The following is a 137,517-nucleotide window of genomic DNA, read 5'->3' as shown; positions in this document are numbered from 1 at the left end:
ATTACTACCCCGGGAACATTTGCATCTTGTGTGGGTTCACTAGTGGAATGGCTCAGAGCTCAGGAAAGGGACTCATTTCACAAGGCAGAGTCAAAGTACTGTCCACTCCCAGGTTGGGTATTCTCAGATTGCATATCCTTGGCTCCTAATTTGCATTGGAGTATTACTTTTAATTTTTTTTAAGGTATCTTCTGAAATGTATTGATAACATGAAACCATTATGAGTTCTATTGGAGTATGTGTGTGTATGCGTGTGCTTGGTCACTGACTCTTTGAGAACCTAAGGACTGAGCCCACCAGGCTCCTCTGTCCATGGCATGTGGGATTCTCCAGGCAAGAATACTGGAGTGGGTTACCATGCCCTCCTCCAGGGCAGCTTCCCCACCCAGGGAATGAACCTGTGTCTCCTGAGGCTCCTGCATTGCAGGCAGATTCTTTACTGCTGAGCCACCTGGGAAGCCCTTTATTGGAGGGCTTTAAATATCACAGTGAAATTTTGCACTAGGCACTTAGATTATTTACATGCCAAACTGCTGCAAAACGTGAATAAGTTGATAGACCACATGCTAGGAAGGACAGTGAGTCTAAGTGTAAACCATCCCTCCCCTCATAGGAAACGGAACTGTGAAGTGAAGTGAAAGTCGTTCAGTCATGTCTGACTCTTTGCGACCCGTGGACTATGCAGTCCATGGAATTCTCCAGGCCAGAATACTGGCGTGGGTAGGCTTTCCCTTCTATAGGGGATCACACCCAGGTGTCCCACATTGCAGGCGGACTGTTTATCAGCTGAGCCACAAGGGAAGCAAAAAGTCAGGTCAGAAAGTGTTTAATATTGTCCCTGCCCAAGCAAGAATGGGCTGCTTGTTTTGGTGAACAGAGACTTAGAGGCTGGATGGGTTCCATCCTGGGCCGGGCCTCCAGGTCCTTGGAGGGCGTTTGGCTAGAAGGAAGTCTGCAGACAGGGAAGAGGGTGGGATTCTGGTCCCTCTCAGAAAACCGAGACACAGAATGATGCAGGCAAAGGGTCTCCAGCCATTCCTTGAGGCCCTGCTGGAGAAGACTGGGGTCCTTCATCTCATATCATACCCTCCTCTGTTCAGAGAGCCTGGTGCAGTGGCTGTGAGGTTTGTTCAATGTTGAAAGGATGGGAAAAGTTTTTAATTCTTAAAAAGATTTATACAGTTTTCCTGTTTTATGACAATAAACTCTTATCAATCAATGCCTTTTTTTTCTATTATGGACACAGATTCTAATTCGCTCTAAGATGCTACTGCCATGGTGGCTTATTCTTTGAAATATAAATCATCTCAAACTTTAAAATGTTGCCATGTGGTTCAACCCTACAAACAAATAAGAAGCAAGATCTTCATTCTGTTACTAGTTTGTTGAAAAATATGACCAAAGGTGTTTTAAAAATAGCCTCCAGGTAAATAATTGGAGGCAAGATTGTCCCTGCCGATTTTTTGTCCCGTTTCCCAAAAACTCCCCTCATCTTGGCAGTCCGGGGGGTCGTCTCTTTCCGAGGTGAAAGGGCTTGCTGCACAGTTTGAAGGATCTGTTGTTTTTTTTTTTCCCCAATATTTCATTTCTTTGATATGGTTAGGAGTGAGAAGCAGACTGAGGATCTGCTAGGAGTCCGGATGAAAGCAGGCACATGAAAAAATTCCCTGAAGAGCTGGACACGACCTGCTGAGGGATCGAAACCCAGTGTGAGAGGCAGGGGTGGAATTGCAGGGGTGGGGGCCCTGGGCTGGGAACCCAAGACCATTCATTCCTGGCAGCATCCAGCTCCCCTAAGCTCCACCCAGAAGTGTGGTCGCCTTTGTCATTTTAATTGGTCTGTGTTTGTGAAGTGGGGCCTCTATTTACTTATAGCTTGGGGCTTGTGTTTACCAAGCCTGGTGGAGGCCAAGTGACAGGGCTCCCGCACGCTCTCCCCTGTATCTTGAGGCCCTTTTCTTTTCAGTATCTGTGCCTGTCTAATTCGTGAGCTTCTGTGAAGCAAGCACAGGAGGGTACAAGGCCTACAGGGAGGAATTACACCTAATTACTCAAATAATTGCTAGGCTGTTGCCTTCTTAGTCACTGAAAATAATTTCCAGGTCCCTGGCTTTTATAGATAGTCTTCTGGAGGCAGGAGGACACAGCCCCCTTTTCAACTCAGCCCATTCACTCACAAAATCAGAACACTCGAGCCTGCAAAATTAATAAGCACCACTTCCATTACATATATTTTAGGTTGTTGTTGCCGTGGCGATAAAGTCAGGGACATTGAATCTCCTCTGTTGAGCCATTGTTATCATCCCTGGCCATCTGCTGCCGAGGAGTGATACTCCATCTCATTTGCATGATGACTGATATATGGGAGGTTTGGAAGGACATATGCCACGGCAATCATGTGATGAAAATTAAAGTGAAAGTTTTGGGCCCAGAGCCGAAAAAAAATCTGTGTATGCGCATGAGGCTGTTGATGTGCAAATGTGAGTCATATTGAGAAGGTCTGAATAGGGAGGTGTGACGTAAAGAGGGGACACAAGGCAGGTGCTTATCTCTCGGCAGTCAAAGGCACTGGATGTCATATCATGGGAACTACCTTCCAAAGAAACAGCTTTAATGTTTCCGTTCAGCACACAAGGGAGGAGAGAAATATAAGTTTTGGAAGCGAACAAAAAAGTAAGTTGGAAACTTTGGAACTGCGTTACTGCTAGCATGGAGGTTTAAGTCACTCAGCATTTTAGTAAGTTTCTGTGTTTTAAGTCGTCATGTTGAGTTTTGTTCCTGGGGGAAAAGATGATACCACTAAAGGTTGAAGTTTGGAAGTATGTAGATGGTTTTTCTGATGTTTGTTTGGAACTTCGGTTTCTGGTTTCTGCTGTGGTAGATACTTGGTCAACATTTTAAATGCCCTTTCTGTCTCTCTTTTTTAAATTTTTGCAAAAAAAAAAAAAAGATTTTTGGATCTTCGTGGAGAAGGATTTCAGAATAAAATATCTTGGTGCAATTGCATTTATACTGCATCAGTATTGTCTTTGCTCATATACATTTTGAAATGTGCAAATTTGCAACAGAATATTTGATATGAAATGATACTTGGTACACTTCTTTCTCTGAAACAAAGTAAAGTGAAATAATTTCTGAGATCACAAAAACTGTCTTTGAGATCGCAAATCTGACATCTCACTAGGACGGAGGAAATCTTTTCTGGGGAAGCGGGGGGCAGGCAGGGGGGGCTGGTAAATGGGTTGTCAGCACAACAATATAGATTATTTTTATAAACAAATTACCAATATCAAAGATGTTCCATATTTTTTTTGGAAAGTCAGAAATTCCAGTCATGTTTACACATAAGGGAAAGAGTTTATCTGAAGTCCTAGAGATATTTAAAATGTTAAGTATGGTCTTTATAATCTTGTCTTTAAATATTTAGAGAATTGAATCAGAGCAGCCTTCTTAAAAAATGAGATGGTTCATTTTTTTTATAAATTCAGATATCAGGAGACTCTTTAGAAAGTTAAAGAGTGATAGTAGAAAAGGCTGAAAAAGAGACAGACTTAATATGAACCTTGAACAAAATTCTGCTGAAGGATAAGTTCAATGAAATATTACTAAAAGAGAGAGAAAATTTTCAAATACCTTGATAAACAGTCTTTTGCCTCATGTTCCTTTCATCCTAACAAGGCATTTATTAAACATGCTTTGATACATGTGGAAATAATAGATGTCTCCTAAAGGGGTATAGTGAGCTTTTTCTCTTTCAATTTCAAAGAACAAAGCAGCTAATAGGCAAAGTGTGCAAAATAACTTCTCCAATATTTTTTTTTAATGAAAGTGGCTTATTGTCAGAAAAGTTATACCAACTCTTACCTTATGTAATAACTAGCACTGCAAAACTCAAGAGAAAAGAATTGATGAAGAAATATTAAGCATAATTGTGTACACTATCTTTATGTTAGAGAAAAAAGTAAATAAGGACCAGGAAACCATCAAATTCATAGTCTAAAATAAAACTGAAATTAGACTTTCCTTAACTTTTCCCCTTGCAAATATCATCTGCATATTATCCTACTTTTATGCGTGTAACCTAAGATTACCCATGATCTCTTTTATCCTTATTCTAAATATTCAATTACTCACTGGTGATTATTGTGGCCTTCTTGGCTTACTCCAATATTAGATTAATATAGATTTCTTGTGCCAAATTAGCGGAAATCACTGTTGCACATAAGAGTGATTCGCTCTTTTTTAGTTGTATTTATGTTATAGAAGCTGCATCATTTTAAGCTTAAAAGCTTTTATATTTTAAATTTGGATATACTGTACCTTGGAGAGTATAAGGTAGTTGTATTTAAAACCTTTTAAAGTACATTGGAACTTCTATGGAGATTCTAATTTAGTTATGGTTAAAGGAGTCTTTTTTTTTTTTTTTTTCAAGAGTGGCCATTGCTATTCTGCTATAACATCAACCAGTAAGTTTTAAAGTTTCTTGGTTCTTCTTAGACATTTTAAGTGCAAATGAAGAATGGAAATGCTCGGAGCTGTCCATGGTAGCATGCTCTTTAAAAAGTTAGATGTTATAAAATGTATATCTATATACTCTGTATAATTGGCCTTATTACCATTTTAAAAGGTCAGGATTAAATTCTTACTAGGTAAATTAACTGGGTATATATAGTAATTATTTGCAGATAATGTAACAACCTTACTCTTAACAATTCAATTGCAAAACTTTAAGCTTCCATAATGTAATAAATGTTTCAGTTGCAGCTTTAAAGTATTTATGAGTAAGTAAACAAAAATCATAAGCTATTAGTTATGTAATTATTTAGGTTTACATTAACTGAAAAGCACAGTGCAAATAGTTTCCATGGTAGTAGGACCATGCGAACAAACATCAAAAAATGTAACTTGTATGACTTTACTGCTCTTGAAATTAATTCCTGTCCTTATGTGACCTGCCATGTCTGCTATAGAAATCTAAAAGATCATAATTGTTTGATATGAAATGCAAAAGGAATAGTTAAATTGAAAGTTTAACATCATGCAATTCAAAATCCCAAGCGGTATATAAACATTAAAAGAAACTTTGGACTGCTAATCCTAGGAAATGAGTTTTATGGATTGAATTCAACAAGGCTTCAGAAATGGTTCCATCTGCTGCCTAGCAGCTGGTGAAAGGATAAATTTAATTCATTAATTCATTTGGAAAAAAGGATCCGAAGTAGTAAAGACTTCATTGCTCATAATGCATAGAGGTGAAAACACAAACTGAAATCTGGTCCAATTGATCATCCAAGATAATGAGCCACATTTTGTCTTCCCTTTTTTGGTAAAGGTCTTAGTGATGGAGTCAATACGGTGTTGATTTTTATGAGAATAACCAATCATTCCCAATCATTTCAATGATAAAAATGAAAAACTCGGGGAAATTTGAAGTAAGTCACATTTTTTTAAATCTAGGGAACATTAGGAATTATACATGTTCTCATTTTGTGTGTGTGTGTACACGGGTAGCAGTGTGTGTCTGTGCTTATAGCACATACATATGTATTCTCTAAATCATATATATTCTGAATCATTCCAGTGAACTACCTATATTAATTGGCATCCTCCCATTTGTCAAGATATTCAAACTTCCTTAGTCCTTAAGATTAATGTAGGCATCCTTCAGATTCAGAATTCATATTTACTCAAAAGTTACAAGGTTCAAAATGACACTTGTTTTGTTTTCTCCTTTTTCTACACTTCAAACCAGTTGCTCCAGCCTCTGTTTTTACTCACAGGCTGCAAAGGACTTCAAAGATAAAAAGTTGTACTTGAAGTTGTCTTTTCCGAGCATCTCTTCTCTGTTAATCATGCTGACGTAGGACATGGAAAAAAGATTCAGTTGGCTGCATGGCACGGAGCTTTTAGTATCTTTATATAAAAATGATAGAGGTTTGATGCTCAGTTTCTTGAATTGCTTAAATTTAACCAACATGGTGAGGTATTGAAAAAGTTAATGTGTTTGAATTCCCTTTAACTGATAATCATAATCATATTGGTGGATCTTTTCCCCATCTGCTGGCATTTTAATGGGAGCGAGTTTTCCTTCAGAAGTGTGGCGCTCACCTTCCCGGGAGAGGTAGATATGTCCTGGGTGACAGTGAATTGATCACCATAGAGAAAAGGATGCTCCTGACCTGCTTCAGAATCAGCATCCATTTGAGCCCCTCATTTTGGATGGTGATTTCATGAACGGTTTTTGACTCTTCTTTCTCTGTGGCCATAGCTCACTGTGGTGGGTTTGGTGGATTTGCTCTAAAGGTTCTGTTTGCACCCTGTGGGTTGGGTTAAGAATCAGGGTTTATGCATTTACTTGTGCTGTTGCATTGTTTATACAGCTTTGGTTTAGTTTTGATCTTTTTTTTTTTTTGCCTTTTTTTTTTTTTTGCCTTTGAGGCTCTTCCACAGTGTCAGCTGCTGACTGATAGTAGGAAAAACGGCCTCATGGTGTGAATGAAAGGGACCTAGCGGTTGGTAAACAGAGATAAGGAATAAATAGAGCACAGGCAGAAGGAGATAGTTCTGTGGGCGCCCAGACTGCTGCCAGTCTGTTCAGGGGAGAGGCAGAGCCTGCCTTTTCCCAGATTAAATTAGTGTGCGAAATCTCCAGTGACCTCCTCCGCTTCTCCCCACACTCTGTGGCCAAGCTGAACAGCCTCTGCTGTAAAGTATTCGTTTTATCCAGGGACTGGCTGGACAATGGAGCTCTCCCTGATACTTATGGACAGCTGTCGTCATTCACCGTGCTGTCAGCATTTCATTTTTCAGAGGAGTTAAAAGGGTTTCTACCTTGTCACGGAAAGAGGGCAGAAAGGCAACTTTGCCAGTCCTGAGGCTGCTCAGGCTGGTGCGGGGGCGGGGGGGTGCGGGCAGTAGAACCGGGGTGGGGGTGACATGAGGGTCCGGAGAAACTGTGAAAGGGAACACTGCTTTTGGATTCTGCTAATATGATTAAGTGAAGGCAGAAATTCAATTTCAAATCTGGGGTCCTTGCTCAGAGAAAATATCTTTGATGCTAAAAGTTCTTTTTTTTTTTAAATTAAGGTCACCCGTTCCAACCAGAGAATTCATCTCTGCCTGCTCTACCCTTGTTTTGGCTAAATATGCATGCATTTTATTACCTGCGAGTAACCACCCTTAAAACAGTGAGACTGCAGTATACCTCGGGAGTCTCATTTTTTTTTTCTTTTCTTTTTTTTTTTTTAGTGATTTACTGCAAATATATTCAGCATTTGACTGATTAAATAGACCTTCGGCAACCTTGAGGGTCACTGTGTAGAGTATGTACATAGAAAATGCATCAGCCCATTGTACCCTGGCAGCTAATGAGATTGGTCGTTAAGTAAATGACACAAAGCCCACAAAAAAAGCTTAGCAGCTCACTAGAGTATCACAGAGTGTCCCTGCACACCACACAACGACACAAACACTGGACTACCCTGGCCCACCCCTGCTTTATTCTACATCACTGCTTCCCTGGTGTCAGCATGAGAGCAGAACAAAGGCAGGAGGTGCGGGTAAGTCAGTCTGGCAATTAAACCCCAGGGAGAAGTTGAACAAATCTTAGCCTAACCGTGGCGAGGCAAGTCCGATTCTCGACAAGTAGGTCAGAATGAAGGGGTTTTGCTATCACTTCTGGAAATGTTGCTTCAGTGATCAAAGCTCTTCTGTGGCCATTCTGCTCGTTTTGTTTTTGCCATTTCATAAAAGTTTTTACATTTCAAAGTCGAGTGTCCTCCAGAATGCAAGGGGACTTGAATTGGAAAGGCAGGCTGTTGGCTGGAGGAAGGGGGCTTTTGCGAGGGACGGCTGTTCAGGTGTGTGTAAAGGTTTGAGAAACTTTCAGATGCATGAGGTAACTTTGATTTTAGTTAGTCCTGCTGCTTTTCAGAGAGAAGGGAAACCGGGGTGTGAATGGGGACAGTGAAGTTGTTTCTTGTCAATATGAAATTGTCCCGTCCGCTAGAATGTATTTACATGTGTGAGATAACCATTTCCTCGATCAGTATCTTAAAAATCAATCAATCAAACACAACAGAACAAGGAGATGAAAGCTCCTTTTTTTGTGTGTGTGTGCATTCCACTTCTCTTGAATCTGCAAATGAAATCATTGCTGTGATTTTGTAATGTTGAATAGGATTAGTGGTTATTTGCTTGCTGTACTTGGGGAGAAAAATCTAAGCTCTCTGACACTGAGCAGCACGGGGGTACTGTATCCCTTGAAAAATGCAGTTAGTATTGAGCTCTAACATTGCAGGATCCTTTTAGAGAAATATGGCAACAGGAAGTTGCCGGAAAGTCTTATCTGCCTTGCTGAAATGTCTGTCTGCCTTAGATGTGTGTACTCAGAGGCTGTTTAGTTCAAGAGAGAATGACGTTGTTACACGGCATTCAGGTAAATTCAGTATTTTATTCTAAGGACTGTCAGCTAAGTGGATTGTCAATGGTTTAATAAACCCTGATACTCTCATTGAAAACATTTTAAAAAGTATTGTTAAGTGTGATGTTTTAAAATAGTTGGATTCATAATATTGTCAGGATTCAATTTTTGAAGACATTGTCATTTAATATTAGAATAGCGTGTCATCTGTTCATGAATTAAAACTCTCCGTATTACACAGAAACTGGTTTCCAAACTTGCATTACTTGCCCTGAAACATTTTTATTTATGTAAGAATATGGAAATATTAGGATACAGAGTGATTGCTCACTATTAGTATTCATGGGAGATTCATAATAGAAGTTTAGAATGGGATCTCACTGACCCAGAGGTCACATACTTTTTTTGTGTCTTGAAGTACTTTTCTCTTTCCAGTGTGTTCCCAGCATTCATTTTCTTTATGAGTCATTTAAGACTATATGTGGACAGTATATAATATATACTATGTATTATGAACTCTAAGTATTATTTTTATAGTGACCAGAATTGAGAAGGAAATAGATTTTGTGAAGAAAGTGTTCTAACAGTGTCTTGTTCTTTCAAGTAAGAAAGAGGTACTTTGATTTTACTCAATTCAGATATTTGGAATATGTCATCTCATCACCAGGCCTTTAATGGGGTAGAAATTGTGGAAAGCCCAGGCGGTCTGAAAGTGGCTACAACTACCTCTAACAATTCTAGTTTAAGGCAGAGTTATGCAAGTTAGGCAGTCAGTCTTTCTTTTGGACATTGTAGATCCATGAGGTTCTCTTCTTGTACTGAACATTTTAAATTTGAATCTCATGTAGTATAGTTTATTTTTTTCTGTGGTTGCTTGTGTTCATCATGTTAACACAGGAGTGAGACGTTCAGAAAACACACAGTCCTTTCGGATGGCTGTACATGTCTGACTGCTCTCCCCCTCAGTGCAGCTAAGGTTGGGCAAGCGGGCCCAAGTGTAATACCCGCATCACTGTGGATAAAACCGAGTGGGATTGCTTCCACAGAAATATAGTTGTCATTCTTCCAAGCAAAATCGGGCTGCGTTGCAATTGAGATCAGAGGGCCTGGGTCATTACTTTTGCTTTATGGGAACTTGTTTGCATCAGGATTGGTCTTGAACTTAAGAGATGTTTTAAAAAATCTAACTATGAAAATACAGAAGAAAATGCTTCTACCTGCTGTTTAACTTTCTTCTTCAAAAGAAATGGGAGGAACTTCATTTCTGCTGATAGAAGGAAACTTTGTGTTATTGAACTTGTATTCAAATTGATTTGAGAGAGACGTGTTGTAAGTTCAAAGGATGGTGTGGCTTGCTGTGGGTAGTGCAGGGGGCTCATTTCCAGTCCTTAGGAAAAGAACTATGACATGTTTGCTGGAGATGAGGCCGTCTGAGTGCCATGTGAGTGACACAGAGTAACCAGAGAACCTGCTCTACTCCCTTCCCAAGTTCATATGTTTGAAACCTGGTTCTTCCACTGCCTAGATCTGTGTTCCTGGAGAGTTATTTAGCTTTCCTGGGCCTCAGTTTCTTGGTCTGTTGGATAGGGGGTGGGTGGATAAATCTTGCTCTTGTCATAACTTCTGTTAAAATTAAATAAGGTGATGTAAGTATTTGAAAAGCTTTTCCTGCCTTAACCTTCCCCTGGAGCTTAAACCAGTGGGTGGACCTAACAACATCACATGAAGACCCCCTCATGCTTGCCTCACCAGTACAGAACTCTTTCTCATGTTTTCACTTTCAGAGCCCTCAATTTTGTGAGATTCCTTGAAAGATTGTGAAAAGTCCATTTTACGTGGCTGTGTGCTCATACCAAGTCTAAGGTAAACAAGTTAAAATACCAAATGTATATTGATATATGTGATTCGATGGGCTTCTTATGCATAGTTTTATTAATAGCAATTAAATGTATATTAAAATTTCATTACATTTGAACTTCAACCTCCTATAACCAGAAATACTGAATTTCATTTCATTTCAGAAAAGAATTTGAAATGAAATTCTGTATTTCATTCCCTAATTTAAGTACTTAATGAAAGCAAAGGTCTTTATCTACTATTAGGATTACTTCTCTCTTTTTTTTTTAACTTAGTATCTTTATTTTTTGTCCTTTTGGGGTTTATTTCATAAGGTTGTGGTGTAGATTATTTCTTATAATTGATACTTTGATTTGGTAAAAAAATTTTCTTCTTCAGGGACTTTATGATTGGAAAATATTTTATTCCATTAACTAAAGAAACTTGAACCTTGTTGACTGATAAATATTTTAAAATTTCATTCCAGTGAACTCTAAGTGTAGTATCAAATTGATAAGCTTTCAGGTACAAATTTGTTACTTTTTTGATTTAAGTCTTCAGATTTAATTGTAGAAATACTTGTTCTGCTAGGGTTTGACCTGTATATTTAAATTGCAACTTAGAATTTCGTTGCTAAGAAGAATTTCTGATCTTGTGTACCTTGTGTCTACAGGTACTCTCAAAAATGTGAATGCATCCAAAGTCTTATTAGTGACTTACTTATACTAAGTAGTATTAACTACAAAAGTATAATAGCTTTTAAAATACAAATATTTTAATTTATTTGACTTACACAGTGTAAATATGAAGGAACAGAGGTACTTGACACAGTTTATGTTCTCCAAATATTCCTAAATACTGTTTGGTTTGTCAGAGTAAAATATATATTAATTGATATGCTACTAAGATGAAAAAATTACACTTGGTATTCTGTGAAAAATGTTTGTATCATGATCTCATTGCAGAACAAGTCTACAAAGATGGTACATTTTCCCCACCTTTTTCAAAATTTAAAAATAACAAAGACAGTTTCATTTCCTAAAACTTTGAGTTTTTCCATGAAGGAAGCATGGCACAAGGCTACTGTGGAAACCTGGCCTCATCCTTTTTTTCAGGCATGCCCTGTCTGTGTCCAGTTTCTATATGAGTGAATGCATGCTTGGCATGAAACAAAACTTAGTTGTCTCGACTTAGTGTTATGCAGAAGCAAACTGAAATGAAATAGTTAATTATTTAAATAGAATAAACAGTATTTTCATTCCTGGCATGTAGGTTAAAGAGAATAAGAAAACAATAAATGAGAAATTTTGTTATTGAAAACCTAATTTGTAAAGGAATACCGTGAGCTAGGAAGATGCATGAGTGTGCGCTCTTTTGTTTCTACAGTATATTTGGTATGAATTAGAATGAAGGTATTTACCTCTTTTAAATTTTCTTCTTTCAAATAACAAACAATGGTAGGGAATTAGTCTTAACATTTCTATTCTGAAGGGCGAGAAAGGGGTGAGGATGAAATATGCTCATGAAGAAAATGAAATCAAGAAAAGATTGAGGCTGACAAAATGACTACTCTAGAAAGGGGGCAGAGATTCGAGTACACAACCCATTATGTACACAGCCCTTGATCTTTTTTTGTGTGTGAAATATACCAGTGTCTACCAAAAGGGTTAAAGAAAATGCATTCTGTTGCATCTGCTTACTAAATCCCTTACTTTAGTAGAAATTCAAATTTTGTAAAGATTATTCGTTTTATTGATGCATATAATTATAATCACAAGCCATCTGCTGATTTGGCAGGCATGGTTAAAATTCTCTAACTCTCATAACCTTTCAAGTACAGTGCCCTTGGGACTCTATTTCACTTTTATATTTTGGAAAACATGTAGGGACAAATAAGGGCGGTCATCTACAGAATGTCAGGCCTGAGGAAGGGAAGGAACAGAGATGGGGTACTGCAGAGGGCATTTTTAAGGGTAGAGGAAGTTCTTTTTTCCATTTTCTTTTTTTGCTTTTGACTTCATGAAGGATTATTCTAGTTCTATGATGTATTTAGGAATTTTTTACCTAAGGATTAAAGCTCTACCATTTTACTCCTGAAAGGCAGGTTCTAAGTCTAAACAAAACAAATAAAAAACCTTTCTGAATAATCCTCACATTGGTTTTCACAGGTAAGTGGAATGCATTTCACTGAGACTTTTTGAGCTAATAGAATATTCCACTGGTTTTATTTTTTCTGAAATACATTCTGAATCACTTCCCAGCCATCGATTTCAGGTTGTAGGACAGTTTGTGCATTTTGATATGGACCTTTGGTTTGAAGGTCAAATTTCTAAGTGTTTTTGTAGGAAATCTCGTGCTGAATAGACTTCACATGGCAAGAATCTTCTGGGGTCCCTTTTTAACTCCCGTGAACATTTGAAGCTTGGTGATGTCCCATGCCTGCTTCCCTTACTTCCATGGGACTGTTTCTACACAATGGGACCTGGTGAACCAGGAGACTCCAACAGTTAGGTTTTGTGGTTGGAGATGGTATCTAGGCCGTATCTCAGCAAGACTGCAGGTGAGCCAAGGGCGACGCCAGCAACTGTGGGATCCAGGACTTGGCTTTGTCGAATGATGGAAACACATACTTCCCTTATTCCTTCTCGATCTCTAACCCCCACACTCACACATATTCACACACACCTGTTAAGTCATTGACCCAAGGACTATTTCTTAGGTTTGGCCAATTAGGAAAAGAACTTCTGGTACAAATGTTGTGTATGTGACAAGGATGATATATGTGATAGTAATAACAAAATGATGATCTTTGACCTTCACTGATGCATGCACAGGACCGATGTGCCAGTCTTGTGTTAAGCCCCTGTGTTATGCATTATGTGATTTATTACTTGTAATATTTCCCTTTGTACCCCTTTTTGTGGATAAAGCAAATGATATTGAGACCCATACAGGTGTTTTCCTGGAGGTCAGCAGCAGGATCGAGGCTTGAACCCAAATCTAACTGTTCCCCAAATCCATGCTCTTAATTTCTTTCTATGCTGTGTGGTCTCTGAGTGCAGAGATTAGGGGGAAAACATTGTCAGCGACAGTGTCAAGTGACACCAGATCCCATGGACTTTGGGTTCTGCTGCTGCTAAGCCGCTTCAGTCATGTCCGACTCTGTGCAACCCCACAGACGGCAGCCCACCAGGCTCCCCCATCCCTGGGATTCTCCAGGCAAGAATGCTGGAGTGGGTTGCTATTTCCTTCTCCAATGCATGAAAGTGAAAAGTGAAAGTGAAGTACTCAGTCGTGTTGACTCCCAGCAACCCCATGGACTGTAGCCCACCAGGCTCCTCCACGTTCTACTCACAGTCAAATATCGTTAAGTTGTTGAATGATCCTGATCCAACAACTTGCTTTATTTTGATAACATCTGTCATATTCACGGTTGAGTGTGGTGGGTCCTTTTCATTCCCTCAATTCTGTAACTTGATGAACTTTTTAAAAATGAAAACATCCCCAAATTTGAAAAATAGTTCATAGACAGCATAAGTCTTTGATATACCTCATACATAGATATTTAGCAGGCCATAACCTGGTATCGGAAGTAGCCTGCTCTGAGAACTATATGAGCTTTAGCACTGGTGCTAAACATTAGCACATCGAAGTTACACGTTTAGCCAAACAGGCAGAATCTTAGGTCTGTGAGCGAAAGCACACACTCACCTGGAAACACCTGATCACTAAATTCTTCCTCTGAGTCTGTTAATGTTGAGCAGAAGACATAATTTTTTTGACTTTGATAATAACACAGTGCTGACTTCATGCAGCCCGCTATTTTGAATCTTTTGCAGCTATGAATTCTTTTAATTCTAAGAATAACCAGAGGAAAAGGAAAAGCCCATGAGTAAGGTCTGCCATCATCCCTTTCATAGACAAGGTGACCATGCCCTGGGGACATGGGTGAGCCTGCCCAGAACTCAGGGCTTCAGATCAGAGCCTGGCTGACCCTGCTTGACACTGTGGCCTCAGGCAGCATGGGTTACAGTCAGCCACTGTGTTCCCTTTCTCTCTGTGGACTCGTTAAGATTTCACTTTGCTTAAGAAAAAATGACATCGATTATGGATTATGAATTACATGTAGATTCATCATCATTATTTATTTTTGCATTTTAGATCTTATTTAAGCAGTTACTATTATAATACTCAGTTTCCTTAAATTATTATAGAAGATTAACCCCAAAACATCGTCTAATCTTTTGCAAATACCATGTTGAAAATAGAATACCGAGTAAGAAGAGTCAAGTTAATGCGATTTGACAAAAATCCTTTAGAAGAGAATCTGTATTTAAAATAATTTTTCAGTATCTAGCACAGAAACTTTGAGAACTGTGTTAGCTTTAGCTCTGGTGCTGAACAGCATCACATCGAAGTTATCTAGCACAGAAACTGTGAACACTGTGCAAGATGCAGAAGTGTTTGTTGGAAATAAAGAATCTAAGGATGAAGAGTTTCAATCACAGTGGAACTCTTCTAGGTAGATACCACGTCAAGTTCACAAATGATTAAAATATTTTGTTCTGGTTGGATATGATTTAAGATAGTGTTTGTATTTTATAGTTTCCCAGTGAAGTAAAAAAATGTAAATATCAGCACTAGAAAACTGAAACAGGTTATTCAGGCCCTCGGTTGACTAAGAAATAGTGATGTGTCTAGAATTTGCCAGGAGTTTAGACGATGGATGTAAGTCATGCTACCTGCCCTCGGGGACTTTGTGAGCTGGAGTGGAGCACAGTGATGTGGTTGAAGTCACCAGCCTTGGCTGGGTCATTGTTCATGTGATAGGGAGGTTTCCTCATGGCCACATGCCACTCCACTCTGCCACTCGTCCCTACTGTATGTGGGGCCAGAGCACCCCACCAGGCCTAGGTGGTTCCATTTTCCCCTAAAAGGTAAGGTTATGGCTTAAAGAATAGAATGACTGCTTTTGCTTAGCTGTGGCCTCAGGGAAGATTTCGTTGAAGAGCCATTTAAAGAGCCCTGAATCCATCCATTGACCAGCTTATTGAGAGTCTGCTGTGTTCCAGCATTGTGGATATAGACACAAGTATTGTGAGATGTCATCCCACAGCAGGAGACACGGGCAAACTGACATTCACAGGCCAGCGGGGCCCATGCTACGCAGGAGGCAGGCCCAGAGCATAGGTTTGAAAACTGGTCAGGAGTCGTAAGTGACAGCCCTGTGGCTGGGATCGCAGTGGGGGTGATTAGCGAGGTTAAGAGGTTCAGAAGGAAGAGGTTGTTTAGAGGAAAAACTGATAAATGCGAGACAACCAGGTAGTGATATTGAGTATCCAGTTGATCCATGGATCTGAGATACAAGGGCAAGATCTGAGAGGGACATTTGGATGTGGTTTCCAAGGAGAATATACGGAGTGCGAAGAGGATCAAAATTAGCAACACCGGAGAAGAGCAGTGTTTTAGTGGAAAGGTAGCAAAGAGGAGCCAACAAAAGAGGAATGAAGAGAACTGGAGAAATTCGAGAATTTCTCCAATTTGTAGAAAACAAGGGTGTAAACAACTAGCTCAGAAAACAGACTGACAATGCACCGTGAGACACATTGAGTAGGAAGACACTGGTGAGCTCAGCTACGGACACTCAGGTTGACTCAGGGACTGGGAGCCAGGTCACCATGGGTCCTACTGGAAAGTAAGGTGAGAACAGAAAGCCTCTGGGAATTTTAAGGAGTTTGAAGAACAGAGTCAATAATATATAGAGGAGAAATATGTTTATATACTGAAGAGAAGGAACCAGAGAGTATAGAAGGCTGAGACAAGATATGGATGAAAAACAAATCTGATCAGGTAGGAGCCCAAAATCGGGAGGGAGCATTCTCCTCTAAAACCAGAGAGAAAAAGAGACAGACGAGAGGATGCAGATAACAGGGTGTCTGTACATGGAAAGGTGAGACCTTGGGACCATTCCTAGTAGATAGCCCCACGTTTTCTGTGAAGTTAAGCAGCAAAATCCTGTATCCATTCTGTGTGGAATAGCTTTAAAGTCTAAGTGCCTTTAATATGTTTTTATTATTACATTTACATCATGTTAAAAACAAAAGGTTCTACTTCACTCCTAAATGTTATATATCAAGGATGTTGGTGCAGAAACTCAGAAGATGGAAGAGAACCAGAGGAGCAAGGGCTTTGAGCTGTCCTAAAAGATGCAGGTGGCAGAGGCAGGGAAGAGGAGCGTGTCCTCTGGGACTGGGAAGGAGGAGGTGAGCAGGAGGGGCAGGCACTGGCTCCTCTGCCCTGAGGACTCGTGAGGACACTGGGAGGCGTGGGCTTAGATCACAGTAGGCTGTAGATACACTTCCATTCTGTATCTGTCTTCTTTTTGTACTTTTCCTTGATTTACACTGAAGATGGACCTTTAGCCATTTGCCTCTTTTTCTCTTTCCCGTCTCTACCCCAGACAAGGTCCACCTCCTCGTGCCCAGGTGACTGCCACAGCCTGGATACTGCTCTCCCAGACTTCCACGCCTCTGTGCACAGCTGTCCAAAGTCATCTTTATCACACTTAACACAAAATGCAGACTCCTCACTACGCTCTGTATGGTTCCACCTGTTTTTTTGAATAGCTTTGTTGAGATATAATTCACATAGCAGACAACTTACTTATTTAATGTTACAGTTCAATAGTCGTCAGTATGTTCAGATTTACGCATCAGCTTTAGAGCATTTCCCTTTCCCCAGAAGAGACTCTGCATCCCTTAGCCATCATGCTCACGTTCCCTCTGCCCCAGGCTCCAGACAACCACTTGTCTGCTTGTGTTTTCGTAGCTAAGCCTACTCTGGAGATTTCATCTAAATGGAATAGCATTGCGTATGGTCTTTTGTGACTTTTCTCTCACACGGTATAATATTTTTAAGGCTCATCCATGTTGTATCATCTATCAGTGCTTCACTCCTTTGTACTGTGGAACAATATTCCATTGATTGTATAGACCATGTTTTATTTATCCACCTATTAGTTTATGAACATTTGGGTTGTCTCTTTTCCATTGTTTATGAACAATGCTTCTGTACATCAATGTACAGTTTTTGTGAGTGTGAACATATGTTTTTATTTCTCCTGAGTATGTACCTAAGGGTTGAATTGTGGATTACATAGTAACCCCGTGTTTAACCATTTGAGGTACTGCCAGACAGTTTTCCAATGCAGCTTCACCGTTTGACTTTCTCACTAGCATTTGACATTATCTTCATCTCCTGACCAACACTTATTATTGTGTGTCTTTTTATTATAGCCATCCCAATGGATGTGAAGTGGTATCTCATCATAGATTCGTTTTGTTTTTCCCTAGTGACTAATGACGTTGAGCGTCTTTTCATGTGCTTATTGGCTATTTGTACGTCTTCTTTGGAGAAATGTCTGTTCAAGTCCTTGACCCATTTTCAGTGAGTAGCTCATCTTCCTATTATTGAGTTGTCATCTTTTTTAGATATTCTGGGTAGAGCTCTAACTGCTTTCACCACAGGCACAGTTCTTGTACTTTGTTTTAAATGAGCAAAGATTACTATTACTTCAATTTAAAATACTCCTCAGCTTCTTGAGTATTTTTCCATAGTACTTATCACTGCTTCAAATTGCACAGTACATTCATTACTTCCTTTTCTCTTGGTCTGGCTCCCAAGAATATAATTTCTGTCTCATCTAGCCCCGCTTCTCCCTCTACTCTCTCACGATAATGAGAGGCTATTGTGATTAAACACATGTACCTTTCAGCAGGTGTCCAATGCCCAGGGCTGCTTCTCAAGGGCTGGGTGACTCTGGGCAAGTATTTAACTTCTCTGTGTTATAATCTCCTCATTTGAAAGATGGGAAAAATTAATAATCGATGTGTACAGTCATTATGCAAAATGAATTAATATATAATAAAGCATTTACAATAGTATTTAGCACAAAGAAATAAAATAAAAAAGTCAGCAAATATTTTTGAATGAAGACTTAATGAATTTTCCTACTAACAAGGAAAATGAGCTGTTAAGTTTCCAAAGATTTAACCTGTTTTATCAACACATATCCTCACTATGACCAGGAGAGGTTTTTAATTGGGTACCAACTACCTGTGGGCTTTGCATGAAAACTGATCCCTGTGGGGATGGTGGAGTTTTACAGAATTTCTGCCATGTGCCATGCCTTTTATGAGTGACAGTTCAAAAGTCTTCAGGGCTCCAGAGGGAGGTTCTGTTATGGTACACTTTTAACAGTTGAAGACCCTGAAGATCTGTTAGGGAGGCTAAATGCAGTCCTGAGATCACAGAACTAGCAAATGTTAGAGTTAGGATTTAAATTCAGGTTGGTGTTACCACTTTACCACCTTTGGTGAGGGCTTGGAGTGTCCCTTCAACTACGAGCATTTCCCAGGTTATTGGTCACTGTCTTTCCCCACAGACTGGTTTTATGATTTTTACCATATTTCATTGTCTCCATAATCTTATCACTCATCACCGACTTTCTGAACATTCTCTCCAGGCAGTTTCCAATAAATGACACAAAGAAATTCCCATTTTGTGAGCTCTCAGTTGTGGGTCTTTCCAGGATTTGCTCAGAGAAAGACATGCAAGCTCCACCTGCCATTTTAGCCACAGCTACACAGCAGGAGAAACCTTGGCATCATACAGGATCTTGAGCATTAGCTCAACTTAAAATAGGAATAATGATGTCAACACCCTTAGGCTGTTGTGAGACTTAACTAAGATAATAAGACCATGAGATGCTAGTCCAGTGCGTGAATTGGTGTCCAGGTATGATTGAAGATAGCAATTGCTAAAAGCCTCCTCTGATTCTGTGTTTACCTCTTGCCTCCTGCAGATCGCTTAAAGCACCCTCCACCATTCCCTACTGCCTCTACCTAATTTAGGGTCAGCATATTGCTTGGCATATTCATGATAAATAATACCGTGTTTCTTCCATTGCCTCAATTTTATTTCATGGTATCTTAAGAACTGCCCAATTTAGTTTCTTTAGGCATTTGTAACACACCAGTCACTCTTCTGTTTTTAGCATATGATTAACTTGGCTATGACAATCCTTAAGTTTTAATACACCCCCACTTGGAATTAAAATCAATAGTTATATGTATTATTATTAAGGTAATAGCAAGATTGCATAATGTTTTGGGTACATTTTAACTTGCAAGTTATTTTTAATTTGCAAAGTTGATCTTAATTCATAAGCAGACTGTTCATAAGATTGTTATTTTGTACATCCCTACTTTTTAGGTATAACAGTAATAATACAGTCATTGACTTTAAGCATCATAGGTACTAGTCTTACAAGCTGATCTACCCTGTATATTTTCACCTGCATAACTTTTTGCTACATGCTATGGGTACTTTTGTATTTTATCTTTAGATATTATTTTAAAGGATACTTTCATATTTTATCTTTAGATATTGTTTTCTCAAAATTCATATCCCAGAGGCAGTGCCCTGATCACAGTTCTCTGTTTTCTTAATAATTAATTGGTCAGCGGTCCTCAAATAGTCAGCACTCTCACTGGGTTTCTGGACTCTGGAGGAGGCAGAGACAAGGTTGCCCCAGCCCTGTGGGAGCTCTCAATAGGTGGGTGGTGAACAGCATGTAGAGGGTGATACATGATGGGATCAGGGGCTGTGATCTGAGTAGGCATGGCTTCCTGTAGGAATACAGAACCACACTTGGGAGGAGGAGTTAGAATGTGAGAGGAAACCCATCTTGGTTCCTGGAGGCCAAGTCTTCATTTCACGAGTGTTCTTGTTATTCACTTTGGAATCACAGTATATAAACTAAGTTTTTAAAAGACGGATTCTGTAGTTCGTCCAACGAATTTTCTTCTTATACACACCTTCTTAGAAAAATTTAATGTCTTCCCAAAATATGTAATATGTTACCTCTGACAGAAAACTAAGGTCAAATTTCCTCAGTAATCATCTACAGATAGTGAAATGTGGGGATCGAGAGAGAAACTAGTGAAAACCAATAGGGTTCTGGAATTGGATAAGCACAGGACGAAGTGCCTGATGTGAGCTGTCCTGGTCTCTCTGGAAAACCAGATGTTCAAATGACCAGAGGCTCTTATTGAGTCTGATTCATTATAACTCGTAAAAGGCACCCAAGCAGAGATGTGGGTTAAGATCTGGACTCTCACAGCAGTCTCAGTGTGACAGCACTGTGCACAGCCGAACTGCATGAGTTCTCCTCTACTCAGACTCTATAGCTCATGTTTGTCCTTCTGCAGGCGAGAACTCATCAAACCCAGAACCCTCAGGTTGTTCTCCTGACTTACTGAGAAATAAACTCAGCACCTCCATCTCCTCAAAGACTTTCATTTCATCACCTCTTTGGTTTGTGCAACACAAACATTTGTACTATGAGAGGGGCACACACCTCACACCCCGCTCCACTCTCCAGGACTACACCTGTTTATATGAATTCTTCCCCCTTTTTCTCTAGAAGAATAGGTGCTTAGTGAGGAGTAAATAAGTTAATGTGTTCATTTAAAAATACTGTTCTATACGGAGAAGGTTGGTTATACTGGCATTGATCAGATTCCTTATTTGTGATGTTATCTTGTATTTAGGTGAGGTTAGGATGGCACCCCACTCCAGTACTCTTGCCTGGAAAATCCCAGGGATGGAGGAGCCTGGTAGGCTGCAGTCCATGGGGTCGCTAAGAGTCGGACATGAATGAGCGATTTCACTTTCACTTTTCACTTTCATGCATTGGAGAAGGAAATGGCAACCCACTCCAGTGTTCTTGCCTGGAGAATCCCAGGGACGGAGGAGCCTGGTGGGCTGCCGTCTATGGGGTCGCACAGAGTTGGATACGACTGAAGTGACTTAGCAGTAGCAGCAGCAGTACTTTTAGAATAGCTTTGTTAAATAAAATCTCAGGGGGATAGCAAGACCAAATAAGAGGTGGCAAGAATTCCAGAAGGGCTACAGATTCCTTTAAAATTGTTCTTATTTGTGAATGAACTTATGGGGACCAGGGGGTAGTGGGGAGGGGTAGATTGGGAGTTTTGGATGGACATGTGCACACTGCTATATTTAAAATGTATAAACAGCAAGGGCCTACTGTATAGCACAGAGAAATCTGCTCAATACTCTGTGGTAACCTAAATGGGAGAGGAATTTCAAAAAGAATTTTAAAATTGTTCTCATTGGCTTACTGTGATTTCTTACATTGAGCCATAATTCTCCCAGCTTTACTGGAATATTGTTTAATAAGTTGGTGGCTCAGGACACTAAAGTTTTTCCTTGTCTGGGCACATGCCTGCAAAAGCACTTCACTTCTGCGCCGTGTGTCATTTTCTGTTTGGGGAATCATCCTCCATCTCTTCAGTGATGTGTTCTTCTACAAAATAAATTGTTTTTTATAAATAAATTTATTTTACTTCCAACTGCTCTCACACTTCTAGTTCTAAAATATGTATTCCAATGAACAATGCTGGATATACCCTAGTAAGAGGTATTTACCCTGACAGCAATGCAAATAGATTTTTTAGTTTTAGACTAAAAGGTATTTTCATCCTTTGAGAAGTTTTTGGGATGATGTGTTCTTCAACATAGCAGTGACCTGAACCCTTCAATAGTCTCTGAGAAACTTGCTATACCATTTAGGAATAAGTGAAAATGTACTAAGGCTGGTAAAACATTGATTCTCTCAAGGAAAACTGCATTCTCGCTTGACATGGAAATTCATTTTTATGATATTTTTAATTAATTCATCCTCTTATTTTATTTGCTATGGGCTAGTTTCAGTGCTGGTGCAGTCTTAGATCTGTAATTTTTGAGCTTACATTTGTTAATGGCACCTGTAATGAAGAAGTGCATAATTACTGTTTCTTTCTCAACATGAATGGCTTCATCTGAAGGGAAGATCAAGTTCAATAAGCTATAAAGTGGTTCTCAGAACGTACTCCAGTGAGGGGCCAGAACATTCACTTTGTATCTGTTCTTTTCTAGCATAAAGTATTAAAACCAGAGCGGATACATAGCTTGAGAACAGAGTGGGGAATACCGCTGCTCCATGTGGGCATAGGGAATTTAGACTGTGGGATGGGCTTGCCTCACAGGCTGTGTTAGCGAACATTGAAGGTGACAGTTCTGAGTGTGGTCCCCAGGCCATCAGCACCTGCCTCGCCTGGAACATGAGGGGAAGGGCCGTGCTCACGCCCACCCCAGATGCCCCTGTGGGTGACCGTGGTGCTGGCTGAGGTCTGAGAACTGCTGCTCTGACACTGCTGTTCAAGCTGTGGTCCATGGAGTAGCGGGAGCCCCTGGACCCTTGTTGGCAGTGCAGGAGTTTGGGGTATCGGAAGCAGGTGGTCCTGGTGTGGAGTAGAACCTGAACTACTGACCTGAGGTCAGAGCAGGACACTTACCTGAGGTTAGAGCATTTAGGGACATTTGAGAGGCTGTCAAAGTGGGATCAGTGATGCTTTTTTTTTTCACTGCACCAAATATTGGTTTGGCCAAAAAGTTAGTTTGGGTTTTTCTGTAACATCTTACAATTTATTTAAACAGCCTAATTCAACTTGTTTATATTAAGGGAACAGTGGGAATAACTGTGAGAGTACAGAAAGAAATGTTTACAGGTAATGCATGAGAAAAGTAGGCTTCATGTGTTTTGCTTATTTTATAAGATAGTTGGTAGGTCACTCAGCTAACAAAATACACAATCACTATGAAATACTACCTTTAAACCTTAATTATTTTCAAGAAAGTGTTACTTATTAAAGGTACCCTAGCCTTTTATAGTATGTGATTTCTATTTTTAGTTTCTTTTGGTAGAAGTTGTTAATTTTATTCTAGTATTTACATCAATATATGAATGCTTCTGTTTTTACTCTTCTTTAGCTCTGTCTTTTTTAAAAAATATAACCTCATACTAGCTGGTTTGTATATTTTAAATGATATACGTTGAATCCCCATTATTATTTGTACCACTTCATACCAGTGATTTCATTCCATTTTCCAGTTTTTCTGTCCTTTGTCAGAACAGAAAGCACTTATGTGGTATTCCTATACTTATAACTCCATGCTTTGTATCAGTCTTCATTTCTCAACTAGCTAAAGAAATTCTTAGCATCTATCTTTTTGCCAAAACTTTTGCAATCATCTCTTGGTTGGATGAAGCCTTGCCTCTAGCAGAGGGCTTGCAAACAATACCCCTTTTTGTTGAGTGGAATCAGTGAGCACTTTACTGTTTGTGGATCCCCCTCAGTTCCTTCTGGGATACAAAGAGGGAAGAGATGTGTAAATCTCTCGTCACAATGTTCAGAAATATGTAAAGGCACACTGTGTCTACATTGTGGGATGGAGAACAGAACCATGGTCTAGGGAGCAGAGCTATTAACTGGATAATAAATGCTAAGTGTGCATGAATATACACACACACACATATATATATATACATACATATATGGACATAGGAACACATGCATATAGACACATATATATCTATATATCCCACAATGACCTAGACATTTTAAGTGAAAGCGTAGTTTTCAAGTAATTTTTTTTGAAAGCTCAATTTTTTGATTCACTTTTCATGTATAGATAAATCTATGTTTTATGTCTCTCTTTTTCTACCCTCAAATTTATTTTTCCCGAATGTGTCTCTTAGAAAGTCTTTTTACCAGGGAAGGAGGTTGTAAACTTTCGAGTCCCATCTCATCCCCACGGGGTCATTGTTACAATGCTGAGGAACCAGGAAGACAAAGCTTTCTGTTGAAGCTGTGAAGTTTGCCTCTTTCCAGGACTTGGCGTTTTCCACCTTCTGGTGGTGAAGCCAGTGGCCTGGGCAGAAAAGAAGAGTTGACCAAGTAGCATCTTATTTGTAAGAACATTTGTAGCATGGAAACACATGAAAATGAAGGGATTTTTTTTTTAAGGCTTTGGAAATCTTTGCACAACAAACACCCCCGTATGTAAATAGAACTGTCACTAGCTGTTTGTCCAACAGCGAGGCCTCCAGATGAACCAGGGCTGTGCGCTGACAGGGACAGCTGACTCATTAGCAGAGAGCAGTGAAAGGTAATTAACCCTGGGAAAAGTACAGCTGCCGTGCGGGCTGTTCCTTTCTGTAGGATCTGATTAGAAATTAGTGTTAAACCACTGACTCTTTTTTTTTTTTTTTTTAAAGACTGTCATTGATAATTCACTTTCACTCTCAGGTGTGTGCCCAGAAAAGGTTCTCAAATGTACTTGTGGACAAAGGAACTCAAATCTAAAAAGCATTTTCTGATCACAGTAGACACCTGTTTTTCTTGTTGAGGGGAGTTCTTTCAAATGAATATTGTTGGACTGTTGACGATTGGTTAGTGCCTTGGTCCATTCTCTCGTAGTCAATATGTAAATTACTTGAAAAGATTGTTTCATACAGTTAATAAGCTGTAGATAATTACTGTTTAATTAAGTTTCTCTTTTTCTTTCCATTTTCCCTCTGATGACACTTCTTGTCCATAGCAATGGAAAGTCTCCAGTTCAGAGCCAGTGGACGTTAGGGAAGGTGAGTAAAGATTATTTAGAAATAAATTTCCCCCTCCAGAGAGAAGTACCCCTAACTTTCCAAAGGCCTCCAAAAACTTGAAAATTTAAGGTATTTGTTTTTTGAGGGCAACTAAAGATGCCTGATTTTGTTAATGTTGGTCTCTTCCTGGTCATTTGAGTTACAATTATGTATTTTTTTGAGAATTGTGTACACCAGGCCTTCTTGGTTGATGATGTCACTTGTCTCATATGAGGAGCATTAATACTTAAACACAATCAGGATTTACATACATAGCTGAAGAATGTAGTGGCAGCATTATCACCCTGCCTCCACAAACTGTCTTTTTTTTTAGAATAAATGGGGAAAAAAACTTTAACATCTGAAAGAACTTAAGTCAGAGGAAAAAAATATAACAAAAGATAAGACAAATAGAAAACAAATGGAAACATGGCACTTTGAACCCAAATATTAACAGTGATATTAAATGCCTATGTCTTAATTCCTGAAACCTGTGAATACGTTATCTTACATACAAAAGGAGTGTGAATAAATTAAGAGTCTGGAGATGGGAGAGTTGCTTGGATTATCCAGGTGGGCTCAACTTATCCCAGGGACCGTAAGAGAAAGGCAGGTGGATGAGTCATGGAGAAGTGACCCGAGAAGGACCCACCATTGGAAGAGGGAAGAAGGAGCCATGGGCCATGGAATGCAGTGGCCTCGAGACACTAAGAATGGCCACTGAAAAAACAACAATCTCAGACCTACAATACAAGGAACTGGGGTATGCCCCCAGTCCTCGTGAATTCCCCATACAGCCTCTGGAAAGAAGCGCAGCCTGATTTGATCTTAGCCTGGTGCAACTGTCCCAGACTTCAGACCTCCAGAGCTGTAAGGTAATGTATTTGTGTGAAGCCATGAAGTTTGTGGACTTTTTACAGCAATAACAGAAAACTAATATGGAGGATAAGTCAACCGATAGATGGGACCCATTTTACAGCTGACAGTATAAATCCTCTAAAGAATTTCTTGTGTTTGAATGAAGAGAAGAAAGATTTCTTGAGCACCCAAGACTGAGAAATCAGTTTTAGGAAGTGGAATTTGTAAATCATGATGATGGTTATCATGAATTCTGAGATTTCCATTTTTGCGTTGCAACACCCCTCCTCACACCAAAAATGTTCTCCACGTGGTATTTTTGTAAGCATAATGCCTATATCATCAGAGGTACAGATGAATACCAGCTTTACTGGGACAGTTAGTATGTCTGTGTTTCACTGAGCTTGAGCAAGAGGAGTAGAATGTCCGTGGGAGAGACGAGGTCCATGATGCAGAGAGAAAACTGATCTGACTATTATGGGGTTCACAGGGCCTGGCACCTAGATTCCCAGGGCTGTCACGCAGAAGCTGGTGTTAGCATGGAAGGCTTTCTTCATTGTGAAATGGTGACAACTCCCGATAGGCATGGGATGATGACAGGAAAAGAGTGCACTATGGTGCTCATGAGAGTGCCTTTCTCAGGGAAAGAGTTCAGTCAAGGTGTTATTTAGTCGCTGAGTTGTGTCTGACTCTTGCGACTTCATGGACTGTATAGCCCGCCGGGCTCCTCTGTCCATGGAATTTTCCAGGCAAGAATACTGGAGTGAATAGCCATTTCCTTCACCATGGGATCTTCTTGACCCAGAAAATGTCATACCATTTTACTTTCATGGTAAAAGTAATGGGTTAGTTTTGTCTTTCCCTGTGGTTCCATTTTTATCTCCAGTACAAAGCTCATCCATTTGAAGGACATGGACATATGCTGTTTAAAATAAAATGTAAGTGTGTTTTTAAGTCAGGACAGTGGCCATACTGACAAATTCTGAGTAAGAAAAGTGAGGTACAGAAACTGGAAACTGGATATAGTTTAAATGAGTTGAAGATCTTCCTAAATGGTTTTCTTGCCAAATTTGGAAAAACAAGACTAATATTTCCATGTTACCTTTGGCTTTTATTCCCATGAAAGGACTGATTTAAATCACGTACTGTTAGTTTTCATGTAAATCAGATAAAAGTAGACGTTGAGGAAGAAACTGACTGTGAAATCTATTACGCTCTATGCTTGCTCTCCTTTGGTTTTGGGAGCCAACTTTTATACATAAGGAAAGAGGACATTGAAGACAAAATTGTAAATTCTTAACTGGCATAGCAATCAGACAAAATCTATAAGCTCCAGATGTTGTCCTGGGATGTTATGTATTGAATACAATTAATAGGATAGTATCTCAGGCATCCAAGGAATATTATTTTAGGCTTATTTTAATTCAATTCAGTAGTAACTGAATTCAATTCAATTCAGTATTGAACCCACTCTGGCCACATTGTGTGTCAGTGAAAGGTCAACATGACACATCCCCTCAAGTCCATAAGCTTTACTGGCACCGGGAGGATAAAGTGACCTTGACTCTGTGATGTCAGGGAGCTCAAGGAATCAGGTTGGAGGTGCCTGGCACCTCACAAGTCCATGCCATTCGGTCACTTCACCACGGCATGGGTGATACTGCTTCTCACCAGACACATTTTGCAGCTCTGATACTAAAGGGAAGAGTTCCTTTGAGAGTAGCAAATAAAATCAACACATCCTAAACATTTCATTTTAGCTCTTTACCCTGACCAGCTAGTCTCCTTTGACACTTGTCTAGCTATACAAAACTGTGGCTTAAATACATTGCTTAACCAAGCCAAGTACAACTTTGACTGTGGTTTTTCATTTGGTCTTTGGGGACATTTATTTATTGTAGCCAAAGTCTCTGAATCTCCGAAGATGCGTTCTTCATGATTCATCATTTCTGGAAGCATTTCCAGGCTGGTCTCAGCCTGTGCTCCCATTGCTTGTTCTGCCTCCTCCCTTATCATATTTCCACATCCTATTGGAATCCTCAGTTTGCTGATTTGTACCATGAGGATAAGAACTCTGCTTTCTGTATCTTTAAATGCCCAAGACTGGCATGGAGTTTCCTAGATCAGTTCTCAATAAATGTGTATTGAACCAATAATAAGTAAAGTGTTTAGCAGAAAGGGACTTATGTTAACAGAATCTGCATTAAATTAACTATAATGAGGACAAAATCCAAAAACCCTTCTGCAAAAATCCAATGCCCACTGGCCTCAACATTTGAGAATCAGGTCATTTCTTTGACAGTTTCGTTAGTTTCTCCCATTCCATATTGCCTGGTCAGACAATAAAGATAAATGATTCTATTCTTTTATCTTAATCCAATTGTACAGAATATGGTGAGGATTTTAATGCAAAACAAACAGTTCCTGCTGGGTGAAACAGCACACTTGTTGGAAAAAATTCTAAGAAAACCTCTTAGAAACGGACAAGGAAAATATAAAATGTCTTAGGATATCAAGCATATTGTGTAACAATCTATATAATAAAACAGCTTAAATAGAGAAAATTCCCTTTACATAATAAAAAGCCTCCTTTTTGAATCAACAAGTGCTCTTTGAACTTTATTAAAAATGTTTTGACATTATAGGGTTGTTTAGTATAGATTTACTCAAAATAGCACATTTAGTTGCAACACAAGCCTTGAAGTTAAGTGGTTAGTTTAATAAAACAGAGTTTCCATAGTTACCACAGGAGAACAGAAGATAACTTTTATTTCTTTGGAAGCCAGAAAGGGGCTTTAGAGAAAAGATTAAGCAAACAGACCCAGGCAGGTTCATTATGCAGGGCTTTGCACCTCATTGGCTTGTTTAAAAGTAGAAACTTGATATTACAGGAAATTAAAGTTTTCCCCCTAAAATCTATAGCAGCACACTAAGAACTATGCATATTCCATATCCCTGGGCATTCCCAACTAGCATATGAGTCAGAGAGAAAGCTGGGTTAATGAGATCAATTTTTGCTCACAGTGTTTTGTTAAGAACCATTTCATAAACAAGTGGTTAAAAACCCATGCAGGAGACAGCACAACCCTGCTCTCCGTCTCAGGTCTAACTTGGTTATTCCCGATCACCATTCTGTCGGAAGGCCTGATGGAAGGAAACCAAAATCCTCCTCATGCCGGTTCGCTGAGATACGCTCTGAATGCTAGAGATGGCTACTGTCGCCGTGCCCTCTGCTGTGTGAACCCAAGGAGCTCTTCACCATTGACTGTTGAGAAGCAGAGTGACGTGGTTCCCACTGTCTCACCTTCAGCCTGTGAGCCTTTAAGGCGGCAGTGATTAACAGGACTTTCCCAAAGTTTCTATGTAGTTACAAGGACAGTTTCAATCTTCTGTCATTTTTTTGCATTAGCTCTGATTATGCTTTTACCAGAAATATGCATTTGTTTTAAAGGTAACAATACCGACTAGGAGAATAGCTTATGTTTCATCTATATTTATCAGCACTCACTGTACATTTGTGTCTTCATTACCAGGAAATATTAAGGGACATTGTGCCATCGATTCCTGTTTACAGTTTATTATGCAGAGATAGGAAACACTTAGCATGTAAAATGAATGTAGAAATTATTCCTGGATAGAAACATGGACATTTCCCACTCGTTGGCTCTTTCTCCTCCATCACCGGATCAGAGTGTAATTGTCAGTAATCAGGCCTGCTTGCTGCTGATAAAACCACTCTGAATGCTAGCGGCCTTCTTTGTGTGATGACTCAATTATTCCAGAAGTGCCTCATCAAATCTACCCCATCAGCTGGGCTAATAAATAAGGAGAAGAAACTGGCCCCCCAAAGCAAATTATAAATCCATTTGCATTAACCATTTCGCTGGTCCATGATCTAGGCAGAAATAAGCATGGCAGCTTGTGTTAAGCTTATTTGAATATGTTTATAATGTTTACAGCATGCAACTTTTTTTTTTCCCACAAGGTGTTGGAATTATCAGTCATGAATGGCATCTGAATGCATTTATGTTAATTGCAGCAAGGCTTTAAGGATCTTTGAGGGCTATTTTGTGACTTAAATCAGGTGGAAGTTAAAACCTCTTGCAGGGAGAAGTATGGGTCTCGCACGAGTTATTGGCATTGCCTCAGAGTTTCAGAAGAAGGGGCTTGTGCTTTATTTTTACAGGTGGTAAAAGGACACATATGAATACTATAATGCCTGCTAGTACAAGTACAATGACTTCATATTGATCACAGTGGAAACCAGAAGTTATTCTGATGTTCTGTATGACTGCAGCAATTTGCAGAGAAAAAAAAAAAACAAAACATTTTCTAGAGAAGATCAGAGTTGCCATAGCATTCTTTGTACTTCAGATTCCTTGAAAGACTCCATAAGGCAGAGAGCTCAAAAAGCCAGGCAAACCAGTAAAAATCAATTAAGTCCATCAATGGAAATTTTGTACATTGACAAATCATGTTTCTGTTCTTCTTATAAAATAACAAACTCTACTGCATAAGTTTAGTTTGTAGTTGAACTTCAGTGATCACTGGGGAAGCAAAAAACATTCAGAATGTATCATGAAGAGCAGTTTGGTTGCTGATATCAAATAATTAGTCTTGCTGAATATGCTGTGATTTAAAACCCAAGGCATCCCCCCCTAAGAGGATGCAATGCCACTGTCCCATTTTGCAATGGGGGCTGTTTCAGTTTTGAATAAGTTCTTTCTACTCCTACAGTGACAAGTAGAGCTTCTAGCCAGTAAACAGTATTTTTATTTGCCTAAAACAACTTAAAAGGAACCCACTGCTGCTGCTGCTGCTGCTGCTGCTAAGTCGCTTCAGTCGTGTCCGACTCTGCGACCCCATAGACGGAAGCCCACCAGGCTCTACTATCCCTGGGATTCTCCAGGCAAGAACACTGGAGTGGGTTGCCATTACCTTCTCCAATGCATGAAAGTGAAAAGTGAAAGCGAAGTCGCTCAATCATGTCCGACTCTTCGAGACCCCATGGACTGCAGCCTAGCAGGCTCCTCCGTCCATGGGATTTTCCAGGCAAGAGTACTGGAGTGGGGTGCCATCACCTTCTCTGAAAAGGAACCCACTACTTCTCTTCATTTGCTCCTGTCTATGAAGCAAGTCGGAGAAGGCAATGGCAAGCCACTCCAGTAGTCTTGCCTAGAAAATCCCATGGATGGAGGAGCCTGGTGGGCTGCAGTCCATGGGGTCTCTACGAGTCGGTCGTGACTGAGTGACTTCACTTTCACTTTTCACTTTCATGCATTGGAGAAGGAAATGGCAACCCACTCCAGTGTTCTTGCCTGGAGAATCCCAGGGACGGCAGAGCCTGGTGGGCTGCCATCTATGGGGTCACACAGAGTCGGTTACAACTGAAGCAACTTAGCAGCAGCAGCAGCATGAAGCAAGTCCTCCTTGTATCAATCTGGAAGGCTAAGAAGAAGGAAGTAGTGTTTGACAGCATAAATATAATGTGACAGAAGGCTAACATCATTTTTGTACATCAGTTGCTAAATATATACTCTCTTGCTATGATGAGAAAGCTCATTGATGAAAAAATTCAAAATAAGAGGTTTAAATTTTCATTAGAAATTTAATGATGAACATGGCAAGTTGGAAAGTTGAAGAATTCAATCGTCTGTCCAAGCAAATTTATACAAAATTTGACTCTCACTTAAATTATCATGGTAATTAATATAAAAATAAACCTAGAGAGGTGGGATGGGAGGTGGGAGGGAAGCTCCAGAGGGAGGGGATATATGTGTACATGTGGCTGATTCACTTCATTGTACACAGAAACTAACACATTTTAAAGCAATTATACTCCAATTAAAAAATATTAAAATTAAAACTAGACAGAAGTATAAAGGACTTGCTTTCCCATTAAAAAAAAAAAGATCAAGAAAAATCCCCCCTTTTCACCATGCTAACTAATGAACAATTGGTGAAGATCCCAAAGGTAGTGACTGAGAGGTTAAAAGTGTTGGGAGGTTGGGAGACAGGGCTTCATGGGTCAGCAGTGCTGAGGTTGTATGTGTGTGTTAGTCGCTCAGTTGTGTCCAGCTCTTTGTGATCCCATGGACTGTAGCTCACCAGACTCCTCTGTCCATGGAATTCTCCAGGCAAGAATACTGAGTGGGTTGCCATTCCCTTCTCCAGAGGATCTTCCCGACTCAGGGACTGAACCTGGGTCTCCCACATTACAGGCAGATTCTTCACCTTCTGAGCCAGCAGGGAAGCCCAGTGCTAAGGTTAACATGCTGAATTCTCCCATTTCATTTGGTAGGAAACTAGACCTGAGGGTGATGTTTGGAGTTTGAATTAACACCCAAGTTCTGAGAGGAGGCTGCTGGGCATTGCATCGGACCAGTCCCACTGGTGAGTGAACTCCAAACATAGCAGTTGTCTCACAGGGCTTCCAGCATGATGACGTTTCATATTCGATTTCCTTGCCCTTTCATCAAAGTTTTCACTTTGAGTTTAGTCCGGAGGATTTTTTTTAATACAGAATTTGTTTCTGAGTCGTAAGTAAATCTATGGTTCTCTGCTTTAAGGACACAATTGACAGTTGCATCTTAGGTCACCTCACCACCACCACCACCAATAAAATATAATCTGATATAGCTCTAAAAAAGTAACATCTCAGATTCATTACATCATATCATCAGGTTTAAAAACTGTCTTTCATATACATACTGCTGCTGCTGCTGCTGCTGCTAAGTCGCTTCAGTCGTGTCTGACTCTGTGCAACCCCATAGACGGCAGCCCACCAGGCTTCCTGTCCCTGGGATTCTCCAGGCAAGAACACTGGAGTGGGTTGCCATTTCCTTCTCCAGTGCATGAAAGTGAAAAGTGAAAATGAAGTCGCTCAGTCATGTCCGACTCCTAGGGACCCTATGGACTTCAGCCCACCAGGCTCCTCCGTGCATGGGATTTTCCAGGCAAGAGTACTGGAGTGGGGTGCCATTGCCTTCTCTGCATATACACATTACCATCTGTAAAATAGCTGGTGGGACACTGCTGTATAGCATAGGGAGCTCAGCTCGGTGCTCTGTGATGACCTAGAGGGGTGGGGTGGGGGCAGGAGGGAAGCTCAAGAGGGAAGGGGTATTTGTATACTTATGGCTGATTCACTTAGTTGTTGTATAGCAGAAACCAACACAACACTGTAAAGCAATTATGCTCCAATTAAAAATAAAAAACACTAATACTGTAGTGCATATTTGAAAGTTGCTAAAAAATAAAAAAGAACTGTCCTTTTCTGAAGCAAATACTTATCCTTGAAGTGTCTGTAAATTTAGCACTCCATCCATGATTATTGGCATAAAGCAGAGCACACAAATGGAGTCTTCTGTGATGACTCCATTTAACAAGTGAAGCCACGTCTTAATTATAGCCACGCTGAAAGACTGTGCAGCCCACTAGGCTCCCAGAACCTTGGTTTGTCATGTAGTTTCACCTTCTAAGACTGCAGTTTCATGAAAAGATGAACTTCAATGGAAAAGTGTCCATCCTGGTAGGCAGGGGAGAGAACTAACTCAGTTACATGTTGGGGGAGCTTGGTCAAGATTCCAAATCTTAGGTTAATTGTCTTCCAAAATGTGTATCTCCTAAGAATATTTTAGTAAGTCCTTAACTTTTACAGCATGGTTTAAGATCAGCAAAGAGATTAAAAGTATGGCAATTATTGCCATTTGCAGCATCATGGATGGACCTAGGGACTGTCATATTGAGTGAAGTCAGTCAGACAGAGAAAGAAAAATATCGTATGACATCCCTTATAGGTGGAATCTAAAAAGAAATGATACAAATGAACTTATTTACAAAACAGACTCATAGACTTAGAAAAAGAACCAGTGATTGCCAGGGGGAAGGATGAGGGGAAGGGATAGTTGGGGAGTTTGGGATGGACATGTACACACTGCTATATTTAAAATGGATAACCAACAAGGTCCTACTGTACAGCACAGGGAACTCCGCTCCATGTTATGTAGTAGCCTGGATGGAAGGGCAGTTCGGAGGAGAATGGATACATGTGTATGTATGACTGAGTCCCTTTGCTATCTACCTGCAAATATCACAACATTGTTAATCAGCTATACTCCAGTAAGAAATAAAAAGTTAAGAAAGAGTATGGCGACTATTGAAAATGGGTTTTTAAGGGTCCCTCTTTGATACAGTAATAGGACACATGCAGGGAGTGAAGGGAACCGATTGCAGTGGGAGATTCCTCTTGGTATCAGCCAGTGTGTTTCCACAAGGCCGTGGGCGGAGTTGTGAACGATGGATGCTTGAAACAGCGAGCCTCTGCAGCTCCTCTTTCCCACCCGTATTCCGGTGCACTTGGACTTCCCAGGCCTTTTGTGTCACATCACATTTCTGAACTTATATTTTGCCGGCATCCTCTGTGCAGGGCTCCACGTGGATCTCAGCTGTGCTGCCTTTGCTCTGCTCCCTGGGGAGGGGAGAGACAGCAGATGGGGTTAGGGCAGAGGGCTGACGCATCTGACAGCAAACGGCCGGGTTGTTGCGGGGAAGCCGCAAGCGTCAGGAAGCTCCTTTTCCCCTGAGAACCAAGTAACCACTGAAGAAAGTTGAAAATGAGCCCTCTGAGAAACGCTATTAAAAGTAGTAAAAAATCACGATTGTGCAGATGAGGTGCTGCTGTGTGCTTATTCGGATGCTAATGAGTTTGACATTAGGGAACTCGGAGGGTTTAGAGCTACTCCCTTCTGTGATTCGGTTCTTTATTGGCAATCTTTGAGAAAATAAATGGAAAATGTATTGCTAATAAACACACACCACGATTGGGTGTAGACAAAAAGCCATTACTTTCAGGGTTTAGAAAAGCGCTCTGCCCACCAGTGTTTTTCAGATCTTTTGTCTTAGGTTAGAGTGTGACAAACAAAGGGGACAGGCAGGTGGACCTACCGAGGGCGAGGGAGGGTAAGCCAAACACAGTTGTAGAGAAAGCTGGGTTTTGTTTTTGCTTTTTTTTTTGTTGTTGTTGCAATCAAGCAAACTAAGAACTCCCCAGTCCTATGGGACTTTTCAGTCCTTCCATCCTGTGTCTTGAGACTTTTGCTGTGTGAGACATCCTGTCATGAGACATCTGTGTCTTAAGACATCTGCTCTGTCTTAAGGGTTTTATCCCCATTTTTCGCCAGGATCTACAGTTGCTGATTTGAGTTGAAGAAGCATCTGCTTAATGTCTGGTCAGAACTTTCAAGTGACGCAGAAATCCATGGTTAAAAAGCCGGACCCTCCAACTTACTGCAAGGGGTAAACACAAACCCTAGAGATCATCTGCCAGGAAGGTTGGTGACTTGTGTTCTAGAATGCCAGAATGGACGGACAAACCGTAGCAAGTGTGTGTTAAGATAGATACTATATATATATATATATATAGTGTTCATGTCAGTAGCCACTCGCTGTCAGGCTGAGTGTGTTAACACTGAATTTCAGAGTTTTCTTTCAAGGGCCAAACAGCCTGAAGACGGATTCTGTTCCATCCCTGGGACCAGGTAAAGGAGATGCAGGCCTGTGTGTTATGTCTGGAAGCAAGGAAGCCACACGCAGATTGTTCCCATGGAAAGCAGGATGAAACGTTGGCAAAAAGTGCTAGTAGCCTTTCGGGACACCTCATTCAAGGGCGGCCTAAATCCACATGCCTTGGGATCTTGTCTCTCGTGACTTCTTGAGGATAGCACGTGCCAAACCTTGACTGATCTTTTTCTTCTGGTGGTTAAAAATAAAACCGAGAATAATGACATTGAGAAGCCCTATTATACAATTTTCCTAGTAAAGGGCAGGCATTTTATCTATATCTATATCTATGTGTGTGCTTAGCCGCTCAGTCATGTCCAGCTCTTCGTGACCCCATGGACTGCAGCCTGTCATGCTCCTCTGTCCATGGGGATTCTCCAGACAAGAATACTGGAGTGGGTTGCCATGCCCTTCTTTATCTATATCTTATCTATATATCTAGTTTGGTAAGAAAAACAAAAATCGATTTGGCTTACCTTAATAAAGGTAAAGGGGGTAGAGAATCTGCCTGCAATACAGGGGACCTGGTTCGATCCCTGGGTCAGAAAGATCCCCTGGAGAAGGGACTGGCAACCTACTCCAGTGTTCTTGCCTGGAGAATCCATGGACAGAGGAGCCTGGTGGGCTACAGTCCATGGGGTCACAAAGAGTCAGACATGACTGAGCAACTAACACAGACAGCCAGGATAAAGGTAAACATCTTTTCCCCATTGATATATTATTAAATAGTATGATATTTTCATTCTGTTTATAGCATAGTCCATCAGAATTATAGATAATTGTTTACTGTTCACATCACTGGTTATTTTTGCTTTTCTGTTTTTTTTGTCCACCTTACATACCTTCTCTCTTTTATTTTTTATCTTAATAGAATGAATTGCAGGATTTCTCACTAAAGCGAACACAGGTGTTCATTCTGACGGAGGGGGCTCACCGAGTCAGCGTACAAGTTACCTGGAGAAAGAGGTAAGACAACATTTTTATTAAAAAGCAGAATATGTTGAAATAAAATGGATCCGATTGAAGCATTTTATAAAGACTCTCTCCTATGACATTGCTTTATCTCTGTAGATTTACTTTCACAAAAATATATTGTTAATGCCCAATTTAGGATTGTGATTTTTTTTGTCAGAAGCGTGATCACTCTACTGTTTTAAAATATTAAACAGGTGAAGTTCTCTGAGCCTACAAGCCCTTTTGCATATTGATTAGTATATGTTATTTGTTTGCACATGTTTGCCCTTAGAGAGAGACTCAGCATTAAAATTGTTTTAAAATTCCAATTTGAATTCATTTGTATTAGAAATTAGTTTATTTAAGGATCAGGAGTAAATAAGTGAGATTTTTAAAAGCATGTTTTTAAAAGCATTGTAGTTGATTTCTGCAGTTAATTCCTACAAACAGTGAAAAGTAAGGAACTGGGACATCCTTGGGAAAAATCTGTTTAAAATGGCTTACCCCTCTATGAAGAAGCTTGTTTTCTAACATTTATGCATTTTTCAACACATGCATCTCAAAATATCAATAAGAAAAAAATTTTTTTAGACGGTTTCAGGGTGTTAACTTTCACTGAGTTCTCTTTAATCAGAGCATATTAAAAATATTTTTAAGTCTATGAAAACACAAAGCTGGTGATTGCCCCCTTAGGTCACAAAACTGTGACTCGGAGGCCGTGGTACAGAGACTAATAGAAATCCTTGGCACCCGGCGTCCACCTAAGGGAATGATAGAACTATTTGCTGGAGTCGTTTGGCAAAAGGACACAGACATATGGCTTTGGTTCATGGTCACGTTGCCAGTTGTGCAAAGTTAGAGGGTTAGTCGGTACAGAGGAGCGGCAGCAACTCAGACATCAAAAGTGAGACTCCAAACACATCAGCCTCCTCTTAAAGCCACCCAAGCTTTCACAGGCCTGAGGTTTCTTCCATTTGACTGTAGAAATTCCCTTTCAAAGGCAGCTTTTCTGTGGGGGTGTGCATGCCCTCAGCCTCAGGAAGAGCTCTCCCCAGACAGCTGTCCTTGGTCTGAGAGAAGACTGAACCTGCTTCCCCATCAGGGGTGAAAGGACATGAGATGGGTCACCAATGTGCAGGATGCCATCGTTCGGTTCTTCAGCTTTTTATGCAGAATACGAAGCAGTACAGATAGAGCTGGACAGGAACAGAGATTTGAAATCAGGGATCCTGTGCCCTAAATAAAAGATGTGGAAAATTTTTCATTTCATTTAGGAGAAAGGATTCAAAAAAGTTTCAGAAAATTAATAATATGGCATCAAGGATGCTGTCAAACTTCCTGATTTTATTCATTTAGATGTTTTAAAGTTTGCTTTCTTTTTTTAAAAACAAATTATTATTATGTTTGGCTGCATTGCATGGCATATGGAACTTTCCTGACCAGGGGCTGAACCTTTGCCCACAGCATTGGAGGCACGGAGTCTTAACCAGAGGACCACCAGGAAGTCCTTACATTTATTTTCTGAATTACTCTCCCTGAGAAATAAGTAAATGTATGAAAAGAGAACCAGGAAACTAAAAGGAGGGTAAGAACAGAGGAAAAATATACTTGATCATTCAATCTTGGTTTCCTTCTCAACGAGTCAACTGTGCTTTTAGGATCACAGCTCATTTCCCCCATCTTTTCCTTGTACAACAGGGAAGCATCTTCTGCTGCTATTTTCCGTCGATTCAAAGCTCTGTTGAAAACAAAATGATGCCAGATTCATCAAAAGGAAGGGCACTCAGTGTAGGGTTCTTTGTTCTTCGATCTGGCCAAGTTCTGTCCCAAGGTACAGACATCATTTAGCTGTTCCATTTTCTGAGGTTAGCCTTTTCCAACTTCCTCAGTTTCTTTTTGTCATTAAAAAAAAGCTGACTTTTGTTAAGGAAGCATCCGCTGAGGATGGGGGGCTCCTGGTGGGGAGGACCCCTGGACCTCCTCCCGGCAGGCACGGGACTAACTTCCTCTCGCCATCACCGTGAGCTTCTCAGGAATGGAAGAGTCACGTGACACAACAGACAGACTGCCTTGTCGGTTTACAACTCCCAGGAGAGGACCACTACGAAATCTTTAAAGTGGGACTTATTGTAAGTCAAATGTAGTGAAAGACTTCTCAAATTAAAAGTAGCTACTGGCGTGAAATTATATGTAACTAGACAGGGCTTCCCTGGTGGCTTAGATGGTAAAAAATCTGCATGCCATGCAGAACACCTAGTTTGATCCCTGGGTCGGGAAGATCCCCTGGAAGAGGGCATGGCAACTCGTTCCAGCATTCTTGCCCGGAGAATCCCATGGACAGAGGAGCCTGAGGAGCTATAGTCCATGGGGTCACAAAGAGTTGGATACAATTATGCGACTAACACTTTCATTTTCAGACAAGATTACAATTAATTGTATAAGGATTTTGAGAGTGTCCTCAAAATGTTATGATCACCATGGCTTTTCTACTAATATTAAGAAATTCGAGACTACTTATAAATCTATATCAAGGATGACAGTGGATAGAATTCTGTTGAAAGGAGAAATAAAACTTAAAGATTAACAAGAGATTTGTTTTACCCAAATCTTAAGAAGTGATTAAATGTTTACTTGGAGGTTGTTTTTGTGGACAAACAATTTTGTTTAACCATTGATCAAAATAGAGTTTTAAGTGAAAAATAAAATCAAAGGGAACTAAATCTCCTCACATACCAGTCATTTGCATGTGTGATGGAAGCAAAACTGAGTTTATCAATCTGGTGTCCTGCTTCTTGAATCTCTCCCTTCCACAAATCAGCAATTCCAGGGGTCCCTGGTGGCTCAGATGGTAAAGACTCTGCCTGCAATGCAGGAGACCCAGGTTCGATTCCTGGGTCAGGAAGCTCATCTGGAGGAGGGCATGGCAACCCACTCCAGTATTCTTGTCTGGAGAATCCCATGGACAGAGGAGCCTGGTGGGCTACAGTCCATGAGGTTGCAAAGAGTTGGACACAACTGAACCCCAAAGACGGCACCTAGTTGGTGCCATGGAGTGATGCAGAAGGAAGATCCTCTGATAGCCCCTGACGTATCTAAGTGCCAGGAGGAGAAGGTGGTCAAGTTCATGTCACTAGGGACACCTGCACATAGCTTTGTAAATCCCTTGAAGATGTTACATGAGTTTTCCAAATTCAAGTAAATAATAAGAATGTATTTTATAGTCATCTTTCTTCTTCACTGCCTCTTTGCTTATCTCCATTGTTGGTTGGCATAGCCTTCCTCTAAGTTTGCTTCTTTGCCTCCTTTATTTTATAAGTTTCTTTCCCTCTTGCCATTTATCCTTGTATTAATTAATCTCCCCCAGAGAACTGGGGGAGAATCTCCTTAAAATATTTTTTCATGACTTCATTATGAAATGGATACCAAGAAGTAACCCCTTTTTTCCCTTCAACATAAATATTATATGTAACATATCCATAGTTACAGGTTAATAGAACTTTCCCCATAGCTTCATGAAAAATAAGAGTGGCAAAATTTGCCCTTACTGTTTTATCTCGATTGAGTAGATTGATATAGCCAGGAGGAAATGGTAAGAGTCTCAGAAAATGTCTTATTCCCATCCATAAACAATGGGATGCAGATAAAGGCCCTAAGAAATGGGAAGAAGGACAGCTGTTTGGAAAATCAAAGCTCTGTTTTAAGGAAAGAAATGCTTCATTAAGTTTTACAAAGTCAATTGCAGGCTTGTCCATAGCATTTGGGATGTAGGCAGAAAGGCTGATCAAGCCTCCTTTTCCAATAGAAAAAAAAGATAATGTTCTCCATAAGAAGTGGAGTTTTTAGGATGCTGCCCATGTGGGTTATGGTGGTGGCTGCTTCTGTAACCGGGAGAACTTGACCGGGTAGCTGGTCCCCTCCCGCATGCACACCCCTCATGTCTGAGCACCAGCAATGAGGTAGGACCTCTTTCCCATGAAGGAACCATCCCTGGAATGTGGTGCCCACTGAATCCAAGGTTCCATTTTACAAAAATTAAGTCTACCCATCAGCAGTTTATTGAAGTCCATGAACATAATCCATAGGAAGAATGCTTAGAGGTTTCTGTTCCCAGGTGTAAGGTTTTCATGAACAAAGGCTTTTTTTCAAGCTGAGGTCTCCCAGGAGATCAAATTTTCTCATGAATGTTAAAACTTCTTGCCCCAAAAGAAAGCCCAAGATGTCTTATATCCTTATCCCCAAGTTGCTGTAAGACGTAACTAAACCCAGAACTTAGGAACTGTCCTTCAGGTGTGAAAGGAGGGAGAGCTGAAATGGGTGAATTGTATGTGGGGGCCTTGATCCCTCCCATGCCCATCACTTGGCCCACATGTTATGTTGAACACTGAGCTTCGTGGATGTGTTACCAGTTCTTACAAAGCTTGAATGGGATGTATGTGCTCCAGTATGACGCTATTGTCCAGCCAGAGGACAATAGCATCGGAAAATGCCGTCCTGAGGCTGGCAGTCCAGGCGCCCTCAAGCCAGGATCCATGAATATTTATTTATGCCTAGCTTCCCGGGACTGTGAAAGGGAGGCGGCTGCTCAGGGGGAAGGCAGAGCCGTCAGGTGCTCAGACAGCTGGATTGCAAAAGAGCATCCGTCTGGAAGCTGTTAGAGAGAAGGTTAAAGCAGGTTTCTGAAACTTTCCTGTGCGCTGCTGGCACTCCTCTTCACACAGCGTTGCAGTTTTCATGAAGAAATCCGTGGAGTCCAGCCTTCACTTCCCATTGAATGGGAGTCCATCCCATTCAAGCTTTGTGTTTGGGTGGGCAATGTTCAGAGTGGTTGGAGGCTAAGAGCGCCTATGTGCAGGATAACCTTAAGACTCACGTTGAGGGGATTCTCACCGCCCATCCCTCCACCCCCCACCCCGCGCCCCGCATGAGCAGCAGAAGCAAAATGGATGGTTTTGACCATTTTAACCCTTAAGCTGCTGATCTCCCTTATTATAATCAAGCGACTCAATTAGCACGCAGGGAGAGGGGTTCGCACGAGTTGATCCACTTTATATGCAGCAGGGACACTCACAGAGGAGGATTTCACAACACAGGGCTCACCATCCTGTGTAAACCAAGCCACTGTAATCCCAGACAGTGTCACATCTGTCATAAATCGGCGTGGTTTTAAAAGAAGGGACATCTATAGGAGAGAAAAAAAAACACTTCTGTTTTCTTGTCTTCTCTTATCATGTAGTTTTAAAATAGTCGTAACAATAGACCTTTTTTATGTAGGCGAAAGCCATGGCTGCTCGAAAAAGCAGTGGACACTTTTTGTTGGCTAATTTGCAAAACAGTTCAGTGATTGGTGTGGTGTTTATTATAAAATGATGACAAAAGGGTGCTGGTGGTTTTAATAGTTTTAGCTTACGAGGGCTGTCGTTAATTTTGTCTGTAGTGTTGCAGGTGAAAAAATGCACAATGGATAAATAGTCTATATTGGTTTAACTGAACATAATATATAGTGTGTTCTGGAGTTGTTTGTCTCAATAGACTATAGTAATCAAAAGTAATGAACCTATTATGTGCAGGACCTTGGAGAGTGTCGAATGGCAGTAAAAGTGTGGCGCATAAAAGGTTTATTAAAGGAAATTAAAGCCCATCATTGCCACACCTGCTCCCCTATTATAAGTCTATGGCAGGTCAGCGCTTTCCATCACAACTCAGCCTCGGAGAGCAGAGATGCGTCTCCCATCCTCATTGCAGGCACACCGCATCCCCGCCTGTGTCAGGATTTAAGGATGGAAGCCGTGGAGAGCACCTTCTGCCTGCCTCTGATTTCCAACCAGCGAAACAACTTCTTTCTGTTTCAGAATTCTTCTGGTAAAGTGCAAATGTGAATTAAACTGAGATGCTTAACAAATCCTAGTGAAATGGTTGGAGGTAGTCGGGTCAGAATCTATCTCCATGTGGACTAAAATAGCAGACTTTTTAAGTCTTGGCATCCCTTTGATAATTCACTTGGTTATATTTAAGGTCATTAGTAATGATATTTTAGGGAATTGATGCTGACCGAAACAACACTCAAAGTTTCCTCTCCTTATAGATGTGGATGATTATAACTCACCTCTATTCTGGAATTACCAGAGTAAATGTCATCATCATTTCCAGTGGTATTTTACAATAGGGGCATTTTGAGGTTTTGTGCTACATTGGTTTTTTACACTGGGAGTTTTTTTTTCTAACTTAGAAACAGGCCCGTATCCGAAGCTGGTCATGCATGTGTGTTCAGTTCTGTCCAACTCTGTGTGATCCTATGGGCTGTAGCCTGCCAGCCTCCTCTGTCCATAGGATTTTTCAGGCAAGAAATACTGGAGTGGGTGGCCATTCCCTCCTCCAGGGGATCTGCCTGACCTAGGGATAGAACCCACATCTCTTGTGTCTCCTGCATTGGCAGGCGAGTTCTTTAAAAAAAGGCCTGTATCCAAAAGGTTCTAGAAATACAAGGGAATCTGGTTGAGTAACTTAGTCTGGAACATTTTGGTTTGGTATCTGAGGTTTTGTCTCTTTCACAACCACTGTTAGTCAGACCATTCTTCTTTCCATCTTCATGATGCTGAAAGTGTCTGAGTCGCTAGTGAACACTTGCAGACAAGAACATCTGCCTTCTTGTCTATTTCCTCTGGTTTCAGCATCTACAGAAGTATTTCCAGAACTTGCGGGCTGTAAGAGCAGTCATGGTTCTGTCTCCACAGAGTCAGATGCTGTTCAGCAATGGGAAAGCTCCTCTGCTCTTCATAATGACCTAAAGATCTTCTAGTGGCCTGTGTTTGTATTTTAGTCAGTGTCAAAGGAATGACCCAGGACTTTGTGTTCACATTACAGATGGATGCGGAGGCTGAAGATAAAACGCTTCGTACCCGTGCAAAAGGAACCAAGGGTGAGTTAGCGTGCAGATTCCGTGACCCTGTGCCCAGCACACCATGAAATGTGGGCATCCCATGCTTGGTCCCTGATGGGTTGTCAGGAGGATCACAACTTCCTTAGGATTCCCGTTTTTAAATCAAGCCAGGACGCTGCATCATGGCACTCTGTGGCTAAAGAATATGAACCAGGAATTGAAGGACCCGGAAAAGGCCAAATAATGTAGGATGCTAATGTTTACGAAATGCAACCATGAGTAGATTTAAACATCCTGCAAAACAGTATAAGGGTAAGCAAGGGAAGAAAGCTTTGTGGAGACCTCAAATTATCGACGTGACCTTTAACATCCAAGGGAAAAGTCCAAACCGTTCATTTATTGCCAAAGTGGGTTTTGATTTTTATGTTATCTGGTTTAGTGGCTCCCAATCTAAACTTCATGTGAGTAAAATGACGATGTTTGGTTTTAGACTGTCCCCGCCAGGGATTCCGGCAGCTCTGCAAAGTCATGTCTGAAAGGTTTAACTTGCCGGTTACCCTCTCTTTTTGTAACCAACAGATGGTAATGTAATATTGAAATATAAACAGGCCCTTGATGATCGAAACATCTGGAAAACAGGATTGACTGGCAATAATACCCCTTAAGGAAAATAACTTTTATTATAATTAGCTATATTTGTGTGACCCTCCATTCTAAACGGAAGGTTCAGCCTGGCCTCTGGAGGGAGCCAGTAGCTGTTCCTGGCCTGACCCACCTCAGGTTGGCCTCCTGGTGGAGGAAGGGTTGGGCTGGGGAGTGATCACACAGTCGTTTGGAAGCATTTTGAGATTTACAGTTGAAAGCATCTAATCAAATTCGATGCTTTTGTTAGCTGTGTTTATGTTGTGTAGTCAAGGTACATAATCCCCATTTCAGTGAATTATGGAATCACCCATTTTTTAAAATTCCAGGATGATTTTTTTTTTCCAGTTAAAATAGAACCCTGACTATCATTAGGCATGATAACCAAAATGCAGAATCATGCATTTGCATTTGGTCCAAGATATGGACATTTTCTGTACCCAAACTGAAGTTGTGCAGTATTCTTTCCCAGGTTTAGTTAAAGTTACTTTAAAACTAATTACATCATATATCCTATTATTTGGAGCAACTTCCCTGGTGGCTCAGTGGAAAAGAATCTGCCTGTAAGGCAGGACATACAGGTTTGATCCCTGGCTCGGGAAGATCTCCTGTAGAGGGAAATGGCAACCCACTCCAGTATTCTTGCCTGGGAAATCCCATGGACAGAGGAGCCTGGTGGGCTACAGTCCCTAATATTTGGAATGCAGTTTTGGAAACATCAAAGTTTTAGGCAGCAAAGTTCTCCATGGAATAAGAGTTTAGTGATAATATCCTAGCACTGTTTAGGATAGGCTCACGTCTGCCATAAATATCAGTATTCTAGGAACTGTATTTGGATTGTTCAAATCTCTTATTCTGGCTTCTGAAAGCACACGACTCTCTCGTACTTCAAATGCATTTTAATTTGCCATTCTTTTTGGACTTTGAATCCTTTTGGCACATACATAAGCACTCTTAAACAGAGCCAAAATGTTGTTGGAGAAATGAAACAACTGTTTCTCATGTAGCGTGAGTCATCTTTAAAACCACCTGTTGTCTCTCTCAATATGCTGCTTATTCTGTGGTAGGCAGGTATTTATAAACATGAACTTCTTTAGTTCCCATCATTGCTTTTTTTTCTCTAACTGCTTTCTTTTGCAAATTTATTTATTTTTTTAATTGAAGGATAATTGCTTTACATAATTTTGTTGTTTTCTGTCAAACATCAACATGAATCAGCCATAGGTGTACATATATCTCCTCCTCTTCCACCTTCCTCCCATCTTCCTCCCTGTCCCACCCCTCAAGGTTGATACACAGCCCCTGTTTGAGTTCCCTGAGACATACAGCATTCCCATTGGCTATCTATTTTACATTTGGTAATGTAAGTTTCCATGTTACTCTCTCCATACATTTTACCCTCTCCTCCCCTCTCCCCATGTCTGTAAATCTTCGGAAAAATCAAAGCTCTTCTTTCTGTAAGTGTCTTATTTTTAATTGGAGGTTGAAATTAACATGACTCAAACTTCTCCTCTTTCTCCAGGAATAAAGTGTATGGAACAGAATCTTAGGATATTTATTAATAAAATATTGTCCATTTTATTTAAATGCTTGTTTAATATAAATAAAATGCAAATAAGATTCTTTTGAAAATTTTCGTAGAGACAACAAAATTGATTTAAAAAGTAGTTCAGGGACTTCCCTCGCAGTCCAATGGTTAAGACTTCACCTTCTAATGCAGAGGTGTGGGTTCAATACATGGTCGGGGAGCTAAGATCTCACATACCTTGCAGCCAAAAAACCAAAACATAAAGCAGAAGCAATAGTGTAACAAATTCAATAGACTTTAAAAAATGGTCCACACTAAAAAAAAACCTTAAAATAAAAAGTAATTTGTCCTCTGTGCTGCTGTACTTTTTTGGTGAGATTTTAGAGACAGGTATTTGGAAGTTGATCCATGACTGCAAAGTCCCAGGGTCACTGGAGGCCTGATCCAGAACTATCTGTTCTGGGCCCTGGTCACCTGTCTTCTTGTGTCCAAAGAACTGGAAAGATGAATCAGCACAAAGGGAAACTGTGGGGTCTGCACTAATCAGGGCTTCCCAAGTGGCGCTAGAAGACACCTACCAATGCAGGAGATGTAGGAGACTTGGGTTTTTGATTCCTGGGTCGGAGGAGGGCCTGGTAACCCACTCCAATATTCCTGTCTAGAGAATCCCATGGACAGAGGAACCTGGTGGGCTATAGTCCATGAGGTTGAAAAGAGTCAGACAATACTACAGTGACTTAGCACGCATGTAATGCACTAAGCATGCACTGGCCGTTATCCCGAGCAGGTGAAAGGTTGCTCTCATGCAGTTTACAAAATTATGCACTGATTTTCCTTTTCTGTCTTTCTTTTTGTCAGTAGCACCAATGGATTCTCTAATCCAGGAGCTCAGGTAAGAGTTGCCCTACTTTACTTTTTCTAAGATTGATTGGCTTTAATTATTAGAATGTTTTGTACTTTTCAAGCCTCAGATCCTCATTTGACGGTGAGCACTAAGCCAGTGGGCCTATCTCGTGTGCCTCTGTCTCTGCAGCAAAGAGACAAAGGGGAGAAACTACGGACTGTCCATCTAAAGCAATCCAAGCTAATATTCTGATAACAAGACACCGTTTTTCTGTAACGTGAGCGGTTTCCCACTTTCTCCTCATAGGGTGTGCTGCCTCTGTGTGCACACCCCACATGTGGTTTGTTTTCGTGCTGATGGAAACAGAGAACTGAGGTCATCTGAGAACCTGACTGAGGAATAAGCCCAGGATGGTTCTCCTTAATAATCAGATAATTGTTTTTTAGATTCCACATGTAAATGATATCACATGATAGGTCTTTCTTTGTCAGGCTTGTTTTACTTAGTTTGATAATCCCTGGATCCCCCAGTGTTGCTACAAGTATATTATTTAATTCCTTTTAAAGGCTGAGGAATATTCCTTTGTACATATGTACCACATCTTCTTTACCCATTCATCTGTTGATGAACACTTAGGTTGCTTCCATGTCTTGGCTAATACAAATGAACTTATTTACAAAACAGAAGTAGACTCACAGACATAGCAAACAAAGTTATCCTTACAAAAAGGAAGAGGGGGATAAATGAGGAGTTTGGGATTAACATAGACACATGACTATATAGAAAATCAATAAATAAGATCCTACTGTATAGCACAGGGAGCTATACTCAATATTTTATAATAACCTCTAATGGAAAAGAATAGGAAAAATAAATTATATATAATATATATGTAGCTGAATCACCGTGCTGTGTACCAAAAATTAACACAACCTTGTGAATCAACATACTTCAATTTAAAAAATTTTAAAAAATTACCAGATAATCATGTGAATTTTTGACTGTAGGTATTTGAATGTAACATGGAATTTGGGGTGGATCTAAGCACTTCAGACTGAGAGACTGTGATATGGGCCTCAGGCAATGCTCTGGAAATTCCAGTTGACTAGTTTTTGCAGAGTAAACTCCAATACATAGGTTTTCTTTCATGGGGTCTTTGCAAGGTCTGGCTTTGTTTTGTTTTAAAGTGCATATTTAGAAAGAAACGCATGTTGCCGATACGTTTTCTGTCCTGGTGCTATTTTTTAACAAGATTTGTCAAGCAAGAGGAACGCCTTATCTCTTCTCTACGTGTGCAAACCCAGAAAGTCCCAAACTCAGGGTCTAATCCATCTTTCTGGAAGCAGCGATAGTATGCGTGTTCCTCAGGGGAAGGAAACTGGAGTACGGGCAGCAGTGTCTGGACACGCACTGGTGTGTGAACCTATAACAGTGTCTGGTACACCTGGAAATTTACAGTGTGTGCATTGACAGTTTACATCCTCATTTTTCCAGGCAGCTGTGCCCTGTGTCTCCCTGAAGGAGTACCTTCGGTCCATTCATCAATTGAATGGGATGGGATCTGTCAGAATTGGGTACAAGCCTTCATGCTGGTGCTTTTCTCTGTGGAAATGTGTTTGTAGGAAAGCCATGGCCCCTTCATCATGGATGTTGTCATTGAGAATTTTACATTTTAAACTGCTTTTATAAGAGTAGAGTCCAGAATACACCCACACATAGGGACAGGATTAAATGGCTGAAGTATCTGGCTCCCTTAAATTCTTGCTTTTGCATCTCTTCTTGTTGACAATTCCTGTTTGTTTGGAGATGATGTCTCTGAGGAGTAGAGGAGAGAAGTGGACAATGCTCAAGGATTCAGGGGTCTGTGATACGTGCCCTCCCAGGGGGGATTCTTGGGGGTCTCACTGCTGAAGAACTAAGTGTGTTTTCCAGTAGGGTTCTTTGTAGGGAGTTAAACTACTCAGAGGCAGGGAAGGCCTTTTGAGTAATGTGTCTTGAAGAATAATGTGAAAAACAAAGGAAAATTTTGGAGAAATGAATATATTTTGTGTTTGACCTAAATTCATAGAGAAAAAAAGAGGACTTTAGCAGAAAGAAACAGCTTTGTGAGAGAAGCAGCATTGTTTAAATAATCTCATTGGAAAAGACCCTGATGCTGGGAAACACTGAAGGCAAGAGAGGGTGACAACAGAGGATGAGATGGTTGGATGGCATCACTGACTTGATGGATGTGAGTTGGAGCAAGCTCTGGGAGTTGGTGATAGACAGGGAAGCCTGGTGTGCTGCAGTCCATGGGGTCACAAAGAGTCGGACACAACTGAGTCGGACACAACTGAGTGACTGAATTGAACTTAACTAATGAAGAAATAGAGATTACTATCTAAGTGATAATTAAATATGTTAATATTTATTAACATCAATAATTACAGTCAAACTAATATTTATTGAGAGCCAGAGAGTCCTCAGTGTCCTGGAGCAGTTTATTTCATCAATTCTCCAAGAACCTTACAAGGTAGAAACTATTATTTTTCCAGTTTTTGGATGAAGAAAGTGAAAATAAATAGTTTACATAAATAGCCTAAGATTAAACAACTAATAAGGAATTCAGACTTCTAACTCAGGCCAGCTCCTCACCCTGGCTGCGTGCTCTCTCCTGTGCAATTAATGCTGATTATCCAGCATATGAATCAAAAAGAAAGTCTGCCATCCATGTCCTCAGAATCTGGATTGTTACAGTTTTGTAGTGTAACCCTTATGGTTTATTTTTCAAAGCCTGTTGGTGTTCAGTTGCTCAGTTGTGTCCAACTCTTTGTGATCCCATGGACTGTAGCTTGCCAGGATCCTCTGTCCATGGGATTTTCCAGGCAAGAATACTGGAGTGGGTTGTCATTCCCTTCTCCAGGGGATCTTCCTGACCGAGGGATCGAACTTGCATTTCAAAGCCTAGTTTTCTGAAATTCAAAAAAGAATACACTTCAATTAAAAATAACATTTCCTAGTCTTCTAATTTTCTAAATAAATGTTTGTCAGATATTCAATTTTACCTAACTTGTCATTAAATTAGTTAATCAATTCAGAAAGCTTGTGATAATTGCTGGAAAATTCATAAGCAAAATGAATTCACCTATTTTTTTCTTTACTGAGAATGATTTTATAAAAATTACTGATTATTGTTAATTTGATAATTACTTATTTTCAACAGCCTGATCATGCTCAGGCTAAATAGGTCTCAAGCTGTTTCTTAAATGGCTCAAGTTGATCCAGGTATGAATCCTAATTGCCATTCTATATAAACCCTGAAAAAAGTCTGATTTGTACGGAAAATTATAGTCTTGGTCTCTTTTTAATTTTGTCCAACTTCATCCATTTGCTACAGTTGTTCCTCTGACTGATTCTGCAGCTTTGTTCTAGTCCAGAACCCAGAATTTGTTGCTCCTGAATTCTGAGTATCTAAGGAAATGTGGCTGATTTTCCCCAGTGTAAAACTTGTGGCTCTTTTGCAGAGAACCTTGGCAACTTTATTTAGTTCTTTCTTTTAGAATGTATTGGACATGTTATTGCTTCTACAGCTACTACTTACAAAAACACTAATACAAATGAAGCTGATTTAAATATACTGCATATTGTTCCTGACACTAATAAAAATTGATACTGACATTCTCATCTTCTTATGATCCTCTATGTCAGCTACTATCCTCACCATTAAAAAAGCAATTTATAACCCCAGACCCACCTTTAATCATGTGTCTTATTAGCATTTCCAGCTTTTCCTCCAGCACAATTCAGGTTACATGTGGTGCTGAGGGGGCTCTCATGCGTCCATCTAAATCATGACCGTTGGATTTTCTATGCTCTTTTCTTTTATTACTGTTATCCTTAATCTGATCCTCCTGCAATTGCATCTGCTAATATTGGTAATTGTGTTGTGCGTCTGTAAAGTGTTTTACACCAGTCCAGCCCCTCTTCTCTCATTAGGAAAATATATTCCAGCCTCTGAAATGGCTTTTCTATGTGACTCTTTAGAGGCACAAGTGAATTCAAGGCTCTTAATTATATTAGAGGTAAATCCCACTGTCCTTTCATGGTCTTATTGCTGCCTCCTAGTTAGATGAAGTTTTGTAATAAAATTTTAATTTAGTTATCTCTTTACTTTGTTCGGTCACTAAATCGTGTCTGACTCTTTGTGACCCCATGGACTGCAGCAAGTCAGGCATCCCTGTCCTTCACAATCTCCTGGAGTTTGCTCAAATACATGTCCATTGAGTGATGCTATCCAACCATCTCATCCTCTGCCATCTCCTTCTCCTTTTGTCTTCAATCTTTCCCAGCATCAGGGTCTTTTCTAATGAGTTGGCTCTTAACATCAGGCGGCCAAAGGATTGGAGCTTCACCTTCAGCACCATCCCTTCCAATGAATATTCAGTGTTGATTTCAAGTGACATTGTCTAGGTCTAACTGACAAGCTGGGTTGGGGGAAGTTAGTGCTTTATTCCCGCAAGGGTCTTTGACTGAAAGAGACTGGACCAGAGTCAGAACTGTGGGCCTGTCTGTGGTCCAGAGTGTACTCCATGTCTCACTGGACACAGTGTAGCCACTGTATTGCCCCGATACTGCAGACCCTAGCATTCCTTTGTTCCCCCAATAGTCTTTACTTTTTAGAGCAATTTAGAGTCACAGCAAAACTGAGCAGAAGGTGCAGAACTCCACACAGACCCCCCACAGCCTCCCCCACCGTCAGCACCCCCACCGGGTGGTATCTTTGTTACAGCGGATGAACCTGCACTGCCATGTTGAGATCCCATCTCAGCATCCGCATTTGGGGGAATATTTACTTACACCTCATCAACAGATGAATAAATCAAGGTGGACTATATCAGACCTACAAACCAAGCCTAGCACGTTTTCTTGATTCACAGCACTGCTGATTAGAGATCACTCTCCTTCCTTCCGGATTTTTGTATTCCATGAATGAGTGATGTGATTTTAAGTCTGTGTTAAAATACCTGGAGTACGTACAAATCTCTGTTCATTCTAGTTGTTTTCCTTTCAAAACGCTGTCTCCCAGGCGATGAACTGGTGTGGGCCTTGTCCTTCCAAGATGGATTTTTACACATCAGGAGGTGTGTATTGTTTTTGCCATTGGCCTGAGGTCAAGGACGGGCCTTTAGAACGGGGCCAACACAGCAGGCGGAACTGAGAGACTGAAGAGCAGTGCTCTCCAGTTTGCATCTATAATGTGATGGTTGCGTGAGGCGGGTGCTCCCCAGCTTAGTTGTGTATGTTTTACTTTCCATCATAAAGCCTGAATTTTGGGAAAAACAGCATGGGGCTTATACATAACTATTCCAAGTAAAGTTTCTCAGAAAAAAATAAGAACAAGCAAATGTGCTTTCTTTTCTCTACCTTTTCTTTCCATGTTCCAATATTATCACAAGGATGTGGGTGGTACAGGTCAGCCAATGGTTCTAGGACATACGGCGTGAACATCTCCAGAAACCAGACCTTTTCTAAAGCCATGATGCAGGCCACCCTTGTGGGCCACACATGAAGATGTACCCACCGAGGCTTTCGTCTTGCAGAACTCAACCACAGAGATCACTGTTTATCCACTCAGCTCTTCTTTCTCTGGTGCTTGCTCACTTCAGTTGTGTCCGACTGTACGACCCCATGGACTGTAGCCCGCCAGGCTCCTCTGTCCATGGGATTCTCCAGGCAAGAATACTAGAGTAGGTTGCCATTTCCTTCTCCAGGAGATCTCAACCCAGGGAGTGAACCCACATCTCTTGCCTCTCCTGCCTTGGCAGGCAGTTTCTTTACCACTAGCGCCACCTGGATACACAAACCTTTTTACACAGCACAATTTGCTACTCTTGATTGAGGAAAGAATATTTCCTTCCTTGGTGTTTGTTCAGCACTTACTCTGCACCAGCGTTGCCCCAGTTAGCACATTGGTATAATAAACCAGGGGATTATATGATAACATCCCTCCTCCTACTTGGGGACCAGGTGTCACCCAGAGCCTACCTGCTCAGAGCACCCCTGGGTGCTTATTAGAAGTGCAGGTTCCCAGGCTAACTCCAGACTGAACCTGCATTCTTATGAGGTCTCTGAGGGCATGGCAACCACTCCAGTATGCTTGCCTGGGAAATCCCATGGACAGAGGAGCCTGCGAGCCACAGTCTGTTGGGTTGCAAGGAGTGAGACACGATTGAGTGACTAACACTTTCACTTTTCACAGGCATCTACAATGTATTCTCAGAGGATTTGGTTATGTCTCAGACAAAATCCAGAGTCTCTTTCAGCTTCCATGGATCACGTGACTGCCTTGTCGCCTTGATGTGTAGGTAACCAATGCACTGAGGTTCCTTTCAACCTGCCCAGGCACATCAGAGTTCAGATGCAGTCACTGTCTTCTCACCCAGTTGTTCCATGGAGCATCTCTAACCCAATGTAGAAGTATTTCATTCCATCTCTTATTTCTCCTTCATCTTCTGAGAAGGAAGAATTGACTTGAATCACTGGCAGGTTCTTCATCTCTGCTGTTATCTCTCAAGAAAGCTATTAATGTACCCACTGGAAGTCTCCTCTCAATTACAGTATGTGTTGGCAAACATAAGAGTTCTGACGCTTTGTTGTGTTTTTCCCGCTGGAAGTGTGAACCCAGATAAACCTGTCCCACATGCTGACATGTGAACTCCCTACCCCTAAAGCATGTGTGTGCTTTAGTTGCAGTGTTTTCTCTCTGTGCGTGACTTCCTGGAACTCTTAACGCAGACGGGGACTTTGTCAGGGGAGTGTGTTGGGTGAAACTGGGTGAACCGCCACCCTGGATCCAGGGGGCCTCGTGGTGGGTCAGACCCTCTGTGGGACCTCGGAGCCAAGTTCAGATGTCACATCCCTCTGCCTTCTTGACTAAGGCTGCTCCGTGCAGTATTTTCAGTCTCGGCCTCTGGGTCCCGAGAACTGTCCCCCACCTCCAAGCAGAGCTTAACTGGCCTCCGGCTTTATGCAGATGTGCCTTCTGACTTGTCTTCGCCTTTGAAGCTCTCTGCTGCCTTTTCACTTCATTTTTTTCCTTGTGTGATCATTCTCCTTGTTTATTTCATCCTCCTTGAAACAGAAAGTGCTTTTCTCGTATCACATCCACTTCCAAATGTTCTTCTTCCAGTCTCATCACCAGACTGTTTTCTGCAGGAAACCCCAAGCCTAAAACTCCTTCTTATTTTATTTTATTTTATGTTATATCATTCTCTTTCCATCTCAATTCTACTACATCTGTTCCTGGCAGCATACTCTCCTTTATCTTTTCCCCTGTAGGATTTGTAGTCACTCTTTAAGGCTAATGACTAATGTCATCTCCGCCGTGAGCTGTCCCCATGACCTCCCAGGCTGACTAATACTTTCTTCCATTGTGTCCCCAAAGTACTTCTTTTCCTGTCTGTTTTAAAGCACTTATTACTTTGAATTATAGCTATTTTATTATTCATTCATCCATCTGTCCACCCATCCAGAAGAAAGCAGATCCCCTGCCTTCAAGTTTAGAATTTGGTTGGTGAGACATCAAAAAAAGAGCAAACTATTGAACAAAACTTTAATGAATCATACATAATTCTTTTTGATATACTGTTAACTTTTTGGAAACAAGATATCTATTTTATTTACTATTGTATCTTTAGTACATGATCTTACTTGAGGTGTTTTTTTTTTCCTTATTGTCTACCAATGTTCATTTAGAGAATAAGTAATGCAATTAGTGGTACAGTGGTAAAGAATCCACCTGCCATTGCAGAAGACACAGGAGACCCGAGTTCAATCCCTGGGTCAGGAAGACCTGGAGACCTGGCAAAGGGATTATTGGCAACTCACTCCAGTATTCTAGCCTGGGAAATCCCATGGACAGAGAAGCTTGGTAGGCTACAGTCCATGAGGTTGCAAAGAGTCAGACATGACTGAGCAAGCACCTTTACCTTGATGTAATTAGTGACTCATATGAAGGAATTTTTATTTAATATGTTGATTCTCTTTTATATAGTGCCTATAACCTCTCTGCTTTCAAATTCTTCAATTCTTTCCCTACTTCTGTCCCTTCAAAGTCAAGACTATTTAAAAGGGTTAAGACCCCATAGTAATAAAATATTAAAAAGTGCCCAAAAAAGTAACAAAAATAAATAAAATCAAGACTGTTTGGCTGGCAAAGCTTCCACCAGCCCCTTGACTACAAACCAGGCCACTCTCACTGTAATAATCATTTCTCATTTATTTTCTCCAATCAATACCTGTTTTCCTCTACAGTCTATTTCATCCAACATAAAAACAAGGTGCTCTTAATTCTGTTACTTTCGCCCTTCATTTCCTTTGGTCATTTTCAGTCAGGAAGAGAAATCACAGTGAGAATGTAAGTGCCTACTGCCTGTTTCTGAGATGCTTTTGTAAGGAATCAGCCAGTGAATCTGTGGACAGGAGGCTTGGGGTCACAGGGCAGCAGGTGGAACCGCTGCTACTGGATGCGTGGACCCTTGGAGGAAGGTGAGCCCTGGAGCGTCTGATTCATGAAGGTGCTCACGTGGTCCTCACCTGAGGTCAGGGACATGCCTCCACTCCATGGCATGCTGCTCATGGAGCAGGATGTTCTCCAGGCCAGGAGAGCCACACTGGTAGGGAAACAATCTCATATGCCCGGGGTGACCATGAAGTCAGCTCTGCTCTTCTGGGTACCCCGTGAAAGCTGAGAGAGTTCAAACCCCCTCAGCCCTCTGAGGGCCTGTGTCCTTGGAGGCAGAGGCAGACACAGAGCCCATCGTCTCTCTTGGGGTCAGGGGCTCCAAGTTCCTTGCAGGAAGGAAGAACTGGCAGGCCCACTCACCTTCCTGACCTCCCCTGCCTCTCTGATTCTATCTCAGCTCTCAGCTCTGGTTCTCCTTCAGCTCCCCAGTCTCTAAACACTGGAGCCCCACCCCAGGTGTGTCCCTGACCCTCTTTGCTGGTGACTTCTTGGTGAACTCTTCCAGGCTTTCAATCCACTTGCGTGTCAAATCCGCTCTTCCCTGAACTTCAGACTCACTCTGATGGGAAGTGACTTGTGGACTTGCAGGCTCAATCTTTAGTTGAGAGCTTCTAAATCAGGGACAGCCTCTAAAAGCAAGTTATTTCAGATTCAGTGGAATACTTGGCTGCCAAAGCACTGCACAGATTTGTGTGTGTGCATATATATACTTGCACATACACATATATAGTGAGATGACACGTACATTTACATACACCCAATTTTAATAATACATCGGAGGAGATGATCCCTGCTAATTCAGCACTCACTTGACTATTTTAACGCTTGATCCTCATTTTAAATATTTCTCCTGCATGGCAGCAAGTTCTGTGAAATGATTCATGATATGTTTTGGTCAAGTGGAGAAGGATAAATGGAAGCCATCCAAATGTCAGACAACTCTTGTTCATACTGATGGCCTTGTGTGTATCTGTAAGTTTCTAGTTTTTTTTTTAGTTCAGGGAACTAAGAAAGGAAACTAGATTTATGGACCAAATATCTGCATTCAGGTAAATGTCAAGAAATAAAATCGGCATTTACGATGATAGTCATAAAAGAGCCACATGCTCTAAAAGTGTCTTTTGTCACAGTCGTGTTAAAAGCCAGACATCACCATGTTAGTTGAGGGAGTTGTGTTGCTGTGTTTGTGTATGCCCTGGTCTGTTTTGTTTCCACCAGTGGGTGAGCCTCTCCCTCATGTTGGTCACTCTTGGTGTCTGTTTCTGCTGGTCTTTGACATTGTGCCCTCAGCACACCCACACACAAATGCACACACGCACACAGGTACACACGCACACACACGGGCACACACACAGTGCACACACACACAGGTATACACGCACACACACATGAGCACATACACAGAGCACACGCACACAGGTACACACACACACATGAGCACATACACAGTGCACACGCACACAGGTACACACGCACACACACATGGGCACATACACAGTGCACACACACACAGGTGCACATGCACACACACACGGGCACATACACAGTGCACACACACACAGGTGCACACGCACACACACATGAGCACATACACAGTGCACACACACAGGTGCACACACACACACAGCCACATAGTGCACACACACACAGTGCACACACACACACAGGTACACACGCACACACATGGGCACACACACAGTGCACACACAGGTGCACACACACACAGGCACATAGTGCACATACACAGGTGCACACCCACACACATGGGCACATACACAATGCACACACACAGGTGCACATGCACACACATGGGCACATACACAGTGCACACAGGTGCACACGCACACACACAGGCACATACACAGTGCACACACACAGGTGCACACGCAGACATGGGTACACACAGTTTCCTCCCAGCCCCCCTTCCCTGGTGTTTCCACCTCACATTCTCTCCCTCTCTCCCCCTTTCCTTCTCTTCACATTACCTTTTCTTCTTTTGCAAATGTCTACTTTCAATGTTCTACTAGACCCACCCCTCTTGAACCTGAGAAAACCATTCTTTTGAACACTGAGAAATATCTATAGTAGAAACCACACCAGGAATAACCAGGAAAAGAAATCAGCAAATAATGAAAAAGGGCAACATTGATAAAAATCCATTCTAGATGATAAAAATGATGTGACTCTCCTTCTTACTACACAATAATCAAATATAAAGACTGCCTGAAAGAAGTATGTGTATATAAATGTCATCTGAAGAAGTGAATTAATTATATTTTAAAGAGCATGAAGCCACTATGTTAGTTGCTAATATGCCAAATATGGTTATGATTATCTTTTGAATGTAAAAACATTGCATTCTTTTTTAATATTTTTATTTTTTAATTAATTAACTAACTTGTCTGTACCAGGTCTTAGTTGTGGCACATGGGATCTTTGCTCTTCACTGCAGCATGGGGGATTTTTAGTTCCAGCCTGTAAAGTCTTAGTTTTGATATGTGGGATCTAGTTCCCTTACCAGGAATCAAACCTGGGCCCCCTGCATTGGGAGAGTGGAGTTTTAGCCACTCAACCACCAGGGAAGCACCCAAAACATTTCATTCTTAAATCAAATTTTTAAACAAATTAAGCCTTACTCTCTGTCATTCTCAATATTCAGAGCCATTCAGAGCCTGCTCTTTAGAAAGAGTTCAAGTCTGCACATCTTGGGGTAAGAAAAAGTCAGTAAATGTTCACAGGAGAGAACAGAGGACACCTGTGTTCTAGTCATTCAGTACTAAAATAGGTGGTACTTTATGCTTCCTGATCTTCGTTTAAAGCCACCAAATGTAGAGTTTACTTGTGTGGTCCTGATGTGTTTCCGGGAGTGACGGCCCCACGATCACAAAGAAGCTGCAAACCCATCCCTAGTTCATGGTTTTACTTTGTGAATAAATAAAGTAGGATTTACTGACTAACCTGCTCCTGTTAACCCCACCCACCACCATCTCTCTTTTGGCTTTCCTCGGTGGAGAGGGCAACTAGAACCAAAAGCCCATGTGGATCAACGACCTGTTGTTCCAAGGAGAATGGGCAGCCACATCGTCTGAACAGTCACTGGGTAGGTTTTGATGCCTCTCCCAGGGAAAGGCAATTCCTGTTTGCATGAAGTCATCTTCATACGCTTACACATGGATGGACTTCAGCTTCAGGCCACATTTATGAAGTGTGATACCAAGACCCAGGCTCATAGATGCATTGGTGCTGGTGCATGCATGCTCAAGTCATGTCTGACTGTTTGCAACCCACGGACTGTAGCCCTCCAGGCTCCTCTGTCCATGGAATTTTCCATGGAGCGAAAATACTGGAGTGGGTTGCCATTTTCTCCTCCAGGGCATCTTCCCAACCCAGGGATCAAACCCTTGTCTCCTGCATCTCCTGCATTGACAGGCGGGTTCTTTACCACCGTGCCGCCTGGGATGTCTATAGATGTACAGGAGATAAGAAATGAACAAGAAGCACTCTGTTCCCTTTTAGACAGTTCCAGGTTACTGGGAGAGACAACGGCAATTAGGGAGTTAAGTTTTACAATCATGGAAACTTCCAGACTCCCATGGTGGCACAAAAGGAGTGTGTTCTGACAGTGTTGCCAAAATGATATCATTGGGAAGAGTGTGTCCACCAGCATGGTGGGGCGAGGGGAGCAGGAGGGTTCAGAGAGTCTTCTTAGCTTCTTCCACTGTTACTCAGGATTCAGAGTAAGTTTTTATTATTGTTGTTATCATTATTATTATTACAGTGTGGCTTTTAATGGCTTGACTATTTTATGAAAAAACTGTTGTGGACATTATGCAAGTAATTGATCATTCATAAAACTTAATCCCAATTAAATGAGGAAAAAGCATCTATTAGCTCTGGCCTTATGGGAAAACAACTCTCACTCTTATAAACCTGATATTATCAAGTAACCTTGCCGATGGAATCAGTGTTCCATGACAGCAAACCAACCATCGATAAATTGCAACGACATGGCTGCTGAATTGATGACATGAGTCACAGGAGAAGCTTAAATTATAGGTTTTCTGTGGGTGCTGTGCTTCACACAGCGTGGGCATGCGTGTCCACCATGTGGCTGAGCAAGCTGGGCATGGACTCGGGGATTGTCCTCCATGAAAGAAATGTGACCCCCAGGCTCATCTGTGTAAAAGTAAACTTGTGTTTGCGGTAGCCTGTGACGTGGAATCAGGAGGTCCATTTCAAGTGAACACAGACTTAACTTTCCCACAGGCGCCTGTCTCCTGATTCCATAGAAGGTGGCTGAGTAGCCGGGCGAGACTTGCTTCCAAAGTCTCGCCATTCCTCCCGGGTGCTCAGCTGTGGGGGCTGCTCCCAGCTCTCGTTGCCTACATACCCCTCCATCCACATCTTCCTTCTTGCCTAGCATCCCTGCTTGCCTAGATGGCTTACCTGGTGACCTTCATCCCTAAGGGACCTGAGCCCTGGTCACCATGACCTTCAAGTTCTCTGGCTGCTGCCCAGCTGATTGGCTGTCAAGTCTGGCCAGAAAGAACTAGGAGAGGCCAAGAGGGTCACTAAATGTGTTCTTCTCTGTTCCCCAAATTTAATGGCAGCCTTGCTGTTCCTGATAGCCAGGATCCATACTCCTGCCAGGATGGCAACCCTCTCCTGCCTGCTGGACTCCCCGCCCAAGATATCCACATGACTGAGAGGCAGGCAGAGCTGGAACTTTGATCGGACTCTCAGGTGTCCCCCAGTGGAAGCCCTCTTTTAAGGGACCAGGATCTTTAGACCCTCAGAGGACACATTTAGGGGGAGTAATGTACAGATCCTTCAAGTTAGTCATTAGGAATCATAGTAAACCAAGTCATTCCTAACGCCACCTGTTTGTTAGTTCTTGGGCCCAAATATCCAAACCATGGAGGGCAGGGCACTATAATGGTCATCATGTGTGCATACTGGCCCCAAAGAAGGCATGCCCTCTCGGCAGGGTAGCACCTTCAAGCCAGCATCTCAGCTTTGTCTTTGAGAGGTTATTCTGTCACTCCATCAGGCCAGGATATGCTATAAGTCATACCAGAGGTGTATCCAGTTATTTTCTTTGTCTTCCTAGCTGGGTCTCTTAGAGACGCATGAGAATGCTTGTTGGCAGAATGTTCAGATAGCAGTGCTGTCTGAAGTGCTGAAGATGGGCCAGGAGAATCCATACTCAAATACATGTTGCGTGTGTGTTAGCCGCTCAGTTGTGTCCTATTTTTTGTGACCCCAGAGACTGTAGCCCGCCAGGCTCCTCTGTCCTTGGGATTCTCCCAGGCAGGAATACTGGAGTGGGTTGCCGTTTCTTTCTTCAGGGGATCTTCTGGACCTAGGGCTCAAACCCACGTCTCCTGCACTGGCAGGAGGACTCTCTACTGCTGAGCCAGTGAGGGGAATGCCAACAGTCCTGGTTCCCCTCGCTGATGGAAAGTATGTATCTGCCACATCAGTGACTGCGAAACACTCATAGTTGCATCTATGTTAATCTGTAAAGCAAATATCCTTTATTTTGGTCTAGCAGTTGCAATTAGAACTATTATTTGAGTTTGTGGTTGCCCACTGTTAACCCCGAGGATCAGTCTTACTAAGAGTCTGCACTTTAACTTTTTATTTTATTTTGGAATATAGCCGATTAACAGTGTAGTGATAGTTTCAGGTGCATGGCAGAGTGGCTCAGCTATACATCCACATGGATCCATTCTCCCCCAGACTCCCCTCTCACCCAGACTGCCGCGTGACATTGAGCAGACTTCTCTGTGTTGTACAGCAGGTCTTTGTTGGTTATGCATGTTAAATACAACAGTGTGTGCTTGTCCATCCCAAACTCCCTAACTATCCCTTCCCCCGATCCTTCCACCTAGGCAGCCACAAGTTTCTTCTTGAAGTCTTGTGAGTCCCTTTCTGTTTTGTGGATAAGTTATTTTGTATCACCTCTTTTTAGATTCCATGGATAAAAGATGTCATATGCTATTTCTCTAACTTCCTTCACTCACACTGTTAAATTTAATGAAGAGAAAGAACATAGGGCCCACCAGCCGTGCATCCTCTAAGTTTTAAGTGACACTAATCACTGTCATTTCTTCTAGACTATGATGTTTGGGGGTTACTATTTTGATGCTGGGACGAAGAAGTTTTAGAGGATTCCACTTACAGTTCCCATTTCACTTGCCAAGAAGCCAGTTATGTTTTTGTGTTTACCTGGAGAGGAAAGAGCCTGAGTGCCTCTTCAATTGCGTGTCAGTTTTTCTGCCATGTTTTTGCCCACTTTTAAGTTATTTGTAATTTTCCTGTTTATTTGAAAGAATTCTTTGTCTTATTGGCCTTTTATTGTTTTGAAGAGTGTAATATATCTACAGAATCATGTACTTATCATGATAAGAGGAGAGCTCAATGAATTTTCACGACCTAAACACGTTTGTGTAAATAGATTAAAAACCAGAATATTGACAGGAAGCTCTCCTTATTGGCTGGTATCTCTTGATGAATAAAGGTTCTTAAATTTAAGATGTTCTAATTTACCAGTGTTTTCCTTTAAATCATTATGTTTTGTAAACTGCTTAGGAAGTTTTTGCCAAGGTCATGTAAGAACTTTCTCACATTTTTTTTCTGGAAGTTTTATTGTTTCATAGCACATGGTTTAAATCCATAACCTGTCATGAATAGTTTGTTGTATGCACCATCAGTTAGAGTCAAGACTTTTTTTTCAGATAAATATTCAGTTGACCCGGTGCCAGCCACTGAAGAGACAACTCTTTCCCCAGTGACACCTTCGCCATAAATTGCCTGTATTTGTGTGAGTCTATTCCTGGATCCAGTAGACGGACTGTATACTCTGTTCTTTTTCTCTATTTCTTTATGTTTGCACCAGAAATACCTGTCTCAGGTACTAAAGGTTTATGATAAACTCTGACGCCCAGGTCTGTAAGTCTTTCAACTTCCTCACTGTTCTTCTTCAAGACCATTTTTGCTGTTCTTGGTTCTTTTCATTTCCACCCAAATTTTAGAGTTAACTTGTCAATTGCTAAAAAAAAAGAAAAAAGAAAAATATTCTTCTTGGGATTTTGTTTGGGGTTGCATTAAAATTAGTAGGTAAAATTTGAGAAGAATTGAAATCTCTCAGTACTGAATCTTTTATTCCATGAACATTTTCTATTTCTTCCTTTATGAAGATTGTCTTTAATTTTCACAAAATGTTATTTGCTTTTTATAGGTTTTACATGTCTTGTATTAATTTATTCCTCAGTGTTTCATACTTCCATGCATCATAAATGGTTTTATTTTAATTTTTTCTCATTTTTTATCACTGGTTTATAGAAGTTCAAATCATTTTAAACAGTGACTTCATTAAATTTGCTTCCTTATTTTAGTACTTTATCTGTAGGGTCTTTGGGGGTTTCCTCAAATAATATCATGTCTCTGAAAATATAGTATAAGTTTTTTCTTTTTCAAACATCACACCTGCATTTTTTTCCTGCCAGTCATTCTTCAAATTCATTCTTCTGGGTCCCTTCCTATGAGTCTGTGCTTTTCTTTCTAACCAGAAGAAAACAACAGAAATACCCAATATGAATTTTCTCTGGAAATATTGGAGCACGTAAATAATTTCTTGGACTCAGGGATTTATAACTTCCATTTGTTTTCCTGTTCTATTCTTTTGGTGGGATGTACTCAAGATATAGCTATTGCTGAACCTACATTTTAAAATTAATTTTTATAGGAGAATAATTGATGTACCATACTGTGTTAGTTTCAGGTGTATAGCAAAGTGAGTTGGTTATATATATACATATATCCACTCTTTTTTAGATTCTGTTCCCATATATGTGGGAAATAGATGTCCCACTATATGTCTGTGCTGAGTCACTTAAGTCGTGTCCAACTCTTTGCGACCCTAAGGACTGTAGCCCGCCAAGCTCCTCTGTCCATGGAGATTCTCCAGGCAAGAATACTGGAGTGGGGTTTCATGCTCTCCTCCAGGGGATCGTCCCAATCCAGGGATCAAACCTGCGTCTCTTACATAGGCATTCGCAGGCAGGATTCTTTACCACTAGTGCCACCTGGGAAGCCCATTCCCATATATGAACCTGTGTTTTTGAATGTGTTACATATCTTCTGTTAACTTGCACTGAGGATTTATTACTGTTAAAATAAGCTGGAAAATTATTCTAGAACCCAGTGTTCATTGCACAGATTTGAGGGACTCGCAGTTTCCTAAGCCTGAAAGGTCAGTGAATTTGACATCAAACAGACCTCCAGCAATGAATCTATCATCAGCGTTATCTGATTGCTATTGTCCTCCATCATTTTTGAATAAAATTTCAGCTATATCTTGTCATCAAAGGGAGCACCATTTCAAGTTAGAATTCAGGTTACCAAATGGAAGCATTTTCTGAAAATGTAACCAAATTTTTCAGGTAAAAATACAGATCTTCTAAAGATATTTTAATAAAATCAAAACCACAGATATGAAATATGGCATTGAAAGGCATTCGGTGCATCGGTAACGCTCCCTGGAGGACTCTGCATGTTTAAAGCAACAGTTTGATTGAATAGAACAATAAATGCAGGGCTGAGTGTATTTTTTCTCTTTCTTTCTCATCTACTAGAAAAATATAGATAATAGAGCTCATTTATTTCCTTAACATTTCAGAGCTCCGCAGATGGGAAAACACAACCCAGTGGAAATGATTTCTGGCAACCTTGAGAAGATATGTTAGCATTTTGTGGCATTTCTTTCAGTGACATGTAAAGCCTGGCTTTCCCTCACTGCAGTGTCACAGTGAAGTGTCACAATAAAGCCAAAACAGTGTGCCCTCGGGGAAAACGAGGGAGAGGGACCATTCTCCATGCACACACAAAGGGTAATATTTATTATAAAGGCTTTCATTTCAGCTCCAAATGCTGCCTGGGCCACAGCTACTTTGCAGTGGAGAAATGCACAGAATGTGAGATTTAAAGCAAATGTTGTATATAAATCTAATGTAATTTATGTAAATACAAATACGACGTAAAAAAGTAGAACACATTTACAGACATGGAAGCTTGCGTCAGTCTGTGCAGGGCACCCGGTGGGGGAGAGTTTGGAGTTGCTGGGTGGCGCCTTCAACCGAGTTTTGGTGGAGTCCAAGGCACACAGAGTCAGAACCGGGGGTCAGGACCGCCTTGCCCTGACCTGCTTTTGTCACCAGCAGCACGGAGAGCACCTTCTTTGCCCACAACACGTGATATGGGAATTGTTATCCCTCTTCGTTGGATGAGGAATTTAGCATCCCAGAAGATTCAATTACTCGTTGCAGATGACACAGCTAATATTATATAAGGAGCTTCACGCACTGTTAATATCAAATGCATTAATTTATTTGAAGCTATATTTGTATTTTTTGATAGAACCGTAATATCCTTTTCATCCTTCCACAAGTTATTGTTTGGACCCAAATGCTGAACTTGATCTTTATTATTATTAATGTCTCCTCATGTTCATTCTACTGCTCCGCACTATGGACATTGTGGGGGGAGCCTGTGTCTTAACCACGTTTTGCGACATTTTTCTTTGCTTTGACTGAGCGTCATCTCCTGATTTAATGAGACCTGAATCATTGGGATCAGCCCTGTGGCAGGTAGCTTCCTTCGGTTAGAGTGGTGACTGGTTTAACAGGGCCTGCTCCACCTAGTTGTCAAAGGCAGATGGAAATTACCCAGGTTCCTTATTCTGATTTGGCGACACATAGGGAGAACATGAACTTTGGGGACCAGCAGGCCAGATTCAAATATCAGCCCCACAAGTTACAGGTCATGTGATTTTGAGAAGTTCCTTGTCTTCCTAAATAAACTCGGATAAAAACATTAACAAGATAATAATATTAACAGGGCTGCCCTGGTGGCTCAGTGGTAAAGAATCTGCCTGCCAATGCAGGAGACATGGGTCTGATCCTTGATGCAGGAAGATCCCACATGCTGTGGAGCAATGATGCTCATGTGTGGCAACTACTGAGCCTGTGCTGTAGAGACCATGCACTGCCTGTGTGCCCTAGAGCCTGTGCTCCGCAACAAGAGAAGCCACAGCAACGAGGAGCCTGCGCACTGCAAGTCGAGAGTAGACCCCCCTTGCTGCAACTAGAGTAAAACCCGTGTAGTAGTGAAGACCCAGCACAGTCAAAAGTAAATAAATAAAATTATATTTAAAAAAAAGAAAATGAGAACAAATTATGTAGCTCCAGGAGATAATTTATTTTCAAAAATATATACTGACAAGGCAAAATCTGTAAGAATCCCACCGGAACTAGATGTTCCACTTCATCCATCACCTCAACCATCAGAAAGTAATGGTATTTGTTGGACTGGCCAAGGCCTCCAGCCAGGTGTCCGTGATCAGTGTTTGTCCTGGTGCTGACGAAGCTTTGTTTGAATAAACCTTCCCAGCCTCTTTTCCAGAGCCCATGCTCTGCTTACATTGATGTTTAGAGTCCACTTTCCTTCCCCATTTTAGTATCTGAATGTCATTTGCTGGAAGCCTCTTTCATCTTCTATAAGTCTTCTTGGTTCTGGATAGTGGTTAAGTGGTCTTACTTGTGTATTTTGTGAGCATCTTGATGGAAACTCTTGGTTTAGGAGACTTGGTTTAGGGGGCTTCTTGAACCCTCTTCACATTCCTGGGAGCTTTCTTCTCCTGTCCCTCCCCTTTCACAGGTCGTCCTCCTGGCCAGAGAAGGCGTGGGCCCCGGGAGGTCTGCTTCTCTGTCTGTGTTTGCTCCCGTGACATAGGACACATGTGTCATAGACTGTGCTGCTTGACTGGCCAGGCTCGGGCCATGCAGTCTCCTCCTGAAGGCCCCTGTCTGCTCTCCTGCTCATTTGCTTAGATTCTATTCTACCCCATCGTCTGTACATGGTCACTTTAAATTTGGGCTCATCAAAGAAATGTTGCCAAAGCACATTAGTTTGTCTCAGAAACTTGCTCTTCTCTTCCACATCAGGATAATCTTCAATTCTCAATTTTTAATCTTTTTTTTTTTTGAGGAATTTCTAACCCTCTTGAATTATCCCTCCTTCTAGAATCTTTTATTTCCCAGATAAGAATAGCACTTATTTTCTTCTGAGATTTTAAAGGCTACCCTTCTAAATTCAAGAATTCATGTGTATGTGCCTGTGCTCAGTCATGTCGCACTCTTTGTGATGCCATGGACTGTAGCCCGCCAGGTTTCTCTGTCCATGGAACTCCCCAGGCAAGAATACTGGAGCGGGTTGCCATTCCCTTCTCCAGGAGATCTTCCCGACCCAGGGATAGAATCTGAGTCTCTTGAGTTTCCTGCCTAGGCAGACGGGTTCTTTACCACTGCACCACCTGTGAAGCCCAAGAATTCATGTATGATGATGATCAGATAATTTTCACAAACGGGCCACCATGGGTACTTCTCCGTATTGATGTTTTTAAGAGAACAGTTTAAGGCCTTGTCTTAAGATTACTGAATATTCAACCTTCTTTTAGAGATAGAATGAATAATATCTTATTACTCTGTGACCAGGGTTCTCTCCTCTGGATCTTTTCATCTTAAGCTCTCGCATTTTTCTCCAAAGAGCATTTAATAAATATGTGTCAGAGACTCAGTATTGGCTGAACCCTCTGGTCTTCCTAGATTTCACCAAGAGAATGTTTGCTTTAACTTTAGCACAGAGTGAGCTGCACTGATGCCAAGCGAGCTATATGTAGGAAATGTGTTTTCAAAGGGCCGTCCTCAGGAGGACTTCCAAATAAAACACTATGAGAGCAGGAGTAAGGATAAACTGTGGTCCATTTTTGTGAAATCCAATCTCCTTTCTCCTCCTTTTATTTGTTTGTTCTGTGTGCCAAATGGGTGAGACTCAAACGGCAGAGTGCCATGAGCATCCTTCCACTTTTTTCTGTGCCTGGAGATGGGCTGATCAAATGTTCATAGCCTACCCATCCACCCCCTGCCCCACACACACTTAATGCCCCATCTTTCAAGTCAAAGCCCAGGATGTGGCATCTCAAGTTTGACATGCAACTGTGGCGGAGATAAGCAGTTTCAGTAGCAAACAACTATCCAAAAAACCTTGTGATTTATCCATACTGGACACATTTCTCGTAGCTGGTGGTATATTTTTCACATTAGCTCTTTCTTGGGATTAACAAACCAGTGCAAATCTTGTTTCATCCGTCCCTGGGTATTTAGTCTAGTGCCAGGCAAAGCTCAGATTAACATATGCTTACTCAGGATTAAGGATGATTTTTTTTTTAACTCTTCTGATCAGCAGTAAAATAGAATCTACACAGTTCAATGGATTCAACTCCCGGGCTGTTTTTGTTAGTGCCGACAACTAATCCCAAACTGGGCTACAACTTCCTTTGGGTTTACTTGGTGATGGTCAAGGGTCAGGGAGCCGTGAACTCTTTTGCCATGTTCTTAACTTGTGTCTGTTACTGCAGTGCTGCACACGATTGCACCACGGCCAAGAAGAGAAGAGCTGGGGAGCAGGCTTTGGGGGTCCCGGTGAATAAGAGAAAGTCCCTGCTCATGAAGCCCCGACACTACAGCCCCAGCGTGGACTGCGAGGAGGGACGTGCAGACCAGGTGGAGGCGGAGGGGCAGGACGACCGCCTAGAGACCAACCATCACCCCAGCACAGGTAGCCAGGGGCCTGGCCTCAGCTTTACTTCACTTCCTCCCCAGCACACAGACCCAGGCCCACCTTAGGGGGAACATGCCGCGTGTCCAACGTGGGATCAAAACCAGACACTGGTTTCCCTCAGCATCTGCTAGCAAGGACCAGTTTTCCTCTGTTACAGCAGGGAGGTCAAACGCAAGCCACAGAGCATCCTTGCCCGTGGGCCGTTTGCAGGAGCACAAGCTTGGACTGTGCCTCTTTCTGCAGAAGGTAAAAGCTGCTCAGCCTTGCAGTTGAAAAAGACCTTGACTCAGCAATGGGGCGGATGTCCAATCCCTAAAAGAGAAAACCTCAAAATGAGCTTTACAACATTTCCAAATGACATATGAGATGCAGTCTCTATTTTGAAATTTTACTTTAATTTTTTACTGACGTTTATAATTGATTCACAGTATCATGTTTCAGGTGTACAGCATAGTGTTCAGTATTTTTTCCGTATACCATAAACAGTTATAATTCCCTGTGCTGTATGATACACCCTGTTGCTTATCTATTTTACACATGGTAGTTTGCATCTCTTAATCCCCCATCCTGAATTTTATTTTGAAATTTTTAGGATGTGCTTCTCCCCAGTTCATGGTCACACCCACTAGACCCGGTTGTCACAGTACCTCCAGGAGCTAGACCATCACAGACCACTTTGTGCATGAGGCTGACATTGAAGGACATGCGAAGTATCTCAAAAGTTTGTTTTTAAAAATACATGGAGATCTAAACCTTGACTTAATTAGAAAGTGAAATTAAATGTACGTATCTTCTATTTGACCTAAGTATGGGCTTACCTGGTAGTTCAGGCAGTCAAGAGTCTGCCTGCAATGTGAGAGACCCGGGTTTGATCTCTGAGTTGGGAAGATGCCCTGGAGAAGGATATACCAAACTACTCCAGTTTTCCTTTCTGGAGAATTCCATGGACAGAGGAGCCTGGCAGGCTACAGTACGTGGGTTGCAAAGAGTTGGACACAACTGAGCGAGTAACACTTTTCACTTTCATGTGCTATTACATACACATTTTTTTGAATGTGTTTTTAAGTAATCAAAATATACCAAATAAATTGTCCTTTGGAAGAAATATACATTATACAAGCCTAAGGCAATGAGATTCTTAGGTCATAAAAACCTATTGCATATAGAATGGTAGTAATTGCAATAGGAGTTAACAGAAAAAGTGTCAAAGTGTATTGACTGAGTGGATGCCAATCTTGGAGCACAATCATCGGTCTCCAGTAATCTCCACTTGCAAGTAGTGTGAGGTTCTGTAGTTAAAACAATTGTATTCTTATTTATTAGCGTTAGAGCAAATTTCCTGGCTTTTCTATATTTAACATACGTCTTCAAGCCTCATGGCTCATCTGTAAATTATCATCCTTGACTTTTTTGTTTGTTTGTTTCCTTGGGCTGGTCAGTTTCTTGCTGATTCCTGAAAATTGCAGGTTGAATCTAGTGTCAGGGAAAATCCTTGATTTAGTATGGTTAGACTTGAGGTATAAGGAGATGCAAGAGACACGGGTTTGATCGCTGGGTAGGAAAGATCCCCTGGAGTATGAAATGGCAACCCACTCCAGTATTCTTGCCTGGGAAATCCCATGGACAGAGGAGCCTGGCGGGCTACAGTCCATGGGGTCACAAAGAGTCGGACATGACTGAGCACAGCATATACACACACAATAATTAATACCATTGACATTAATGTACCAAGTATTCAAGAAAATGGGCATCTTTTACACCAACACATTTTGCAGGTGCCAGGAAGACCAGGTCTGTACCTGCCCACTGGCTTCCCACGTTCTGTTGTCGCTGAATGATCATTGTAGGTGCTTGATATTGACCAGGAAAATATACTGTCAAATGTTCTCAGTTAAATATTCACTTATAAGCACTGATGGACATCTCTCTGCAGCTTCAGAAAGGTTCACTCTTTTTATATTCAATTTTAGAACCATCACTACTAATAATGAATATGCTAAACTTACACTGTGGTGGCCATTACTTTTGATTCTTACTATATCTTGAACACATAAATCATATCACTTAACCCACCTAATGGTGACATAACTGTGTAATTGTGACCACAGGTGTGCAGATGAGACCACTGAGGACAAACGAGTTAATGCTGAAGGTGATGCAGCTTGTAGCTGTTGGAAAGAAGATAATTAAGAGACAATCAAAGGACAAGCAAGATTCTGATCTCTCAGCTAACCATGCTCCATAATCCAGTCCTCATGCTCTGAGTATCTTTAGAAGGCAGATTGGGCAAAGTCCCCCCCATGTCACGTCACGAAGTCACATGTCCAGAAATGACCAGTCCCAGGTGCTCCCTTCCCTGGCTGAGAGAGGAAAACTCTAAGTGGTCTTTAGCCTCCTAAGCAAGTCCCCCAGAGAGAAAGAGAGCTGGGTTTTCATCCAAGCCCAGCCTAAGGGCTTTTATCTACCATCCAGGTGCCCTGAGGTATTCACCTGACCAGGTGTGTGCCTGACTGTATCTTCAGTGGGCAGTTTAGGCGATGAGAGATGATACAAGCTCATGAAAGCTAAGGTCATGAACTTGAGTCCCTTTAATGGCAAAACTGTGCCTTGTGCACCTTCTGCCAGTTGTCTTTCCAAGAGCTGCCCGTGGGCAATAAGAATCACAGAAGAGGGACTTGCCTGGTGATCCAGTGACAAAGATTCTGAGCTCCCAATGCAGGGGCCTGGGTGTAATCCCTGGTCAGGGAACTAGATCCCACATGCTGCAACTAAAGATCCTGTATGCTACGACAAAAGCCCAGTGCCACAGAAGAAACATTTTTAGGAAGAGAGCGATAGATAGAAGAGAATTTAGACAAAACAATGCAGATGCACCTTTTCCACTGGGGCAAACAGAAGGTGAGCTCAAAGCACCATCAGGAGGCAGGTTGAGCTCACGCATTCCCAGTGCAGATGAAGGAAAGAAGTGGGGTGACCACTGTCTGGAGTCCTTCCCAGGCTGTGAGCAGTAGCTCGTGGATCTGAGAAACTCCTCACACTCGTGGGAGCTCTGAGGGCTGGGGTGACATTTTGAACATATTATCTCTCAAGAAACAGCAAGTAAGGGATAAGCCACTCCCACTTAAAAACTCTGAGAGACGAATTCATTTCTTAGGGCTTTTATTCTCAGCAAAACTGACATAACTCAGGAGGCCTGGAAAACTAATTTGCCTGTAAAAATCATTTAGCTAGAAACAGAACTAAAATCCGAAACTTAGTTATACTAAAGGAATCAAACTCAAAACGTGTTGTGACTTTCGGAGGCTTGCTTTCTTTTAATATTTATTTTTATTTTTGGCTGCATGGGGTCTTAGTTGCAGCGCACACTTTATCTAGTTGCAGCACACAGGCTTAGTTGCCCCACAGCATGTGGGATCTTAGTTCCCCAACGTGGACTTGAACCTGTGTCCTCGGCCTTGGAAGACAGATTCTTAACCACTGGACCACCAGGAGGGTTTCTTTTGTTTAAGCCGTTTTGATGCAGAACAGCTGACAGGCATGGGTGATCACTACTCTGTATATTCAGGATTACCAGACCCCTCAGAGAAGAGACTTTGATGTAAAGTAAATCAACAAATGTGAGCTTTTACACATCAGGCCCCCCCAAAGAACAGTTTATTTATTTTTTGCTCTACGAGGAAAGTGTTGCCCCTCTCCAAGCCCAGGAGTGTACCAGAGGAATTTTCCATCACGTGTTGTTGTGAGATGCACTATGTTAGTTTTTGCTTTGTTGTTGTGTTTGTTTTTTGTATTTTTATTTATACATTAGGTTGTGTTGTTTTTCATCACCAGTTAGCTGACAGGTGTATTTTAGTATTTTCCTATAATTCAGTCTTGAAAGTATCCAGATTTGGGCAAACAGTAAGCACCCGGCTTCCGAGTTGATTCTTAGCCCCCCACTGGCTGGCCATGTGAACTGGGCAAGCCCTTAGCTCTCTAGAACCCTGGTTTCCCTTTGGTAGAAGAGATTCAAAAGTGCCTTTCTTGGAGTTATTGTGAAGATTAAATGAAATAAGTAACTGGACATTATATCAAGGACATACCAGTTTATTGTCAGGATATCTTATTGTTGGCTCATTGGTCACTGGGATATCGGATCATCCTTTTTTTAAAAAATTTTGACTGTGCTGAGTCTTTGTTGTGGCTCAAGGGCTTTCTTAGTTGCAGCACGAGGGGACTTCTCTGGTTGCAGAGCACAGGTTCTAGAACCTGTGGGCTCCACAGTTGGCAGCACCAGGCTCAGTAGCTGCAGTGCACCAGCTTCATTGCTCCGAGGCATGTGGGATCTTAGTTCCCCAACCAGGGATCGAACCCGTGTCCTCTACATTGAAAGGTGGATTCTCAACCACTGGACTACCAGGGGAGCACCTTATCATTGCTTTAAAGATGAGGACCCAGGACTCCAAGGACAGTGGCCTGCCTGAGATCACACAGGTCATGACCCCCAGTCTCTGGACTTCAAACCTGGGGCGGAGTCTCCCTCCACACTGTGCACGTGAGGAGGGGGACTCCTCACGTTCCCCAGGCAGCTGGTGATCATAGTGTGTGTGATGTAGACAATGGCGACCAGGGCTGAGTCCCCTTCAGATGCAAGGCTGGGCCCTTCCACGGCCGGCAGGTCACTACTCACTCTGAATGAAGACAGGCCCCACCTTGTCCAGATGGAGGCTCCTATGTCTCCTCTGCCATCGCTTGCTCTGCTGCAGCGTCAGGAAAGGGACAGTGTCCATCCTTTATTGATGACCCGTAGGGTGTCACCTGCTCTCCCATGAGGCTGAGGAGCCACCGCAGTTGACACAGACACATGCCATGCCCAGACTCGAATGAGGTCCCCAACACAGGTCTCTTGGATTATTTCAGGGGCAGAAGCACAAAATAGATGACTGAGCCACCCCAGAAAGTAAAATTGCATGAGCATAGAGAATATAGGGAGCCTGGGCACCCCATCACAGATCTGTCAGGCTCGAACTGAACACAGGGTCTCTCTCTGTGACAATGACTGACAGCAGCGGGTGGGCGCGTGGCAGGTTGGTTGGCAGGTTTGCTGAGCATGCCTGGAAACCCCCGGACACCGCTCGCCGGCACCTCTCCCGGCAGGGCTCCTCTCTTTCTGAAGAATAATTAATAAATATTTTCTTTTAGCATATAACCAACAGTTGAACCAAACAATTATGGAAACTGGAAGTGACCCAAAACGCTCGCATTGGCAGCGGCTCGGTGACACGCATTGTCGGGCACACGTGCACGGCTGTCACCCCGCCTCTCCGACGATCTGCACTTAATAGGAATATTTTAAACTATGTAGCTAAGCAACAGAGGTAATTGTTGCTTTCCAGAGCTTTTGTTAGCACTCTCACACAGCCCAAATATGCATAATTAGGTATAATGTCTATAAATCATTATTGTACACATGTGGGTACTTAAGTGGAGTTGAGAGAATAGTTCAATGAATTGAGCATATCCACGGAAAACGCTTTTTATTTGTTTTCTGTAGTTCATAATACTCTAAAATTATCATAACCCTTTACACTTTCTCTTAATAGCCAGCCGTGATATTGAGAAAAACTTCATTTGCATTTTAGACTATGTTTAATACATTATTTAAACCTGGAGTTCCTCTGATATGAATTCAGGAGAGGATAGACCCTCCTCTCAAATATTATGGGCTGGGTTTTGCCAGCCTCTTTTCTAGGAAGTAAAATGTTAAATTTTTCAGTTTATGTTGAATAGATCCCAACAAAGGACTGCACCCTATAATCAGTGGTATTTAAAGGGGCTAGTGTTGTGACTCAATTCTTCTCTTCATCCAAAAATGCTTTTAGTTACTATGGCAATATTTACTTGATCCTGGCAGTCCAGTGTTGATTTAGGGAGATAATTACCAGAAAGGAAGATGATGGAGATGTATTTTTGAGTGTCCTTGTCAGAGACAATGTTTATAAAAAATTAAATGGGACCCAAAAAAAGGCATATTGTCTTCTGCACAGACACCCTCTCCAGCAGCCCTTCCATGGGACGTCTGTTCTTTTCTTTCCTCCCAAGACGTGCATTAACGCAGAATGCCCTGCACTTGGTGTCTTTAACAGTCTTTAAGGAGGCTTATTATTTTGTCTTCCCATCCCCCACTCTGCCTGTAGAGACACAGCAATGGTCCTGCTTTTTTTTTTTTGTCTTTATGAATGCCAGGGACCACTGCTGGGTTGTCTGGTGTATTTCATAGGCTGGCAAGTGCTGAGCTCCCTGGGCAACCCCTCCCCAGGTGCCAGGCTGGGGCTGGGGCACCCACGGACCTGCACCTCAGTTGGTGTGTTTGCACGGGAACAGTGTATATAAATAAACACACAGTCTGTCACCCCGACTGGGCCACTGCCAAGAGGGAAGGGGGTGACACTGGTGGCTGCTCTGGATGTGGATATGACAAGGACAGACGGGTACTTGGGCGCCTGTCCTCAGTCCCAGGCCTTCTTGACCATCAGGACTGGGAACAACTAGCTGACATTCAGCATCCTCTAACTACCCCTACCTCTCTTTTCACATAAGTGTACATGGGTACCAGGCCAGAAACTGTGCTACTGGTCAAGGCGTTATTCTGTCTTATGCTTTTTCCATTTACTTGTGTTTCCCTTGGTGTGGAATTTTCATGTTACAAGTATGAAAGTGATCAGGGCTTCTTTTAGTTACCATCTCTGTGTAGATGTGTTGTGTATTTTAGCTAACATTCCATAAAATCTGAAAGTTTGTTTGGGACACTACAGAAGTAGAGAAAATCGACTGAATAAGCTTTGAAAATATATTGCCAGGGAGCAGAGAAAACCAATGAATACTTCCTTTAAAATGTATAATAGGACATATATTTGATTTTCTTCCAGTTGGCTGAGACTTGCAAATATAAGACGTACAGTAATGTGAATTTCACATTCAGAACTCTGATGGTTGAGCATTTATTTCAGTAACTAAACACACTTAGCTCTGACATGTTGAAAATTCAAATAGCTCATTTCTTTAAAGGTAATTCTTAAGAACATTAAGGTCTGAATTTTACTTTGTTTTGTTGAGAGTGTATATTTTTCTACCCAATGTTTATAAAACTGATAGAGTCCACATATTCACATATTGCATCTATTATATATGTGTGTGTGCTAAGTCACTTCAGTTGCGTCTGACTCTTTGCAACCCTATGGACCGTAGACTTCCAGGTTCTTCTGTCCATGGAATTCTCCAGGCAGGAATACTGGAGTGGGTTGCCATGCCCTCCTCCAGGGAATCTTCTTGACCCAGGGTTCGAACCTGTGTTTCCTGCACTGCAGGTGGATTCTTTACTGCGGAGCCACCAGGGAAGCCCATCGTATATGTATCTATTTATTTATTGGTCATTGTAATTTCCTTAAAATATTTTTATTCTTGTTTTTCAAATAATGGCTTTCTTTTTCCCCTTGAAGAAATCATGATAAAACCCATGGATGAGAAGTTTCATTCAACCGCACAAGAAAAATCAGATGGGAAGGAAGACAGATACGGCTGTTATCAGGAACTCGTGGTCAAATCTCTAATGCACTTGGGGACACTGGAAAAAAGTGCATCTGCTCAGACCATAATTGAAAACTTAAACGACAGTGGCATCCAGTCTCTAAAAGCAGAGGGGGATGAAGTGGATGAGTGCTTTATGGTTCCTTCCGACGATGGAAAAGATAAGACCGACAACTCCCGGCTGCGGTTCTCGCCCTCCTCCGACAGCGACAGTAACTCTGAAAGTGCAGAGAATGGTTGGGACAGTGGCTCCAGCTTCTCAGAAGAAGCCAAACCTCCGAGGGTCCCAAAGTATGTTTTAGTGGATGATAGGAAAGACCTACTGGAAGTTCCCGAAATAAAAACTGAAGGCAACAAGTTTATCTCCTGCAAAAATGTGTGTGATTCAGAAACAGAAAGGAAAGACCCTCAGAACACTCCGTTGGACCCATCAGATGGCCCAGCCCAGCCCTCCTTCCCAGGGAGTGAGGACCGCGGCCACGGTCGTGGGTGTCCAGCCGCAGGGACGGAGGAGGCCACTGCCCTGGAGAAAGCCAAGGGGAACCTGAGTCTGCTGGAGCAGGCGATTGCCCTGCAGGCTGAGCGAGGCTGCGTCTTCCACAACACCTACAAAGAGCTGGACCGCTTTCTGCTGGAGCATCTCTCCGGGGAGAGGAGGCAAACCAAAGTCATCGACATGGGTGGAAGACAAGTCTTTCCCAATAAACGTAAGACCCGGTTTTGCTTTTATTTCATTTAAAATTGCTTTATAGTTGGGGGTGGAGAACGAGTGAGATTTGATTGCTTCTTCCAGATATCTTTTTGACAGTTTAACACAGTTAAAAATCTAATTTGTACTATAAAATTACCCAAAATTTCTCCTATTCTCTAGCTTGTTCTCAGATCAAGCTTGGTTGGTTTTACTTGGTTTTCACACACAAGAAAAATCATTGACTATATTTCTCGTAATGTGATTTTTTTAAAAAATATATGGTACTTTTTTTTTTAAAAAATGGTATGTTGGATACGTTAGAAGTACATTAGTATTTACTGAATTTTAACTGTTCTTTCCCACCCTCTTTCTGGGATCATCTCACTAGCTTGGAGTTTCATCAACGTCAGGCTACTTGCAAAGCCAGGCAAGATGTTCTCATCATTCTTGGGAGGAGACTGGGAGCTAATTCCTTTATAAGCCTATGCTTTAAACAAGCTCTCTGACTCTGGGTCTGGAAACATCTGGACCAAACTTGAATGAGAAAGTCAGTGTGCTTGGAGGAGATCTAAAAATCGATCCTCAGACTTTGGGAAGTTGCATCTCCCATGAAGATGTACCCCACCACCGAGTCTTGCACTGTGTGGGCCTGGTGATGAGTCCTTCAGTTAAGTGGGGTGTCCCAAGGGGTGGTCCTTAAGGGCAACCTACTCCAGTGTACTGGATCCTCCTCCAGGGGATCTTCCCTACGCAGGGATCAAGCCTGTGTCTTCTGCATCTCCTGCATTGTAGGTGGATTCTTCGTCACTTTACCACCTGGGAAGCCCTAAGTTATACATATACATGTATCTATTCTTTTTCAGATTCTTTTCCCAAGTAGGTCATTATAGAATATTCAGTATAATTCCCTGTGCTATACAGTAGGTGCTTGTTAGTTATCTATTTTACATGTAGTAGTGTGTATATGTCATTCCCCAATTCCTAATTTATCTCTCCCACCCCACTCTTCCCCATGGGTAACCTTAAGTTCATTTTCTATGTCTGTGAGTCTATTTCATGGATAGGTACCATTATTTTAGATTCCACATATAAGCAACATCATACGATGTTTGTCTTTCTCTGTCTGACTTACTTCACTTAGTATGATGCTCTCTGGGTCCATCCATGTTGCTGCAAATGGTATTATTTTATTTTTTTTTTATGGCTGAATAGTCCATTGTATGTACATACTACCTCTTCTTTATCCAGTCTTCTTTCAGTGGACATTTAGGTTCATCCATGTCTTGGCTATTGTGAATAGTGCAGCGATGAACATTAGGATGTATATGTCCTTTTGAACCAAACCACATTTTCCTCCAGATATGTGCCCAGGTGTGGGGTGGCTGGATCATATGGTAACTCTATTTTCAGTTTTCTGCGGAACCTCCTTGCTGTGCTCTGTAGTGGTTGTACCAGTTTACATTCCCACCAGTGGCGCAGGAGGGTTCCTTTTCCCCACACCCTCTCTAGCATTTTTTGTTTATAGACGTTTTAATGATGGTCATTCTGACTGGTGTGAAGTGGTACCTCACTGTAGTTTTGATTTGCTGTCTCTAATAATTAGCAATGTTGAGCATCTTTTCATGTGCATAACTTGCTTTTTTTAAAGCAAGTTCCTGAGGTGACTCTTTGACACCGTAAAATCTGAGAATCACAGAATTAGGGGAGGAATATACTAGAGAAGGTCAAGTTTGGGGACTTACAGGGTTGATGAGAATAATGTGCTATCTGGCAAGATGTTTTGATCATTGAAATTTATCGAGAAATCAGGTGGGTATTTTAAATCCATTTTAGTACTCATCTGAAATCTTGTCTAATACTGTGTTGCAACTCATCTCTGAGGAGAAAAGAATAAAATAATGTCATTTGGTGAGGGATAAGATAAGTAGTTCTTTGGGTACATACTGTAAGGGCTGAATATTAAGGACTAGCATGTAATCTGGGGTAGGATGCTGTATAAGCAGCCCTGAGCACTCCATTCACACTCAGCTTGGAAACTTACCTGTGTGTGTATGTGTTTGTGTGTGTGCATGTGTATGTGTTTTAATGAACAACAAAATCAGAAAAAAAGATGAGATTTACTTCCTATTCCCAAACCCCATCATTTCCAAAGCACTCTATTTCCTCCCTTCTAAGACACAGTTTTCCCATTTTAGCATCTTTGTAAAATTGGAAGGGTGTGCCATTATTCAGTTTTCAATTGTTTCTCCTTTCTCACTGGCACACAGGATAATGTTTCCTCTTGCAACTGATGGCATCTTCAGCCACTGATATCTCGACTTCAGAGACACTTTGTCTGTTCCACAGTTTAAAACACATGATAATACTTTGGTCTCTTCTATAGAACTTTCAAAACATTTTTTGTTTACAAAAGTTAGCAAGGCAATAGAATGTGAGTTAGGGAATACAGGTCATGGTGGAGCCTTAGAGAATCGCTGATGGGACTAGATGGGTCCACGGTGTAGCCTGTGTGTGTGTGTGTGTGTGTGTGTGTGTGTGTGTGTGTGTGTGTGTGGAGGGGGTGAGGTCATGCCTTGGGGTGTCAAGTCCCTGCAGGGAACTTCATTCCAGACAGGAAGAAACAGGCAGAACAGTGAAGCCGACTGTTGGGGCTTCTGGCTTCTCTCAGAGGATGTCCAGGTTCATACTCTTCCTCTCATCCCTGGTGTGGGATCATAAGAGGAGCTTTTTTTTTTTTTTCTCTCTTGAGAGTATATTCCATGCGCCTAAGTTAACAACAGGTTTCCCAGGCGTCTCAGTGGTAAAGAATCCACCTGCCAAAACAAGAGATGCAGGTTCAATCCCTAAGTCAGGAAGATCCCCTGGAGGAGGAAATGGCTACCCACTCCAGTATTCTTGCCTGAGAAATTCCATGGACAGAGGAGCCTGGTGGGCTACAGTCCATAGGGTCCCAAAGAGTTGGACACAAACTGAGTGATTAAACAATGATAAGTTAGCACTAATTTCCCATGCGCCTCGGGCATGGGACTTTGCTCTCCAAGAATACTAGGATTTTAAAGTATCATTTCACCCAGGTCTTAAGGTACCAGGTTTGGCTGTCCTGCTGCCACCAGCCACAGGGAGATTTTGGGTCGCAGGGTAAGTAGAGTCACCGTATAATTTATTCTACGGCCTGTGACATTTTCAGGGTGAAGGGGAGCCATGGGAACAAGCCCACGAGTCCATCAGGATGTCAGGTCACCAGAGCACAAGGTCATTTTCATTAAGCAGCATCCAGGAAAGAAAATGAAGAAAGAAAAGCCAGGCCAGAGAGCCCTCCCACCCCCAGAGCTGCTGCTGCGCTTGGTTCAGGCACAGGGCTGGCCCTAGAGAGCACTGTGGGCATATTTGTTCCCACGAAGAGGGGCTGGCAGACACGGCCCCCACCTGGGCAGGGGCCAGCCTCCCTTATCTCCCACACCCCCTCTGGCTTCCTGCAGGCAGATAGCGTGGCCAGACCTCTCACCGTGGTTTGGAAATGCAGCCTCACCTGGCCAAGATCCGAGGGAGGGAGGCCATCAGAATTCAGGTCGCTTCTTCTTTCCAATGCGCTCTCTTGGGGTGTTGGCACCCCCCATCCCGATTTCATGTTAATCAAACGTCGAGGGTTTTGACTAGCTTTTTGCAGACATTCTGTACCCAAACGAACTTGAAATTTGGCAGCGTTTTCAGACTCAGTGAAAAATAGCCCCACAAAATCATGCAACATGTCAGAACTCCTCATATGTCCCTTTGTCTCTCCCAGAAAACAGTGTAGTCTCCACATCCTGGCATTAAATCCTGTCTCCGAAAACACGCACAGTGGCTATTCCAGTGTCCCTTCCCACCAACTGCGTCCTTTCCCTGCTGATCCCTGGCCCCCCACCCCAGGCAGCACTTCTAACTCCAAGGGTCCTTGGCTCCTCCCGCTTTGTTAAAACTAGCACCCCCTCCCCCCCCGCCCCCAATAATTGCATTACACACAACCTGCTGTGCCCATCTGCCCAGGACTGTTTCTCTTCGAAAACTGGGGTGACGTGGCCACACTGAGGCACGTCTGCTCTCCACGATATTCATCGGGCAGCGCTGCCTGGCGCTCTGTGCCACCTCTGGAGCCGGAGCATATGGCCCTCTGCGTCCTAGCAGCTGAGACCGTGCCCGCACCCCTCGCCTGTGGCTTCCCTGCGGCAGGACCTTGTGGACTGTTGACTTTCACTCTCAGCACTGTGTGTTCCCAATTCCTAATGATGGAGTTCTGATAACCGCAGTCTCTGCACCACGCTGGTCCTTTCTATGAGGCCCTCTCTGCCCATTCTGGTCCTGGTTCTCTAGAAGCCCCAGTGTGAGGGGCAGACCTGTCCCAAGCTGGCATTGTCACTTCACTCACTAGTTAAGAGTGCAGTTTCACCTCTGAGAATGCATTTCACTTTTAAGCTTATCTACCCTCAGTCATGAGTATAAACATATTCATGTTAGTCCTCACTTATTTTATGTATTGATGTAATCCTTGATCTAACCCTCAGGCTTCCCCGGTTGTTAAGGGGTACAGAACTCACCTCTAATGAAGGAGATGCAGGAGACACAGGTCCAATCCCTGGGTCGGGAAGATCCCCTGGAGAAGGAAATGGCAACCCACTCCAGTATTGTTGCCTGGAGAATCCCATGGACAGAGGAGCCTGGTGGGCTACAGTTTATGCGATCGCAAAGAGTCGGACATGACGGTGCACACATGCACACACAGACACATACTCACACATATTGTCTAACCCCTAGCCTCAGGCGTGCTGGGAAATGAGGACCCTGAGCTGTCTTCTGCCCGCGCCCTCTAGGCCGCCTGACTGCGTGGGTTACTAGGTGTCCCTTTCCTCTACAGCTGCACATGTGATCTACCCCTGCCCCCCACCGTGTTCTGACAGTGCCCTGTGAACCACTCCAGGCTGCCCCACTCTCTGTGCTCCCACACTTTGCAGGTCTCCCCCAAGGACGCATCCTTGCTAAGCCTCTGTCTTCAGTTTCTGCGCAAGGAGTGAAACCATAGCCCCTTCTCCTCCTTGGCTGCTGCGAGTTGATCCAGGGCTGTCGACCACAGGGGTCTGGGCCTCCCGGACCCCTACGGCCCTGTCCACCAGCCAGGACTGGCAAGAGGTGGCCTCTTGTCAGGTCAGCCTCCCAACGTGGCTGGAACCCAGAGCCCTGGGGCCACTGCACCTGCCACCAGGACCTGCTGGGCTGGCCAGGCAGTCCCTCCTCAAATAGAACAGCTTCTTCATCGTGTGATGGTTGAGCCTGGCTTTTCCAGATTCCCTCAATAAGAGACAGTGTGGGTTTAAATAAATTCCTTCTCTTTTGCTTTTCTGGAGCCTACTCATCCTCTGGTGTAGGGCTGACTTTTCTCAACTACGATCTGACATGACAACTTGAAACCATCACTGTGTTTCGACACACCCTCGCCCTATCTCAGCCTCTGCTTAAGATACCAAAAAAATCAGAGAGAAAGCACTTTTTCTGCTTCCGCAGGTCTTAGTGGAGGGTCTTATTCAGGGCGATTTGAGGCGAGTGTTTATTATGTGGAGGCTGAGCAGCATGAGAAGGCTGCCCCCACAAGGGCTGCTCTCTGCAGGGAGGGCGAGGACTGACCAGCTGTCTTTCCGTTTAATTCCTCCATAGACTCACCGAGGCCTGAGAAGAGGGAGACCAAGTGCCCCATCCCCGGGTGCGACGGCACAGGGCACGTGACGGGACTATACCCCCACCACCGCAGCCTTTCGGGGTGCCCCCACAAAGTGCGGGTCCCCCTGGAGAGTGAGTGCCGCCTGGCCCTGGAAGAAGTCCATGGGGTCGCCACTTTCTCCTCCAGTTTGGGATTAGACATGAAAACACCAAGTTTTCTCTCTGTGTCAAGACAATTTCCATCTAGCTGGGTGTTTTAAAATACAGCGTATTCATAAAAAATTGGGGTGCAGTGAGGCCAACAGATCAAGAGATTACTGACGTTGAAAACATAACTTGCTTCTCATAGTTCCCAAGAGGAGGGGGCTCCTCAGGCCAGGCAGGGCCTCCAGGGAAGTACCAGGGCCAGCAGGGAAGGTGGGGGAGTTGAGAGTGGGGAAGAATAGTTGGCAACAGCCTTCGCTGAAGTAAGCCGGTCTCGATCAACCAGTTGGAATTTTTCCTGGGAGCTCTGGAGCTTGGGGGCTGTCTGTGGTTGTCTGGGACCTGGCCCTGGGGTTAGAACAGGTGGAGAGTGTCCTGGAGTGAGAATCAGATGGGGGAGGATGTCAGACATGAACTCCAATTGTCTGGTTTGCATTTGAAAAGTGTTTACAACCTCTGGGAATTAGGGAGCCCCAGGTGGGGCCATCTCCCCAGAGTCAGCAAGCCCCAACATCAAGGCCTCAGAATATACAGAAGATAAAAGGCCTGAGTGATGCTCTGTGTGCCCTGTGGTCCTTTCTCACCTGAGATTCCGGAGCATCACCTGTGTCCCCCACCTCCTTGGCAGCAGGGACACCTGGCATCTGAGGCATCGCCCAGGACATTCCTGCAGAGTGAGGGCCTGTTGGTCCCTCCACCCATGTCCCCCCATGAGCCCCAAAACTGGAGGGAGAGGGGAGGGAAGAGCTGCTCCTAAGCTTTGAAATACCTGCAGGCTCCGTCCTCTATTTTGGAGCCTCTTATTGAAACAGCTCTTAGGCCACACAGCCCGCCCTCATGGGCATGTCTCAGTGCCAGCCGCCCCAAAGACGTTTAATACTGGACATCCGCATGGGCTTCTGGTCTTCAACGGAAGCTGTATGGGAAGGGAGCAAGCTGGATTGTAACTAAATTCATTTGGATGCGAAGTTGAGATATCAGTTTCTTGGCATGTGATGTACTGGTAGTAAATTGCTCTTTTCTTTGCTATTTTGTGCTTAGTTCTTGCCATGCATGAAAATGTGCTCAAGTGCCCCACCCCGGGATGCACGGGACGAGGGCATGTGAACAGCAACCGCAACACGCACAGGAGGTAATACGAATGAGACTCCAGGGACTCAACCTGTGTTATCACTATTGCTGGATCACTGTCAACTGTGTTAGCACTTGACATAGATAAGAAATTCTCAATGTGTGGAGAGTAAAAAATAAAATACCTCATTATTTCCCTAGAAATTTTCATAGAGCAGCCAACAAAAAATGTCATATTTGAACACCAGGGGTAGATACTCACATAGGGACACACACAGAATGTGACCTCTGCTCTGAACATCCCCAGAGCTGTTTGATATTGGAAAGAATGGCTTAGGGGTTCTCTTGAACCCCATCCAATGTACATTAAAGCAGTCACCATAGAACTTCAGATTACTGAAGGTAAACATCATTTCATTTCATTGAGAGTTATTCCACAGAGATCGCAACTAACTTAAAACACATATGTGCATTTATGTATTGCATACATGTAAATATTTTGGTAAAATGCTTATTGTTTTACATATATTATGTATAGATTATGTAATCATGAGATACTATTTGATGCATATGCATATTGCCAGAAAACTTATATTCTGTACTCTCCATTTAAACTAAGATGTAAAATTAAGTTCCTAACATTTTGCCTATAGACTCTAAGCTATTATATCATGAAATTAGCTATAACTGGACAATTGCCATTGGATGAGTGCATTCTGTTAATACTTAAAATATCACCAAGTTTCCAAATAATTGTTATATCTCCTTTACATAATATTTTGATTTTTAAATGAGTTTGTTTTCTATCACCTCTGAGATGAGGTTTGGTGACAAATGTTGACACAGTAGTTTGCAAAGCCCTCTGGGATCTTTTAGGATGATAATGGTGCTAAGAGAACTATTAATATTATTACGACAACATTTGGTGCACGCCAAGGATGAGTGAGGTAGGTGCCCAAGCAAATTACATTCTCTTTTTAACTCAGATCTGCCCACTTTTTTTTTTTTAAACAGTCTTTCTGGTTGTCCAATTGCTGCAGCTGAAAAACTGGCAATGTCCCAGGACAAAAGTCAGCTTGATTCTCCTAAAACCGGACAGTGTCCTGAGCAGGGTCACAGGTATGACAGTCCCCTATGCTCCCTGTGTTCGGAGATCCTATACTGAGGGTCCCTCGCCCCCCACGTGTCAGCACCATGGGCCACCTTCGTTTCAGTGCACAGCAGCCACTGTCCACTTGAGAGGCCGGCCCAGTTCATCATCATGTCACTAAAATGAACTGCTAGACCCTCCAGAAGTTCAACTTAAAATTAAGCTGTGTGCAGAGTTATGTAACGTGGATGAATCAAAAAGATATGAAATATATGATAACATGGGCTTCCCTGATAGCTCAGTTGGTAAAGGATTTGCCTGCAATGCAGGAGACCCCAGTTCAATTCCTGGGTTGGGAAGATCTGCTGGAGAAGGGATAGGCTACCCACTCCAGTATTCTTGGGCTCCCCTGGTAAAGAATCTACCTGCAATTCGGAAGACCTGGGTTTGATCCCTGGGTTGGGAAGATCCTCTGGAGAAGGGAAAGGCTACCCACTCCAGTATTGTGGCCTGGAGAACGCCGTGGACTGTATATCCATGGGGTCACAAAGAGTCAGACATGACTGAGTGACTTTCACTTTCACTTCATATGATAGCATGTATTAATCAAAGTTCTGTGTCACTCAATGCAAGCCCTCCCATGAGTCAGGCAGGCACCACCTTATGGTTGACGTAACCACTTTCCTGGTGGCTCAGACGGCAAAACGTCTGCCTGTAATGCAGGAGGCCCAGGTTTGATTCCTGGGTCGGGAAGATCCCCTGGAGAAGGAAATGGCAATGCACTCCAGCACTCTTGCCTGGAAAATCCCGTGGATGGAGGAGCCTGATAGGCTACAGTCGATGGGGTCGCAAAGAGTCAGACACGACTGAACAATTTCATTTCCATCTCATAAATCTCATCACTCAAAATATGTGATGCTGTATATTCATCCTTCTCTTTCAGATATGCATATAGTTTCTTTAAAACAGAAATTCATTCCAAACTGGTAACTTGTAATAAAATACCTCCTGTTGGTCCTGGGTCCTCTACATTCTCAAGCACTTTGGAGGGCTTTACATACACCTAAATAATGACAGGACCAGACAGTGTGAAATGATGCACTTGTTAACACAAAAATCACACATGCAGGAAAGAAACGATTTCAGGATTACAACAGATAACCAGATCTTCATTGTTGTTACTGAGACACTGAGCTGAGAAGAACAGTTGTTAGGAACATTTTTAAGATATGTTACCCCTTAATATTGGCTTCTGTAGATTTAATTAAAGGGTCAATTGGCGTGACTTTGCCAAGAATCAAAATTACATGAGTGAGAAAGATGAGTCAAGCAAAGATCATGATGAATTACTGAGTAGCTATCAATTAAAAATCTTATAACAAGAGTTTTTGTCAGTATTACTGTATTTTCTAGTTTCTCCCTTAGTAAGTTGTTTTTTTGGCTATGCTGGGTCTTTGTTGCCTCCAGGGCTTTCTCTAGTTGTGGCAAGCAGGAGCTGCTCTCCAGTTTCAGTGGCTTCTCTTATTGCAGGGGCTTCTCTGGTGGATCAGATGGTAATGAATCTACCTACAATACAGGAGACCCATGTTCCATCCCTCGGTTGGGAAGATCCCCTGGAAAAGGGAATGGCAAACCATTCCAGTGTTCTTGCCTGGGAAATCCTATGGACAGAGGAGCCTGGTGGGCTACAGTCCATGGGGTCGCACAGAGTCAGACATGACTGAGTGACTAACATTTTAACTTTCTTTCACTCTTGTTGCAGAGCGCAGACTCTAGGCCTGAGGGCTTTAGTAGTTGTGGTAAAAGGGCTTAGTTGCTCTATGGCATGTGGGATCTTCCCTAACCAGGGGTTGAACCTGTTTTCCCTGTATTGGGAGTTGGATTCTTAATCCCTCAACCACCAGGGAAGTTCCCTAAGGAGGTTATTTATCAAACGCAGAAATAGCATTATTTCATTTTGCCCATTACTTAAAAGAGACGTATTATTTTAGGCTAGAACACTGCTGCAATATTAGGGCTATAAATCTAGTTATTTATGCCATAACAAGATCAACTAATCACTTAAATATTTTGATGTAGCACTCAAAAGATTTTTACCTAATCCAAGAAATATCACAGAAACTTTGACATTCTGATGAGCAAAGTATGTTTTGGTGGGAAAAATAAGCAAAATAATAAATTTTGATACTACTAAATTGTGAAAGGTATATTTGTGTTCTTTAGCCTTAGACCACAGCACCACAACATTTGTGTTTTCCTTAGTTGACATTGGTGCTGCACAGACATGATGCCCTGGTTTAATCCAGACAGTAATTCTAAAGGAATATTTAAGTCATATTTAGCTTGGATTAAGATAACTCTATTGAAAAATGTGATAGCTATTATAGTAATTTCAATTCATATTGAAGCAATGGCAATTTAATAGATAAAATATTGAAATACTACCTAACACAGCAAAAGCATTTAATCTGAACTTGGGGGAAAAAAGTAAAAAGGCTCAGAAGTTCCTGGTTCAGAAATCTAGTCTCTGGTGCGGACACTGACCCTGTTGGATGTCAGGGTCCTGCTGGCTCTGCCAAACAGAATATGATGACATTTCCTCACTAGCGACGGCCGTGACTTTCACGGCTACTCTGATGAACAGTGGGATGCGTGCACCTTATCAGTACCCTGGTGGTGGTAACATGACCCTTTTCTTTAAGTAGATCAGAGTGCAAATAGACATCACATACTTGCTCCTTAACCATCTTTATTAATGAGTGGAGGATGATGCTCCCTCTGTTACTGATGAGAGACTCAGACAAGCCATGTACAACTGCCCCCCACACCCCCCGACTAGGCCACCCAGGGCCCAAAGCACCTCCTTGTCCCTCCACCCTGTCTGGCTGTGACCACAGTGCTTTTCCCCAGTGCGTATCTCTGTAGCACCCACGGGTGTGACATATCCAACCTGCTTTAAATTCTGACTCTGGGACGCTCACTAAGAGTGTCCTCCTATTTCTCTCAAGCTCTGTGCCTCTCTCTTCAGGACGAGCTTGGTGAAGCAAATTGAATTCAACTTCCGATCACAAGCCATCACGTCTCCCAGAGCCACGGTGTCAAAAGAGCAAGAGAAGTTTGGAAAAATACCCTTCGATTACGCCAGTTTTGATGCCCAGGTTTTTGGTAAATGCCCCCTTGTACAAACAGGTCGGAAAACACCACCATTTCCTGAATGTAAGCTTGAATTCCAATACTTATCCCCCAAAATGTATCTTGTGTATGTGTGTGTTATGGGAGGGGATGCATTTAAATAGGTAATATACTATTTATTGGTAATATTTAGCAATATTTAATAGGTAATATACTATTTCTGGGAGGAGAGAAAATATATAGTGAAATAAAATAAGAATAACAATTATAAGTTAATCAGTACTATTGATGTTACATGATGTTACACTGAATATGGTGAATAGTTTGTGTTTTAATTATTCTACAAATATGGTGCCATTGTTGAATCTAAATACAGTAATTCTGACAAAATATTTAATTCTCATTTAGCCAGGATTGGGTTTAGTACACTGAAAACTGCAATAGCTATTATAATACAGTAATTTTAATTCATATTAAAATTATGAAAATCTAATAGGTAAAATCAGAGAAGGCAATGGCACCCCACTCCAGTACTCTTGCCTGGAAAATCCTATTGATGGAGGACCCTGGTAGGCTGCAGTCCATGGGATCACTAAGAGTTGGACACGACTGAGCAATTTCACCTTTAACTTTTCACTTTCATGCATTGGAGAAGGAAATGGCAACCCACTCCAGTGTTCTTGCCTGGAGAATCCCAGGGACGGGGGAGCCTGGTGGGCTGCCATCTATGGGGTCGCACAGAGTCGGACACGACTGAAGCGACTTAGCAGCAGCAGCAGCAATAGGTAAAATAGCGAAATACTACTTAAAGTATTACTTGCATTAGCAAAAGCTTTCAGGCTTAAGGTGGGAGAAAAAGTGAAAGGTCTAGGAGGAAACTCATAATTCAAAAATCAAGATTTTACTAGAAAAAAAAAGTGTGGCTATGGAGATGTTCACCCACAGATTTAAGAATTAATGCAGAAATGTGTTCATTCTCTAACAATGACACATTTGTATGGACGGTCATAATGCAAAGGCACTTGTAACACATAAAACTTGATATTTTTACTAATAGTTTTCTCCGGTTGTTTAGAGTCCTTGAATATTCTAATGAGTAGGTGAGATTTTTCACCTGGGGATAAATCCAGGAATGATTTCTACAAAGGGAAATAATCCTCCAGTTGGAGTCCTCCATAGACCATGAATTTTTCACAGTGTTGTGCAGGTCCCTGGGCTCCCTTTGATCTGACACATAGTTACCTAGATGTGGTGCTCTTAGGAACACAGAATGTTTCTCCCTTCTGTGATATGAATCACCAAATTTTTCAAAGAACTTGAATGCGGTATAAAACCCAACAGTGGCTAAACAGACTAGGGAGGAGTGTGTTCATCAATTAGAATATATTGTACTCTAAAAGATTGTTTTACCTGTTCTTACTAAAAATAAAGTATAACCAACATAGGTAACCACTGACAACCTATTAGATTCAAGGGGAAAATTATACACACAAATACACACACAGTGTTTTGTATCTATATGCAGATAGTTTTCTTTTATATATATATAAAATAGACACACATACATATATATTTAATTCAGGTGAAACTAGTTAATAAGAGCCTTCTAAATATTCATATAATATGGATACTGGTTTAAAAAGTAGAATTTTCAGTGACATTTTTATAACTACAGGAATAACATTTGGTAATGCTTTAAACTATATTTTATGAAAAATAATGATCAAACATTTAAAATAAACACTACATTCAGTAAAACAGCCAAATGCCTTTATAGCCCACATTAAATTTTGGATGTGCCTCCCGGTCCCTGAATGATGTTTGCAAACACCCAGAGTAAAGAGAAACATCTTTAATTCTCTCAGGGACACCCTGGTACCCATAGCAGAAGCATAAGGGAGGACTCAGCCTTGATAACTCAGTGCTTTTCTGTTCACCTTGAGAACTTGGGCTCAGTCCATCCCCTACTCGCTGCCCTGCGCCTGAACACAAAAATGAAGTAAAAAAAAAAAAGCTTCATCATCTCCTCAGGTCCACCAAGTTGGAGGAAGAGAAACTGCTACTGACTTAAGCACAAAACAAACCCGCATAACAAATAGCAAAGCATGCAATTCTGAATCTAAGTATAAATTGTTGGTGTGAGAACAAATATGAAGCAGTCCATTTCCTCCGCAGGGATCGCTGATTCTCGTACCTACACTGTTTGTGGGTGTTGTGGCCTTAAGCCTCTCTAGTCCCTGATAAGTTTCACTAGCGTAGACTTGAATCTACCATTTTTACCACCTGTGCTGCCAGAGCACGTGCCCAGTAACCTGAGTTACAGTTTTTCTCATAAAACGTATAAATACAAAAAATATTAAGAGAATAGGCCTTCCTTCTCCGCAGTCACCTTGTTTGATATATGAACTCCAGTGAAAACCAATCTGAATAACATTCATTTAAGGTACACAGAGAGAATGGATTGTGTTTCTGTGTATTCTTCACGTATTTTCATGCAAGAAGTTCTGTCTTTCAAACAAGTCTATTTAATGAGTAAATCCATGTTTGTGCAATTGCTAATCAAATCTCTCTTCAACAGCGAAGCATTTTTCCAGTCCAGGGAAATTTCCCCCCCGGCTGCCGAGTGCAGGCGCCCACACACAGAGCCCAGGCCGTGCCAGCTCCTACGGCTCCGGCCAGCGCAGTGAAGACACCCACATCGCAGCAGCTGCGGCCATCCTGAACCTGTCCACCCGCTGCCGGGAAGCCGCCGACATCCTCGCCAACAGACAGCAGGGTCTGCACGCCAAGGTAGGCAGGCCAAGAGCCCGGAGGGGGGCCAGCGGCTCGCCGTGAGGATAGGCTGCCTCCGCAATCCTGGCCATGCTCACCACCTCCGTGGCCTGGCCCCCTTTGTCTTTGGGAAGGGGTGAGCCTGATGGATTCAAGGAGCAGGGAGACCATGGCTCATTTGCAGGTTGTGCAAGGAAGCTGGGTGGGGGGTGTGGAGACTGGCTGGGGAGCCCAGTGGATTCTAAACCTCTTTTTGTGTTGGGGTCTTGGCCACAGCGGCATGAACACAGACAGCACTAGAATCTGTCTGAACAGCAGAGACTGTTCGCTGTCTGAGAATCAAAGATGGTAAGATGTATTTAATGAAACCGCCACTTGTAAAACATGGCAAAATTCATGACATCTCATTACTGTGTGTGGAATCATCATAGAGCATAAAATGGTCTAAGATGCTGTCGTTTTTCTCAAAGGACATCATAAAACCTGGGTCCATTAAGTCAACAAGAGAAGGATCAAGGGCTCTTGAGAGCTCAGGGCCCAAATTCAAATCCAGAACCAAATTCTAGGAAGTTTCTGAAGATCCCCATCTTTCTGGAGCTCACAAAATTAATCACCTTTCTCTAATAACCTCTCCTCTCCAACTAACAAGGAGAAGTAGACATCTGTGTTTAGGATGTCTTGATGAAAATAAAAACCAAAGATCCTTTGTGTGTTGGCTTTTGAGGAGGGAGTCATGATGTTTCAGAGTAACAGTGACCATCAGATGGGGTGCCAGAACTGGCTGCAGGCAGCTAGAGCCCGCAACTTCTGTCTACATGGAAAGCTGTTAAAAGAAATTGTTTTCCTACCTAGCTGGGAGAAGCTAGCTGACAGAGCATGCCCAGGCTGGTTTGGAGAAAAGTGAAAGTGTTAGTCACTCAGTTGTGTCCAACTCTTTGCAACCCCATGGACTGTAACCTGCCAGACTCCTCTGTCCATGGGATTCTTCAGGCAAGATACTGGAGTGGGTAGCCATTCCTTTCTCCAGGGAATCTTCCAGACCTAGGGATCAAACCTGGGTCTCCCGCATTGCAGGCAGATTCTTTATCGTCTGAGCCACCAAAGAAGTGGTGATTAGAGAAGAGAGTTCCCCTTGCTCTGGGTGGAAGATGCCCCGGTTAAACTCTAACGCAAACTCAGTGAGCACAGGCATTCGCTCCCCTTTCCCTTTAAGCTCAGCCCATCCCGGTGCAGTCAGCTGCTCACCTGTGTGCATGCCAGGCCTTCAGGAGAGCAGGGCGCACAGTGGCATGGCGCATTTGACAGAAGAATCAGAATTAGCTTCTGGACAGGTCTGAGCCAAGTAAACCCCAGGAAGAGTTGGTGGCCAAAAACCACTCAAAAACCGTTTTAAACAAATGAGTTCCTTAAACAAAGAAAAACACATTGCCTCAAAAATATAAAGAAAACTCCAATTTCCCCAGAAATCACAGTCAGAGATTATTTACATAAATGAATGATTTTGGGTCCTTTAGAATGTAACTTTGGTTATTCTTAAATTCTTAAATTTTAAAAACCTGAATACATTTCTCCTTTTTAAAGGGGTATTCTAATGTGCAGCTCATTGGAGTGATACTAAACTGTCTTCCTTCTTATTTGCTTTATTGTCAGTTTAGGCTGTCCTGTAAGAAAAAAGGGGCTTCCCTGGTGACTCAGCAGTAAAAAATCCACCTGTAGTGCATGAGACATTGGTTTGATCCCTAGGTCAGGAAGCTCTCCTGGAGGAGGGCATAGCAACCCACTCCAGTAATCTTGCCTGTAGAATCCCATGGACAGAGGAGCCTGGTGGGCTACAGTCCATGGGGTCTTAAAGAGTCAGACACGACTATAGCAACTGAGCACACATGCACACATAATAAAAGCGCCAGCGTTATAATGGTTAATGCTACTTAACTTTGCTTAAGTGAGTGGTTGTAGGGTGAAGGCTCTATGTGGATAGGTACAGTTTGGTTCCTTCACCTTTTACCTTTGTATTCTCCACATTCTATCAATTGCTGAAGTCAAGCAGTGAATCCAACAAAGATGACAGGAACCCCCCAAATGTCTGAGCCCCAAAACTGTCAACCACACCTTAACTGCAGGAGCCCCGCCACGGATGAGACCATAAGAGTTGAAGGGCCAGAAAGTGCGGCAGTCGGTTTTTTAGAGAACCTGTGATGCTGGCAGTTTTCAAAACCTTTTTCCCATGAACGTTTCTCGCTGGACATCGTGGGTGGTAAACAGGATCAGTGTGGCCCCCTGCACCGTCACCTTGTGTCACCCTCCTCCACACCTGCATTTGCACACGACTGTAACGATTTGCAGAGTTCTATCCTGGTTGGATTCTATTTTCTGACCTTAAAAGAGAATCTCATACATCCCTGAAACCACAAAAAGTAATTATTGTAGCAAAAAAAAAAAAAAAGAGAGAGAGAGAGAGAAAAAGCCAAAGTAATTAACCCTGAAATATGGGCTCCAATGCAGCAGTGCCCTGTGCCTGCCGTTTCTGTTGTCCACAATGCCCTCTGCTCCGTGCCCTTTGTTTCACGTAGGATTAAGTGTAAACAGTCTCGCTCCGCACTGAATACTAGCCTGATTCTCTCTCCACCAGGATGCGGGGCTTCCTTCATGGTGGGTGTTTGGTGTGTTTGTTTTTGCTGATTAGAATTCAGAGACCTCTTGAGTTCCTAGTTCGGAAAACAGGATATAGAAATACATGGCTTTCCCCCATTCTCAACTTCTGGAGCTGAGCATAGAAGCACTGTTGATGGACTAGAGAGATTCTGGCAGGAGGATTCAACTGTCCCAACTGGAGAGTCCGGAGGTGCTGGGCTGCCCAACAGAGTAGAGTCCCTCAGAGACCCTGTCTTCAAGGATCTTACGGTTAAAGAAGGACGAAAAACGTTGTCACTGCAGGAGGAGAGCAAGGTCTTCAGAGGGGCCTTTCCTGAGGTCCAGGGGAGGTGTGGGTGATTCTATAGGGAATTTGACCAGAACTTTGACAAAGGATTTATTTTCTTCTGCCTCCGTCTGGTCCTTTCCTTCCCCCAGTGAGCTTCTTGGAAGTTGTTTAAAGAGCCCAAGAGGAGAACAAGTTACGAATCTTGCATGTGGGCATGACTTTGTTAAAATCAAGCCAAAGGACACTGACCTTGAGACTGGCTTCATACCCACTCATCAGGGCTAATACAAGTTCTTTCAAGCTATGTGCAAAGTCATAACTCACCCCAAGTTTGGCAGGATAACTGAATTCGTGATATGCAAAATCCCTACTCATGTGTAAGATAAGACAGCAGAGGCAAACCTCAGGGAGGCAAGAGAACCTCTTCCAAAAACAATGAAGAACGTTATGAACATTCTGAAGTGTTCTCCTTTCCGAGTTTCTCAGCCTGAGTGTCTGCCTACCCCACACGCCTCCTTCACCGCCCAGCCCTGGGTGGAGGTGCCAGGGCAAACGCTCTCAGTCGCTGCCTGAGCTCACATTCACTACATCCTAAAAGTAGATCTTAGAAAGAACGGCTCCTGTTAAAATCCAATCCAGCACTTACACAGCATGTCCACACTGCCTAAATCACCTGTGGGTGTTTTAAGTATCTCTTTGAGAAATCAAGTCAGAGAAAAATTAGTAATAGCAATACCAAGTGGAGATCATTGTGGTTACAGACACTTGTTTGAAGCATGAGCCATAGTGTGATACTGGAACTGTCCTTGGTCCTGAGATTTGTAGCCTGTGCTTCATTTCCATGTGGAATTCCTGTGAGTTTGCAAAACATAGGTGGACCACAGCTTCAGACATTCCCCCTTGAGTCTGGAGATGGTGCTCCTGAGATAAGCACAGGGCTGAGGACAACCAGGCAGCAGGAGGAGTGAGCAGCGGGGGTTTTCGGGGTCCACGCCATCCTCCTTCCTCCCCACCTTCCTCCTCCTCCTCCTCCCTCGTCAGCAGAGGTAGGAACAGGCACACAGTCTATCTTTATCCCAATCCCTGCCGCTTGCCAAGTGTTCTGTTGTTTGTTTTGGTGTTTTCCCCACCTGTTTAGACAAAGTGGCATATGCACAGTGTGCCTTAAAAGAAAACAAAAAATTGACACTTGCTTGAAATGTTTAAAGTTCAAAGTCTGTTTTGTGCTTGAACAAGGCCGAGAAACAACACGCTATCACATCTCCACTCCTGCTGCCTTCTCTCAGAAATAGCCCGGCGGCTCTGAGGATGGTTAGAATCCAAAATCAGCCTTTTTCAGTAACTTTAATGTGAAGTCAGATGCTGCGCACAACGTGAGTGAACTGCTCTGAGGGACTGTAGTCAGGATCTCAGAGAACCAGTGCTGTGTGTGGGGAAACCACCTCTTTGCTTCCATGTAGAACGGCATAGGGAGATCTCTTAGAGTCCAAAAACCCAATCAAATTATGATTATTATCAGTTGTGTTGTTTACTGAATACCTACTATGTGTCAGGCACTATAAATGAGCCCTCTGCACATAATGTACCGTGTGCTTAGTCACTCAGTCATGTCTGACTCTGTGCGACCCCATGGATTGTAGACTGCCAGGTTCCTCTGTCCATGGAATTCTCCAGGCAAGAATACTGGAGTGGGTTGCCATGCCCTTCTCCAAGGGATCTTCCCAACCCAAGGATCAAACCCAGGTATCCTGCATTGCAGGTGGATTCTTTACTGTCTGAGCCACCAGGGAAGTCCAGGAATACTTGAATGGCATCTCATTTTGCAGGTGAAGAAAGTAGTGCAGAAATATTAAATAATTGCTCCTAAATGGCACAGCTACAACTGTTGGAGATAAAACTTGAATTCTTGCCTAACTTTTGATCTCCTTGATGGATTTATCATTCCCTGGTGTACAAACTACTGGTCTACCAAGAGTTTTCACTATGACATTAAGTGTCAGACAAAGATTTAGGGGAAAAGATTGTAGATTTAGCTTCCCTGGTGGCTCAGGTGGTAAAGGATCTGCCTGCAATGCAGGAGACCTGGGTTCAATCCCTGGGTCAGGAAGATCTCCTGGAGGAGGGAATGGCAACCCACTCAGTATTCTTGCCTGGACAATCCCATGGGCAGAGGCACCTGGTGAGCTGCAGTCCATGAGATTATAGAGATTCAGACATGACTGAGAGACTAAATAACACTTTAATTTTATACCTTCTCTCAGTCACTTACTTCTCTTCTGAATTCCATCACAGGATTTCTATTAGTATATCTCACGAGTCATACTCTTAATAGCATTAATATTAATATTCAATTGCTATTTAGTAAGAATAAGATGTTTTCAGTTCATTTATTTTATTCATTTATTCATTTAATTTTTTGAGGTATGTGTGATCTTAGTTCCCTGACAAGGGACCAAACCCATACCCCCCGTAGAAGAAGCACAGAGTCTTAACCACTGGACCTTAGGGAAGTCCCAGTTTGTTTATTGTTAGTACCTGGTTACCCTTTTTTGAGGATAAGCAAGAGGATTTTATTTTTTTATATTAATTCGATTTTTAATTTAATTTTTATTTTATATTATAGTTGATTTACAGTGTGGTATTAGTTCATGGTATACAGCAAACTGATTCAGTTGTACATACACATATATCCTTTCTTTTTCAGGTTCTTTTCCCATATAGGTCATTACAGATTATTGAGTAGAGTGCCCTGTGCTATAAATAACTTGGGGTTAACATATACACACTTGTCCTCTGAAACATATTTTCAAAGTAGGCAGGGTATCGTTAACAAGGACTTTCTGTATAGCACAGTGAACTGTATTCAGTACCCTGCCTACTTTGAAAACATGTTTCAGAGGACTTCCAATATGAAGAAGATGTTTCCGCCCCCTGAATCAGGAACAGAAGAGCCTTAGTGGCGAGATGGAGCAGAAACCCGTCTGCAGACCCCCTCCTCTTGCACTTGTCTTAGCGCTGTCACAAAACGAGGAGGTGGTTCAACCTCTCCTTATTAACAACGGAGAATATGCCAAATAAGGAAAACAAGGCTATCTTATTCTACCAACACCTTGGAAGTTAATGCTTTTCATAATCAGAACATTTAAAGTAAAATTACAGTTTTGTTTTTTTATTTACTTTGTCACCATCTTTGAATGTAAGATAATTTTTTTATTTTTGAAACAATATAGTATTATCATTTTCCTGGGAAATATTTGAGGAAAAGAGCCCTTAGCCTATCCTTGCAAGAATTTATGTGATTCCCTTTTGTTCTTCTTTAAAAAACGATTTTCTTCCCATTTTCCCTAGTTGTAAGTGTAATCAAAATTCCAGGTTGTCTCCTGCTTTCAGTGACATAAGTCTTTTCCCTGTTGAAACAAAGTCCTTGAAATTATCATTTTACTGATCACATAATGTGCCAGTTAATAAGTACAGTGTAATATTGTCCCTCTTTTGGCAGACATCTGAGTCACTACTGATTTTATAGTACAGATAAGGCTTATAATAGATAATCACCTCAACTTTCAGCTGAATAATAATTTATAATTGTATAATTTATATATACATTACATAAAGTAAAATAATAATTTGTAGTCAATTTCACTAAAAATGTCCTATATGCATCAAATAAGCTTCTTGAAGGCAGCGACACTAGATTTCTCCATTTTCTTTTGCCCTAAATATACTGGCTTGAAAATGTTATGTGCTTTCTCAATCCTTTTGAAAATCAGCACCTCACAGGGAATATCTCTAACTAAGAAGTGGCTGAATTACATGGTCACTGATGTTGCTCCGAAGTTGGAGAGTATATGAGCAGTGTTAGACCAGGCTCAAGAAGTTTAAAATTCAAATAAGATCTAAGCCCTTTGAGAAATGAGCATCTTAGGAGTCAGGCTGGGGATCCCTGTCTGGGTAGGGCTGTCCTCTCCCCCTCCTATGGCCTCTCCCACCACCACCACCCCCTCCTCATTGCCCTGCTATGTGGAATTTCAAGCACAGAGAGAAATGATGTCTATTGATACTGCTCTGAATGAAATCCATGCAGTAAACGTGTGATCCACCCATCCATGGGCAGAAAGGGGCCCTTCTCTGGTGCTGTGTGTAATTGTCGAGTGCATCTGTGAGCTCACTTAAAGCCCATCTGTACCCGCATGGCCGCCTGCTACCCCCTCCCCTTCCCCAGCACGGTCAGGTGCTCAGAGCAGCCGGCTGGGGCGCGGGGCACAGAAAACCACCTCTTTCAAACATTAGGAATGATTTTTTTTTTCGATCAACCTATGATTACTCAACATGTAGAACCACCACAACTCTGAGAATCTCTGTTTTTTTTTTCTCATTTACTCATTGGAAGTTTTTTTTTTTTTTTAGTTTCCTGTAGAAACTAAAATATATATTAGTGTTGTCTTGGAATAGTTGGTATTTTTTTTTTCAGCAAGCTCGAATCTGCACTATTTATGGGTTTTGCACTATAAAATGCTGCAGCCCAGTCACGTGGCTCCCTTTTCCTAAGCCATCTGTCACAGAGGTCTGGAATTTTATGTGAATGTTGGTTGTGCAGTCTTAACCCAAGTTTTTTTTATTTTTTTATGAAAAAAATGTCAGCAACTACAATATTTAGCATTTTACTTTACATTGGCCATTAAACTTGATTGCTATAGCTCTGTTTCATTGCTATAGTTACATATCAGCATTGAAGCCAAAAGTTGTTTTGATGTGCTTGTGGCAGACTGCACTGTACTGTGGAGAGAGTGTGCAGCACAGATATGGTTAATATCTTGGATTTTTGTAACTAAGGTTTATTAATGCTGGTATAAAAATGTATTTGATATTATACAGATGGCATAAGATGTGGTGGTTACTAAGTTATTATCCTGGATAAGCTCTACTGTGAAATTCAGGGCTTAAAACTATCACAGGAGATTAAACTATTTACTAAAAAGGACAGAAAGACAGGACGAAAGCATCTTAGTACAAATACATTAGAAGTGTATTTACCTCCCACAGATATCGTAAAGCATCTTTACCTGAGAGATTGAGAACAAAAACTTTGCAGGTAAAACAAGCAGACAGAAGAGATGCTTTTATTTTTTAATTCAGCAACAGTACAGTGGACCTCATCTCAGTGGGAACGTTGGGGAGGGGATAAGGGCAGAGTGTAACTGGGGGGTTAAAATAAACCTCTGGGAAGTAGGTGTTAGGGATCTTAGGAACATATTCAGGGAAGTCTCCTGCTTTTCCAGACAAAAGAAACAGAGGAGAGACATTGTCTAGAAGTTAATTGTGAATTGACGGACGGCAATGAGAACCCCGGGAAGGTATTCCTTTGACCCACTTAGGAGGGTAAAAAGCTCACTCTCCGAGAGTCCTGGGAGTTACTGTCTGGCAGCGTTCACGATTCAGGACCGTGCACACCATCCTCGGGCACGTGACTTGCAGAAGGGCCAGGATGCATGGGGACCTTGTTGGCACTTGAACCTTAAAAACAAAACGAAGCTCAGCCAAGGTCTCCCGAGGAGAAATGTCGTGAGGCAGAATTAAAGTCTCATACTGAGTATCTGGAAAATAATCACCTTTATTCTGGAGTTTTCAGTGTAGAGCTTAGCCTCCTACCCCCACCCTGGTCATGCTGCCAGCTGCCACCTCACATCCCCGAGGGGGAACTAGGCGTGCACTGCCCACCTCCCCCAGCCCACCCCCCATGAGTTAACCAAGCTTTTCTGGTTCAAGTCACTCAGGGTAAAATGTCACTGTCACAGTAATCTAATATGGTTCTAATATTTCCCAATAAAAATTCTCTCCCAGCTGGTTATTTTCTGCATGTTTTTCATGTTGGGAGGGGGATAGTGTGTCTCTTTATTAACTCCAGTGTTAATGCTTTAAAGGATGAATTGGGAGTGATAATTCTGCAAACTAGAAAGGAAGATTTAAAGCTAAACTTAAAAAAAAGATAAAATATGTTTAGCCAGTACATTTAGTATTTGGACCATCTTACTTATATTTAGGCTTACATTGCTTAAACCCAGAAACACGAAACTCCCTAATGGGGCTGCTCTGAAAAGTCTGCCTAAGAATTGAACATTAACCAAAGCGAATCAGAAAGCGAGATTTAAAATCAGATATACTTCCATAAAAGCTTGCATTTAAAATGATCCCTTAAAAGCCCCACATGGCCAGGCTACCACTGCAAACTGCTTACATGGTTTTTTTTTTGTTTCCTGTTATACACAGGGGGCCGAGATAGAAGTGGATGAGAATGGCACGTTGGACTTAAGCATGAAAAAAGCTCGAATCCTGGACAAAGTTGCACCCCTAACTTCCACTAACCCTTCTGTTCCAACTGCTTCCTCTTCCCCGTTCAAAACCAGCAGCCTTCTGGTCAACGCTGCCTTCTACCAGGCCCTGTGTGACCACGAAGGCTGGGACACGCCCATCAACTATAGCAAAGCCCACGGGAAGACGGAGGAGGAGAAAGAGGTACTGTTCCAGTGTCAATCAATAAGTTGGAGACAGAGCGTGATCGGATAGTGTGGTCCACTTATTCCTCCTGCACATTTCTCACCATCCTATTTAGATAACACGTAATTCTGTAGCTGGTTTTTGATTTTGGTAAAGCGATGATTTTAAATTTCAGGAGATATTTACAAATGAATTCAACATTTCCCATCCCTTGCCTAAAACGAGATGTCATTAGAGTCTGTCATATCACCGTTAAGGGTTGAGTTGTATGCACTGAGAGGTGGTGTCATCTATCCTGGGACACGGCAGCCTGTGAGCCGTGAGCCCATGTGTCTCTGCACCAGAGGCTGGAACACGAGAGCAAATCTGTACAGGGATGCTTCTTGTCAAATTCCCTTCCGTGGTTTCATGGAGGGATGGTGTGGGCATCCCTCCATGCAGAGCTGTAGTCCAGGGACTGATCCTGGCCATCGGGTGTCCAAGCTGTGGCAACCCCAGAGCTGTGAGCTGGGTTATCCCTGGAGGTGGAATCACCCCAGAAGTCAGATGTTGTGCAGGAAGACATCAGCTTCCTCTCATGGCTGGAGCCCCCTGGGGTGGGTCTGATGAGCCCCGACTCAGTGTCATTCCAAAGAGTTCACGGCTACACCCTCCACTGGTTAGACTCTGGGTCACTGCACATGTGACCCCAGCCTTCCTGCAAGGCTGTCTGTCCTAGGGAAGTGCTTGGTGCTTGCCAGCTGACACGTTTGAAGAACTGAAGTAGACATTTGGAAGTAAGCATCACCCCCCTTTTTTCAGATATGTGAAGCTCAGAGACTTTGGAGGGAGGCTAATTTGATTTTAACATATACTTTATTTTTTATTGAAGTATAGTTGGTTTACAATATCATATAAGTTTCAAGAGTACAGCACAGTGCTTCAGATACATATACATACACACATATATACATATATATGGGCTTCCCTGGTGGCTCAGATGGTAAAGAATCTACCTGCAATGCAGGAGACTGGGGTTCGATCCCTGGGTCAGGAAAATTCCCTGGAGGAGGAAATGGCAACCCACTCCAGTATTCTTGCTTGGGAAATCCCATGGACAGAGGAGCCTGGCGGGTTACAGTCCATGGGGTCACAAAGAGTCGGACACGACTGAGTGACTAACACTACTCACTCTGCATATATATGTGTATGTGCGTGTGTATTCTTTTCCAGATTCTTTTCCCTTACAGATTATTACATAATACTGAGTATAGTTCCCTGTGTGACTTGAGCATCTTCCTTAACATCTCTGGGCATGAGTCAGTGTCAATGGCAGTGATCAAAAAATTGGGGTGTTTTCTGTTCCCCTTCTGTCCTTCCCTTCCACCCTCCCCCCACACACACTTTCATTGGCATCCCCATGTCCAGTAAGACTGGCCCCGAGGACGTAGGACACCCATCTGGTAGGAGAACCAAACTGTAGCCAAGCTCCTGGATGAGTGAGCAGTCAAGCAGGCGTGCAGAATAGCTGGAGGGGGAGTGGCCTGGAGGAGCCTCCAGGACCCAAGGCAGCTCTGCGTCTCCGTCACCACCAGCCACACCTTCCCAGGAGGGCAGGGGTCTCCTACAGCAGCAGGTTCCAGTTAGATTATGCCATGTGGGGCTTAGTCACTGTCCTTTCTTTGGCTTTTAAAAGTTCACCCAAGTATTTAGGGATGGTTTGAGTTAATCTATCATAACACTACTTTAGAAAAATTTTCTTAAATCACACACATCCAACTTTAATGTAAAACAGACCCTGCAAAGTGTAAGAAGCTGGTTTGCCTCAGGTGGTGATTGAGAATTGGTGAACATGTGTCTCTGTCCTCCTCTGCATTCCCTAGTCAGCTTGTGCAAAGTCCCCAAGGTTACACCTTGTTTTTGTCATTGCCGTATAATCCAGAAATGTGCCTACATTCACACTTGCCATCACTCCATACCGGGGTCCGAGGTGGAGATGAGGTGGTGGGGGTGGATCCTTTGGAAGCACAGCCCAGATGAGAGCAAGGATGGTGATTCTTCTGAGTCAGGGACACCCCCAGTCCAGAAGACTCCCTCTATTGCCAATCAGTCTCCTGCCTAAACCACTCCCAAATGAGGGCACCTAATCCTTGGGGGCAGGAGGAGAAGGGGACGACAGAGGATGAGATGGCTGGATGGCATCACTGACTCGATGGCCGTGAGTCTGAGTGAACTCCAGGAGTTGGTGATGGACAGGGAGGCCTGGCATGCTGCGATTCATGGGGTCGCAAAGAGTCGGACACGACTGAGTGACTGAACTGAACTGAACTGAATCCCAGCTATGAGACCTGGAGGTCCAGTCAAAAATGTGTGGCACGGAGGATGGTCCCTTACAGAGTGACCGTTAGTGCATCCTTATTCTTAGGCGAGTCCACTGGGATGAAACCCCCCACGTTGGAGAGGCTTGGTGCCATGTGCTGGGGGCTTGGACTTTCTCTTCCTCATCCTTGCAACCCCACTGTATACCAGCCATGGTCACTGTTCACCCCAAGTCTTCTTTCTGCTTGCACAGGGTCAGACATCCGGTCCAGTCCCCACCAGTAACAAAGCAAAGTGGGTTCTTGCTCCCTTTCAGGGTCTTTGTGTCGTTTGACACAGGTTCTGATGGCTCAGTGGTAAAAAACCTGCCTGCCAACACAAGAGATGCAAGAAATGTGGGTTTGATCCCTGGGTCAGGAAGATCTCTTGGAGGAGGAAATGGTGACCCTCTCCAGTATTCTTGTCTGGAAAATCCCTGGGAATGGACAGAGGAGCCTGGCAGGCTATAGCCTATGGGGTTGCAAGAGTTGGACATGACTTAGCTGTAAACCACCACCATAATGTCTGTAGCAATGTCTGCAGGGTACTCCTTATATTCTGGGCACTCCTGCCACTTAGGGGTTGAGTAGGTCCCTTGGGGACCTCCTTGGCTATGTGTACTTCTTAACACTTAGCAGAAAGTAAAGTCTCATAACAAATATTCTCTCCTTAGAAACATGTGAGGAGTCATCTGGGCAGCTTTGTGGATTCAGCTGGGGTCCATTCCTATCTAATGCTGATGGAGCTGACATCCCAGTGCAGTCATGGGGAAGATGGATCATTTCGATTAGACGTCTGCTCTTTTCAGAGCGGCTTACTTCCTTCAGGCCTGCTAGTGCAGGCTAACTGCTACAACTTGCAACCTAAGTATCTGACATCTGGGCTTCCCAGGTGGAGCTAGTGGCAAAGAACCCACCTGCCAGTGCAGGAGACATAAGAGACATGGGTGCGATCCCTGGGTTGGGACGATCCCCTGGAGAAGGAAATGCAACCCACTCCAGTATTCTTGCCTGTAGAATCTCATGGACAGAGGAGCCTGGCCAGCTACAGTCCCTGGGGTCGCAAAGAGTCAGACATGACTGAAGTGACTTAGCACACAGCACACATCTGATATCTGGGATTGACAAGCTACTGGAAGTTCGATGTTATAACAAGAACAAAGACGGCTTTGGAGATCCTGAGTTCCTGGAGTCCTAGAGCTTGCGCTAGGTTTGAGTTGACAAGGTAGTTTTTAAGCTCAGTGCCTATTGTCAGGGTCTGAGCATGGGTGGTTCACTGCTGGGCGCTATCCCTGCGGGACACACACAAAAGTGCTTCTGAATCCCCGTAAGCCCTGGGACAGTTCCTTACCCCTGCTCTTTGTTCCTGAGTCCATGCCAAGGTGATTTACATGTGTGAAAGAAAGAGTATTTTTCACATTCTGTTCTGACCCAGAAAGAGAAATGTGATGCTCAATAGTTATTATTTTGTAGAAATCGATGGTAGTCAATGTCCTCATTGCGAAGGTACAACGCAACGCAACACCCCTCAGAGGGTGGCCACACTGAGTCGGAATAAGGATGATGGCTCTTTCTCCACAGTGTCTGATTCTCCTGACTAATCTGAAGAGCAGGATTATTACCAAAGTTTCTAGAGAAGGAAATTGAAGCCAGGTGGAGTGAACTTGCTGTTCTTTGGTCATATAGAAATTAAGTAATGGGCCTGGGTGGCAGGACCAGGTGCCATCTCAGGATGGCAGGACCAGAGTTCTGAGCCCGGGTGCAGAACATGGCCAGTGACCATGCAAACCAGGGACGGATGGTCCTGGCTGTGCTTCCCGGGAGCTCTGCCGAGATGCTGCTCAGGGTCCCAGGGTGCTCTGTGAACCTGGGCTGCTCTCAACTCCACATACTTCACATTCTCCACACACCCTCACACCCCACACCCACACAGCCCCAGACCCCACATGCCCCCAACACAGCCCACACAACCCTACACCCCACACCCCGTACACACTCCACACATACCTACAGCCACAGCCCACACACTCCACACCCCCTCACACACCCTCACACCCCACACCCATACAGCCCCAGACCCCACATGGCCCCACACAGCCCACACAACCCTACACTCCCCACCCCGTACACACTCCACACACACCTACAGCCACAGCCCACACACTCCACACCCCCTCACACACCCTCACACCCCACACCCACACAGCCCCAGACCCCACATGCCCCCACACAGCCCACACAACCCTACACCCCACACCCCATACACACTCCACACACACCTACAGCCACAGCCCACACACTCCACACCCTCTCACACACCCTCACACCCCACACCCACACAACCCCATACCCCTCATACCCCCCACACCCCACACACCCTCACACCCCATACACCCTCACACCCCACACCCCCCTTACACCCCATACCCCACATACCCTCATACCCCACACCCCATACACTCCATACACCCTCCACATACCCCACACCCACACCCCACACACTCCACACACCAAAAACCACAGCCCACACACTCCACACCCCCTCACACACCCTCACACCCTACACCCACACAGTCCCATACCCCACATACCCCCTCACACCCCTACACCCTGCACCCCACACCCCATACACCCCCACACCCCCTTACACCCCATACCCCACATACCCTCATACCCCACACCCCATACACTCCATACACCCTCCACACACCCCACACTCACACCCCACACACTCCACACACCAAAAACCACAGCCCAAACACTCCACACCCCCTCACACACCCTCACATCCCACACCCACACAGCCCCATACCCCACATACCCCCTCACACCCCCATACACCCCCACACCCCATACTCCACATATCCCACACACTCCACACACCCCACACCCCTACACCCCACACACCCCACACACCTACATCCCACACACTCCACACAACCTCATACCCCACACCCACACAGCCGTGTACCCCACATACCCCCACACACCCCACACCCACACCCCACACACTCCACACACCCTCCACACACCCCACACCCCTACACCCCACACACCCCACACACCTACATCCCACACACTGCACACACCCTCATACCCCACACCCACACAGCCGTGTACCCCACATACCCCCTCACACCCCACACCCACACCCCACACACTGCACACACCCTCCACACACCCCACACCCCCATAACTCCACACCCCCTCACACCCCACACTCCATACACTCCCACACCCCATACCCTACACACTCCGCACACCCCCCACCCCTACACCCCACACACTCCACACACCCTCATACCCCACACACTCCACACACCCCAAAACCCTACACTCCACACACTCCACACACCCCACAACCCTACACCCCACACACTCCACACACTCCACACACCCTCACACCACACACCCCCTATACCCCCACACCCCCCCATACCTCCCACACCCCCCACCCCACACAACACTCACGCCTATACTCATGACCAGAAACTGGGTGATTATTTCTAATTCATTGTTATCTTGTTCATATGCACAACAGTTGCTTAATTTTGGTGGTAATTTTCAGAAAATATTGTCTGTCTCTCTCAGTGAAATAGCCTGTCCAGATGCCCCCTAAAAAAAAAATCCTGAATCTGGAAAAAACTCAAACTATCTCGAAAGGAAAGTGCTGAGAAATAACTAGAGCTGTCAGTTTTGTTCAACTGTCAGTTCTCCAAAGACTTCAGATGTTAAAAGTGCCAGATGCTATTATCTGTTATTCATGCTCTCATTATGTTCTGCTTTTTACTAAAATCAATATAAACTCCTATTGTACATTAAAGGAATTTCATCGCACCCATGCAATCTCTAAACACACATATATGTATGCCACATTTTCTCTTATGTATCTCCAATATAAATTATTATTTTCAAAAGGATGCTATAAATTTTGAAAAAAAAATCTGACAAATGATGTTGACATATTTTTTACGGTATGCAATTTAGGAGTTTATATGATATACAATGCTTCAGTAACAAAATTAAACATTCTTATAATGAGGGTCACCTGTATTTTAATACATATGCTCTCTGCAAGTTTCTAGAGGTAGAATGCTGAGCCAAAAGAAAAAAAAAAAGGAGGAAGGGAGAGACAATTATTTCATAATGCGATTGCATATCCAAGATTCCATAATTTTTTAAGGAAGTTACAAAATATTTAAAAGGTCATATCCAATAAAATTATTCTGTTGAAACAGCAACACATTTTACTTTGCTAAGTTAAATACCATATATTCTGCAAGAATTAATTTTGAATGTATTTGAGTCAAGTAAGTTAAGCTTTCATAGATGATTATTTCTTTCAGAATCTCTTATTCCCTTGTCTTCTACAGTGTGCAGATTCAACAAACAACAGCTGATAACCTTTATATGTTCATCTGTAAATGTACATGCCTTCTTAGAGATACTTTGCTAATTCCTATCACAAAGAAAATAATAAAATAGCTCTTTTCTGCTTTATGCCATTTTTGTGAAAAATCTAACATCTGAACAGAAAAACAAAGTCTGTTCTTTGTCTTTCTTGTGAAGTCAGGATCAGTACTAAACTGAAAAGAAGGCCATGAAAATTAGTAATGATCCAACATTGCTTTTGGATCAATTAATAGCGATTCCATCCAGTGAGTAAAAGCATTACAAAATATCAACTTAGCAGAAGAGGTCATTGGATATACATTTGTAAAAGGCCAAGACGTTTTATAAATTATAGTGGAAAACAGTACCCACGCTGAATCCAGGCACCTCCAAATGAAATGGATAATAGTGTATCTGGGGGTCTCCCTGGTGGTTCAGTGGTAAAGAATCCACCTGCCAATGCAGGAGATACGGGTTCGATCCCTGGTCCGGGAGGATCCCACGTACTTCGGAGCAACTAAGCTCGTGCGATACAACTACTGAGCCTGTGCTCTGGAGCCCAGGAGCTGCAATTCCTGAAGCACCGGTGCGCCTAGAGCCTGTGTTCCACAAGCTTCTCTCCACGAGAGAAGCCACTGCAATGGGAAGTCCACGCACCGAAACTAGAGAGTAGCCCTTGCTCGCCACAACTAGAGAAAAGCCCAGGCAGTAATGAAGACCCAGCACAGCAAATAAATAGCAAATAATATTTTTTAAAAAAATAGTGTATCCAGTTTAAGCTCTTATAATTAGGAATTGCTTTGCTCTAGTCACATTGTGAAATGTGAAAGCATAAGCATCATTCACTTGTTTTCTATATATTTCACAGAAGCAGCATTAAAATAACCCTTCTCCTTGTACCTTAATAGACAACGATCATCAAGCACCCATTTCTCTTTGTTTTTTAGTGATATATGATTTTCTGCTACTAGTTTCAAACATTTATCAATAATTCAAAATGGAATACTCAGTATTTAATATGAAAAAAGAAATTAGACCAAACCAGGTTTTACTAATTTGCTCTGAAGATCCTGTTCCTTGAGGTCATTCATGCATGTTTTCACCACTGTGTGGTCTTGTGTAAAATAATCGATTGAACTGTTGTCCAGGTAATTAATTAAGGAAATTACATTTGCCTTTATAACTGAGATCAAGGCTTAGAATTCTTCTTAGATTGGGAAAATCCACAGATTTTGTTTTCCATTGATTTTGAGTGTCAACTCAGAATGATTAAAATTGTATTTACCCTTGCAATGTCATGTCCATGCAATTTAAATGAGATTTGCCTTCAATAACTCAAAATCATTTTCTCATCTTAAATGGATCAATACTTTTGAGATTTAGGAGACAGTTTTTTTTTAATAGATCAGTTCAGTTCAGTTCAGTCACTCAGTCATGTCCGACTCTTTGCGACCCCATGAATCACAGCACACCAGGCCTCCCTGTCCATCACCAACTCCCGGAGTTCACCCAGACTCACGTCCATCGAGTCAGTGATGCCATCCAGCCATCTCATCCTCTGTCATCCCCTTCTCCTCCTGCCCCCAATCCCTCCCAGCATCAGAGTCTTTTCCAATGAGTCAACTCTTCCCATGAGGTGGCCAAAGGACTGGAGTTTCAGCTTTAGCATCATTCCTTCCAAAGAAATCCCAGGGCTGATCTCCTTCAGAATGGACTGGTTGGATCTCCTTGCAGTCCAAGGGACTCTCAAGAGTCTTCTCCAACACCACAGTTCAAAAGCATCAATTCTTCGGCGCTCAGCTTTCTTCACAGTCCAACTCTCACATCCATACATGACCACGGGAAAAACCATAGCCTTGACTAGATGGACCTTTGTTGGCAAAGTAGTTAACCTCATTTTAATATTAAATCCAGAAAGTATTACATTTACTGAATATAAGCTTAACGATAAAAGTAAACTAATTATGTGTTTGAGTGAAACCATCATGAGTTGCCTGACAGTAATATATCATATGGTAAATAAGTGATGTGAAAGGGTCAATGAGATTTCCTTATGAAATCAGGATCAGTACTAAGCTTAAAAGAAGACCATGAAAATTAATGATAATCCAACAAGATAGTCCATCCAGAGAGTAAAAAACATGAGAAAAAACCAACTTAGCAAAAGAGGTAAAGGAAAACAGGAAGTGATTGATGTGAGACTAAAAACAGGTGTCCAGAAAAATCAAGCTAAACGCTGCTGAGACATTGTGGACTCAACCACTGTGCATTTAAGCAAATAGTTTAAATATTATTTGCATATCAGGAAGGACATTCTAATAAGCTAAATTTACTTCTTCATTCTCTATTTAAAAATTTGTGTGATTCATTTTTTGCAGAATTTCTTTTGTTTTACCAGTGCCTACTGTGTACATGGCAACCTGGAGAATCCCAAGGACAGAGGAGCCCTGTGGGCTACAGTATGTGGGGTCACAAAGAGTCAGACATGACTGAAGCGACTTAGCACACTCGCACACTACGTACATAAAGAACTATTTCCATGTTCTCCAGGAAATGTTTATTATACTGTAAAGCTTGAAATATACTGAAGTTAATATATTAAAATATTAACTTATTTACATGGCTCAAGAAATTCCTCTGTAGTTTTATCTGCCAACATGTGAACTTTTAAAAATTGTGCCTGTGAGTTGTAATTTCTCATTCTTTACCAAGGATAAAAGTCCATGGCAGTCCGGGTGTACCCTTATTATTTTATTTATTTTGTGTACAAATCCGGTGAGGGGATGTCATCTAAGTCTTTAAGCCAAAACTCAGATTTGACCCTGATGACTTCAAATACAATTGTTTTTCCAGGGTTTCCTAACATCTTGTGTGCTTCTGTATTTTTTTTTTTTTTTCCAGAAAGACCCAGTGAGCTCTCTAGAAAATTTAGAGGAAAAGAAGTTCTCTGGAGAGGCCTCCATACCAAGCCCTAAACCCAAGCTCCACACCAGAGATCTCAAGAAAGAACTCATCACGTGAGTGACCTGTGGTTCTAGAATGGAGACTCCTGATCAAAGCCTTGAGTAATAACACCTTGGCCTATGGAGTTGACTTGGCACTGTTTCAGGGCAATTTCGACTGACCGGTAGTTAAATATGCTGTGTGTACCTAGACCTCTACTCAGAACTAAGAGGATTATGAAAAAAAGGTGCATGACTTGATCTTGTGCTAAGGAAATTAAAAGTCAAATTGAAAGACAAAATATGCAAAACAATTAGAAATGTTTATGTTCTGGTCAGAGATCTTAATCGGACATTCCCTGACCTCAGAGGAGCCAAGTTAGGGCTAGAGGTAGTCTGTGTGAGTGTTAGTCACTCAGCTGTATCTGACATTTTGTGACCCCAAGAACTGTAGCCCGTCAGGCTCCTCTGTCCATGGAATTCTCCAGGCCAGAATACTAGAGTGGGTTGCCATTCCTGTCTTCAGGGGATCTTCCCAACTCAGGGATCGAATCTAGGTCTCCCACAATGCAGGCAGATTCTTTACCATCCAAGCCACCAGGGAAGCCCAGAAACTTTTAAAACTTCCTGCAGAATGTTATTTGGGAAGGGAGTTCATGGGTTTTGTTACATTCTAAAGGAGTTCTGTGACTCAGGAGAGTTGAAAGACCCAGGCAGGTAATACTGGTCAAGCTGCCATGGGTTGTTCATCAGAAAGGGTTGCGTGGACCAGAAGGCCCTACACCAAGCCCCAGGACCAGGCAGCCTGAAGAGAGAAAGAGTCAGAAGGCGGGGGCAGGACAAGGGCCCTGAGAAGATGGCCTGGTTCAAGTTTTCCGTGAACAGACCACAGGATGTTTGAGCAGAAACATGAGCTAGTGCTGGGCTATTTGGGGAAGAGCAGTGTGCAGAGTTCTTCTGAGGCCGTATGCATGTGGGGGACCGTCTGGGGTCAGAAAGATCTTCTAAAATGTTAACTAGAGATGCAGACGTGAGGTGTGGCCTGGGAGACGGTGCTTCTGGGGAAGACATATAGAAAGAAGAGGACAGAGTGCTCATCCCAGAATATGAGAGCACGCATCCTGCTGGGACCTGAGAGGGTCAGAGATGCCCACAAAGAATACAAACCTGGGGACAGGGAGGAAAGTGATGGTCATGGGAGCTGAGAGCTCAGAAAATTTCCACCTGGGCCTTTGGTGGTTTCAAATGCCACAGGAAGTTCAGCGAAGTCAAAGCAGAAAAGGCAGGATGTCCAAGCATCGGGTTCCCTTACAAGAATAGTGTTTCCTGATGCCTGAGCATCCCTGAGCACTGTACCCCCTGGGAGGTGACCTGGGCAGCCAGGTACTTACATCCTCATGGCCTGCTAGTCAAGTTTCTAAAATTTTTGTATGGATTTTGTTTCTGCAATATTATCTCAAAGATCCTCAAAAAGGGCCAATGTTTATCCTTTGAAGGCAGATTTTGGAAATTTCCATAGTTGTTTCAAACTAAATGTAGTGTGAAAAACTGATGATTAACCTGCATCACCATGTTGGAGAGAAAGATGAAGTGCAATTATGTTGTCATGGGCCCTTCTCATTGGTGCAAAGAGAAAGGGCTCCGAAAATGCAGTGAACGATTTTCAGAATGTAGTCATGAATTCCTAGGACAAGAACTCCTTAGAGGCCTTGTGGTTTTCCTCTTTTTTCAGGACAGATGAGCACTGGGGTGGATACCACACACTCCCACAAACCTGTGTCACACACAGGTTCTGTAAACAACTCACCCAGTCCTTATCATGCTTTATGTTTCTAACCGGTAAATGTGCCTTAATTGCTTACCAGAAACTGTTTGGCTAGAGTAGATTTTCCGATGCTATGGGATCAACATAAATTCATTTAGATTTTGAGCGCCACTTACTGAGGGAACTAGCTGGTTTCCTTTCTCTAAACTGTGACGCTTTCCTTTGCAAATCTTCCCAGAATGTATCACCCAACTGGCACATGTTACTGTGTAAGATTTCTCATTGAAGATCTGTAAATTAACCCAGCCATCAGAGCCCAACGCATCAATTTTTCCTACTATGTCACTCCTTCAGCCTTTGCTTTATTGCTTGACCTCTTTAAAGCACAAAGCTTCAACAAAATAATTAGCCACTATTTAAACGCAAGCTTTATCATTATACTTCCTAAATGCACGCTTTATCATTATACTTTCTAAGTAATTTATCACTGTCTGGTTTAAAAATCATTGGCACTTCTTTGCCTCTCCTGGCAGTATTAATAAGGATGATTAAAAAAAATAGAAATAAAATTTAAAGTGAAATAAAATAAACGCAATGCTGTTTTGGCACACCAGGTGGCGATGTATTTCCAAAGTGGGAATTCCCAGGCTGTTATAAGCCATCCCTCACGCTCTGAATATTCCAGCTGCATAATGATCAGAAAAGACTGTTTCTCTGTTGATCAGGCGACTGGCACTTGCAGGATAACTCAGCTCAGATGTGAATTGTTGTTCTTTTTTTTTGTTTGCATATATTTGTAGTTTTTAATTTTCCTTCCTGATGTTCTAAGAAGGTGGTGGGCAGAGAGCTGGCTGGTTTAGCTCAGATCAAGCTCTGAAAATTAGGCATCTCTCGAGAGATGGAGGTGTTCTACCCTTATGGTTTCTTTAGACTACCTGAGAATGATTGGAAAGTAGCTTACAGGAAAAATATACTGAGAAGATGACATTTCAAAAATCTTGAATGTCATGAGACTATCCCCAGATACTCCTCTAAAGGGACAGAGTCTGATTCCACACATGGGTAAACCTCTCCATAAGGCAGGGTGCCTAGAACATCAGAAGGCATGACTGACATAGCTGATGCTTCCTCTGATTATTGGCACCGTCATAAAGGCCACTGAGTGGGCGGGGGTCAATCTGCTCACCCCCAGCAACATTTTAGCAGTGTCAGAGAAAAATAAATGGCTGAGAAACCAACTGAGAAAACAGTTACTCCCTGTTAACTATGGGAGTAAACCTGTTCAGAACAACTATCCTCTTTCATTATTTTTAAACCACACATAAGATACACAGAATGTGACCAGCTTCTCAGATGAATGAAGTGCCTGTGACAGACTCTAGGCAGGTGGGTGGGAGAGACTACTGCTTAGGTTGTTGATTCGTGAGTGTCTTTGGTGGGTTCAAACCTTAGGATGAAACTGATCACAAGCTTTATTAACTAGACCTCTTAACTATTTCTGTACTGTCAGCAGCTTTCCCATCTGAAATGTCAATTTATGTGTCAGCCATAGGTAGTATTTTCAAAGATCTTTTTCAGGTGATTTCTAACATGTTTATGAAGCTACTACGTTATCTTTCTCTTTAAAAATTTACAAAACTTTCTGAAATCTATGATGTAGTTGGTACCAGTAATCCTAAGAGCCACTATCATGATAAAGCATGGGTTTATAATAATTATTTTTTAACTCGTGTTTTCAAAGAAATAGAACAGCATTGACTGTTGACTCTCACCCATCACCAGAAAACACGTTTTAGCATCACTTTCTGGCATCATTCTGAATCAGAGAACTGATACAAGGCTGGAAACTCGTAATTTAGGACCATAAGTTTCTTCTTGAGCTTTTCAGGTGGCTCAGTGGTAAAGAACCCACCTGCCAATGTAGGAAACATGTGTTTGATGCCTGGGTTGGGAAGATCCCCTGGAGGAGGAAATGGCAAGTCACTCCAGTATTCTTGCCTGGAGAATTCCATGGATAGAGGAGTCTGGTGGGCTACAGTCCATGGGGTCGAAAAAAGTGGAACATGACTGAGCAGCTAAGCCCATACAAGTTTCTTCTTAGCGAGTTTGCGGGTCATTATACAGCTACATCCTTAGTTCCTTATTTACTTTAGCTTCTGCACATCTCATATGTGTTGCTGCTGCTGCTGCTGCTGCTAAGTCGCTTCAGTCATGTCCGACTCTGTGTGACCCCATAAAAGGCAGCCCACCAGGCTGCCCCATCCCTGGGATTCTCTAGGCAAGAACAATGAAGTACGTTGCCATTTCCTTCTCCAATGCATGAAAGTGAAACGTGAAAGTGAAGTTGCTCAATCGTGTCTGACTCCTAGTGACCCCATGGACTACAGCCTACCAGGCTCCTCTGTCCATGGGATTTTCCAGGCAAGAGTACTGGAGTGGGTTGCCATTGCCTTTAACTTGTCTTAAAAGAGAAGCTACCACATTCATAACCAGTCAGGCAGAGCCAATGCCCCCATGAATGCACCTAATCCTGATTCTGTGTTTTTATTGACCCAGCTGTCCGACACCAGGATGCGATGGGAGTGGCCACGTCACGGGCAACTATGCATCTCACCGCAGGTAGCTCACCGCCTGCTGGGTCAGGCTCCATCATCCCATCCTCTTCAAGGACTTGTCCTCAGCCCTTCTAGAAAGACATTCTCTCCATTGGAAATTGGAGGCTGAGTTAGTTGGGTGTTTGGCTCATTTTGTTTCTCAGAAATAAAGCTAACTTAAATCTTCAGTCTTTCTACTTATGTTGTAAAGAAATTATACTTTTACTATCAAAAATGATTTTCTGATCCTGTGGTGCAGGCTACAACCCAGAAGCTAGTGTTCACCTCAGACTGTGGTCCCGTTTAGCTTTACACGAAACCTAGGTAGGAAGGACAGCAGTGACCGGGCTGACCCTTCACGCTGTGGGGACTTCCTCCCCGGGGCCGGAGGCCGGTGCAGGAGTAAAGAGACAGCGGAGCAGATAGTGAGAGCTCGGCCCTTCCACCCTCCTGCGTCACTGTGTGGTTTGCTGTCCCTCTGGCTGTGGCTTTAACCCTGAGCACCATCCCTCAGGATTCAGACAGAGGGTTCTCTGGGTCGGTCATCACTAGGGTCTGGGTGTCCCTGGGTAAAGCCCCTGGCTTGGTAAATAGCAAACCACAGTCTACGAGAAGTAGTTCAGGTGTCCAAAGCCTGATCCAGCTAACCTGGGTTCAGACCTGGTTCTTTTTCCCAGACCCCTGTCCATGGGTTGAACGTGGGTTTGTTCAGAATCTGAGGCTGCCCCCGGGTCAGGCCTGCGTGTGGCAGCATGTCTCTTATTTTTGCTTCTCTCCTCCCTCTTCAGTGTTTCTGGATGTCCCCTGGCGGATAAGACCCTGAAATCCCTCATGGCAGCCAACTCTCAGGAGCTCAAGTAAGTGTGGACCCAGCCTCTGCACCTGTGTCTGGCCAGGGTGGTCCTAACCAGGGGCAGATGGCACCTCAGTAAACCACAGCCACGTACCCTCTTACCAAAAGTCCACAACTAAAATCAAGTCCCTGAGATTTAGTTTAGTTCATTTACTGGCCTTGGAAATGTACTGACCTTGAACAAAAGATGAGAACTTTGCATGATGCTGACAGGCGCCCAGTGGTAAGTTGTGGGTCAAATCTCAGGTTATTCCAAAATAAGGTTAAAAAGAAGAAAAGAAGAGTGCAGGCTAACAACAGATACGGTTTCTGCCAAGCACTGGGAAGTAGTTACATATCAGCATTTCCTTTTATTATTATTATTTTTTAATATAAATTTATTTTAATTGGAGGCTAATTACTTTACACTATTGTATTGGTTTTGCCATACATCAGCATGAATGGATTCTTAGCCCAGTTGTATTTAAGCAAAAAGAGCCCCCCATAATCGGCTCATCCTGTTTTTGAATGCCTGGCTCTGTGCTGTACTGTGGGACCCACACTTCTGCCACGCCAACAGGGGCCCAGCTCTGCTTTCATTTTTCCAGGTGTCCTACCCCAGGCTGCGACGGTTCAGGGCACGTGACCGGAAACTATGCCTCCCACCGCAGGTAGGACAGACCCCTGCCCCCAAGATGGAGATCAGAGGGGCAGCAGCATACCATGAGATCACACACTTCTCTCTTGCTTTTTGTTGGGTCCCTGCTTCAGCCTGTCCGGCTGCCCTCGTGCTAGGAAAGGTGGTGTCAAGGTGACTCCTACCAAGGAAGAAAAAGAAGACCCTGAACTCAAGTAAGTGACCCGGCTTTAGGGCAGAAGCCTAACAAGGGTCAGCGGGCAGGACTTGGGATCCAGGTTGGGAGGTGGCTGGGGACCCAGCATCACGAGTGCTGGAACAGCACAGACAGAGCGGTCAGGGGCTGGAGGAAACCTCCCCTTCCCCACCTGTGCTCGCTCGGTTCTCAGATGCTGCAGAAGGAGTACGGGGTTTCTTTTTTCAGTCTGTTTCAAAAGGAAGCCTCCTGGGGATGTGCCCTGGTGTCATCAACATGGTTGTACCTCCCCTGGAACTTCCATTCTGCCTAAGACACAATTTTATCTAAATTGAATTCCCTCCTCTGAGAAATATGCCTCAAGCCTTGGGTGATGGGCTTCCCAGGTAGCCCTAGTGGTAAAGAACCCATCTGCCAATGCAGGAGACTTAAGAGATGTGAGTTCCATCCCTGGGTCAGAAAGATCCCCTGGAGGAGAGCATGGCAATGCACTCCAGTATTCTCACCTGAGAATCCCATGGGCAGAGGGGCCTGGTGGGCTACAGTCCACAGAGTCAGGAAGAATCGGACACGACTGAAGGGAGTTGGCACAATGACATGATAAAGTGGGATGACAGCTCTCTCCTCCAGATAATGCACGACAGTTGCTTAGCTCAGAGCCTGGGGACCATTGTCACTGCCGGGACCCATTGTCTCCCTGGTCGAAGGTAGACAGCATCTACCAGACATCTGGTAAACCCTATCATCTCCCTTAGTTGATTCCTGTGTGATTTGAACTCACCATCGCCTCCTCAATTTGGTCACAGCGCCTCACCTGGGTTATCTCATCTCCCCCAGCAGCTAATGACTGTGTTATGTTTCTCTAGATGCCCTGTGATTGGGTGTGACGGCCAAGGTCACATATCAGGTAAATACACGTCCCACCGCACGGCTTCTGGATGTCCCCTGGCTGCCAAGAGACAGAAGGAGAACCCGCTCAATGGGGCACCCCTCTCCTGGAAGCTGAACAAACAGGAACTTCCCCACTGCCCCCTGCCAGGCTGCAATGGGCTGGGCCACGTCAACAATGTGTTCGTCACCCACAGGAGGTGAGCTTTGCTGTCTGTCATGTGGTTGCTATGATTGATTGTCACTTGCTGGGTCGGAGGGAGAGACGCCCCCAAGGTCAGAAATGTTCGAGCAATGAGCACCTTAGATTTCAAGCAATAAGTCTTGCCAGAGAGATACTAGACCAGTTTGAAAGATGGAAAATGTTCTTTTCTCTATTTCTGAAACTCACTGCTCGACTTTCAGGTACTTTCAAAACTGTGCTTGGGTCTTTTGTCCTCAAATGTTGCTCTTGCCGCTGTTTTTCGGATGGTTCTATCTTTCAAGGGTTTGTTTTACTTCTGGGTGGTGAGCCAGAAGGTGGTGACCCAACAACTCTCTGATGTATGGTTGTGAAGCTTCATTTTACTTATTGATGTCATTCCCTTCTGCTCACGAACTGGCTCCATTTCAGACCAAATGGTAGATAGTTTGCAGCTGGGAAGCTATGACTTGTCCCAGCAGCCAGAAAGAAAAGGACACAGCCACTGATAAGTACACAGAGGACGAGAGAGGTTCAGAAAAGTTTCTAGCTTCCCAAGTACTCAGCTCCTTCTTCACTCAGTGGCATGCACTTCACCCCGCCCGTGGCCAGGAACACTGATCCTAGCCCAGGTGTCGTCCTCATTCCACCTCAAGGAGAGGACCTGGAGGGTTCCTGCATGCTTCTCCAGGCACTGGGCCCTTCCCGTCGTGGGGCTGTGGTTCATGATGCAGATTTAAGATCTGATGAAGCACGAGGGAGTCCTGGAGCTCTGCTCATGGGCAGGATGCAAACACAGCAAAGCTGATTCCATTCCCAGGTGCGTGTCTGTATGTTGGGAAATGAGGTTCTCTTCTCTGAGAGTCACACCTGCTTGTAGAGGAACCTGGACTCTTTATCCTTTAACATTTATTTATTATTTGCTGATTTATTTGGCTGTGCTGGTTAGTTGCAACATACAGGATCTTTAGTGGTGGCCTTTGGGATCTAGTTCCCTGACCAGGGATTGTACCTGGGCCCAAGTGCCCCTGAACTCTTCCGATGGTTGCTTTTCTGATGGTTCTCAGATGCCTGATCACGTTCACAGCAGCCACACTGTTTTCTGCTGGGTCTACACTGCCATATCCTATTTAGGAAGGACAGTCACAAATCAGGTGAGCCCAGTGGCACACGGGCTCCACAGCGGCCATGCTTCCTTATCACAGACACCGTAATATCCATGTTGACATCAATAATGAAACTTCAATGCTGAACAGTGGGGAGCACATCCCTCAGTTAGAATTCTCTGTAAACGCCTGGATAGTCTTACATGATGACACCAAGGCCTGATGAGGGTGCAGGGACCCTCAGGGCTGTGGATGGAGGAGGAGGAGCTGGAAGAACTGTGTCGGGAAGCTGATGTATCACGTGTAATGGGGCAAGTGAGCGAGGGTGCTCTGCCATCCAGCTGCTGGCTCAGCCCCAGAGACACCCCTGAACCTGGAGGCAGAGAAAGACATGTCCGAGGAGGTCTATTCCCCTGACTCCAGGCCGGGGCCCATGTGCCCCCCACCCGCCCCCCACCTCGGTCCCCGAAGCACAGGAAACAGCAGTGGTTCCCCATGCGGGGCTGCTGATCCATGTGGGCCTGAAGGCTCCTCGAGGACTGGAGCAGGTACTGAGTGACACAGCGCCAAGGGACACGTATGTTATGATTTTGTTTCCACCAAGTGAAAAAACATGTAGCAAAATCCCATTTTTAAAGAGTCAGGTAATTACTCCTCTATAGTTGGAGTCAGTGGCCGTCTCTGGGGGCCAGGAGACAGCTCTTGCTAAGGGGCTGGTGAGGCTTGAAAGCGTGTTCTGTGTTTGCAGGTAAACGCATGGTAAACCCCTCAAGGCTGTTCTTTCAACTGTAGATATGCATTGTGTGTCTCTATGTACAGGCTGTTTATTTTGTAATGTGAAAAAGCAAATTAGGAGCTCAAAAAGTATAGGCTGCAATATTAATGCAGAGATATTATTTTATAGAAGAGAAACAATTAAGAGTTTAGACAAATGAATAATTCAGATTGCACTGCTTTTCAGTCTTGCTACTCAGAGAGCCTGAACGTCACCTGGGGAAATTCTCTTTGAGGTGGAATGCTTTTCTTTTACGCTGTATGGGATTTCATACAAGTAATACAATAAAATGCCTGGCTTATTGCCTGGCACATAATAAGTGTTTGACACAGACTATTTCCTTTCCCTTTTGAACAGTTGTATTAATATATGTGCATATATGCAATAATTCATTACAGTAGGGATGACTTGTGCTGGGATCACACTACTGGCCTACGATGCACCTTTATCTGTCCTGTTCTCGCCCCTAACATCCTGACGTGGTTCGGTTGTCTTTCCCATCTCTGCCAAAGGCCAGCCGCCATCCAGGTTGCTCTGTCCTGGCAGAGAGCCTGTTCCAACTAAGTTCCTCACACTGTTTATTCCTTTAAACCCTCACAAACCCCATGAGCTACAGGCGCTGTGGTTGCCTCCTTTGACAGACAAATCCTTGTGCAGGGAAGTTCAAGAATTGCCCCCGTGCACAGCTCACAGCATCAGGACACAAAGCTCCTCTCCTGAGCTAGGTACCAGCTCACCCCTGGTATTTCCTGGCTCCTTCCAACCACCAGGCAAACACTCCTGCAGATTCCTCTTGGGCATCCTCTAAGGCACGGTCTGTAACTTTTCCCATTTGAGATTCAGCAAAACGAGAACAATTATGAAGGACAGTTACCTGTGCATGACGTCAGTGTTGTGTTTGTTGTTTTTGTTTCATCACTAAGTCATGTCTGACTCTTTGCAACCCCACGGACTGCCACATGCCAGACTTCCTTGTCCTTCACTATCTCCTGGAGTTTGCTCAAACTCATGTCCATTGAGTCAGCGGTGCCATCCAACTATTTCATTCTTTGCAGCCCCCTTCTCCTCCTGCCATCAATCTTTCCCAGCATCAGGATTACATGATAAGTACTTTACAACCTTGCTTTGCGTCTTCATGTTACAAACCTCCACTTTGAAAGAATGGCAACTGAGGTGACGAATGGTGTTGTATTAAATACACAAACACACACACACACTCATGGATGTTCGAAGCTGAAAACCAGAAGTCCTGGGACTAAATATAACTCATTTATTACTAGATATAACTGTCATTTTATTGAAGATTATAAATTTATTATACAGGGACGTCCCTCACACAAATGTGTCACCTGCAATTTCATTATAACAGAGCAAAGATATAGTTTAAAATTGCCTTCCTGTACTTTCATAGCACTGTGAATTTGGTCCAAGCCATATAAAGCACATCTTTCCTGCCTTTACAAAACATTGCCCAGACCCTGAAGGTGACAGCCGGCCAACCTCCCCTTTCCCTGAGCAGCAAGAACTGAGCCTTGTGGAGGACCTGGCCTCCTCAAAAGAAAAAGGAACTTTAAAAATATTTTCAAGCCCCAGTTTTCTTAAATTTAGGATTTGTTTCATATCCTTGGAGATACAAAATACCCAGTGGCATTTTAAAAAAATTTTCTTGGCCCCGCCACAAGCATGTGGGATCTTAGTTCCTCCACCAGGATGGAGCCTGTGCCCCTGCGTTGCAGGCTCGGACTCTTAACCCCTGGCCCACCATGGAAGCCCCCAGTGGCATCTTTAGGCCGGAGTCTTGCATCCTTCGTGAACTCTACTCGATGTCAGTCCCACGGCTGTGGGGCTTCACTGACCATCCACACAACCACTCCTCTCACCCCGCGTTGTCTGGATAACCCAGACCCTCAAGGGAAGAGTCAGAGAACTCTCTGGAGGCGTTAACATCCATCTTGTTCCCAGCCTCCCGCAGGTCACTTTTAAAGTCCCATTTACCAGCAAGACAGTAATCCTGTTTGTGACCCTTTTCTCAGAACACAGTAGGTGACATAAAACAAGACAGACTGGCAAAAACTTCCCAGAAAAAGAAAGAAAGATAATGCAGCTTATAGAGGCCACTCTTTTTTTTTTTTCACATCTTCTTTCTTTTTTTTATTGGAAGATAATTGCTTTATAATATTGTGCCAGTTGAGGCCACTGTTTACATAAGCAGTTTCCAAAACAGAATATCATGGTTACAGTTCAGTTTCTGCTTCTCCATTATTTTATTTCCCGTGTAAAATATTTCATAATCTATCAAGTCTCGGAAAACCACACAGCCTTCCTTTTACATGTAGTAAAATACATATCTAGTATTATTTCGTATCATCTTAATATAGAATAATTTTAAATTCTTCAAAAAATGCATGCACTCTACAAGCGTTTACTAAGGGTTTTGCTTCAGAAATATCCTCTTTCATTCTACCAAATGTCCTAATCTTTGGATGGAAAATGATTGTTTCATGAATAATTAGTAACCAAATTTCCGTGGGAAAAAATATTTTCAATGGTTGATTATTATAATTTTTAAATTTTATTTCAAAGTTGTTGATCCAAAAATATAACAAATGACAAAAAATTAATGGCTGCTTAGAACAAAAAATCATCTCATCATGTCCAACAGAAAACATGTTTTGTTCAATGTTGTCATTATCATTTTGGTGCAATTTAAATAAAACAGATGAAAGAAGCAGGCCTGAATGGAACAGCTTTGTAGGAAAGATATATAAACAGTCTACAGGACAGTACACTGCGAGCAGTGAGGGCACCTAAATGTGCCGGCAGCCCCTCCTTTTATTTTACTGTCAGGTACCTGGCTCAGCGGTAGAGAACCTGCCTGCCAATGCAGGAGTCGTGGGTTCGATCCCTGGGTTGGGAAGATCTCCTGGAGAAGCGAACGGCTACCCACTCCCGTATTCTGGCCTGGAGAATTCCACAGACTGTATAGTCCATGGGGTCTCAAAGAGTTAAACGTGGACTGAGCGACTTTCACTTTCACTGCTTTTGTTTTAGGAGATATTGTTATCTGCACAGAGACTGCAGATTATAATGTAATGAATAGGCAGGCAAAGACCTAAAGAGTATGTAGTGAATACAAAATTTTAATTTTTCTAAGAAATAGTATGGGTTTCACCCACTGGTGTAATTTTCACTTTCACAGCTTGTCTGGATGTCCTCTCAATGCACAAGCCATCAAGAAGGGCAAGGTCTCTGAAGAACTAATGACCATCAAGGTCAAAGCATCTGGAGGTAGGAGGACAGGGTGGGGCCACGACCCCCAAGGTTTGGCCCCCCAAGGGGCCCACATCCAAACCCTGCTCCATGCTGGAAGTGCTATTTGAATGGGCAAGAAAGACGCTTCCCTGAAATTTGAACTAAGCTATAACTTTCTCTAAAAAACAATATCTTGGTTTTTTCCTTATTTTTTAATAAGGATGTCCAACAAAGAAAATTGGGCAATGATGCTGGATGAATTAGGGTACACTGGTTGAACTTTTGTCCTTCAATCTTAAAATGACAGTTTTTGTATGAGCCTGCATGTGTGTGTGTTCCTGGTATGCGCCCTCTTTCAAATTTCAAGGTCTGGGCACCCATGTTTGAATCCTTCCTTACCTTTTGTCCTACACCCAGAATGATATTTTCATGGTGAATCCAGATGGTTTAATTCAGCATCTCTGTCTCTATTTCCCTGCATGCTTTCCCATGATCGACCCCTGACACAGTGGCTAAGCCATCCTCCCTACTGGAATCTTCTCATGTCCCTCTGATTTCCAAGTACTTTTCTTGAGTTCTCATCAGTGTTTTCTCAGGCTTGCGTTCTTCTCTTTCAAGATCATCCTAAGGCATCTGGGGAACAGAGGCGAAGTCATTACTTGGCTTTATCGATTTTAGTCAATGGCATCTTTGGAACTCAGTTCTACACGAGTCTGAAAGCATTGCTCCATCTTTTAAATCCCTGCGTGACTCTTAGAAACAGTGGCTTGTTTCCAGGCTGTGCTTCCATGCACAATATGCCTCGTGCACCTTGCACATCCTCCTGTTGTAGGTGTGTAACATTTGCCCCAGGAGCGGCCCTAGGAGTAGAGTTGCTGGGCCGTGGAGCCTGTGAGGCCCAGCTTCAGTAGGTGATACACCATTGTTCCAGAGCAGTGACCCAGGAGGGTCCCAGAGCCTGTACCTCTTCACATAAGCTGTCGATTCCCACCCAGCCTGCTTCCAGGCATTGATCTTACTAAATCTAAACGCTGGTGATCACATTTATCCTGCTGAATTGTCGTCTTCTGGTTTAGAGTCATCATTCTGGACTGTTGAGATGACCTTAAATCCTGCTTCTGGTATCTGAATATCAGCCACTATTCCTAACTTTTAAAATCTTTAAAATGCACTCATATTCCTCCTATAAAAGAATGACGGGAAGAACCCCGTTCATTGAGAACCTGTTGTCTGTTCAGCACTTTATGTTTTTTTGTGTTAATTCTCACAGCATTTTATTGAAGCACAAGGAGGTGAAGTGACTCAACTTCAAGAACAAGGGTCAGACAGTGTTCAGACTCCAAAGCCACACTGCCCCCACACCACATTTGCTTCTGATTAAAGTCCATGAAGAAGTCAAGCTATGGGTCCCTGGGCTCAAACCCACCTGCCAGGACCCCCTCTGCCTCTAATAGTGGCTCCCTACATTTGGTCACTAATCAGCACAGTCCAGGTGCTCCTGTCCTGGTAGCACTGTGCACAAGAGGACTCACAGGCCTTGGATCTCAGGTCCGCCCTGCCCCTTCCCTTGGCCCCAGCCAGGTGATGTGGTCGTGTCGGTGGTCAGTGAGCCTCCTTTAGCCCCTGTGAGGCTCTGGCCTTCTTCGCGGGAGGGGTGATGACACCTGCCCCACAGGGTCCAGCCAAGTTCCAATGAGACCTTACTTGTGAACCCATCTGGCAGCAGACCTGGAACACAGCAGAGCTACATTGAATGCTGGGGCATTTCTTACCAAGGGAGTCCATCCTACAACACTTTGAACCCACTTTCTTAGAATCTTGGACATGGATTTGGGTAAAAATTCAACATTTCAAGTTAAAGTCTCACTTTCATTCGCCAAGTTATGTCTGACTCTTCGCAACCCCATGGACTGCAGCACACCAGGCTTCCCTGTCCCCCACCATCTCTGGAGTTTGCCCAAGTTCATGTCCATTGTATTGGTGATGCCATCCAACCATCTCATCCTCTGTTGCCCTCTCCTTTTGCCTTCAATCTTTCCCAGCATCAGGGTCTTTTCCAATGAGTTGGCTCTTCGCATCAGGTGGCCCAAGTATTGAAGCTTCAGCTTCAACATCAGTCCTTCCAATGAGTATTCAGGGTTGACTTCCTTTAAGATTGACCGGTTTGATCTCCTTGCAGTCCAAGGGACTCTCAAGAGTCCTCTAGCACCACAGTTCAAAAACATCAATTCTTTGGCACTCTGCCTTCTTTACGGTCCAGCTTTCACTTAGCAAACCACACATTAAACATAGATGGACTCACATTTGTCAGTCTTCTTTTTTCATTTTGAACTAAAACAATCTGACTTTTTACAGGTATAGAGAATGATGAAGAAATTAGGCATTTGGATGAAGAAATAAAGGAACTCAACGAGTCCAACCTTAAAATTGAAGCCGATATGATGAAACTCCAGACACAGGTAAAAAGAAATAAAGAGGGAAGGGGATAAGGATGGGACAAGACCCACTTGGTGCCCTGTCCTTCCGAAATCTGCTTCCACGTTCCCAAGTTCTCTCCCTTTCAGATCACGTCCATGGAGAGCAACTTAAAGACCATCGAGGAGGAGAACAAGCTGATAGAACAGAACAATGAGAGCCTGCTGAAGGAGCTGGCAGGGCTCAGCCAGGCCCTCATCTCCAGCCTTGCAGACATCCAGCTCCCACAGATGGTCAGTCTGAGGCCACGGCTCTCTCCCCATGCCCCCAGGCTCCCTCCCAGGGCTAGAGCAGAGGGGTGGCTCGGGCTGGTCACTCAGTCCTTCCACTCGTGTGCAGTTTCCACATGTCCAGGGGCTGTTCAGTTTGAGCCATCAGGTCAGGGAGAGGAGGTGCCCCAGCACACAGAGAGCAGGAGGTGAACAAACCTGACTGTGGATCCCATCATCACCTGGAAGGACAGAGAAAGGGGGAAAAGAGCCTGCCTCTGACTCTCAGAAGGGGAATGTGGACAAAGGGGTTAGAGGATGAAAGAGGACAATTCCCACCAGACAGCTGCCACCCCACCCCCACATCCCTTCCGTCCCAGCTCAGGGTGGTCTGGGGAAGCTTCTGGCACGAGCAGGGCCTCCTCTCCCCTGCCTGGCCTGCACCCCCTTCCACAGACGAGGTCTCTGTGCTGAGGTCATGCACACAGGAGCTGAGGCTGAGACCCCTCCTCGGGAGAAGGGGTGCAGAAGGGGTGCAGCTGGGAGGGGCCTGACCCGGTAGCCAGACCTCCACCCTATGTGGCTCCAAGTTTTCCCAAAGTATAGACAGTCGGTCGGCCTTCCCAGATGGCACTAGTGGTAAAGAACCCACCTGCCAATGCAGGAGATGTAAGAGACGTGGGTTCAACCCCTGGGTTGGGAAGATCCCCTGGAGTAGGGAATGGCAGTCCATTCCACTATTCTTGCCTGGAGAATCCCATGGACAAAGGAGCCTGGTGGGCTACAGTCCATGGGGTCTCAAAGAGTGGGACACAACTGAAGGGACTTGGCACATAGACACAGATAAGTGGTCACACTCACCCGGCTAGCTGAGTGAAGAGTGAGCAGACCAGCCCACCACACACTCACCCCTGACTCCCCCTGAACTCACAGGTCCCCTCACCCCTCCCCAGGCTCCAGGGTCAGAATACCACACCCCGTAGACCTGCTTCCCCTTTCCCGGCAGCCCAGGTCCCGTGACTGGAGCCCCGTGTTCTGTCCTCCTTCAGGGGCCCATCAGCGAGCAGAATTTCGAGGCGTATGTCAACACGCTCACAGACATGTACAGCAACCTGGAGCGGGACTACTCGCCGGAATGCAAAGCTCTGCTGGAGAGCATCAAGCAGGCGGTCAAGGGCATCCACGTGTAGACCGCAGTGCCCCAGCCCTGGGGAGCCCTGCCAGCCTCACAGACGCACCTGGAGGGGCTCCAGGCCACCCGGGCAGGCAGTGGCCATACTGCATTTACAATTGCAACATTGCACTAATTTCCCCCCTCCCCCCAGCTGACGTGAAAAGGAAAGAAAAACTATGATAGACTCTGGATGAAAAAGCAATGCAGTCAAATATTAGATCTTATTTATTTTCATATGTTTTCCTTTTATTCCTTCATTGCACTCTTTTGGGTTTTTTTTTGTACAGTATATGTAAAATAAATGTGACATTTTTATATTTTATTTATTTCTAATCAAAGAGTTTTTTATCTTTTAACTGCATTTTGAAGTCTGCCATATTTTTACAAGTGTGTTTATTAATTTATTTTCCAATAGAATTTAAATATTAGAAATACTATTCTCAAATCACATATCTGGCTGGGTTTAAAGGAGAAGACAAAAAAATATGAAGGAAAATCCTTGTCTAAGGACTGCACTGTGGACCAGTTTAATTGTTATTGCACACTCTACCCCCCACCCCCAACCCCTTTCACGAGCTTTGTGTTTTTGAACGGGCTTGGGTAAAATGCGTGGAGGGACACAGATAAAAGGCGCTCACTCACAGGATGTGTGCCCTACAGAAGCACAGTTGACTGAAAACCAGCCTGTTTCAAATTTGTTAGCAATAATTAAATAGAGCAATCAGCAAAGTATTCGACTTGGCTGTCCGGTTTCAGTTCATATGAATTATTTATTTGAAGTTATTTCAAGAAACAAGCTTTTTAGCGATGCAGGTTTGTCTATTTGTTTTTCAGGTTATACCAGATAGTTGGCGGCTCTTACCCCAGACGAGAAATAAGACTCGATGTAACTGGCCAGGCTTTCTTGCCACTTGTCGGTACAATACGCAAGGGACACTATTGTAGATTTGTACTTAGCAAATGTAAACGCACCCAAATGGAAAACTGTGTAGATACCATATCCCCTGAAATAGCATTTATCTTACTGGGTTGACTGGAAAGGAATGGAAAATACAGTCACACAAGCACCAATGGTACCCGGATCTGAGTCATTGCTCTAAACACTGGCAACATTGTCTCAGCCCCCTGAGGCAAACAGACAGCTTTCGATTTGACAGAAGTCTTTCTGCAGACAGAGGAGTGCTGCAAAGTACACACACTCACACCCACAGGCACACAGACACGCTCACCGACACGAGATTGAGCCCTCGATCTCGCGTTTCTGGATGGATCAGAGGTTAGTAGTTGCTATAGGAAAGGCAATGTCTATTTCAGGGATTGTAAAGTAGTTAAGCATTGTTTCAAAAGTTTTTTTATATTTATTTTTTTTAAGAGAAAGGTATAGACAACCAGCTAAACTGCCTTTTTGCTGTGCACACACCCCGGGTGTGCGACGTGCCTCCGTGTAAATGGGCTTGATTTCTGTGCTGTAACAAAGTGTTTATTTTTCTTAGCAACATGGATGTGTATGTGGACTGGATGCCGTGGCGCTCGCGGGCTTGCTGTTTTCCACCCTTGTCCCTGCTGCTGCACCAGCAGAAGCGCCATGCGCGGTAACTCCCCCCACCGTGACACTAGTCATTGTTCTCTATTAAGTGGGGCTTATCTTTGGTTTGGCGTTCATTGAAATCCTTGACTCTTAGTCTAGTGAAAATGAGATGTCTGTTCTTAGGTAGGAGCGGTGGGTATTTAAAAATCAACTTTAAGAAAAAAGAGCTAACGCGTGTGCTGTCTATTATAAACAGGACACCAAACGAAATTTTCTATTAAAGTTATGTATTTACAAACATTTTGCTATACAGTCCTCGATAGATGCATACAAATGAGTTCACTTATTACAAAGACAAAGGTTTAATTTGCTAAATATTTTAATGAGTTTGTTATATATTTTATTTAATTTAAAAGAAATCTCTTACCAACCTATGTATTTATTACCTTAATTTACTGCGATTCAGGTTCGTTGATTTGTGTTCGCGTAGTTTGAACAGGATGGTTTTGTGAAGGATGTTTGTTTTTATTTGCCTCCTTTGTACTTGGTCTGTTTTGTAACGTGCGCTGAATTTTTGTTTCTTTCCATGATGTTAATGATCGATACTGTAAATTGGGTCTTTTGTAAACAAACAAACAAAAAAGGCAATGATGTATGCATTTTTTTAATTTGAAGTAGTTTGTATACCGTTTCTTCAAACAATTAATATTTCTTACATCAAAGCAACCGATTGTGTTCAGTGCTGTACATTTGGTGTATGGTAGGAAATAAAAATGGAAAAGAGTTTCACTGTGGTCTTTCTCGAGCTGCTATATCGAGATGCTTGTGGCCAGCCCATAATAAACACTGTCCCCCCCACCCCAGGAGCTCAGTGCGGGGGAAGGGGAGGGTGCCCCTGAACCTCTGAGTCGCTCTGATTCTTTGGGGTCCACCAGCCAGTCTGCTTGGATTGTTTTCTCACCCCAAGTGGAGAAGACTTTTTGCCAACTGCCACACTATCCCCGCCTGAGTTCCAGTAAATGTACATACAGAAGGGCAGCTGCCTCCAATGTCAGGAAACCTTTGCTGGAAATTCACCCACGTCTGGTGAGCAGTAAGAGAGAGGCCCCAGCCTCCTCATGCTTTGAGGAGTATCTCTGTGTATTCCTACAAGCCAGCTGAACTCAGATTAAAGGAAAATAGTTAATTCTTCACAGCACCTCTTTGTCTTATGTGTTTTTCCTATCTTATTCCAAACAGCTTAATTTAATTTTACAGTTTCTTGCTCACTTTTACACATCTCTAGGTTGGTTGCCATTTATACTCAATATAGTTAAAAAAAAAAAAAAAAAAAAACCATGTCATCCTTGTGTTAAAGCAAACTTGACTGAAGGGGAGTCTGGGTCCCCAGAGAAAAGACTGATACCTAAATGACCTTTGCATCATAGGGGTTGGCACACAGCAGTTAAATATATATTTAGCTTGGTATTTTTATACACATTTTTTAAAATTTTCTTATTTATTTATTTGGCTGCATCAGGTCTTAGTCGGAGCAAGTGGGGGACTTCACTGCATCACTCGGGTTCTGTTGTTGCGGCCTCTGGACTCGCTAGTTGCAGCTCCCAGACTCCAGGTGTGCTGGATCAGTAGTTGTGGTGGTTAGGCTTAGTTCCGAGGCATGTGGGATCTTTCCGGTCCAGGCATTGAACACGTGTCCCCTGCATTGAGAAGCTGATTCTTTACCCACTGGACCATCAGGGAAGTCCCTGTAGCTCGCTTGAAATCACCAGTTGATGTATCTACGACGCACATGTGATCCATCCTATAACAGGATCACAAGCCACAAATCTGCTCCATGGTTCTTAGCCCACCCCTTGTGGAGCACAGGCATCTTGCCCTCTGTGGAGTTTTACATCCACAAGCCGCATACACATCCCAGTCAGTCGATGTGGCAGAAGAGGAGAAACAGGACAGGATGGCGAATCAGAGACGTTCAGATGACGGGTGTTTTATCAGAAGACGTGTGTGCCAGGCCCGCTCCCAGGGAGTTCAGCCTCGCGGGGGACAAGGCAGTGGGTGACAGGGACACAGCCTCCTGTGGACGCAGTGAGCAGGGTACCACCCTGACTCCGATTCCCTGGAAAGAAGTGCTGGTTACAGACGAGCTGGCAGTTGGAAGAAGGACATTGCAGGCAGTGTGGAGAAGCATCTACAGAAGATGACAATGAGACGGTCATCCACCAAACAGGTATTTAAACATCCAAAAATTAGTGAGAAGTGAGGCCATAAGAAGCAAGAAGCCCAGGTAAGTGGGAGAGGGGGCCATTTTATAAACATCTGTGCTAAAGAATTATAATTTCCACACACAGACTCCAGAATACCAAAGAAAGATCTAAAACCAAAGAAGGATCAAATCTCCATTAAAGACAATTTGTTCCATCCATTCAAACAATTACACCAGGCTCCTCTGTCCATGGGATTCTCCAGGCAAGAATACTGGAGTGGGTTGCCATTTCCTTCTCCAGGGAATCTTCCCAGCCCATGAATTGAACCCAGGTCTCCTGCACTGCAGGCAGATTCTTTACCGTCTGAGCCACCAGGGAAGTCCTACAATTTCTTACCTGAAGGCAACACAATTGTGTTCAGTGCTGTACCTCTGATATTTGGTAGGAAATAAAAACTGATGATGAGTTTTGCTGTGGTTGTTTTCAGGTGAAAACCTTGTCACCAGCCTGTGATAAGTCCTGGAGCCTTTAGGCAGAGAAGTAAATTCTTCCACTGTAACTAAATTCTGAGCAAAAAGAAGAGGGTAAATGAGTCTTTGATTTGGCTCCCTAGAAAATGTTTTAAAACTGATGTCATGATACATAAATATTCTACTAATCTTCTTAAAACTGTGTTTTCTACGTCTCTTTCCACCCATCACATCCATTTTATTGTGGTCTGGGAGCAGTACCTTGCTATTTCCTGTCATGATTGAGCAGCTGATTACAACACAAGCAGATTTAATTGGTTAATCACTGGTGACACTGTCAGATCCCATCACTGATGCCCATATAGTCATGTCCTGAAATCCTCAAGCGCATTTATGGAGTAAACATCCCAAGGCCCAAAGACACTGATGAGGAAACTGTTGCTCAGGAAAGTGGGTAAGTTGTCCAAGATTAGAAAACCAGGAAAAGGTACAGTCAGATTGGACCACTTTCCACTGTTTTTAATATCTCGGCCATGGGGCTCTATATACTCACATGTTGGCTGTTGTCTCAACTGGAAAAAGAAAACAAGAATTAGTCAAGATTATGACATCTGTTGGTATTCACTCATTTCTTTCAGGTCTAAAACTAAGAATAGGATTTTAGGGTCAGCTCTAATAAATACTGCCATGTGCTTTTCCAAAGTTGAATGTTTAAAAAAAAAAAAATTTGTTGGGCCCAGACACATGTGTGCTAAGTTGCTTCAGTCGTATCCAACTCTTTGCAGTCCTATGGACTGCAGCAAGCCAGGCTCCTCTATCCACGCGATTCTCCAGGCAAGAACACTGCAGTGGGTGCCATTTCCTTCTCCATGGGATCGCCCCAACCCAGGATCGAACTGGTATCTCTTATGTCTCCTGCATTGGCAGGGGGATTCTTTACCACTAGAACCACCTGGGAAGCCCAGATATGTGGACTATCCCTAAATCCTGATGGGACAACAGCGTCTCCTGGTGTCCTGAGGTCCTGAATTCGTCCTCATACCTTCTTAGACACAACGCATGGAAAGGTTTCCGTCAGCATTGCAGGACTTGGAGAGTCAATAATTTGCCTCACATGCCAGAGAGAAGTCCAGGGTCAGAATTCAACCCAGTTCTGACCCCCAGAGACGCCCCTGTCCCTCCTGTAGGCCAACCCCCGACTTCCCAGCCGAAATCCCAACAGCCTGAGGGGAGAAGGGGTCAGTGTCACCACCAATCTGGAAAAAGTTGTTCAAAGAAGCATCATTTTTGCATTTCAGCCACACCCCTGTGATGTGTTTTCCTTGTACAGGCCCATCATGCAAATCTGACACCCTAATCATTAACTTGACAAATTGGGATTGAAAATCTTCATATGGATTTTAAGTAAGTCAGTAAAGTCACTCAGTCGTCTCCGATTCTTTGTGACCCCATGGACTGTAGCCTACCAAGTTCCTCCGTCCATGGGATTTTCCAGGCAAGAATACTGGAGTGGGTTGTCATTTCCTTCTCCATATGGATTATCAGATCAGATCAGATCAGTTGCTCAGTCGTGTCCGACTCTTTGTGATCCCATGAATTGCAGCACGCCGGGCCTCCCTGTCCATCACCAACTCCCGGAGTTCACTCAGACTCACGTCCATCGAGTCAGTGATGCCATCCAGCCATCTCATCCTCTGTCGTCCTCTTCTCCTCTTGCCCCCAATCCCTCCCAGCATCAGGGTCTTTTCCAATGTGTCAACTCTTCGAATGAGGTGGCCAAAGTACTGGAGCTTCAGCTTTAGCATCATTCCTTCCAAAGAAATCCCAGGGCTGATCTCCTTCAGAATGGACTGGTTGGATTTCCTTGCAGTCCAAGGGACTCTCAAGAGTCTTCTCCAACACCACAGTTCAAAAGCATCAATTCTTTGGCGCTCAGCCTTCTTCACAGTCCAACTCTCACATCCATACATGACCACAGGAAAAACCATAGCCTTGATTAGACGAACCTTTGTTGGCAAAGTAATGTCTCTGCTTTTTAATATGCTATCTAGGTTGGTCATAACTTTCCTTCCAAGGAGTAAGTGTCTTGTAATTTCATGGCTGCAGTCACCATCTGCAGTGATTTTTGAGCCGAGAAAAATAAAGTTTGACACTGTTTCCACTGTTTCCCCATCTATTTCCCATGAAGTGATGGGACCGGATGCCATGATCATTGTTTTCTGAATGTTGAGCTTTAAGCCAACTTTTTCACTCTCCACTTTCACTTTCATCAAGAGGCTTTTTAGTTCCTCTTCACTTTCTGCCATAAGGGTGGTGTCATCTGCATATCTGAGGTTATTGATATTTCTCCCACCAATCTTGATTCCAGCTTGTGTTTCTTCCAGTCCAGCATTTCTCATGATGTACTCTGCATATAAGTTAAATAAACAGGGTGACAATATACAGCCTTGACGTACTCCTTTTCCTATTTGGAACCAGTCTGTTGTTCCATGTCCAGTTCTAACTGTTGCTTCCTGACCTGCATACAGATTTCTCAAGAGGCAGATCAGGTGGTCTGGTATTCCCATCTCTTTCAGAATGTTCCACAGTTTATTGTGATCCACACAGTCAAAGGCTTTGGCATAGTCAATAAAGCAGAAATAGATGTTTTTCTGGAACAGTCTTGCTTTTTCCATGATCCAGCGGATGTTGGCAATTTGATCTCTGGTTCCTCTGCCTTTTCTTGAACATCAGGAAGTTCACGGTTCACATATTGCTGAAGCCTGGCTTGGAGAATTTTGAGCATTACTTTACTAGCATGTGAGATGAGTGCAATTGTGCGATAGTTTGAGCATTTCTGGCATTGCCTTTCTTTGGGATTGGAATGAAAACTGCCCTTTTGCAGTCCTGTGGCCACTGCTGAGTTTTCCAAATTTGCTGGCAGATTGAGTGTAGCACTTTCACAGCATCATCTTTCAGGATTTGAAATAGCTCAACTGGAATTCCATCACCTCCACTAGCTTTGTTCGTAGTGATGCTTTCTAAGGCCCACTTGACTTCACATTCCAGGATGTCTGGCTCTAGGTCAGTGATCACATCATCGTGATTATCTGGGTCGTGAAGATCTTTTTTGTACAGTTCTTCTGTGTATTCTTGCCATCTCTTCTTAATATCTTCTGCTTCTGTTAGGTCCATACCATTTCTGTCCTTTACCGAGCCCATCTTTGCATGAAATGTTCCTTTGGTATCTCTGATTTTCGTGAAGAGATCCCTAGTCTTTCCCATTCTGTTGTTTTCCTCTATTTCTTTGCACTGATCACTGAAGAAGGCTTTCTTATCTCTTCTTGCTATTCTTTGGAACTCTGCATTCAGATGTTTATATCTTTCCTTTTCTCCTTTGCTTTTCGCTTCTTTTCTTTTCACAGCTATTTGTAAGGCCTCCCCAGACAGCCATTTTGCTTTTTTGCATTTCTTTTCCATGGGGATGGTCTTGATGCCTGTCTCCTGTACAATGTCACGAACCTCATTCCATAGTTCATCAGGCACTCTATCTATCAGATCTAGTCCCTTAAATCTATTTCTCACTTCCACTGTATAATCATAAGGGATTTGATTTAGCTCATATCTGAATGGTCTAGTGGTTTTCCCTACTTTCTTCAAATTGCCCCCAAATAAGGAAAATATAAATGACTTATATTTGCTGTTGTTTTTAAGGCAGAACAACATAATTATTGAGTTGGGTTCAAAGCTGCCTTGTGTAGGAGTGACAGCTTCACATTGGCCTCCAATGAGTAAAGGACACTTTGTGCCGACCTTTACCAGTGATTAAATATGTAGAAACATAAAGAGAAGACATTTCCCTGCTCTAAGAAACATCTGCTGTTTCACAGTTTTCCGCTCAAATATGTATTATCATTTATAAATGCAGCTATTTTCCTTCTGTGACCGATTACCTTATTCTGTCTGGCATGAAATCTGGGACTGAGTGTACGAGGAAATAGTTTAGATGTTTGGAAGGAAGAATGGCACTTTGGGGACAGACATTAACAGAGCTTGTGAAGGATCAAACATCTATCCATTGGAAATCGCTGTGAACATTTCTCACCAAGACTAGCGTCCTTGAATTTCAGAAATAAGGCCTGAGGGGACTTCCCTGCTGGTTCTGTGATTGGGAATCCACTTGTCAATTCAAGGGACACATGTTCAATGCCTCATCTGGGAAGATTCCACATGACAGGGGCAACTCCACCCATTTGCCACATCTATGGGGCCCATGCACCCTAAAGCCCATGCTCCACAATGGGAAGCCCCTACAATGAGAAGCCCACGCACCACAGCTAGAGAGTAGCCCTTGCTCACCTCAACCAAAGAAAGCTACAAGCAACAACAAAGACCCAGGGCAACCAAGAAAATAAATAAAAAAACAAATAATACTTTGGACCAGAGAGGAAGAAGCTTCCACACTCAGTGCTGGCCATGCCGCGCTCTGATACACCTAGACCACCAGTGTCTCCCTGACTCCAGGAAATCCTTTTCCAGGAAGAAAGTCTTTTTAGCATCTTCAGTATTTGTCAGCAGCTTCTCAACTATACACATATCACATCGGGAAGGACTTGCCATGCTCTCGGTGGAAACGCTCCTTCTCAGAACAACTGACACCCCAAAATGACCATTCACGCTTGAAGATGCCCTCTGTCTCCTCTGATTCACTGGGAGCATCTCTTCCAAACCCACAAAGGCCCTGTGAAGCAACATAAATAAATGAAAATAAATATTTTAATGAAAAAATTAATGAAGAGTGAATGCAAATTCCTTATGGACAACATGTGTGCATGCTAAGTCGATTCAGTTGTGTCTGACTCTGTGCAACACCATGGACTGTAGCCCACTACAGCATGTGTGCACACACACGTGTCTGTTTTAATATTTATTCAGTGCTGAACATTCACCAGGGGTTTCCCAGGGGCTTTGCATACGTGATTTAACTCTGACTACAATTCTGAGAGCTATGAATGATTGCAATCATTGCACACTCTAAAGAGGAGTCACCCAGGGGCTGAGTCACGGGAGCTCAGCTGAGGCCTGCTGTCCATGGGCCCCTTCCCAGCCTGGAGACTGTGCTTATCCACACTTCCCTCACCCACCTGGCCTTCTTATCCCCCTCCTGTTCCCTGTGCGGGAGCAGCCGGCTCAAGTCCTGGCTAGTGCCATGGGGTGACACATGCTGCACATAACAGCTTGAATAAAATACAGTTTTAAAATTAGGTTTCATTTTGTTACACTTATTTTTTTGATGTAACTGCTAGAAAATGTGAAGTCTGCGTGTCGCTCTCATTGCATATCTCCTGGACGTCATCATCAGACCATTTCCTCTGTGAGGAGCCAGAAGACTGTTCAAGCAGAAAAACCATGAGTGTGTTTCTGCAGCTGAGAAGTCGCAGTGCTTTTTTCCTCCCTTTTCTGTTTTTTTGAGGGAGAAATTGCCAAATTATGAAAACATCCGAGACCTATTATAAATTTTATGTGTTCAGGCAAGAAAGCAAAGCAGCTAATCACACCATTAAATCTATAAATGTATTGAATGTGTTCATACAACCTGAAAATTTACTCATTTTAGCTTTTTTTTCCCTTAACAATTACCAATCTACACAACCAAATTCTGTTTTAAAAGATCACTATAGACCTTGAAATAATTTTTTGGGTACATATCTGCCTACAAGGCTGAACTGGAAGCTTAGAGAACCAGTCTGAAATTAGAGAACCAAAAAAATATCCAGTGGACTTCTTTTCCTTAAGCAAAGTGACAATTTGTGGGGGAGGAATTTGAATTTATTTTAAAAATTTTTATCTTTAATTGGAGGATAATTGCTTTACACAGTTGTGTTGGTTAATGCCATACATCAATGTGAATCAGCCATAATACATACATCCCCTCCCTCTGGAACCTCCCTCCCATCCCACCCCTCTAGGTTGTCACAGAGTACAGCATTGAGTTCCCTGTGTTAGACAGCAACTCCCCACTAGCTACTCTACACACAGTAATGTATGTGTTTTAGCGCTACTCTCTGACTTTGCCCCTCCCTCTTCATGCCCCTCTATGTCCGCAAGTCTGTTCAGTGTGTCTGTGTCTCTTTTCCTTCCCTACAAATAGGCTCATCAGTACCATTATCTAGATTCCATATATCTGCATTATTATAGATATTTGTTTTTCTCTTTCTGACTTAACAGAACTCTGTATAACAGGCTCTAGGTTCATCCATTTCACTAGAACTGACTTAAAGTCATTCATTTTTCTAGCTGAGTAATATTCCATTGTATATATGTACCATATCTTCTTTATCCATTTTTAGTCAATGGACATCTAGGTTGCTTCCTTGTCCTGGCCATTGTAAATAGTGCTGCAATGAACATTGAGGTACATGTGTTTTTTTCAATTATTGTTATCTCAGGGTATATGCCCAAGAGTGGGGTTGCTGGGCCATATGGTAGTTCTGTTGCAGCAAGGCAGACCTCTTCCAGGGCCCGAAACTGGGCTCTTGTCTAACACTCGGAAATGAATTGTCCGAGGAGACACATGTGCTGACAAAGCAAGAGATTTTATTGGGAAAGGGCACCTGGGTGGAGAGCAGCAGGGTAAGGGAACCCAGGAGAACTGCTCTGCCCTTGGCTCGCAGTCTCGGGTTTTATGGTGATGGGATTAGTTTCTGGGTGGTCTTTGGACAATCATTCTCATTCAGAGTCTTTCCTGGTGGTGCACGCATCGCTCAGCCAAGATGGATGCTAGCAAGAGGGATTCTGGGAAGTGGACTGACACGCGGTGTTTCCTTTCGACCTTTCCCGAACTCTTCCGGTTGGTGGTGGCTTATTCCTGATTCCTTATCTGGATCTCCTGTCATAAAACAACTCGTGCAAATGGTTACTATGGTGCCTGGCCAGGGTGGGCGGTTTCAATCAGTGTGCTTCCCCTAACAATTCTATTGCTAGTTTTTAAAAGAAATCTCCACACTGTTCTCCAAAACAGCTGTATCAGTTTACATCCCTACCAACAGTGCAGGAGGGTTCCCTTTTCTCTACACCCTCTACAGCATTTACTGTTTGCAGATTTTTTGATGATGGCCATTATGACTAGTGTGAGATGATAACTCTTGGTGGTTTGATTTGCATTTCAAATCTGAGTTCATTGTTTCCACTGCAGGAGGACCTCTGATCCTGAAGGGAAGGTGAAGGTGGCTCTTCTTGGCTTAGGTAACTCTTTCTGAGCACGGACCTGATTGGGTAAGGTGTGGGGTGTAATCGCTTACAGTGGCCCCCAGTTAGGAGGGGAGAGCTGTGGAGGGAGTGTTGGAGAGTAAATGGAACCTGAAGTTGACCAATCCAATGTCCATATAAGTGGATTTGGGGGAAGTTCCTGAAACAAACAAGGTAGTTATTTGCAGCTTCATCTTCTGGATGGCAGTGCCTGGATTAGTAAAGCCATGTGCACAGAGACACTGCAGTAGGAAGGCCCTGGTGATTCTTATGACAAAAGTGGAGGGTGGGGTCTGCTCTCTAGGGTAAATTTAGACTTCCTTGTGGACTAAAGGAGCCCTCAGGCGCTGGAGCTGCTAGAACCTGCTTCAGGGAAGGTGTGGGGACCAGGTGGCCAGAGTCAGCGAGAGTTCCTGGGTGTGGGGTTACGGCACATTCTCAGAACACGGCAGGAGGACACCGGTGACAATGGCTTCAACCCGAACACCGTGAAATGGGCGGATCAGAAAGCACACCGCTTCCTCGCCCTTGGTACACGAGAGCCCTGAGTACAGTGAAACTGATGAACAGAGGGCTGGGGCAGAACCTGTGGCAGGGGCGCCTAATGAAAACCAGAGCCACCAAATGCTGGACCTGTGTGACTTCAGGACATGTCCCTCCATGAGGCAGGCCACTGTGTTTTTATTTTACCAAAGGCTCCCCAAAGTTAAACACCTTGTCCACGATCACCCAGCTGGCGAGTAGAACGGTTAGAATTTACACTCAGGTCTGTCTGACTCTGAACACCGTGGTTCTCCCACCTCATTACGCTGAATCTGATCCATGATTGAGAAAAATCTCAGATCTGGATGGGGGGTGAAGTACATGGTGGGGACGGGCGTGGGCAGATGCCAGGGCTCTTGCAAAGCTGAGCAGATGGTGAGGCTCTGAGCAAAGGCGACCGTGCAGGAAACTGGGAGGAGACCAAGTTCAAGGAAACATTTCAGAGAGTAGAATGAAGATCAAATACATTCCAAAGGGTTTCCAGAGACTTGCACACCCAAGGAATGGATTAGGTACTCACTCCCAGCTTCCCAGATACCATCCAAGTTAATGCTGAAGCCTCCGTGTCTGAGTGTCAGGTGTTTGTCACTGTGATACCTTTGAAACACGGAAACTAGTAAGAAATGAAAAATCTCACCTTTATTTCTAGGCCCATGTTCAATCCAAATATCTAGAGCTTTTTTCCAGAGCCACAAAAAAATCACTGTTATCTTAATGACTTATAATTATTTTCAGTTCAGTTCAGTTCAGTTGCTCAGTCATGTCCGACTCTGTGACCCCATGAATAGCAGCACACCAGGCCTCCCTGTCCATTACCAACTCCCAGAGTTCACCCAAACTCATACCCATCGAGTCGGTGATGCTATCCAACCATCTCATTCTCTGTCGTCCCCTTCTCCTCCTGCCCC

At 43.1% G+C, this 137,517-nt stretch overlaps 1 protein-coding gene across 3 annotated transcripts; it reads left to right on the top strand.

The window, feature by feature from the left end:
• The first annotated feature begins 36,106 nt into the window (after positions 1–36,106).
• On the top strand, positions 36,107–126,954 carry ST18 (ST18 C2H2C-type zinc finger transcription factor). Of its 3 annotated transcripts, XR_009490474.1 has the most exons (22): positions 36,107–36,191; positions 43,041–43,095; positions 46,085–46,118; positions 67,052–67,251; positions 74,733–75,527; positions 81,197–81,331; positions 82,445–82,535; positions 83,489–83,593; positions 86,593–86,780; positions 89,275–89,486; positions 98,656–98,901; positions 108,513–108,628; positions 112,875–112,937; positions 113,701–113,769; positions 114,353–114,415; positions 114,516–114,596; positions 115,444–115,665; positions 120,727–120,815; positions 123,135–123,238; positions 123,344–123,487; positions 124,513–125,913; positions 126,131–126,954. XR_009490474.1 is itself a non-coding variant. In XM_025001822.2 (21 exons), exons 2-21 carry the CDS (start codon positions 43,041–43,043, stop codon positions 124,651–124,653), a joined length of 3,150 nt encoding a protein of 1,049 aa, XP_024857590.1. In that variant the 5' UTR covers positions 36,107–36,191; the 3' UTR covers positions 124,654–126,954. The 3 variants fall into 3 exon arrangements, 2 of the variants coding, with proteins under 2 accessions (XP_024857590.1, XP_024857589.1); XM_025001822.2 differs by having other exon boundaries at positions 46,088–46,118; positions 124,513–126,954; XM_025001821.2 differs by having other exon boundaries at positions 124,513–126,954.
• The last annotated feature ends 10,563 nt before the right edge of the window (positions 126,955–137,517 follow it).

The sequence above is a fragment of the Bos taurus genome, chromosome 14, assembly GCF_002263795.3.
Source record: "Bos taurus isolate L1 Dominette 01449 registration number 42190680 breed Hereford chromosome 14, ARS-UCD2.0, whole genome shotgun sequence".
Taxonomy (NCBI): domain Eukaryota; kingdom Metazoa; phylum Chordata; class Mammalia; order Artiodactyla; family Bovidae; genus Bos; species Bos taurus.
The sequence above is the reverse complement of the archived record's forward strand: the minus strand, read 5'-3'. Positions and strand labels throughout refer to the sequence as shown.

Bases quoted from the DNA above. Each gene is read 5' to 3' on its own strand.
- ST18 (XM_025001821.2), top strand. From the start codon at position 43,041: ATGGATGCGGAGGCTGAAGATAAAACGCTTCGTACCCGTGCAAAAGGA. The intron at 46,119-67,051 runs GTAAGAGTTGCC...CTGTTACTGCAG, and splicing joins TCTCTAATCCAGGAGCTCAG to TGCTGCACACGATTGCACCA. The intron at 67,252-74,732 runs GTAGCCAGGGGC...TTCCCCTTGAAG, and splicing joins CAACCATCACCCCAGCACAG to AAATCATGATAAAACCCATG.